This window comes from Oncorhynchus tshawytscha, linkage group LG33 (genome assembly GCF_018296145.1).
Source record: "Oncorhynchus tshawytscha isolate Ot180627B linkage group LG33, Otsh_v2.0, whole genome shotgun sequence".
In the NCBI taxonomy this organism is placed as follows: domain Eukaryota; kingdom Metazoa; phylum Chordata; class Actinopteri; order Salmoniformes; family Salmonidae; genus Oncorhynchus; species Oncorhynchus tshawytscha.
This window is the reverse complement of record NC_056461.1, coordinates 12,103,186-12,247,364: the sequence shown is the minus strand read 5'-3', so window position 1 is coordinate 12,247,364 and position 144,179 is coordinate 12,103,186. Positions and strand designations below refer to the sequence as shown.

The following is a 144,179-nucleotide window of genomic DNA, read 5'->3' as shown; positions in this document are numbered from 1 at the left end:
ATCTACACCGGCACCACCACAGATATACAGTCAACAGTTTGGACACCTACTCATACAACTAGCCTTGTAACACAGCCCTGTGTGCAGTTCCTTGTTTTGGCGAGTACCACACCCTTAAGCACCACTGAGTGGAAAATAGGCCTACATTGAAATATGACTTGCGGTTTTTGATGCGTGGTGGGTAGGGAGGGATTGGGGAAATGTTCCACAAAAAAAGTCAAAGATAAAAATGTAACCAGTGGTGGTGGTAAGTGCCATTTCTGATGAGGACATTTGTTTCATGAGCATGGCCTTATTTCTATTACAGCTTGTTGGATGACTGTCATTCATATTCCATTCACCCAGTTCAACGTAATGCCGACAGGTTTAGGCATCTATGATACTCAAATTTTCCCCATATCCATCATGAGTTTGCTACAACCTAGCTCCTGTGATTTATATTTAGTATAGTTTTATCTAAAAAAATTATAACTTTTTCAATGTTTTACAATTTTAAATTGAATTCTTTGAGGATGTTCCTCCCCTTCCTCCTCCGAGGAGACTCGACTGAATTTAACATGTTTGTTGACATTGATTTAAATACTTGGGCTCCATTTCTGAAATAAAACAGAAAAGGTACAAGTATGTAATCAACTTTTGTTTTTCTTTTATTTGTAATCCATTCTCACAATTATGTTTTATCCATTCCAAAATCATATTTTCCCTAGCCAACAACCTTTAACCTAACGTGTTTCATCAGCTGACTACCACTGTAGACTAAAGACCACAATTTGAGTTGTTCCATGACATTGATGTCTCACATTACTTTCCCCAGCTAGAAAACCAAATAATTTCTCTCCAACAGAAGGGGGAATTAACAAAGTCACTGACAACCAGAACAAGAGAGGTGGGGTTTTACGAGGAGTTCTGAAAGACACTCATGGGGGTGTTAACTGAGAGTTGACTAACAACTGGAACCAAAAAACCCAACATGAGCGCCCACAAAATTTTCTCAAGAGCCAAACAAGAAAAACCCACACCAAACTTAGACAGGAAGCAAACCAAAAAGTGGAGCAAAAGAAAAATAATTGAAGATCAAATAAATGACTGTCTTTTTAGAAATTGAATTGGGAGTGCCAACTAAAAGGTGTTAACCCTCCACATCTCTCAAGCCAACTGGAGCACTGGGCCAGACGCTCATAAATATCACCTGGGCCAGCACTGGTGAAACACCTCCCGACAAACAAGATGGACAAGCCAGCACAGATGTAATACATACTGACTAACGAGGTGACACCCATCGGTGAACCCCACGTACTAACGTTCAACTGAAATATAAATGGAGAAAAAACTAAGACTGTAACACCTTCCCCCATAAGATAACAAATATCCTATATTTTTGTTGGATAAGTTTGCTCACAATCATCAGAAAATAACTTCAATTTCAGAACATAATCCACTTAAATGTGTCACCTTCTCCAATGTAAACATGGTGTCTACTGGCTGTCAACAATTAAGACAAAACATACATTTTGTATATATTTTATTTCTCTTTCTATAGTTGCCTAAAGCTTTTTTGAAAAACTCACATATGCTTCTATAAATGAGTCCAACCACAACAAAATACATTTCAAGGGGAAAGTCCTTCAATATGCATAGTAACTTTCCTCTCCTGATTTTCCTCAGTCAAATTTGTTTGACTGGAGCAGAGTCCCCAACGTCAATGTAATGCACTAGTACATTTGCCCGAGTTGGCACATCTGAGACTAAACCCTGACATTCTAAAAGCAGTGCAACAATGTCTCCTTCTTTCTCCCCAGACAAGTGTGCCAAAAAGACATCATACGTAGATTCTCTGAGGTTCTCAACAGTCCAACCGGCAGAGGGTGTATTGGACTTTCCTCGTACTCTTGGGGAAGACTATAGTCAACTGTGACAGCAGTGGCCACAGGTAGATCACTACCAGTTTCCACTGATTTTCGCCGCCCGATCATAGCGGGTGAACTATAGTTGACTGGCACACTATCGTAAAACAATCGAAAAGCGCTAACGCACTCCAACAGACATGCTTTTGTTTTTAAGGCGTTACCCTGCAACAACTTCTCTCAACAAGCTCAGAGGACCTTTGATATGATGTCCAAACACAAGCTCATTCAGACTAAAATTGAGAGATTCTTTAACAACCTCTCGCACTGGAAAGAGTACAAGATGGACGCCTTCATCCCAATCATTCTCAGACTCAAAGCAGTAAGCTTCAACAGTCTAAAATCTCTCAAGAGCACCTTGAGATTGGGTGGAAGGCACTAGAGGGGCAATGGTTAACACCCAATTACTTCACCTGCGGAAGTCCAAACATTGAAAATAATTCTACCATTGCCTTAACAATATTGGGAGCTGTGACTTTCTTCAGTGGAATGACCTCAGGGAAATGAGTGGCATTGCACATGATGGTCAAGAGAAACTGGTTACCACGCTTAGCTTTGGGCAAAGGACCAACAGACCAACAGACCAGAACCCAGCTGAAAGGTTTATCAAAAGCAGGAATAGGCTGCAAAGATGAAATCTATACAGCTTGGTCCAATCTACACATTCACTGGCAAACACAACAGAATTTACAGTAAGACATCTTGTTTCAGACCAGGCCAGAATAAGATATTCAAGAAATGGTCATACATGTTGACCCAAAGATGGCCTGCCATACTACCATCATGAGCCAACCTCAGTATCTCTTGTCGAAGAATAACTGGAAGACAATTTGTCTTTGGACACAGTAGAAAAGGATTGAAATATCTCAGCAGGAGGTGACTTCTCTGGATTGTTTTTTGCATAGGGATAACTACTGGGTGCTTTGTTTGTGAAGGTAATTTTGTGTCAACACAAATTCCTCTGCAAGAACCGCAGGTTTCTCAAGAGTGAGATACTTTTGCTCATAAATGTAGGTTGCAACTCTTTCGTGAAGGCAATTCTTGAACTGCTCAAGAAGTATGAGTATCTTTAAATCCTTAAGGTCCTTGACATCTTGAGAACCACACCACTGATCAAAAAGACGTGCTTGTTCCCTTGTGAACTCAACATGGCTTTGTGACTCCCTTTCGTAAGCCCGACGGATAGCAACTGTACCAGTGTCATAATCTGAACTCTGGTCAAGAGAAAGTGGCGTACCCTTTGGAGGAGCAGGGACAAACTATTTTGTGCCATTTTAGGGACGTGGAAATCTGCTCAAAGAGTAAACTATACATCCACCTCCTTTTCATTGAAAGGCTGTACAAGCCGGCTGTTTCAACCAAGATCAAACTCTGTTGAGTGTGTAGGGTGGCCTGACTAGATTCTGAGTACTTCCAGATCTATCTCCCTTTGTCGTGGCTCCATCTCTTTTAACCAAATGGCATACGCATGATCTTCCTGTTCTTGTTCTAGTCTGGCTGCTTGTTCTTGTTGTTTAGCTGCATGTTCATCTGGTCTTTCCTTGTGCTCCAACTCCAACTTCTGTTCCAATTTTGCCTTTAGTTTTACCTCTAGCTGTTGCACATCTATGGGGCGTACTCTACCACCCGTAGGACCCTTTTTAATCATCCTCCCTCTCTGGAAGGATTTCCTCCTCAACCAAAGCAGTACTGATCGACTTTTTGACACCGTTTGGATTACCACATGCCACCGAGATGTCAAAATCCTTTGAAATGACGAGCAGATTCGCCTTTATACATTTATCTAGCATCTCCCATGTAGGTTTTTCCCATGTAGTCATACCAGTCGGTCGGTCGGTCGGTCGGTCGATCGGTTGCGTTTACAAGACTAAAGTACTTAAACAGCTGCAGAATTAATAATTGGTCTTTAGTTTGTAGATTTCTTAACCATTTCAGTGTGGGGATGGTCCCCACATTCTCTGGTCTTGTCCTTCAGTAGAGTTGTAATTTAAACCATTTTGCAACATACTGCTCACATCTTAGTCTGCTTAGTCTATAGAGTTGTAGCCATTTCAGCTTGAGGACCCTATCCCTGCACACTAAATGTACATTTTGTCATGAGTCCTTTTATTACCTCTGTGGAAATGGGCATTCCATGACGTTTGGGTATAATATCTGTGTGTGTATCTGTACGGGGGCATGGCCACTGACTAAGTTACCATGAAAAACAATTCTCATTTAGAAGACTAAGATCACATTGTTATCATTCCAAAAGTATTCTTATGCTTAATCATAATTTTTTCATACAAAATTCAGATGCAAATCCCATAATTGAGAAGTGTATACAAACAAAGATACAGTAATGTGTGTCTCCTGTCCTTCATGAGGTCACCAATGAAACTCCAACTGTTTGGAAAACAGAAGTACTGGTCAATTATTAAACATTTTGATGTCAAAGTTTGGCCAAGTGTCTCTGCGTTCCACAGTCACATTCCAATCTCAATACCACAAGCCTTAAAGCGGCCTACTCCACCTCTGTGGGAGACAGAAGGTGCTGTAAAGCAGACCCACTGTAACCTGATTCTTCAGATCTTCTCAGGAGAGTCAAGACAATGTTGAACCTCCACATCAATCAAGGCAACTGTGGTACTGGGCCAGCCACTCTTAAATAGCACCTGGGCCAGCACAGGTGAAACACCTTCCCACAAAAAAAAGACGGCAACCAGCACAGGTGAAACACATACTGACTAACGAGCTGACACCAATCGGTGCATCCTACGTGCTAACGAGCTCTACATTTTAAAGACCAACCTCAAAACATAAATGGAAAAACCAAAGCCTGTAACACTGAATATACTGTATAGTTGGTAATACTTGAAGTTAATACAAATTACCTTCATGTCTTAAAGTAATGATGGATTGTAATTTATTTTTGCTTATTTGAGCTGTTATTGCCATTATATGGACTTGGTATTTTACCAAATAGGGCTATCTTCTGTATACCCCCCTATCTTGTCACAACTCAACTGATTGGCTCAAATGCATTAAGGAAAGAAATTCTACAAATTAACTTTTAAGAAGGCACACCTGGTAATTGAAATGCATTCCAGGTGACTACCTCATGAAGCTGGTTGAGAGAATGCCAAAAGTGTGCAAAGCTGTCATCAAGGCAAAGGGTGGCTGTTTGAAGAATCTCAAATATCACCTATATTGTGATTTGTTTCACACTTTTTTGGTTACTACATGATTCCATGTGTTATTTCATAGTTTTGATGTCTTCACTATTATTCTACAATGTAGAAAATAGTAAAACATAAATAAAAGTCCTTGAATGAGTAGGTGTTCTAAAACTTTTGATCGGTAGTGTATGTATGGCGCATAATGTATTTACTGTTTTCAAGTTCTGGTGACAAATCATGCATTCCAATTCTTGCATAGATTGTAATGAACACCTGTTGTGTGTGTGTGTGTGTGTGTGTGTGTGTGTGTGTGTGTGTGTGTGTGTGTGAAATACTTTTTTGAAGGTAATGCTGATTATGATGAGCTAATGCTAAGCTAATTGCTAGCTATATGTGGTGCCATGTTTGTTGACATCATGCAATGCATTCTGGTTGTCACGCAAATGTCTGTCAGACCAGCGATGTTATAACAAAACTAAGTCAAGGGATCGCCTTTTGCATAAATTCCGGAAGTGAATGATGGAATTTAATGATGGTAGACGCCCCACCCCCTTCAACATGCATACTGCCAACAGACTCAACTCATCTTGTAACCTCTTACTTTGGTTGACGTGGAAAAAAAACATGGCGGCATACACAAACCAATCAAACCAAACCAATCTTCAGATTACTTTTGATTTTTTGAAAGTGTTTTTTTTTTTCAATTATTTCGATCACTGGTGAGGTCACCTCTGATGTGATTCATTGTTATTAACTCATTCATATTGTGTTTTCTGTCAGCTTATAGTTAGCTAAATATGACCACTTGTCTTAGGTCGCTTTTTCCTCATTTAGCTGTACAACTAATGTAGCCTAGAATTGTCTTATGCTGTCGCTACTTCTGCATCCTCTGGATTAGGGTTTGGCTGAGGTAGGCCATCATTGTAAATAGGAATTTGTTCTTAACTGACTTTTCTAGTTTAATAAAGGGTAAATTACCTTTCAACAGTTTGGGGTCACTTAGAAATGTCATTGTTTTTGACAGAAAAGCACATTTTTTGTCCATTAACATGACATAAAATTGTTCAGAAATACAGTGTGGACACTGTTAATGTTTTAAATGACAAATGTATCTGGAAACTAACAAGTTTTTATGGAATATCTACATAGGTGTACTAAGGCCCATTATCAGAAACCATCACTCCTGTGTTCCAATGGCACATTGTGTTAGCTAATCCAAGTTGATCATTTTAAAAGGCTAATTGATCATTAGAAAACCATTTTGCAATTGTTAGCACTGCTGGAAACTGTTGTCGGATTATAGAAGTAATCTTTAGTGAAATCAATTTCCTTTGCCAATTAAATTTTGCTACTATCTTTAAGCCTATGTCTGGGGAAAAATGTATCCATAACTGTCATAGGTGTCTACCGTCTAACCTTTGTGCACTCAAGGGGTTAACTAGTTTGTTGTCTTCTTTTATTAACCCTTGTGCTTTGCTGAATTTTTCTTTATGTCCATTGTGGTTTGGGCCAGTTTGACCCGCACAGTTAAACACACTCAAGACACTCAAAGAATCAAGTAAAAACAGACAAAACTTTCCTTTGTCTTTTCAGATCTTTCAGAAAGAAATACAAGAACGTTTGATTTCAAAAACTCTGTTTAAGAACTATTTGTTCAACATATTTCTCACAAACAAGCATTTTCTGCTTCCCCAAGTAGGTATTGTTTTTCTATTTCCCTGTAACTGTAACACTTAGGTGTGATTTGACCCTATTGGTCAAAAGTATACCTCCAGTCTTTACACATGTTGAACATGTTGAACTATGCTTTCTGCAGAATTTTTCACTGCATTCTACACAAGTGGTGTTGGTTTTACTGTCTTGGCACGGGGGCAGATCAAATCGTGTAGGTCCTGGAGCAATTTTGCTGACATTGGAAGCTGACAGTCTACCTTGACTTCGTCGTGGTGACGGTGACCATTTCTATAATACCATCGTTAGACTTCCTTGTCCTCTCTTCTCTGGATGATGGCTGTTGCTCTCTTTCTCTCATCTGATGGAGGAAATGGTATGGCAGACTTCTCCTCTGAATCCTCTTCACCAAAGAAAAATTCACAATCTGGATCATCAACAGCATTGTCCTCCATCTCTGAAATGTCCTCCATCTCTGAAATGTCCTCCATCTCTGAAACCTCTTCTTCTATTTGACTGTCACAGTCCAGAATTTGTGATAAGGCTTCATGGACTGAAAATCTTTCAGAGCTCATTTTTGACAGTCTACGTCAGAGATCTGCTGCTCTCGTACTGAGAAAGAGAAGCTTGGGGAAATCCATTTTTATCCCAAACATAATTATAAAAGTACAACCAGAACCAGTCAAAGCAAAATACATCAGACACGTATTTTGGACCCGTGCAAACATCAATACACATAAATGCCTTCGGGTCAAGATGAGCCACAACATCATGTTTGTATACAAAATCTGCACAGACAGTGTGTCCACATTTTGAAGTTAAGGTTCATGACCCTAAATGAGGAAAAGTAATTTAATTTCATGGAGATAAAAAGAGGTTACCTAGTATTTTAGGCAACTCAAAAAGTGGAAATGGGTCAAATTGACCCGCAACATAACAGGAGGGTTAAATCAGACGTTATTAAATTATTATTGAGAAATGTAGGCTTCAGACAACCTAAAAGACGTGTAATGTTCTAAACCTAACCCAGCTGGTGACAGAGCCCAACCCTAAAGATCCTTCAAAGTCAACTCTGATTGATCATATCTTAACAAATACACCAGGGAAATATCTTTGTACTGGTGTATTCGCCCAAGACATTAGTGATCATTGCCCAGTTGTTTGTGTTAGAGTGAAAATTGAAAAATCATTGTCATCACAAAGAGGACCTTAACTTCAGTGAACAGGTTTTTTTTTTTACGTGATCTTTATTTTACTTACCTTGATTGTAATTTCAGCTATCCCTGAACTTGATTTAGCTTTCAGCCTTTTTGCAGATGTCTTCAATACTATTGTGGATAATCATACTCCTTTCAAAAAATTAAGAGTTAAAGGTAGATCGAGTGGAATTATCAGAATTCATTCATTAGAGATGATGCTTGGGTCAAGGCCAGGAACACAGGCTTAGCCCCGGACTGGCAAGCTTTTAAGCAACTGAGGAATCATTGTGTAAGACATCAGAAAGGCTAAATCTGATTACTTTGTAACCGCTCTTTCGGATTATAATGGAAACCCGGCTAAATTCCGGAAAACTGTCAAATCCCTGAAGGGTTCTATTTCCTCTTCTCTGCCATAACAAATGAATTCAGAAGCTAGCCTCCTTAGAAAATGCAACCATTTTAATTTCGAAATAACTTCTAAGGCTATTCATATTAATATTGGGCTGGATGCTGATAGGGAAAACTTGCTGAATGATCAGAGAAATGAAAGTCAAATATTTTCTTTTAGGCTATTTACAGAAAAATAAGTCCTTAATGCTTTGCTAGCAATAGACAACGAGAAATCCACAGGGGCCGACCAATTGGATCCCGGTCTGATTAAATGTGCAGTGGCCATGAATGTTGGTTCAAGAACCCATATTTTCTATTTAACATTGTTATCAGGAAATATTTCAAAAGTATGGAAATCAGCTCGTGCTGCCACACCATAACAGAGGGATAGTAGTGATCTTAATAGTTATTTCCCCATTTTAATTCTTGTTTGCCTAGCTAAGATTCTTGAATCCTTGGTAAATGTACAGCTTTGCCCTTTTCTATCTGTGAAATGTATTTTGAATGTAAACCAATCAGGGTTTCGGCCTGGGCATAGCAATATTACAGCTACCACTTTAGTTTTGAAGGATCTTGTCAATGCTTTAGATCCTAAAAAGAAATGTGCTTCTTTCTTTGTGGACCTGTCAAAAGCTTTTGATACTGTTGATCATGCTATTTTATTGAATAGGTTGTCCTCAAATGGCCTGATCTCTGATACCTGTCATGATTTCATGGTTATCTTAGTGACAGAACTCAGCCCATTGTGATTGATGGGGTTCAGTCTGAATTACTTGATGTACAGTTCCAGTCACACCTACTCATTCAAGGGTTTTTCTATATTTTGACTATTTTCTACATTGTAGAATAATAGTGAAGACATCAATACTATGAAATCAAGTAGTAACGAAAAAAGTGTTTTAAAAAATCGAAATATATTTTAGATTCTTCAAAGTAGTCTTTGCCTTGATGACAGCTTTGCACACTTTTGGCATTCTCTCAACCAGCCTCATGAGGTAGTCACCTGGAATGCATTTCAATTAACAGGTGTGACTTGTTAAAGGTTAATTGGTGGAATGTCTTTCCTTTGTAGTACGCTTGAGCCAATCAGTTGTGTTGTGACAAGGTAGGCGTGGTATACAGAAGATAGCTCTATTTGGTAAAAGACCAAATCCATAACATTGCAAGAACAGCTCAAATAAGCAAAGAGAAACCACAGTCCGTCATTACTTTTTAAGACATTAAGGTCAGGCAATCCGGAAAATTTCAAGTGCAGTTGCAAAAACCATCAAGCGCTATGATGGAACTGGCTCTCAAGAGGACCGCCCGGGAAAGGAAGACAAAGAGTAATTTCTACTGCAGAGGATAAGTTCATTAGAGTTGCCAACCTCATAAATTGCAGCCCAAATAAATGCTTCACAGAGTTCAAGTAACGGACACATCTCAACATCATCTGTTCAGAGGAGACTGCGTGAATCAGGCCTTCATGGTTGAATTGCTTCAAAGAACCACCACTAAAGGACACCAATAAGAAGAAGATACTTCCCTGGGCCAAGAAACACAAGCAATGGACATCAGACAGGTGGAAATCTGTCCTTTGGTCTGATGAGTGCAAATTTGAGATTGAGATGCAGAGTAGGTGAATGGATGATCTCCGCATGTGTGGTTCCCACCATAATGCATGGAGGAGGAGGTGTGATGGTCTGGGGGTGCTTTGCTGGTGACACAGTCTGTGATTTATTTAGAATTCAAGGCACAGTTAACCAGCATGGCTATCACAGCATTCTGTAGTGATATGCCATCCCATCTGGTTTGTGCTTAGTGGGACTATGATTTTGTTTTTCAACAATGACTCAACACACCTCCAGGCTGTGTATGGTCTATTTGACCAGGGAGAGTGATAGAGTGCTGCTTCAGATTACCTGGCCCCCACAATCCCAAAATAGTACAAATAAAGAAAAACACTTGAGTAAGTAGGTGTGCCCAAACCTTTGACTGGTACTGTAGATAAAGGTGTACCACAGGGGTTGATTTTGGGACCTATTGCCTTCACTATTTATATAAACACCATTGTTCAATCTGTTTAAAAATTGCAGACCTCATCTAAAATCAGAAAAAAACGAAACGTCCCTTTTTCAGTGCCCTGTCTTTCAAAGATAATTCATAAAAATCCAAATAACTTCACAGATCTTCATTGTAAAGAGTTTAAACACTGTTATCCCATGCTTGTTTAATGAACCATAAACAATTCATGAACATGCACCTGTGGAACGTTCGTTAAGACAGCTTACAGACGGTAGGCAATTAAGGTCACAGTTATGAAAACTTAGGAGACTAAAGAGGCCTTTCTACTGACTCTGAAAAACACCAAAAGAAAGATGCCCAGGGTCCCTGCTCATCCGCTTGAATGTGCCTTAGGCATGCTGCAAGGAGGCATGAGGACTGCAGATGTGGCCAGGGCAATAAATTGCAATGTCCATACTGTGAGACGCCTAATACAGCGTTACAGCGAGACAGGGCAGACAGCTGATCGTCCTGGTGATATTATATGTCAAGTTGCAGCTGCTACTCTACTACTCTTAACTTGGATGCCATCTACCATAGTGCCCTTCGTTTCATTACAGGTGACAGTTTTGATACTCATCACTGCATAATGTATCAAATGGTTGGCTGGAATTCGCTAAAGATCCATATATCTCCACATTACTCCCTTTTTGATAACAAAGCCCTACTTCATAAACTTTTGTCCTGTCTAACTTTGCTGTTGAGGTATAGACACCTGAATTGCCTAACCCGTTCAAATGATTGATTAACTCAATCATGGGGTTCCTATGGTCTCAACAAAGCAAGATACATCTGCTTTTAGTTTTAATACATGGTAATGCTGGAATCAAATTCAAAATGCATTTCATCTTGATGTTATGGGCAATTTAAAATATTGATTGGGGACTTATTTGTAGAGCAATGTAACTGTTTTTCTGGGTTATTTGTGATGTTTTATTTGTGCTTCCCATGACTGTATTTTTGTATTTTAATGTGCATATTTATGTTGTGTGTATGTAAATACAAGTCTCAATATTTTTTCAAAATATAGGTGAAATAAAACATTTAGAAAATATGACTCTTTACACCTATGTTTCTTTAACAGTTTAGATCATGGTCAATAATTTAAGCTGGCGGTTGCATTTGATTATCATCAAATGTTTTGTCGCTCATTGAGCAACGGTCAGGCCTGAACGTTCTTCCAGCGAGGCGGAAATAAGCAATTTTCTTATTCCAATGCCATCAGTTATGTAGGTTCAGGTATATCCCTCATTCCCAAATGAATGGAAACGATAAGCACTGAATTATACTGCACTTACAGTATATTTCCATTTAGCATTAAGGCAAATCACATTTTTCTAAACTAATCCAATCTGTTATTTAGATTTCTTTGCACCTGCTACTGAAACGTTTTTTCCAGTTTAGATTCTTCAGTCTTCTCACAATGTTCCTAACCTAAACACTCATTCTGAACGAAGGTTGCAGGTCAATAAACATTCCAACTGTTGAATATCCAAACTCTGTGAAAATGTATATCGGAATGAAACACTACTTTGCAAAGCAGCGTAATGTGACTTGTAGTTAGGGTTGCAAAATCAAATCAAATCAAAGTTTATTGGTCATGTGCACCGAATACAACAGGTGTAGAGCTTACAGTGAAATGCTTACTTACAGGCTCTAACCAATAGTGCAAAAAAGGTTTTATGGGGAACAATAGGTAAGTAAAGAAATGAAAGCAACAGTAAAAAGACAGTGAAAAACAGTAGCGAGGGTATAAAAGTAGCGAAGCTACATACAGACACCGGTTAGTCAGGCTGATTGAGGTAATATGTACATGTAGATATGTTTAAAGTGACTATGCATATATGATGAACAGAGAGTAGCAGTAGCGTAAAAGAGGTGTTGGTGGGTGGTGGGTGGCAGGACACAATGCAGATAGCCCGGTTAGCCAATGTGCGGGAGTACTGGTTGGTTGGGCCAATTGGGGTAGTATGTACATGACTGTATAGTTAAAGTGACTATGCATATATGATAAACAGAGAGTAGCTGCAGCGTAAAAGAGGGGTTGGTGGTGGCACATAATGCAGATAGTCCGGGTAGCCATTTCATTACCTGTTCAGGAGTCTTATGGCTTGGGGGTAAAAACTGTTGAGAAGCCTTTTTGTCCTAGACTTGGCACTCCGGTACCGCTTGCCATGCGGCAGTAGAGAGAACAGTCTAAGACTGGGGTGGCTGGGGTCTTTGACAATTTTTAGGGCCTTCCTCTGACACTGCCTGGGGTAGAGGTCCTGGATGGCAGGCAGCTTAGCCCCAGTGATGTACTGGGCCGCATACACTTCCGTCTGTAGTGCCTTGCGGTCGGAGTCCGAGCAATTTCCGTACCAGGCAGTGATGCAACATGCTCTCAATGGTGCAGCTGTAGAACCTTTTGAGGATCTCAGGATCCATGCCAAATCTATTCGTTTCCTGAGGGGGAATAGGCTTTGTCGTGCCCTTTTCACGACTGTCTTGGTGTTTTTGGACCATTCTAGTTTGTTGGTGATGTGTACACCAAGGAACTTGAACCTCTCTACCTGCTTCACTACAGCCCTGTCGATGAGAATTATAGGCTCTCTCGTTGTTGTCGGTGATCAGGCCTACCACTGTTGTGTTGTCTGCAAATTTAATGATGGTGTTGGAGTCGTGCCTGGCCATGCAGTTGTTGGTGAACAGGGAGTACAGGAGGGGACTGAGCACGCACCCCTGGGACGCTCCAGTGTTGAGGATCAGCGTGGCAGATGTATTGCTACCTACCCTCACTACCTGGGAGCAGCCCGTCAGGAAGTCCAGGATACATTTGCAGAGGGAGGTGTTTGAGGGTACTATGGTGTTGGACGTTGAGCTGCAGTCAATGAATAGCATTCTCACATAAGTGTTCCTTTCGTCCAGGTGGGAAAGGGCAGTGTGGAGTGCGATAGAGATTGCATCATCGACAGATCTGTTTGGGCGGTATGCAAATTGGAGTGGGTCTAGGGTTTCTGGGATAATGGTGTTGATGTGAGCCATTACTAGCCTTTCAGAGCACTTCATGGCTACGGACATGAGTGCTACGGGTCTGTAGTCATTTAGGCAGGTTGTCTTTGTGTTCTTGGGCACAGGGACTATGGTGGTCTGCTTGAAACATGTTGGTATTACCGACAATCAGGGACATGTTGAAAATGTCAGTGAAGACACCTGCCAGTTGGTCAGCATAAACTCTGTAACTTTTGCAAGTTTTCCAAAAATCCTGGTTGGAGGTTTCCTGGAAATGGAAGCAGGAAATCCGTAATCATTCAATCAGGATTTTTGCAACCCTACTTGCAGGACAATTATGCATGTAGCTTAAAGGATTTAACCTCTTGAGCTTATGGCTCAATACTGCCCCCGTTGGAAGAAGTGCGTGCCCATAGTAAACTGAAAATATTTTTTTCCAAAATTGCTAATATATGCATATAATAATAATTATTGAATAGAAAACACTCTAAAGTTTCTAAAACCGTTTAAATTATGTCTGTATGTAAAGCAGAACTCTCAGGGCAGCCTTTCTCCCAAACTCTCTCTTGTCAAGAGAAAAGTTGGGTCAACTTTGACGTCATCGCCCCCACCCTTCCCAGGCAGCTACCGATCTGGGAACAGTATGTATTTGTTCAGCGCGATGTCTGCTTTCAATTGGCACGTTCATTGTTTGAATTTCGCGCTCCCTCATCCTTTGGCGGGCAAAAATGCCCGGTTCACTCTCACATACATGCACTCTATTGCGCGCGGCCGATTTGGGGAACGTTCTTTTCCAATAGACACCAGTTGAAGCCGGTTCGTTTGTTTGCGATTATCATTGTTTTACATGATAAAAACATCATTTTGCTCGATTCTGCACTTAGTTTGACCAGTTTAGTCGACATATAATATGTAATTTTGAAGTTTGATTGCGCAAGAGTGCGGGACCAGAAGGAGCAGAAGTTATTTTGGGTGCATTTCAGCTGAAGCTGTTAGCATATGCTAATACAAAGGCACAACTTGAAACCAAACGATGTATTGGGTAAGTATGACTCCTTCTACGTCTTCTGATCGAAGAACATCAAAGGTAAGGGAATATTTATGTGGTTATTTTGGGTTTCTGTGGACTCCAAACGTAGAGGAGACACTGCTAATATCTGAGCGCCGACTCATAGCATAGACTAGTGAACGAATTCTGTAACGTTAAAAATAAATGTAACACAGCGGTTGTATTAAGAAGAAGTGTATCTTTGTAACTATATGTAGAACATGTATATTTAGTCATGTTTATTGCTTGTTATCTGACGTTATCTGTCCGAGCTATCATAATTTCTCCGGACATTTTGAGTAGCATTTTTTGAAATGTCGTCATTGTAAACAGAGATTTATGGATATTAATGGCATATTATTGAAAAAAAAAAAAATGTACTGTGTAACATGTAATATTACTGTCATCTGATGAAGATTTTCAAAGGTTAGTGAATTATTTATTTTTAATCCTACTTTTAAATGTTATATTTTCTGGGACAAAATGGCCGCCGTTTGCCTTTTGTTTCGGTGGTGGTCTAATATAAATGTGTGCTATGTTTTCGCCGTAAAACATTTTAGAAATCTGACTTGCTGGGTAGATGAACAAGGTGTTTATCTTTCATTTGAGCTATTGGACTTGTGTAGGTGTGGAGGTTAAATATGTCTAAGAATATTTTTTCACATTTTGTGTTATGCTAATGAGCTTGAGCCGTAGTCACGATCCCGGATCCGGGATGGGTAGCATCAAGAGGTTAAGAGATACGTGTTTGGAACACTTTGGGAACAATTGTAAACCTTTTCTTTCTTAAAGTACAGAATAATACAATGGTCTGAAACTCACGGTTTACAGGCCACAGCAGGCCTGCAAGTCACATCCTCCTAGATCTATCCGCCGCCTTCGACACCGTCAACCATCAAAACCCTCCTTTCCACCCTCTCAGGGCTGGGCGTCTCAGGCTCTGCAGACTCTTGGATTGCATCCTACCTGGCAGACTGCTGCTACCAGGTGATGAGGTTAGGATCTGTGTCTGCACCACGTACTCTCAGTACTGGTGTCCCCCGGGCCTCGATTCTAGGCCTTCTCCTCTTCTCTATATACACCAAGTCACTCCGCTGCACCATATCTTCACATCTCCTGTCATTGCTATGCGGATAACACTCAACTACTTTTTTCCTTCCTCCTTCTGACACCCAGGTGGCAACACACATCACTGTGTGTCTGGCAGATATCTCAGCTTGGATGTCGGCTCACCACCTCAAGCTTTTTGTGAACTAACACTCACACTTGACTATTTTCCCTCTTACTAGCTCTGACTTTGCTGATAGCTACTTTATTGAGGAAACATGTACTTACTATAAATGTGATGTGTGGTTGGCCCACCTAGTTATCCTAAGATGAATGCGTTAACTCTAAGTTATGCATGAGAGTGTCTGCTAAATGACTAAAATGTAAATATAAAGAATCCCTATCTGATACTATTTAGACCATTTTTGAGGGGGGTGTGTACCATAGCTACAAAGTAAGTAAAATGTCAGTTTTGTAGCTGGCTTAGTAGTGATGGTTCAATAGTAGAACAATGTCTTGATGGAGGTTGTTTCAGACCGAATTTTTGGTAAATAAGATCTATTAATTTATTGGATGTATCAAGATTACCAGTGTGTTGGAGTTTCTTATCTTTAATAGTATATGAACAACAGTTTCCAAAAGGGTAGTTCAGTGTTTAAAGAGTGACAGTGACTTCTGCCTAATGAATACGCACTATGTACAGTGCCTTGCGAAAGTATTCGGCCCCCTTGAACTTTGCGAAACTGATAGAGACATACCCCAAGCGACTTACAGCTGTAATCGCAGCAAAAGGTGGCGCTACAAAGTATTAACTTAAGGGGGCTGAATAATTTTGCACGCCCAATTTTTCAGTTTTTGATTTGTTAAAAAAAGTTTGAAATATCCAATAAATGTCGTTCCACTTCATGATTGTGTCCCACTTGTTGTTGATTCTTCACAAAAAAATACAGTTTTATATCTTTATGTTTGAAGCCTGAAATGTGGCAAAAGATCGCAAAGTTCAAGGGGGCCGAATACTTTCGCAAGGCACTGTAGATCAGAGAACGAGATATACAGACAGAAACATACAGTGACAGGGAGGACAGGAGATGCACACAGCAAATTGGCCAGTGTTACCTAGTGTTGGTTTTCAGTGCAACATTGTTGATATATTGTTTATTCAGGTGTTAAATTAACTCTGTAAGTATTAAATGAACACACATTGGTGTAAAATAACCCCTGTGTTGGTGTTAATGAACAGTGTTAAACCAAAACCATGACCATCCTTATGACCATCCATATTTCCCAACATGCTCTATAGCAGGTAGATTTCTAGAATAGTTTGTTTCAATATCTATGTTTTTGCATGTACATTGGTTGATTAATTAATCTTATGCTACTCCAATATAAAAACATGTTTCTAAAGTAATCCAATTTGTTACTTGAACCTTTTGCACTGTTACTGAAATGTTTTTTTTTTACAATTTAAATGGTTTAGATAATATCATATCTAAGTTCTCAACCCAGCAGTCATTTTGAATGCAGGTTAATAAAATATTAAATACCTCCACTCTGTCTGGATTTTCAACCAGCATGATGTAACTTCCAGGCCTGAGGCCTGATGTTGCCTGTAAATGGTTAGGATAGAAAATAAATGAATGCAACAACCATGTCTCTGTCACTAACAAATAAAGTAATGGGTGGTAATGCTAAAATTCACTTGAAATGGAAGGCACTCAGGGAAATATGCAAATCATAAATATGCAAATAATGCTTTACATTAAGCAGTGTGTTGAATTAATACTGAAATATGCAGAACCGTATAGACAGTGGACCAGTGTTTAACTTAACACTATCAGTACAGGCCTCAACACTGAGAGACATGGAGAGAGAGAGAAAAAGAGGGAGAGAGAGAGAGGGTGAGAGAGAAGGAGAGCACGAGAGCGAGAAAGACACACACGGACATAGAGATGAGAACGATGGGTAGAGTATAGAGTATAGAGTCTCTACAGGTTGAGGCGTGTGTCTGGGTTAATCTGATTTTCAATATCAGAGAACCCAGGTACGTCTGCTGGATAGGTCTTCCTGTGTTTACTTTGAAATGAGTGTGGAGGGAGAATGTGCTTTGTCACTAGTTCATTTTCATTTAAAACCCAACCTCATCTCGTTGGATTTCTACTTTCAGTTTCATTCCAATCGAACACCATCGGCTGAGTTATTCATTTTTAGATCTACGACCCCATCGACCATCGTCCTTATGTGATCTGAGAGAAAGCATGGAGGAAAATGTTGAGTCATAATGAATCACCAACTGCCACTCACACTGTGATAGATCATTACTCATGTTTTCGTAAGTTCATAGCAGCCAAATGCCATTGCATTTACCCAGTATTGCCAAGTATCCAGCATAGAATGGATGTGCCACAAACACTGACCATATCTACTTACACCAATCTGTTCACTGCAGGGTTCTTCACGGTGTGTGTCATACACAACAGGTTTTTACTGGTTGCTCTGTGGCACTATGTGCTCATTGGTCACAGTCCCCTGGGAGTACTGGCATAGTTTATACATGGACAAATCTCCTGTGTGCACAGATGGCATGCATTTTGTCACCACAGCTTGTGTTGTGAGTGTGGACGTGTGCAATCACACACACACACACACACACAGACACACACACACACATACAACTTGACCCTTGGTAGAGTGCCAACTGTATTGTCACAGGAGAGCGTGGGTTTAATACAAGCCTGTTGTCTACACATGTGACTATTTGAGTGTGATGTGTACTATATGCATGAATATGCACAGCTATGGTCACTCGGTCACAAGTATGTACTCAACACATGCAAGCACCCACGCAGGGGCAAACGCCAGATGCACTCATGCACACACATGCAAACATACACACACAAACTTGTACACACACAATCTATATGCAAAATAGAATATGCAGGAATGGGTGAGACACCAACACACAAACACTGTTTGCTATCTGCCTCAGATCTAGACATTGCCCCAGGGCTTTCTGGGATTTAGGGTATAAAACAGACTTTTTTTGTGCATTGGGTACTATGAGAAATGGTCTTTATAAATAACGCTTATCATTGTTATTCATGGGATAGTTTGTATATGCTAGTATCGCAGCATTCCCTTGTGAAAAGAGCTGGTGGTGCAATACAAATGGTGGTGCAATCATATTTTTTATTTGCCATAAACTAAATGTATTGGTCATCAAAGGGAAAGTAACATGAAATGGGATCTAAGCTAAAAAGTTTTACCTTTAGTGGTCATGTCTGCATGTGTGTGTGAGTTGAGCGTGTGTGTCCTCTCCATGGCAATCAAGTTGTTTTGTCTGAGACTATTCTGTCTGTTGCTGTGTCTGGGAAAATGTTAATTGGGAGGTAGACATATTGTTTGGTTTGTGTAGCGGTTGTTTTTTTGGGGGGTGCAGCAGGTGTTTGAAGCGCTGACAAGGACACATTCTAAATGGAATCAGTGCAGAGATAATACCAACAGGGACACCCGAGTTCTCCTAACTTTCCCTTTTTATTGCGCATAATTAAAATGAATTGCTTTTTATGGCTGTTGTTTTTCCTCCCAGTTTTCTAGCTATATGGCTCTATTGATTTATCATAGGCTGGTATTCCAATCTACGCTGGGGTGGTAATAGTTTTAGCTTTGCAAGATCCCCACTGAGCACAAATGTAGACGTGGAACTATTGTTATTTCTGCTTCGTTCTGCTGCTCTCAAATTGATGAATTTAGCATAGACACCGGAACAAAACAGAGAAATGGTTCACAGCATGTGTGTGTCATCCTGTACTACCAGTGAATGACTCCTCTTACGGAAAATCACGTGTTTTCACGTGACATTTCCATGTGTTTTATACATGTGAAATCATGTGTCTTTGGAACAATTCACGTGATGGCATTTTACATGAAGTTTCACATGATCACATAACCTTCAACAAATGATCACAGGAGATTTCACAGGTGATGCCCTGCAAACCAAAATAGTTCACGGCGTTCTGATCTTCCTGCTGCGCCACTATGTCTGTACCAGTAACTGATTTCACCTACACTTTCCTAACACTTTGGACTTCAAAGTAAATCTCAGCTTTCTTAATAATAAACTCAAGAAAAACAATTATAATTTTCATAGTGATTCAGGAGTATCATTAAAACAGAAAAATATGCCCCACCAACATTAGACTAGAAAACACTCAAATTGATAAAATAAGTAAATTAAATCAATGATCAGAAAATAGTTTGAAAAACTGATAGCAAAAAATTGCCATCTGCACTGCTAACTGCAGAGATGTATTAAAGGTGGCACGCCCTGGCCATAGAGAGGCTTTTTATTCTCTATTTTGGTTAGGCCAGGGTGTGACTAGGGTGGGCGTTCTATGTTCTTTTTTCTATGTTTTTGTATTTCTTTGTTTTTGGCAGGGTATGTTTCTCAATCAGGGACAGCTGTCTGTCGTTGTCTCTGATTGAGAACCATACTTAGGTAGCTCTTGCCCAAATGGATTTTGTGGGTAGTTCTTTTCGGTTTTGAGTTTCTGCACCTGACAGGACTGTTTTGTTTTCATTCATTCTCTTTGTTATTTTGTTTTGTGTTCAGTTTAAATAAAGATAACATGAACACTTACCACGCTGCGCTTTGGTCCAAACCTTCCTCAGACGAACATTGTTACAAAAGGTAATGAATGTTTCGGGGAATGCTACAGACTTTGTGGTGCAGCAGAAAGGTCAGCGTACCTCTTACAGAGGTTGTGAGTTAAAATTCCAGGTGTGGTTCTAGTTTAGCTCAACAGCGATAACACATGGAATTGCACATTTGATCACATTAAGTGTTCCAAAAACACGTGTCTTTGCGTGTGAAATGTCATGTGAAGGGTTCCAAAAATACATGTGTTAACAAGAAACTACACTGTTGGCCATTGCTGTTAATTTTGTGGTAAATTGTACAGTCTTTATACAGAACATTTCTACAGTAATATGATACTGTGTTAGTGATTTGCTATATATTTACTGTCAATCACAATGAACTTGGGTACTTTTTGGCTCATCCTGCAAATGAATTTGGAATGCCTCACTTGCAATTGCATTTAAACCTATAGGATACTTACATGCGCTTATGGTAAAAAATTAAAAAATAAATATTTTTTTGTATCTTTTAATTTTATAGTAAATTCCCGTCCACTGAGTTGCGGTGAAAATAGTGGAAACAACTTGTGTATTTCATCAGCTGAACTGTACAGGAAGTACACAAAAATGTCAATTTTAATTATTTTACAGTATTTTCAATAGTGGAAAATTTGAATTAGCGAATTGGTTAACTTTCTGAAATGACGGGAACTTAACCCCCTAAAGACATACAGTGACGTCATTTGGAATATTGAATAGCGCCTTGTGTGTTTAGGCTAGAGACTTAACATTTTTTTTGTATAGGCTGCAGCTCAATCCCCCTCTTTCCGCCGATATAAAGCTTGTGCCTATTCCATAACATGAGGTTTTTAAAGACAGTCTTTTTCTACACATGAGAGGATCAGGACAAGAAAATCATCAGGAACTAGTATGTAAAACCCAAACGGCTTGAGCTACAAATGAATGTCACCACCATCGAAAAGATGAGATTCTCACGAATACGACAGTGTCAGTTTTTCTCTACGACATCCACAAGCTTTACGGCAGTCATCTGTCGCAGATGTCCTAATTTCAAAGATGTCTTCGACAGCAATGAAAAACTGTCCAGACCAAACAGATGGAGCTACAAATTAATATCACACTAGTATCGAAGGGGGAGAATCAAGAATACGAAGGGGATTGTTATTTTGCGACACAAACAAGCTTCAGGGGAGTCGCCTGAAAGTAACCCAGTACCGGTCTTTAAAAGTGTCACAATGTGCATAAGGGGTAAATAGTCCCCCTAATGACGTAACCAAAAATTGATCTTTTACATTTATATCTACAGTGCCTTGCGAAAGTATTCGGCCCCCTTGAACTTTGCGATCTTTTGCCACATTTCAGGCTTCAAACATAAAGATATAAAACTGTATTTTTTTGTGAAGAATCAACAAGTGGGACACAATCATGAAGTGGAACGACATTTATTGGATATTTCAAACTTTTTTAACAAATCAAAAACTGAAAAATTGGGCGTGCAAAATTATTCAGCCCCCTTAAGTTAATACTTTGTAGCACCACCTTTTGCTGCGATTACAGCTGTCGCTTGGGGTATGTCTCTATCAGTTTTGCACATCGAGAGACTGAAATTTTTTCCCATTCCTCCTTGCAAAACAGCTCGAGCTCAGTGAGGTTGGATGGAGAGCATTTGTGAACAGCAGTTTTCAGTTCTTTCCACAGATTCTCGATTGGATTCAGGTCTGGACTTTGACTTGGCCATTCTAACACCTGGATATGTTTATTTTTGAACCATTCCATTGTAGATTTTGCTTTATGTTTTGGATCATTGTCTTGTTGGAAGACAAATCTCCGTCCCAGTCTCAGGTCTTTTGCAGACTCCATCAGGTTTTCTTCCAGAATGGTCCTGTATTTGGCTCCATCCATCTTCCCATCAATTTTAACCATCTTCCCTGTCCCTGCTGAAGAAAAGCAGGCCCAAACCATGATGCTGCCACCACCATGTTTGACAGTGGGGATGGTAGGTTCAGGGTGATGGGCTGTGTTGCTTTTACGCCAAACATAACGTTTTGCATTGTTGCCAAAAAGTTCAATTTTGGTTTCATCTGACCAGAGCACCTTCTTCCACATGTTTGGTGTGTCTCCCAGGTGGCTTGTGGCAAACTTTAAACAACACTTTTTATGGATATCTTTAAGAAATGGCTTTCTTCTTGCCACTCTTCCATAAAGGCCAGATTTGTGCAATATACGACTGATTGTTGTCCTATGGACAGAGTCTCCCACCTTAGCTGTAGATCTCTGCAGTTCATCCAGAGTGATCATGGGCCTCTCTCCTTGTAAGAGCTGAAAGTTTAGAGGGACGGCCAGGTCTTGGTAGATTTGCAGTGGTCTGATACTCCTTCCATTTCAATATTATCGCTTACACAGTGCTCCTTGGGATGTTTAAAGCTTGGGAAATCTTTTTGTATCCAAATCCGGCTTTAAACTTCTTCACAACAGTATCTCGGACCTGCCTGGTGTGTTCCTTGTTCTTCATGATGCTCTCTGCACTTTTACCGGACCTCTGAGACTATCACAGTGCAGGTGCATTTATACGGAGACCTGATTACACACAGGTGGATTGTATTTATCATCATTAGTCATTTAGGTCAACATTGGATCATTCAGAGATCCTCACTGAACTTCTGGAGAGAGTTTGCTGCACTGAAAGTAAAGGGGCTGAATAATTTTGCACGCCCAATTTTTCAGTTTTTGAATTTGTTAAAAAAGTTTGAAATATCCAATAAATGTCGTTCCACTTCATGATTGCGTCCCACTTGTTGTTGATTCTTCACAAAAAAATACAGTTTTATATCTTTATGTTTGAAGCCTGAAATGTGGCAAAAGGTCACAAAGTTCAAGGGGGCTGAATAATTTCGCAAGGCACTGTATACGCTACTAGTCCAAAGTTTGGACAAACCTACTCATTGAAGGGTTTATCTTTATTTTTACTTTTTTTCTTCTTCTACATAGTAGAACAATTGTAAAGACATCAGTCTATGAAATAACACAGATGGAATCATGTCGTAACCAAAAAATGTGTGAAACAAATCAAAATATATTTTAGACTCTCAACCAGCTTCATCTGGAATGCTTTTCCAACAGCCTTGAAGGAGTTCCCACATATGCTTAGCACTTGTTGGCTGCTTTTCATTCATTCTGCGGTGCAACGCATCCCAAACCATCTCAATTGGGTTGAGGTCGGATGATTTTGACTGGTACTGTATATATATATATCTCAGCTACAGAACAGGCACTTCAAAACATTATTCCTTATGATTTATTTTTTGGGTACATGTGCAGATATGGTATAATGATACATTTTTCCCCAAAATATATGGCATATAAAGCTGTGTTCATAACCATGTGGAAGGTGGGAATTTACTACTTGAAGTTGGAAATTCAAGTTGGAAAGTGTCAATTGGTTAATTGCCAACAAGCTGCGTCAACCATAAACTAAAAGTACAGCTATCATGCTTTTAAACAAATTCTAGAGTTCAAAAACCATATCAATACATTGCGTTTAATGAATAATGTTTTGTTACATTTATCTGCTGCAAATGCTCTTGTTGAGGTCATTTCCTTACTAGGTGACGTCAGAAGTCAGCATGTGGGAGAAGTTGTAGCTCAGGGATGAGTAATTATCAGTTGTAGGGCCATTCAAGTGGTAAATTCCCACTTGGTTACGAACACAGTTTTAGGTACAATCACTGCACTTTGAAATGTTGGTGGAGGCAATGTGCTGGTGGGGCTCATTAGCATATTTGGGGGTTTAAAATCTGTTGTATTTGTGTCAACCATCAGTAAAAATATTGTACCAGTTTAAGTAGTTTAGTCTAGTGATGGGGAAACAAACCTTCCTGAAGCATTGAGGTTTTCCAGCTAATTGTGTTGAAAATAGGTTAATTACTCAAGGCTTTTACAAACACAGTGTAAACTAGTGGCACCTCTTGGTTAAAATAATTATATATGACGCCCCGTAGCATGTGCTCAGCGTAGCCTTTTTGTGTTATACCAAACCAAATCAGGTGGTTGTTCGATGAAACTAAACTTCGGATGTCATTGATCACATGCTTCTGATATAGTGATACAGGCATCTGCACCAGAGTATGTGAGCGGAGCGAAGCTGGATCGGAGCAGAGCGAGGGAGTCTAAGTCTTAAATAATTTTCCGCCCAAAGTCTGTGCCTGTATTTAGTTTTCATGCTAGTGAGGGCAGATAATCCACTCTCACATAGGTACGTGGTTGCAAATGGCATCAGTGTCTTAACAGCGCAATTTGCCAAGGCAACAAACTCTGAGCACAGCCCTATCCAGAAATCTGGCAGTGGTTTCTGATTAAATTACATTTTGTTGCAATTTTGATGAGGCTCTCTTGTTCAGATATCGGTAAGTGGACTGGAAGCAGGGCATGAAAGGGATAACGAATCCAGTTGTTTTGGTCGTCCGTTTCACTTCTAAATATGTCACAGCCTATATGGGCAATTTGTAGACTATAATGATTTAATACAACAACATGGTGTTTAAATGCTGAGTGCTTTATGTCCCTACTAGCCTATTGTGTCGCATTCGCAAATGCTTCACAATATATTTCTTTGTAGGTTATAGCCTTGAAATATTTGAAATAATACAGCCTAAATAATTCATTTTCGTTCCTTAGGCTCCCTGTCTGGCTCCTGACCTAGTCAGACTGTTTATACAGTGACAAGAAAAAGTATGTGAACCCTTTGGAAGGACATGGTTTTCTGCATAAATTGGTCATAAAATGTGATCTGATCTTCATCTAAGTCACAACAATAGACAAACAGTGTGCTTAAGACAAATTATCTATACATGGAGAAAGTTCAGCACTGTTGCTACTCTTATTCGGAGTGGGCATCCTGCTAAGATGACTGCAAGAGCACAGTGCAGAATGCTCAATGAGGTTAAGAAGAATCCTGAAGTGTCAGCTAAAGAATTAAAGAAATCTATGAAACATGCTAACATCTCTGTTGACGAGTCTACGACACGTAAAACAGTAAACAAGAATGGTGTTCATGGGAGGACACTACAGACTTCTGTCCAAAAAAAAAACATTGCTCCACATCTGAAGTTTGCAAAAGAGCACCTGGATGTTCCACAGCGCTACTGGCAAAAAAATGTGATGGCAGATTAAACTAAAGTTGAGTTGTTAGGAAGGAACACACAACACTATGTGTGGAGAAAAAAAGGCACTGCACACCAACATCAAAACCTTATCCCAACTGTAAAGTATGGTGGAGGGATTATCATGGTTTGGGGCTGCTTTGCTGCCTCAGGGCCTGGATAGCTTGCTATCAATGACGGAAACAGTTTTGTAAAGAGGAATGGTCCAAAATTCCTCCTGACCGTTGTGCAGGTCTGATCCGCAACTACAAAAAATGTTTGGTTGAGGTTATTTCTGCTAAAGGGTCAAACAGTTATTAACTCCAATGGTTCACATACAGTGCCTTGCGAAAGTATTCGGCCCCCTTGAACTTTGCGACCTTTTGCCACATTTCAGGCTTCAAACATAAAGATATAAAACTGTATTTGTTTGTGAAGAATCAACAACAAGTGGGACACAATCATGAAGTGGAACGATATTTATTGGATATTTCAAACTTTTTTAACAAATCAAAAACTGAAAAATTGGGCGTGCAAAATTATTCAGCCCCTTTACTTTCAGTGCAGCAAACTCTCTCCAGAAGTTCAGTGAGGATCTCTGAATGATCCAATGTTGACCTAAATGACTAATGATGATAAATACAATCCACCTGTGTGTAATCAAGTCTCTGTATAAATGCACCTGCACTGTGATAGTCTCAGAGGTCCGTTAAAAGCGCAGAGAGCAACATGAAGAACAAGGAACACACCAGGCAGGTCCGAGATACTGTTGTGAAGAAGTTTAAAGCCGGATTTGGATACAAAAGATTTCCCAAGCTTTAAACATCCCAAGGAGCACTGTGCAAGCGATAATATTGAAATGGAAGGAGTATCAGACCACTGCAAATCTACCAAGACCTGGCCGTCCCTCTAAACTTTCAGCTCATACAAGGAGAAGACTGATCAGAGATGCAGCCAAGAGGCCCATGATCACTCTGGATGAACTGCAGAGATCTACAGCTGAGGTGGGACACTCTGTCCATAGGACAACAATCAGTCATATATTGCACAAATCTGGCCTTTATGGAAGAGTGGTAAGAAGAAAGCCATTTCTTAAAGACATCCATAAAAAGTGTTGTTTAAAGTTTGCCACAAGCCACCTGGGAGACACACCAAACATGTGGAAGAAGGTGCTCCGGTCAGATGAAACCAAAATTGAACTTTATGGCAACAATGCAAAATGTTATGTTTGACGTAAAAGCAATACAGCTCATCAACCTGAACACACCATCCCCACTGTCAAACATGGTGGTGGCAGCATCATGGTTTGGGCCTGCTTTTCTTCAGCAGGGACAGGGAAGATGGTTAAAATTGATGGGAAGATGGATGGAGCCAAATACAGGACCATTCTGGAAGAAAACCTGATGGAGTCTGCAAAAGACCTGAGACTGGGACGGAGATTTGTCTTCCAACAAGACAATGATCCAAAACATAAAGCAAAATCTACAATGGAATGGTTCAAAAATAAACATATCCAGGTGTTAGAATGGCCAAGTCAAAGTCCAGACCTGAATCCAATCGAGAATCTGTGGAAAGAACTGAAAACTGCTGTTCACAAATGCTCTCCATCCAACCTCACTGAGCCCGAGCTGTTTTGCAAGGAGGAATGGGAAAAAATTTCAGTCTCTCGATGTGCAAAACTGATAGAGACATACCCCAAGCGACAGCTGTAATCGCAGCAAAAGGTGGCGCTACAAAGTATTAACTTAAGGGGGCTGAATAATTTTGCACGCCCAATTTTTCAGTTTTTGATTTGTTAAAAAAGTTTGAAATATCCAATAAATGTCGTTCCACTTCATGATTGTATCCCACTTGTTGTTGATTCTTCACAAAAAAATACAGTTTTATATCTTTATGTTTGAAGCCTGAAATGTGGCAAAAGGTCGCAAAGTTCAAGGGGGCCGAATACTTTCGCAAGGCACTGTACTTTTCCCACCCTGCACTGTGAATATTTTCGTGGTGTGTTCAAGAAAGACATGAAAACGTATAATTTTTTGTGTGTTATTAGTATAAGCACACTGTGTTTGTCTATTTTTTTGTGACTTAGATGAAGAGCAGATCAAATTATATGACCAATTTATGCAGAAGTCTAGATAATTCCAAAGGGTTCACGTACTTTTTCTTGCCACTGTATATCCAGCATCAAAAGTAACATCACTAGGTTTATGGTTATGTCGATGAAGGTTGAGAACCTTTTTTGCCATTGTCAGTTCTTCGATCTGTGTAAGAACTTCTGGCAATCAATAACTGCACTGTTAAGAGGTTACTTTGCATTTTCCAGTAGGATAATGGCAGCTGGTTCATCAGAAAGTTAATGTTTAGTTTTCATTAACTTCCTGTCAACTACACTGGACAAAAATATAAACGCAACATGTAAAGTGTTGGTCCCATTTTTCATGAGCTGAAAAAAAAAACTGAAATGTTCCATACACACAAAAAGTTGGGCTGGGCTGGGCATGGCCTGGCTCCTCTGTTGGTGGACATGGGTGCCAAGTAAGTGGGCCTTTTCCCACTCATGGCTTTACCCCCCTCCTGTGAACTGGAATTCAGTAAAATCTTTGATATTGTTGCATTAAGATTTTTTGTTATGGTTATCATAAACATTCACATTAATTTACTGAAGCCAATCCATCACACTAACTGGCTTGATGGTCTGGTAGGAAAGTGAGTAACGCAATTGCATGGCTATAAAATACATTTGCTTACAGTTTGTTATCACATGCACTTACAACTGCCTTTACGGAGGCGGCAGAACTGACACTATACACAAAAAAGGTTTCTGAACAGATTACATTAACTAGGAAACCGTTCGCTCTTATGGGAGCCCAAAAGATCTACCTTAATTCCTTGCCTAGAATAAGCCACACCTGCAATCGTCTGATATGCTGCCGCTGTTACAGCATGCTGCCAATCAGCAAGTGATGTGCATGTTGTCGAAAGAAGAGACAGTAGGGGCACAATAGGTTACTGGCAAGATTATTAGCAGCAGCAAGTGTTCTGTACTTTACCAGCAACATTTTCCCAGTAAATTATAGTGACTTGTAAGGAGCTCCAGTTAAGAACCATCAAATTCACAGCATCAAGTTGCCATTAAGATACTGGAGAATTTATGATAACCTCTTCACAGTACAGCGCTAACAAATTATGTAACCACATTTGTAGAACAGTCAGTGTCAAAAGAGGTATACTAGTGGCATTGGCATAGCTATCAAACGCTTCAACTGTTAAAAGACTTAGGCATATATTAATACACACATATATATATATATATATATATATATATATATATATATATATATATATATATATATATATATATATATATACGCACACCCCCAAATATGCTATTGAGCCCGACCAGTACATTACCCCCACCTGATGATCATACCTTATCTAAAAACATTGGCTGTGAAGTGTACCTTTGACATTTTTCTACCCCAGGCAACGACACCATACCCTAACCGTACACCAATTTGTTGAGAATATACTATGAATAATTATGAACCTAGTGGCACTGCAGAAACATTGATGCCCACCCAACCGAGAGGCTGCAAGATCAAATACTCAAATAATTTATTTATACTCTATGTGTAGTGTGATTGAACAATTCAAGTTTTACATTGCTGGTAACAATTGGACAATTATTTACTTGACTCTGGGCAGCTTTTAGCAACGTGCAGATATGCATTCTTGCGAGTAAAGTCTGTGGCCATATCTTTCACACTCACAGATCTAGTGCTGGAGCTGCACTGTAGCTGGACATATCAGGTTGCTAGCAACCAAGAGATTAAGAGTTCTAATCCGATTTAAGTCTGAGTCCCAAGTTTTTTTTAACATTAATTGAAACCAGAATACAGCTGCATAATGTTTATAGAAATAACACATTGAAGTTGTTTTATATATTTAAATTATTTTTATTACACCTTTAAGAATTGTACTTATGGCCACAGACCTAGTGGTGCATCAGTAACTTAATGTTGCTAACAACCAAAAGGTTGTGAGTTCAAATGCCGATTGAGGTGTAAGTAATCAACATACAGCAGCATACTGTTGTTTAATAATAACACCTACTGTAGTTGTAGATTTACCGTAATTAGACAAAAACCTCCAGGTGACCATGACTAAAAATGTCCTTCGGGATGTCGCTGGAACAAACCGGGAACAAGACAAAACCTGCAGGGGACCATGACTAAAAATGTCCTTCGGGACGTCGCTGGAACAAACCGGGAACAAGACAAAACCTGCAGGGGACCATGACTAAAGATGTCCTTCGGGACGTCGCTGGAACAAACCGGGAACAAGACAAAACCTGCAGGGGACCATAACGGTTTAAATTGAACTAAAGTTAAATATGCCTTTTTAAAGTAGAATATTCAAAAGGACATTTGACACCTGGATTTTCACACACTCACATGTTGTCACATGTTGAAATTTTGCATCCCCATGTCATATTTCTTTCACATGAGATCATGATGTCACATGTCATGTTATGTTATCACATGTTGCTTCACATGTTGCTTCACATTAGCTCTACATTAAATCACATGATCACGAGATCACACAAGATCAGTTCAGTTCACATGGTTCTCTTTACAGTTTTAGGATCCTGGACCTTGTATATCTATAATGAAGTCGCAAGTCTTGCCTGGCTGCAGATATTAAAAACATCAAACATTCAAACTCTAGTGATGGGTCGTTTGCGAACGAGATGGCTTTAAGAGCTCTTGTAGGTGAACACTGGGAGACGGCTCGCATATCAGGAGAGCCGAATCTATTTATAAAAATAAATAACAAATTAACATGTGAATAATTAAAAGATTTAAATGAATAGAATTAACTAATTCAAAGAACGAAAAAAAGTATAAAATAATATAGGCCTAAATGCTCAAGCGCACACATTCGTTCAGACTGTCTGTTCAGACTAACAGCCTCACCTGTTGTTCCTGTCAATCAGACACGTAATGTCAACCAATTAACCAAAGATGCGTGAGGGAGGGCCGAGCCAACTCACTCACAGTCACACACTTAGCAGCCGAGGAGAGAGAGGAAGGACACCTGTGAAAACAACAGCTGGAAAATGAGTCGGAAGCACAGTAGCATTTGGATGAATTTTAATAATGTAGACCGTGTTAGAGCACAGTGTAGAATTTGCCAAAACAAAATCTCATATAAAGCCGGTTCTATGCACAACCTACACTGGCATATGTGTACTGTGCACCAAACTGTGAAGCTAGCTGTAGCAGAGCTTCGAGAAGCTAGTGGGCCTGCTAGTGATAGTGGTGGAGCCAGTACCTCCAAACGTGGAGATGTATCCACTCAGTCAAGTAGGCCTACTCCACGACCCACAGCAACGCAGTCTTCTATGGAACAGTTTATGCCAAAGTCTGTCTGTAGCAAAACAAGGCCAAATTGATATTGCATTGGCTAAAATGATTGCCACCAATTTCCAGCCATTTTCGATCGTGGAGGACAGAGTTTTTTTTGTTGAAATTATAGCAATAGTCTAAATCCAATGTACATAATTCCAAGCAGGAAAACCCTTTCAAAATCACTTATTCCACAACTGTACGAGAGCACACTGGCATCAGTGCGGGAAAGAGTCCAAAAAGCTACTGCAGTTTGCCTTACCACAGACTGCTGGACATCAAGGGTAACCACTTCTTACATGTCGGTTACATGTCATTTCATTTGAAGATGTTTCGATGTCTAGCTGTCTTCTGGACTGCTTTGAGTTCAGTGATAGACACACCTCAGAGAACATGGCAGAGGAACTGTTGAGAGTGGCCAGAGAATGGCAGGTAGATGAAAAAGTGGTCTGTTGTGTTAGCGACAATGCAGCTAACATAACCAAAGCCATGAAAATGTTAAAATGATCCAGGTCTTGCCCACACAATCAACCTGATTGTAAGAGATGCTCTGATGATGATGAAGCCCACTGTGGACTAAGTGAAAGCAGCTGTGGAATACTTCCACAGGAGCACAGTAGGTGCTGAAAAACAAAAGTCTACACAACGCCAGATGGGGATGTCTGAGCTGAGGCCTAAACAAGACTGAACTACAAGGTGGAATTCAACATTTTATATGTTGAAGCGGTTTCTTGAGGCAAAGGATGCCATCATCTCTACCCTGGCCATTGCCAATGCACCTGCTGATGCTCTGACCCAAGAGGAATGGGAGGTGGTGGAGGAGGTGTGCAGAGTCCTGGAACCCTTTGAGCAGGTCACTGTGGAGATCAGTGGAGAGAAGTACAGTAAGCAGTTATTACCAGAAGTGGGACCAATTCATTGTTTTACAAGTCACAAGTAAGTCTCAAGTCTTAGCACTCAAGTCCCAAGTCAAGTCCCAAGTCAAGACCGACAAGTCTCAAGTCCTAAACTTTCAGTTTCGAAACAAGTCATAATGTTCTCTTCACCAAATCTAATACCATTTCAAATTTTTAACAAGAGTAATAGTTAGTATATTACATTTACACAAATCAGAATTGCTTTTAAAAATATATTTATTACTTTCCAAATAAACTTTATATTTCCATGGAAATACATGGGTAGCCATGAGAAAGACCCCCCATAGCAATCGACTATCGAGGATCGCTATGGGGCACAACCGGGCGATGTAGGCTTGTACACAAGCGCCCAACCTTAACAACCACACACGCATGTTTGGCAAGTTGCAATCCGTTTTTAGTTGATACAGTGTAGTCTTTATATCCGAAAATAATAATTTGGGGTGTCATCTTTCCAAGGGCTCCATCTGAATTCACCTCAGCTGGCACAATTTGATTGGCTGCTGTCCGAGTTAAACTGTAATCTGTTAAATGAATAATGATGTGCTGCACACTTTTTTTAATAGCATCATTTTTAATATCTGGGCTTGGGTAGGGTATCAAGTCAGGTCGAGTCAAAAGGCTAAAGTCCAAGTTAAGTCACGAGTCATTGGTGTTAAAGTCAAGTCTGACTCGAGTCCAAGTCAGGTGACTCGAGTCCACACCTCTGGTTATTACTACATCATTATTTAATCCAGTATTATACATGTAGATGAGAATGTAGTATCGGTAGACAAAACATGAACCTGAACTAATAAATTACTGTTCTCTCTTTTCAGCAATGTGACAGCCTCAACAATGATACTCCTGTGTCAGGGTCTGCAGCGAATCCCAGCCAGCCGCCAGAGAGAAGCAAATGTAACCACAGGACATGTGACAGAGTTGATGGACACCCTATGTTCATCAATGGACAGAAAGTTCCACAGAATGGAATATAATCACGTGCTATCAGAAACCACTGCACTTGACCCCAGGTTAGCCTTCAGTGAAGCCAGAGCGATTGATGAGGCTCTTCAAAGAATAACCTCAGCAGCAGGGAGGGACAGCCCTAGCAGTCAGCCGGCTCAGGCACCAGGGCAACAGGAAGAAGAGCAGTAGAAGTAGTGCCACAAACGTCTGCTGTTTGGATGCTGTTTGACAACAGAGCAACTGGGGATGCAGCATGAAGGAATCCTTCAGCAAATGCTATAATGGAGGTCCGATCCTATTTCGAGGAGCCCATAGTGGCCACAACCGTTCCCTCTGCATAGTGGTCACAACAGTTCCCTCTGAGAGGGTCTTCTCGAAAACGGGACAAATAATTACTGAGAAGAAACTGCATCAGCTTAAATTTCTGAATGCATATCTCTCATAAAAGCTAAATATGGTCAGCATTGCTGTGTGGTGCTGGTTATAACATGTCAATAAAGAAGAGAGAGAAAAGAGGGACCAGTTTAATGTTTTAAGTGGGATGCTCAGTTTTGCACATTGTTATTTATTTTTCTTTGATATGGTGCCATATTCTATTATTATGTTCAGATTGTATTAGTTTTGAATGGTTAGATTCATATGCACTTTGTTTATATACATTAAAAAGTTGTACTTTAAATGCAAATGTTTAACAGCACTCTTTTTCATAACAATCCAACACATTTTTAAATACATTGTGGTTAAAGTAGAGTATGATTTCATTTAATGATTTAATGAGATTTTTTTTAACACCAGTCATAGTCAACACTGGGAAACACTGGTTTAGAAGACTAGGGACTCTACTCAACCCATATCGGGGATGTATAGCATTACAGTGTGATTGAAATACACTACATGACTAAAAGTATGTGGACACCTGCTTGTCAAACATCTCATTCCAAAATCATGGGCATTAATATGGAGTTGGTCCCCCTTTTGCTGACACAACAGCCTCCACTCTTCTGGGAAGGCTTTCCACTAGATGTTCGAACATTGCTGCTGGGACTTGCTTCCATTCAGCCACAAGAGCATTCGTGAGGTCGGGCACTGGCTCGCAGTTGCCGTTCCAATTCATCCCAAACGTGTGTCATTGCATATTCTAATCAAGTGAGAGAGACTGTCATTTCTTCAAACAGTCATCTTTATTCAATATTGATTATTATTGCAAAAATGAGACTAGTCAACCAAACACTCTTGACTGTTGGGTGAGCAGCCTAACCTTTACAGAAAATGTTGTTTCTTATATAGCTGCCACTAAGAATGCTTAGTTATGGCTGGTTCTATCCCCTCATGCAGATTGGGTGGCACCATAAGCCACTTTGGGTTCATTTCCTGGTTATCTGCCTCTGGTGTTGTTTCTCAGATGCAAGAATGATTAGACATAATAAGGGTTTTGTTCTATTCCTCTAGGCTCTCTCTATCTCGGTTACACCCACCACATCTTATCGATGGAATGCCAGCTGTAGGTTTTTAAGCTCCTCTCAGTTCACACAGACATAGATGAGAGTTCTCATCAAAGCTATTCGATGCATAAACAGCATTATAACCAAATCTTGTCATTTTCCCACCATAGGTGTTTGATGGGGTTGAGGTCAGGGCTCTGTGCAGGCCAGTCAAGTTCTTCCACACCGATTGCAACAAACCATTTCTGTATGGACCTCGCTTTGTGCACGGGGGCATTATCATGCTGAACCATGGAAGGGCCTTCCCCAAACTGTTGCCACAAAGTTGGAAGCACAGAATCATCTAGAATATCATTGTATGCTGTAGCGTTAAGATTTCCTTTCACTGGAACTAAGGGGCCTAGTCAGAACCATGAAAAACTTTAGTTGGCACTATTCATTGGGGCAGGTAGCGTTCTCCTGGCATCCGCCAAACCCAGATTTGTCCGACTGCCAGATGGTGAAGCGTGATTCATCACTCCAGAGAACATGTTTCCACTGCTCCAGAGTCCAATGGTGGTGAGCTTTACACCACTGCAGCTGACACTTGGCATTGCGCATGGTGATCTTATGCGTGTGTACGACTGGTCGGCCATGGAAACCCATTTCACGAAGAGGCTGACGAACAGTTATTGTGCTGATGTTGCTTCCAGAGGTAGTTTAAATCTCAATAATGAGTGTTGCAACCGAGGACAGACCATTTTTACGTGTGCGCGCTTCAGCACTCGGCGGTCCCGTTCTGTGAGCTTGTGTGGCCTACCTCTACACTGCTGAGCCGTTATTGCTCCTAGACTTCCACTTCACAATACCAGCACTTACAGTTGACCGGGGCAGCTCTAGCAGGGCAGAAATTTGATGAACTGAATGTTGGAAAAGTGGCATCCTATGACGATGTCACGTTGAAAGTGACCAAGCTCTTCAGTAAGGCCATTCTACTGTCACTGTTTGTCTATTTAAAATATATATATATATTTCACCTTTATTTAACCAGGTAGGCTAGTTGAGGACAAGTTCTCATTTACAACTTCGACTTGGCCAAGATAGAGCAAAGCAGTCCGACACAAACAAACACAGAGTTACACATGGAATAAACAAACATACAGTCAATAACCCAATAGAAAAAAAGTATATATACAGTGTGTGCAAATGAGGTAAGATAAGGGAGGTAAAGGCAATAAATAGGTCAATAGTGGCGAAATAATTACAATTTAGCAATTAAACACTGGAGCGATAGATGTGCAGAAGTAGAGATACTGGGGTGCATAGGAGCAACACAAAAATAACAGTATGGGGATGAGGTAGTTGGATGGGCATTTACAGATGGGCTATGTACAGGTGCAGTGATCTGTGAGCTGCTCTGACAGCTGGTGCTTAAAGTTAGTGAGGGAGATATGGGTCTCCAGCTTCAGTGATTTTTGCAATTCGTTCCAGTCATTAGCAGCAGAGAACTGGAAGGAAAGGCGCCCAAAGAGGAATTGGCTTTGTGGGTGACCAGTGAAATATACCTGCTGGAGTATGTGCTATGGGTGGGTGCTGCTATGGTGACTAGTGAGCTGAGATAAGGCGGGGCTTTACCTAGCAAAGACATATAGATGACCTGGAGAAAGTGAGTTTGGCGAAGAATATGAAGCGAGGGCCAGCCAACGAGAGCATACAGGTCGCAGTGGTGGGTAGTATATGGGGCTTTGGTGACAAAATGGATGGCACTGTGATAGACTGCATCCAATTTGCTGAGTAGAGAGTTGGGGGCTATTTTGTAAATGACATCGCCGAAGTCTAGGGTCAGCAGGATAGTCAGTTTTACGAAGGTATGTTTAGCAGCATGAGTGAAGGATGCTTTGTTGCGAAATAGGAAGCCGATTCTAGATTTAATTCTGGATTGGAGATGCTTAATGTGAGTCTGGAAGAAGAGTTTACAGTCTAACCAGACTGGTTAGGCTGTCAGCAGACTCAAGGCTGTTGAGTCTGCCGATGAGAATGTGGTGATTGACAGAGTCGAAAGCCTTGGCCAGGTCGATGAATACAGCTGCACAGTATTGTCTCTTATCGATGGTGGTTATGACATGGTTTAGAACCTTGGGCGTGGCTGAGGTGCACCCATGACCAGCTCGGAAACCAGACTGCATAGCGGAGAAGGTATGGTGGAATTCGAAATGGACGGTGATCTGTTTGTTAACTTGGCTTTCGAAGACCTTAGAAAGGCAGGGTAGGTCTGTAGCAGTTTGGGTCTAGAGTGTCACCCGCTTTGAAGAGGGGGATGACCGTGTCAGCTCTCCAATCTTTGGGGATCTCAGACGATACGAAAGAGAGGTTGAACAGGCTGGTAATAGGGGTTGCAACAATTTCGGCTTATAATTTTAGAAAGAGACGGTCCAGATTGTCTAGCCCTGCTGATTTGTAGGGGTCCAGAATTTGCAGCTCTGTCAGAACATCAGCTTTCTGGATTTGGGTGAAGGAGAAATGGGGGAGGCTTGGGCAAGTTGCTGTGGGAGGTGCAGGGCTGTTGACCAGGGTAGGGGTGGCCAGGTGGAAAGCATGGCCAGCCGTAACAAAATGCTTATTGAAATTCTCAATTATTGCGGATTTATTGGTAGTGACAGTTTTTCCTAGCCTCATTGCAGTGGGCAGCTGGGAGGAGGTGCTCTTTTCTTTACATTGTCCCAGAACTTTTTGGAGTTTGTGCTGCAGGATGCAAATTTCTGTTTAAAAAAGATAGGCTTTGCTTTCCTAACTGCCTGTGTATATTGGTTCCTAACTTCCCTGAAAAGTTGCATATCACGGGTGCTATTTGATGCTAATTCTATACGCTACAGGCTGTTTTTGTGCTGGTTAAGGGCAGTCACGGCAGGAGTGAAACCATAGGCTATATCTGTTCCTGGTTCTACATTTTTCGAATGGGGCATGCTTATTTAAGATGGAGATTGCACGGCTGTGTGCTCCATTTTACACTCCTGTCAGCAACGGGTGTGGCTGAAATAGCCAAAACCAGTAATTTGAAGAGGTGTCCACATACCTTTATATATATATATAGTGTATATATATACACGGCTCAAGCGATGCAGATTCAATAGAGACATTTTTTTTATATGCTGGCTATATAGTGGCCCGAAGACACTTTGGGCTATTTTTTATTTTGCTAGTTGGGTCACTCAGTTGGGGTATTGAGCGATGAGCCACCGGATCAGGTCAGAAGACGGAGGTGTGGCTTAGTAGGGGTGTGACTTTCGGATTGTTCTTTTTTGCCACCTTTGAGAGCAAATGTCATTCTGGTTCATTTTCTTCTGTTTTATTGTATAGGTAAATCATTGACACTTTTGTATCATAATAAAGTTTACGTAGATTTTCTGAGATGCATATCTGTATTCTGGTGATGTGCTAGTTACCACTTTGTTATGATGTTAAAATAATTATTATATTGTGTATTAAAAGATGAATTTATGTGTTTTCCAAAACATTGCAGTTGAAAATGTGGCTTGCTTTTTCTATGTTAAAATATGTGACGTGCCAAAAACATTGAAGGGAAATTCAAATTTGCAGAGTACTGACATAACATCATGCACACCAATGATATTTACTCTCACAGGTGGAAACAAATATCTGAAATCCATGCCCACAATAGGCCATGCCTCTGGAAAATAACCTATGGCTTACCTAGAAAAAGACCCTGGGTCAACCCACATCGAAGTGCCTTTGACCACTCTGCCACTCGGGAGGCCCAACTGATGGTTAATTTAACCCATGTTTGGTTAATCCAAAAAGGCTTTGCCTTTTGGGGGTGTGGCTTTCAGATAGTTATTTTTTGCCACCCGTGACAGTACATTTCATTCACTTTACATTTACATTTTTCTTCAGTACCTTTTCTAAAGACATATTCTATTCTAAAATTAATAACATTATTATTTAAATATTTGCCACGCCCTGACCATAGAGAGCTTTTTAGTCTCTATATTGGTTAGGTTGGGGTGTGACCAAGGTGGGTTATCTAGGTTATTATATATCTAGGTTGGCCTGGTATGGTTCCCAATCAGAGGCAGCTGTTTATCATTGTCTCTGATTGGGGATCATATTTAGGCAGCCATTTCCCCATTGTGCTTTGTGGGATCTTGTCTATGTATAGTTGCCTGCGAGCACTACATTAGCTTCACGTTTCATTTTTGCACTTTGTTTTCTGTGTGTTTCACTTCTAATAAAACATGATGGAACCATACCACGCTGCATTTTGGTCCGATTCATATAACAACGTTTGTGACAATATTATAACAAGTGGTAACTACCCCAACATTGTGCTATGCATAGGAAACTTATACTCCTGTGTAAGCCTTACATGCTGACCACACCTCTTGAGCATTGCGAAATAAATGTCCACAGGTCGGTCGGTCGTGGTAATACACCTACGAAAGTTAAATGCCAATTGCCATATAAATTCCAAAGAAGAAAAAGCCTGGAAGGAGGAGAGATGACTAGAAACGATTCGGTCGACTGTTTCATGTGTGGATGAATTGTCGGAGTAGTAGGACAAATTAGCTAGCAACTGCAAGCTAGCTAGCTAAATTCCCATACATGTTTAATGCTTTTCAACCTGTCCCCAAATTAATATAATTGGTTCAGAGTTTGTATTGATATTTCAACCTGCGTGTCGTGATGGCGTTTGGTGTGGGGGGAACAAAATCAATTCGGGCACAATGGCACACGTGTGCGGGAGCTCTCCATTCAACACACTGGACAGCGATCTCCGACAAGATACCAATTACCTTCTCATTACTGTTGCTAAATAATTAGCAAGTGGCATAGCTAGAGGAATCTGGAATACACAAGACAATAGACACAGGAAACCAACATTATGCAGCATGATGAAATTAAATGCAACTGTCAGGGGGTATGTTGTGTGTGGTGGGGGGAGATAGTTGCAGCAGTGCGTGTATGTGTGTGTGAGAAATGGGGAGTAGAGGATGTTGGGGGTAGTTGTCGGGGTGTTGTGCGTCTCAGTGTGCCTGCCAATCACATTCTTAAACATGGTAATGTATTCGGTGCATTGCAACACACAGTCAGAGACCTTGTTCAGGACATGTTTTGTTATTTTTGTTTCTCTTTCGTTCTCTTTCAATTTTTATCAATCGCAACAACTTTCCTTGTGGAGAACAAGGATGCATGTGCTGGCCAAGCACTCTCACTAAAAATAGAAGCAATCATTTATTAATCATTGAAACATGAGAGAGAGAGCGAGAGTGAGAGCGAGAAAAATTGCATGTATGTATGGCCTAAAGAGCAGGAACCCAGACTTCATCAAAGAAATTGGAAATGTAGACATTGTCATCCTACAAGAAACATGGTATAAAGCAGATGGACCCACTGGTTGCTCTCTAGGTTACAGAGAGCTGGTAGTCCCATCCAACAAACTACCAGGTGTGAAACAGGGAAGAGACTCAGGGGGTATGCTAATTTGGAATAGAGCAGACCTAACCCACTCTATTAAATTAGTCAAAACAGGAACATTTTACATCTGGCTAGAAATCAATGAGGACATGATCTCAACAAAGAAAAATGTCCTTGTGTGGAACCTATATCCTCCCTTACGATGACAGCTTCTCCATCCTAGAGGGGTAAATCAACTATTTCCAGGCCCAGGGAATTGTACTAGTCTGTGTTGACCTAACAGCCAGAACTGGAAAAGAACCTGACACCCTCAGCACACAGGGGGACAAACACGTACCTGGAGGTGACAGCATTCCCTGCTACCTGGATGTGACAGCATACCCACCTAGACACAACAACGACAATATAACCAACAAAAACATGCTGGTTCTGTCGGACACTGGGTATGTACATAGTCAATTGTAGACTTCGAGTGGACTACTATGGAAGGCACACCTATAGCTCATCTCGTGGCAGTAGTACTGCAGACTACTTTATCACTGACCTCAACCCAGAGTCTCTTAGGGGTGTCAGTGGACTGACTGTGAACACTATCAGATCACAGCAAAATCACACTCTACTTGAACAGAGGTTTGCTCAATCATGAGGCATCAAAGCCAAAGGAACTGAATAATATTAAGACATGCTGTAGATAGAAGGAAAAAAGCACACACATTTCTTTCCACAGTGCCGGGGGGTGAGATAGGGATGCAGCTTAAGCCCCACCCTCTTCAACATTTATATCAACAAATTGAAGAGGGCAGTAGAACGGTCTGCAGCACCCAGCCTCGCCCTACTAGAATCTGTCAAATGTCTACTGTTTGCTGATGATCTGGTGCTTCTCTCCCCAACCAAGGAGGGCCTACAGCAGTACCTAGATCTTCTGCACACATTCTATCAGACCTGGGCCCTGACAGTAAATCTGAGTTAGACAAAAATAATGGTGTTCCAAAAAAGGTCCAGTTGCCAGAACCACGAATACAAATTCCACCCTAGACACCGTTGCCCTAGAGCACACAATAATTCGATACATACCTTGGACTAAAAATCAGCGCCACAGGTAACTTCCACATTGCTGTGAACGATCTGAGAGCTAAGGCAAGAAGGGCCTTCTATGCCATTAAGAGGAACAAAAAATTTGACATAACAATTAGCTAAAAATATTCAAATCAGTTATATAACCAATTGCAGTTTATGGTTTTGAAGTCTGGGGTCTGCTCAACATCCAAGAATTCACAAAATGGGACACTGCATGCACAATTCTTTAAAAATATCCTTTGTGTACAACGTAAAACACCAAATAATGCATGTAGAGCAGAATTAGTCCTATACCCACTAATTTTCAAAATCCAGAAAAGAGCCGTTAAATTCTACAACCACATAAAAGGATGCGATTCCCAAACCTTCCATAACAAAGCCATCACCTACAGAGAAATGAACCTGGAGAAGAGTCCCCTAAGCAAGCTGGTCCTGGGGCTCTGTTCACAAACACAAACAGACCCCAGAGCCCCAGGACAGAAACACAATTAAACCCAACAAAATCATGAGAAAGAAATATATAATTACTTGACACATTGGAAAATAATTTACAAAAAACTGAGCAAAACTAGAATGAGAGTACACAGTGGCAGAATACCTGACCCAATATTCTACATTTACTGACCCAAAATTAAGGATATGACTATGTATAGACTCAGTGAGCTTAGCCTTGATATTGAGAAAGGCCGCCGAAGGTAGACCTGGCTCTGAAGAGAAGACAGGCTATGTGCACACTGCCCACAAAATGAGGTGGAAACTGAGCTGCACAGTATGCAATCACAGCAGCAAGATTTGTGACCTGTTGCCACAAGAAAAGGGCAACCAGTGAAGAACATACAACATTGTAAATACAACCCATATTTATGTTTATTTATTTTCCCTTTGTACTTTAACTATTTGCACATCATTACAACACTGTATAGTACAGTCGTGGCCAAAAGTTTTGAGAATGACAAATATTAATTTCCACAAAGTTTGCTGCTTCAGTGTCTTTAGATATTTTTGTCAGATGTTACTATGAAATACTGAAGTATAATTACAAGAATTTGAGAAGTGTCAAAGGCTTTTATTGACAATTACATGAAGTTGATGCAAAGAGTTAATATTTGCAGTGTTGACCCTTCTTTTTCAAGACCTCTGCAATCCACCCTGGCATGCTGTCAATTAACTTCTGGGCCATATCCTGACTGATGGCAGCCCATTCTTGCATATTCAATGCTTGGAGTTTGTCAGAATTTGTGGGGTTTTGTTTGTCCACCCACCTCTTGAGGATTGACCACAAGTTCTCAATGGGATTAAGGTCTGGGGAGTTTTCTGGCCATGGACCCAAAATATCGATGTTTTGTTCCCCGAGCCACTTAGTTATCACTTTTGCCTTATGGCAAGGTGCTCCATCATGCTGGAAAAGGCATTGTTCGTCACCAAACTGTTCCTTGGATGGTTGAGAGAAGTTGATCTTGGAGGATATGTTGGTACCATTCTTTATTCATGGCTGTGTTCTTAGGCAAAGTTGTGATTGAGCCCTCTCAGGGTGCATTACTGTTAACATGACACAGGACTGATGGTAGCGCTCACCTTATCTTCTCCTTACAAGCTTTTTTCCTGATGCCCCAAACAATCAGAAAGGCGATTCATCAGAGAAAATGACTTTACCCCAGTCCTCAGCAGTCCAATCCCTGTACCTTTTTCAGAATATCAGTCTGTCCCTGATGTTTTTTCTGGAGAGAAGTGGCTTCTTTGCTGCCCTTCTTGACACCAGGCCAACCTCCAAAAGTCTTTGCCTCACTGTGCATGCAGATGCTCTCACACCTGGCTGCTGCCATTCCTGAGCAAGCTCTGTACTGGTGGTGCCCCGATCCCGCAGCTGAATCAACTTTAGGAGACAGTCCTGGCACTTGCTGGACTTTTTTGGGCACCCTGGAGACTTCTTCACAACAATTGAACCGCTCTCCTTCAAGTTCTTGATGATCCGATAAATGGTTGATTTTGGTGCAATCTTACTGGCATCCTTGCCTGTGAAGCCCTTTTTTGTGCAAAGCAATGATGATGGCACAAGTTTCCTTGCAGGTAACCATGGTTGGCAGAGAAAGAACAATGATTCCAAGCACCACCCTCCCTTTGAAGCTTCCAGTCTGTTATTCGAACTCAATCAGCATGACAGAGTGGCAGAATACTCCAGCCTTGTCCTCGTCGACATGTCAGCTGGTCCTTTTGTGGCAGGGCTGTTTTGGCCACGACTGTATATAGACATAATATAAGATTTGAAATTACTTTATTCTTTTGGAACTTTTGTAAGTGTAATGTTTACTGTTAATTATTTATTGGATATTTCACTTTTGTTTATTATCTATTTCACTTGCTTGGCAATGTAAACATGTTTCCCGTGCCAATCAAGCCCCATAAATTGAAATTGAATTGAGAGAGAGAGAATGGCTGAAGGATGGAGAAGGGAAAGAGTGGACAGGAAGAGGGAGGGGAGAGAGAATGAGGGTTAAACAGGGAGAGGGGAGAGAAAGGGTTGGAGGCACAATACAGAAGGAGGTAGAGAAAGAGGAGCTATATGGAGATGGGCAGAGAAATCAAACAAGATCGGGAGAGAGTGAGAGGAGTTTGATAAAGAGAGGGAAAGAGAGCTATAGAGGCAGAGAGTAAGAATGGTAGACTTGGAAGAACTTTACACCAAAGTCACTTTACACCAAAGTATTTTATCTCCACAAGAGATTTGATTTGACCCATTTTAAGGAGACTCAACAGATTGTTGAGAAATACTTATGCTGAGGAAGGAAACATGAACAATCCCTACCAGTTCCTGTGAAAGTTTGATCTCCTAACAAGAATCACTCATCATGTATTATTGCAACAATGTGTAAACGAATAAATCCTTATTACAAAAAAATATTTTTTAAAGTTACTACTATGAAAGGGAGCAGGCTTTTTAGCTATCTGGAATGGCTGGGAGCCCACTGTGAAATAAAAAAATGTACTTTTTTAATGGGTTACATTGTGCTTTGTGATGTTAGATGTCTGATAACTTAATTATGACACTTAACGGTAATGATGTTTGGGAGATTAGCATTATAAGGGACTAGTGTTCTCCCACAGTGTTGTGAATGTTACCTACGGGCATGCAGACAGTGCACAGGAAGTCTCATCTGCCATTCTGAACAGTGCTGGGGAAGCGACTTTGAAAATATAGTTTACCAAGCTACCAATTACTTCAACCGGGAAGACGTTGAGATGCACTAAAGCTACGCTTATGAAAAATGTAGTTTACTTCATTTAACTAAAGTTACTTTGAAAAAGTAGTTCAGTACATCAACACTACTTTGTGAAAAATGTTAATATCTTCAGTGGGCATCAACGTATTCACCCCCTTGGATTTCTTCACATTTACCTTTATTAAAATGGAGTTCATTGTAAAAATTTTTTGTCAATGATCAACACAAAATACTCTGTAATGTGAAAGTGGAAGAAAAATCGTTAATAAAAAAAGATGAATTAAAAATAAAACACAAATACTTGGATTACATAATTATTCACCCCCCTGAGTAAATATATGTTAGAATCACCTTTGGAAGCGATTACAGCTGTGCGTATTCTTGGGTAAATCTCTAAGAGCTTTGCAGACTGGGATTATTCAATATTTGCCCACTATTCTTTTCTAAATTCTTCAAGCTCTGTCAAGGTGTTCGGGATCATGTGTAGACAGCTATTTCCAAGCAGATTTAAGTCAAAACTGTAACTTGGCCACTCAGGAACATTCACTGTCTTCTTGTTTAACAACTCCAATGTAGATTTGGCCTTGTGTTGTAGGTTATTATCCTAGCTGAAAGGTGAATTCGTCTCCCAGTGTCTGTGTAAGGCAGATTGAAGCAAGTTTCCCTTTTGGATTTTGCCTGTGCTAAGCTCCACCCCATGATTTTTTTATCCTGGAAAAACTCCTGTCTTTGCCAATATAAAGTATACCCATACCATGATGCATCTACCACCTTGAAAATAAGGAGGCAGTTACTCACTGATGTATTGTTATTGGATTTGCCCGAAACATAAGGCTTTGTATTTAGGCCAAAAAGTGTATTCCTTTCCCATTTTCTTTCAGAGTTATTTTAGTCCCTTGTTGCAAACAGGATGCATTTTTTGGAGTATTTTTATTATGTATATTTGTATTCTTCCCTTCACTCTGTCATTTAGGTCATAATTGAGATGTCACTACAATGTTGTGGATCCATCCTCAGTTTTATCCCATCACACCCATTGAACTCCGTAGCTGTTTTAGAATCAAGGTGACATCCTTGAGCTGTTTCCTTCCTGTCCTGCAGCTCAGTTCAGAAGGATGACTGTATCTTTGATGTGTCTGGGTGGTTTAATACATAATCGAAAGCATAATTATTAACTTGGCCATGCTTAAACAGATAGTCAATGTCTGATTTGTTAGTGTTACCCATCTACCAATCACTGCCCTTCATTATGAGCCTTTAGAAAACTTGCTGGTCTTCGTAGTTGAATCTGTGCTTGAAATGCAATGATTGTGTAGTTAAGTTACTAGTTGAACTACATGTGGTTCACTACTCCCCACCACTGATTCTGCAACACCTGTCCACATACGGGAAATTATATACTGTAAATTATCTCCATTTAGGGAATAATCTTTCTCGAACTTTTATCTGAAGCAGAATACACTCAAAAAACATGACTTTAGAGTAAGACCCATGAGGTGGTCTTGCAGTCAGTCACATGCACAGAAACAGCAGCCATAACCTGGGGTCTGCAACCTGTGGTTCTGCGTGGCTCTTCAATTCCCCCTTTTGTGGCTCCATGGCGCTCAATAATTTTGTCATTCAGACTGTGTGAGGCATCAGCTCGGAACAAAGATTCTCTGTTTATTGACACAAACCATTAACTATCTCATCTCAGGTACAACACACATCCAGCAAAAGCGCAAACAGAGTGAAAAGCCATTGTCCTCTGCGATGGGATTTACATTTAAACAGCATTATTCTTTTGTTGGTGGGTGGGAGGGGAGATATACATTTAACATCATTACCCTCGACTAAGAGGGATACTTCAAACAGTAGGCTGATGATGGTTAGGTTGAAGCCATAGGACTGAGCCCAGGTCTCCTGGATATATTACGTGATACATTCTATAATTTTTCTAATCTTCTGAAATATATCAACTGGATATGAGCTAGGGTTCTCCCACGCATGTCCCAACTAAACACAGACAGAGAAGCAAAGCCGGTGCCAACAGTTAGGGGGTGATACAAGAACATTACCCCCCCCGCCCCCCCAAAAAAAAGATCTGATTGGAAGAAAAAAACCATTCTATAAACAAACAAGTGATAAAGCAAACAGCTTTGTAACTCCCCTCCCCTGAAATCCCAAAGGTACCTACACTAACCCTTTACCCATCCCCTTCTTCAATAGGTACAGCATAATACAGCACAACAACGTTCAGAAGGTAGCAGACGAGAATGGTAAAAAAAACACTCATGCAAATCAAGGCTGTTTCACACGGAGTCACAAACACAGGAAAGTCTTCAACCGGGGATTCCATCCAATAGGCGCGTCTTAGCGCAGTCGACAATTCGGCTTTTAGAGGCAAAGTTCGCGGAGATTGCGTCTATGGAAAAGCTGCAGATGTCGGCTCAATCAATTTACCTTTAAATGTCAAGTGCGTTACTACGCGGCTCTGATTGAATCCCGGCCTTCTTCTTGTACAATACAACAGTTCGCCCCAACAGTCAGTGCTTTCAGGGACTGTATTCAAAAAGTGAGTGCTGATTTCGGATCAGATTTGCCCTTCAAACATAATGCATAAGAGAGGGGACCAGATTCTAGATCAGCACTCCTACTCTGAGACTCTTGGTAAATACAGGCCCAGGTCTTCTCATGGATGTTGATGTTGTTGCTGTTTACTTGTTTACAGACTTCTTTATTTGCTACTGAATGGATAAAAGTGTGTGTGACAGACTGTGGTCATAGGCTCAGTGGTCATCTGGACATAATATCTTCCCACAGTTCTCCAAATAATGTCCTAGTTCTAACCGTTTGACCAGGTCCTCCTCTGTTTTCCCCTTATCTGTTCGAGGGGCGAGGTTCTCCCTCTCTGTCTGAGGGGCCAGGGGGTCCTGGTTGGCAAACAGTTAATAACCAATCCCATAGTCCATTGCTAGGACCTCCCTGACCCTGAGATAAGTCCAGGAAGGAGGAAGGAGGTACAGTCCATCCAGAGACAGACACAGAGCCACCAAGACAATCTTCTACGATAGTTACTATTCATGATTAAAAAAGGCGTGATGTTTATTTGGCATCTGTTCTTTTCAGTCCAATATATCATTTTGATCTCTAGATGTATCATGTTTCTTTCCTTCTTAGCAAACAGTTATCTTTTTAATTCCAATAGATAGTGCACATTCATCTACGTTGCAGTTCAGGTCACGTTTAATCTAATCTCTCGTAGTACAGTTTTACAATATACTATATATGATACTCTTTCCATAAAGTCTCCCATAGATATATGTTCATATATAGAATGATCTCTCTCTTTCTACTGTGTGTATATATTATATTGTATATAGTCCTGCCTCTGTGGTTACAGTTCCTGTGAGCTGATGACGTGGAACAGTGTGACGTTGTACAGAACCTGGTGTCCGTTGTTCCAGGCGTAGAGCGCACGGTCCCGAGGGTTGTAGTCAAGCATGGAGATATGGGAGTACTTGTTCTGGAAGGCGATGTCTATGTACTCGTACGTGGAGGAGTTAGTGCTGTAAGCGTAGTACACCTTGGTCCCTCCAGAGTAACCGTTGGTAACATAGAGAGTACCGCAGATCATGAAGGCTTCGCCGGCGCTCCTCTTGGGGTGGTTGGTGGTCCAGCTCTTGATGATCTGCAGCGTGCTAGGATTCAGCTTGCTGATCACGATGTTCCCTGCGTTCTGATTGGTGGCGTAGACGGCCCACAGCCCGCCCTCGTCCACCATGAGGTCGATGTCGGAGTGGCCGCCCCAGGCGTAGTGATACATGTTGTTGTAGCCGGCGTTGTCCAGCTGCCGGGACTTGCTGATGGTGGAGGTTTTGAAGTCGAACTTGATGATGACGTGGCTCTGGAACTTGTTGAAGTAGATGGAGCCGTTGTAGACCACCTGACCTGTACCGGACCATGGGTGGGGGAGGCGGTGAGACGTGAAGTTATCTGTCATCATGAAATCCGCCATGGACTTGTACTCCCGCACAAAGCGGTTGTTGTGGTAACCATCCATGTACCACACCTAAAAGACAGAACAGATGAGAAGGAAGAACAGAGGAACCATTAACACAGAGCAACTTTATAATACAAACAAGATAAAACACACCCTGCAGTCCTTTTAAAACCCTCATATCAAACTCTTCAGTGCACCATTATGTAGATGGGAGCCATATAAACGTGTGGACCACAGAAAGCCTCATTAAATCGGAGCCTCAGCTCAGAGCGGAGCGGGAAGCAGTGTTCCTGCCTCCTGATGGAGCAGACCAAGACGAGATTGTGAATACAAACAGTCAGGAATGACAGGCAGCTGCAGGCCGGGATCGGGAATGAGCCTCTTGGGAAAAATGCGGATTATTCCAGATAAAATGCTCATCTCAGCTGCATTCTCCCTATGGCTCTTAGGAGAGAAAGAGAGAGAGAGAGAGAGAGAGAGAGAGAGAGAGAGAGAGAGAAGAGAGAGGAGAGAGAGAGAAGAGAGAGAGAGAGAAGAGAGAGAGAGAGAGAGAGAGAGAGAGAGAGAGAGAGAGAGAGAAGAGAGAGAGAGAGAAGAGAGAGAGAGAGAAGAGAGAGAGAGAGAGAGGAGAGAGAGAGAGAGAGAAAAAAGAAAGAGAAAAAAGAAAGGGCCTCTGTTGTGATCAATCACATCTAATCTGTCTTCCTGGTACTATTAGAACACATTACACATGGTCTCACAGATGTAAACGATACATAGCACATCTTTTCTGGTCCCACTTAGCTACTTTGTCTTTCCCTACTGTCTCATACTCTCTCTCATACACCACCTTGCCACTCACAAGCAGTACATTGTAAAATTAATGGAAAGTTTGTGGAATTTCTCAACCCTTCTTGCAGGCCTGATACAGCCTATGAGTTTCTGGCCACTGTATAGAGCCTTATGATATACATGTAATGATTAAATAATAACGATAACATTAGTCTAGAAACTCGCTTAGTGAAGGCAACAGGACTGAACATTTTACTGTTACTGTCACTAACAAATGCATTCATGGTTTGTATCTCTACAATTCAATCGAAAAGGCAAGGTACACTGGGAAATTATTGGAGGTGTGGCTTAGTGGTGGCGTTACATTTAAGTATACCTTACTCAAAAAAACATTTGTTTTACTCATATGAAGGTAGTGCAGCTCACTTCAGCTATTTAAGTTTCTTAACTTATTTTTGTTTGGTTGTCATGGATATTCTAATCAATAATGAGGAGAGACAAGGTCAATCACCAATCAGGAAATTACTTTATTTAAACCTTATTAATAAAGGAGCATAGAGTAATTGCTTCTACAATAAAGAGGCTGGTCGACTCCACACATTTGAGTGTTGTGGCGAGTAGCTCTGACATACAAAGTATGCAAAATATGTTTTCTAGCAGATACACCCTCTTAGTCTACATGACAAACAACAGATGTATGGAATGGGTCACAAGGTGAGAAAGGAGTACCCCCCAGCCAGATAGCATTTGTTATGAAGACGGTTTTAATTGTACAGAGTTAGGCCCCTAAGATCTCGTCCCTGGTACTTCACAGTACAGAAACACCAACTCATTCTATGGACTAAATCAATTGTAAAGTCCTGTGGTGAGTCAGCCTCTGGGTCATACAGTATCCCAGGATAGGTGCAACATCAGAGATGACGTATAATGGTTCCAGACACTACCCCACACATCTTGTCTCAGACCTTCTCTCCCCCAAGGCAAAAGGAGGAAGTGACTGGTGCACAGACATTGTGGAGACAAGTAATTGGTTCCCCATCAAGCCATCCCTTCACATGGTTTAAAATAGGTAAAGACATTCACACATGAAGACAATGTTCCCTCCTGTCCTCTTATCTTTCTGATATTGTGCATAGCACCAGAGACATGTGATAGACAAGCCTGACTCCTACGCTCTCTGGACCCCAGGTGACTGAGGTCCATATGAGGGGTGAAGTGCAACTGCCAACACCAGAGTCCGAAGGGATACATTCTAATAACAAGAGTTCAACAGTTCAATTATATAAGCATATTATACAGATAAGACATCTTAATTATCTATATTACCGAGCTAATTAGGATTCCTCCACCACAAGATGTTTGAGAAGCCAAATGTTTATATCCCAGGTCAAACTCAATGTTTATATCCCAGGACAAATTAGCTAGCAACAGCAATCTAGTTAAATAGGACAAATTAGCTAGCACGTGCAAGCTAGCTAGCTAAATTGCCAATGTTTAGTGCTTTTTGACCTGTCCCCAAATGAATGTAATTGTTTCAGAGTTTGTTTTGATATTTTAACATGCATGTTGTGATCGCGCTTGGTGTGGGGGGACAAAATAAATTTATTCACGATGGTGCACGATGGCGCACGCATGCAGCCGGTTTTTGTTTCGTGTTAGGTTTAGGGAAAATAGGCTTTCGAATAGGAATCAATTATTTGGTCCCCACAAGGATAGTAAAACAAACATGTGTGTGTGTGTGTGTGTGTGTGTGTGTGTGCATGATCTGAGTGAGGGTAATGCAATGTTGTAAAGCACTTAGTCTGATCTTCCAGTAGCAACAGGAGTGAAACACAGTACCAAGGTCATGAAATCATTACCTTAATGGAGCTGGGCTTACCATGTTGATGGATGGCTGAAGTGTGTGTGTGTTTGTGTGTGTGTATATATATACTATATGTTTGTGCGTGTGTCTGTGTGTGTGTGTGTCTGCATGTGTTTGTGTGTGTCTCAGCCAGTATTGTGTCGAGACCACCTAAAGCGAGACCGAGGCAAGACTGAGACCAGGAAAATGCAAGTCCAATTCAAGACCATGATTGCAATTTTGTCAAATCAACACATAAGAGTTCAAAATGTCCAGTATTTCTGTGTTCATATTTCAGAACAACATATGGATTCTTTAGACATTCAGAATAGTGAATAAATGCATGCTGAGGGAAAATAGAGCCACTCTACAAATTATTACTAACCCAAACACAGTGGGGAACAATGGGCCTTCTGCTCATTCAGAGAAGGGCTAAGGATTTCTAAATTAATGATTATAATAATAATAATCAATAATTATAATATTATTTTCAATGACGCTCTGATTTAATCTCTTCAGTTAAAGAAAGGGTTAACACTGCTGGTCTCTGGGAAGATACACCTAGCTAGCTAAGTCAACCATTGGATAGTCCATCTAAAGCTAGATAAAGCCATGTGCCATTCAAGTGTATTAGGGCAACATTTTGGAGTGACAGTGGAATCAACCAATCACATTTTGACTTCATGCGTGGGACCGTTTTTCAAAAAACTTAAGGAAACTTCTGCCTTTTTGAAGGTCAAGAGGTCACTGCGTAATAGCGAGCAGTAGTTTTCCCATGGTCAAGCTAGCTAGCTTTTGTTGTCGGCTAGTTTGCAGGAGGATGCAGCAGGTGTTTTGAAAGAGGATGTCGTTGCTAATCCCTTTTCAAGAATAACTTTCAACAAGAAGTTAAGTTCCAAATCATCTGGTGAGTGGAACTGTGTTTTTATTGCAGCGTGTTTGCTGTTGTTAGACATCTCTTTGAAAATAATTTGTGTGAAACATTGTTGCATTTTAAGTGAAACTGAAAGCAGTTTAGCAACATGAAATTTTATTAAAAGCTGTTCATATACACTCCCTGGCAGAATATGACACTTTAAAAACATTTTCTGACAAGCGACCACCTAAATATGGTAATTTTCACATTTTCATAAATTCATAGATGTTTAGGAATGATGTATACTAAGGCATTTGTGAAAATTCTATAGTAATATAGAGTGGGAAAGCGGCCTTGCATTTGGACAATAGACACTGCAGTAAATAAACTAAATAGAAACATGTCTTGTCCAGGACCAGACTATACACAGACCAGTGTGCTGTAGCCAATCAGAGCCACAGTAGGCCTTTATACAAAAAAAGCCATTTGTCACACGAACCTGCCATCATTCACTTTGAACTGGACTGTGTGTTTACAGGCAGTTACAACAGTGCGACTTTAGATCATTAGAACACATTCACCATAAAATACATGTGAATGGATTTCTGCAAATACTGTATGTAAACACCACAGGAGTCTAACATTTGGGAATTTTACAGTCCTGTTGATGAAACAACCATGAAAAGGTAGTCTCTCTCTCTCTCTCTCTGTTATGCACATCATCAACAACAACAAGATCAACAACTAATGCTAGCCAGAGCAAGATGAGCGAAATCTAACGAAGGAACATTAGATAAACCCTATCAAACTTTTTCAGCTAGCTGACTGTCACAATTCCAATGATAAACAGTGGGGAATTGTAGCCTCCTCGTCCTTCTGCAGCTTGACTGCCAACGCAGTCTTGTCCCCAACCAAGCACCCAAGCTAACTGGCTAAAGTTGTCTAGCTTGCTAGCTAGCTACTTCCAGACACCTCACTCTGACTATTTTACTCATCGTAGCAGAGCTGGATAGGCTGTTTACATGTTATCTGGAGAATGTTAAAAATAACTTTTTTTGCCTATGTTTATTGATACCGGTCATACTCAGTGGATGTTGCGCGTTCGAAAATTAATCAGTTGTTCTGCGCTCTGGCACACGCAGACGAGAGTGCTCTGAAATCGGAGCAGATAGCCAGAGTGAATTTGCGAACGCAAGAGATATGCTAACTGGATAACAGTTGTCCAAGTTCTTGCTAGCTAACAAAATGACACCTGTATCTCTAGCTGTGTATAGCCACCAAAAAACGATATGAGGGGAAAAAGTCAGTCACTCATCCAATGGCATGAATTCCTCCTAGCAGCTAGCTAGCTATCTACAGTAGCTAACGTTAGGCTACGTGTTTTTAGTTTGCTACATAAACATAAACTTAGCAAAAAACACTGGCAACTGGGTTTATTTTCAGCAAACTCAACATGTGTAAATATTTGCATGAACATAACAAGATTCAACAACTGAGACATAAACTAAAGAAGTTCCACAGACCAGTGACTAACACTTGAAATGGAAAAATGCGTCCCTGAACAAAGGGGGGGTCAAAATCAAAAGTAACAGTCAGTATCTGGTGTGGCCACCAGCTGCATTAAGTACTGCAGTGCATCTCCTCCTCATGGACTGCACCAGATTTGCCAGTTCTTGCTGCTCTTCCACCAAGGCCCTGCAAGTTCCCGGACATTTCTGGGGGGAATAGCCCTAGCCATCACCCTCCATTCCAACAGGTTCCAGACGTGCTCAATGGGATTGAGATCCGGGCTCTTCGATGGCCATGGCAGAACACTGACATTCCTGTCTTGCAGGAAATCACACACAGAACGAGCAGTATGGCTGGTGACATTGTCATGCTGGAGGGTCATGTCAGGATGAGTCTGCAGGAAGGGTACCACACGAGGAAGGAGGATGTCTTCCCTGTAACGCACAGCGTTGAGATTGCATGCAATGGCAACAAGCTCAGTCCGATGATGCTGTGACACCGCCCCAGACCATGACGGACCCTCCACCTCCAAATCGATCCCGCTCCAGAGTACAGGCCTCGGTGTAGCGCTCATTCCTTTGACGATAAACGCTAATCCGACCATCACCCCTGTGAGACAAAACCGCGACTCGTCAGTGAAGAGCACTTTTTGCCAGTCCTGTCTGGTCCAGCGACGGTGGGTTCGTGCCCATAGGCGACGTTGTTGCCGGTGATGTCTGGTGAGGACCTGCCTTACAACATGCCTACAAGCCCTCAGTCCATTCTCTCTCAGCCTATTGCGGACAGTCTGAGCATTGATGGAGGGATTGTGCGTTCCTGGTGTAACTCGGGCAGTTGTTGTTGCCATCCTGTACCTGTCCCGCAGGTGTGATGTTCGGATGTACCGATCCTGTGCTGGTGTTGTTACACGTGGTCTGCCACACGATCAGCTGTCCGTCCTGTCTCCCTGTAGCTCTGTCTTTGGCATCTCACAGTACGGACATTGCAATTTATTGCCCTGGCCACATCTGAAGTCCTCATACCTCCTTGCAGCATGCCTAAGCAACGTTCACGCAGATGAGCAAGGACCCTGGGCATCTTTCTTTTGGTGTTTTTCAGAGTCAGTAGAAAGGCCTCTTTAGTGTCCTAAGTTTTCATAACTGTGACCTTAATTGCCCACCGTCTGTAAAGCTGTTAATGTCTTAACAACCGTTCCACAGGTGCATGTTCATTAATTGTTTATGGTTCATTGAACAAGCATGGGAAACAGTGTTTAAACCCTTTACAATGAAGATCTGTGAAGTTATTTTGATTTTTATGAATTATCTTTGAATGACAGGGTCCTGAAAAAGGGGAGTTACTTTTTCTGCTGAGTTTATATGCTAGTCTATTAGCCACGTTTTGACTGACTTGTGATCATTGATTGTATTGGCCTTAGTTACATTTGTCCATTTTTGTCCAGAATATTGAGTCATTGAAACTGAAACAGTGCATCCCAAATGGAAGCAGCATGTACCAAGCCAGCTGTGATTTACAACCTGATAGCAACATTTTTGGGATTACCAAGACATTTATTGGTGAATTATATTTATCATGCATTGAACTGCATCCATCTATTCTGCCAACAATGCCTTAGTGTACGTCATGGAACATTGAGTCAAGTATAACCTATTTTTAAAGTTTCTTATAAAGTTTGTTTTTGTAGCATAAACTGGTCATTTGATATTTTTGACTGATATAATGATTGTTTGTTTGTTTCATATCTGCATAGTTGTTAAAACACTGTCAGTGGGAGTGGCAAAGGTTGAGAGACAAGCGTCCTCAGCCAGCAACACTAACGTGTCAGAGGAAACACCATCCAATTGGCGACAGTATCAGTGTGCAGGCGCCAGGCCCGCCACAGGAGCCGTTAGAACCTGATGGGACAAGGATATCCCGGCCAGCCAAACCCTCCCCTAACCCAGACGACGCTCAGCTAATTGTGCGCTGCTTCATGGGTCTCCCGGTCGCGGCCGGCTGCGTCACAACCTGGGATCGGACCCGTGCCTTAGACCGCTGCGCTACTCAGGAGGCTGTCTACTTTAAACTGTAATTCACTGGTTACTTTGTGTGATAAAAGTGAAATGTGTTTTTTGCAATGGTAAGTAATAGTTGTACATTTAGATTGGGAAATAGTTAATGGTTGTGTTTTTGTATTCTGATGATTGGTACCTACTGGCTTATTATGTTGAGGTTTATGGACTGCTTATCCTTTAACATCATGCTGTGTGTGACTACTGTCTTTCCATCGGCCCTATGCAGTGTTGTAGTGGTACCTGGAGAAGTGGGAATACTCTAATTTTGCCAGAAAATTCCCAAACGGCCTGCCCAGCAATGGAAAGGCACCCTGTGTGAAAGATCCTATGTTTTCCTATGGTTTTCTTGTTTGTCTTTCGAAAGATTTTTCAGATTTTCAAAAAAATGTTGATGGTCTAAGTCCACAACAATGTTTAAACCACATCAATCTGATTGGGTGGGGCTGTAAAGGCCTGGCTCCCCAGTTGGTGGGCCTCGATCCACCCAGGCCCATCCATGTCTACGCCCCTGATGCGGACTAAACTTTTTCAATACCTGGTTGCATATCCATTGTTGCCTTAGTTAGCATTTACTGGTAGATATCATGAATTGATATGTCTTTCCTACCCTACCGGCTTTCTAAATAAATGTGATTGATTGTCTGTGTCTTACCCGTGTATCTCCCTCCGGTGCTGCAGGGTCAGTCATCCAGGATCCGAACCTGGATCCAGACGTCTTGATGGTGACAGGATCGCTGATGCCCGTCAACTTCCCACATGCTGTGAAGGAATAACGGACATAGAAATACCTCTCATAGATACAACATATACTTCTCATAGACTCAGCATTCAAGGGCACATCTGTATTTTTTTATATTATCTAGCGTACTGTAATAAAGAAAGCATGTTGTACTTGCACATTATAACATCATTTACAAAACATGCACCTGTAGCCTTCAATCACAAAAGGAGAACGGTATGTGTGTATTTTATTGCTGTGTGTGTCTATGTTGGTTCCTCCATCTGTCTGCCATCTTGAGAGAATAAAGGTCCTGTAATGGTCTTTGGTAGTCTGTGCTTATGTTTGTGTCTGTGTGTGTGTCTGAGGGATGGAGAGAGGGAGAGATTTCATTGTTATTCAAGTTGTGTAGGATTGTGTTGTTGCTCCTGCTTCCATTTGTTCTAAGCTGTGTGAGCGGAGCATGTCGTTAATTAGGCTTGATTAACACCTCAATGTGAAGATGACATATCTAGCTCTGAACGCTCGGCTGTGCCTCCCTCCCCAATGACAGCCAGGTAGTTGGACTAATGGGCTGTTATTTTGAAACAGACGGGGAACAACCTCGATTCTGTGGTTAGATCTTAATGTCAGCTAACGAGCAAACAGCTCAAACACACACTGACATTATTGTTCCTTAATTTGAAAGGCAGTATTTTGTTAAATTGACATAACACTTTGTTTTGACGAGGCAAAGGTGAATTCGATATAAATAAACTCATTTAAAAAAAATATCACTGAACTTGCTCTGTATGCTAATGGTAAAAAACAAATCTATACATTTAAAAGGTCTCATTTTCTCACTATATCTTCATTTCTGCTATCTGGTCCCGTCCCCAACTATACTCTCTCTCTCTCTCTCGCTGTCTCTATGCTTCTCTTGCCCTCCCTACCTTTATCCCTCTCTCCCTCCTTTTCCCATTCTCTCTCTGGCAATAAAGTGGTTATGAAATGCAATTATAGGATATATATATATATATATATATATAGAGAGAGAGAGAGTTTTTTTATATAGATTTCTGCTCCTTCTTTTACTTTTCCTTTCACCCTCACATGACCATCTTCATCTCTCACAATTTCTGTGACAACTCTGTTCCTTTTCTTCACAGTCACACTTTGAATGTTTTTGATGTGAAAACTGGATCATTTGTGTGTTTTAGCACATTGGTTATATAAAATAAAACATTTCATATATCAAGTAGAGAGGTATGCGTACAATGTGCACATTCCTGTGTGTTCCCTGTGTGTGTGTGTGTGTGTGTGTGTGTGTGTGTGTGTGTGTGTGTGTGTATTATTTGTCCATGCCCTCACGTGTATGGCTGTGACTATGACACCTCAGCATCTGCAGCAGCGAGACAAACGCGACATCACATGGGCAAACAAGCACCACTACCATCAGCCCCTTACATAACACTTCAGTGGGGGTACCAAACTATAGTAATAATCTGGACCTTTATTTCTTTATTAATTTCCTCTAATCGTTCCTATCTTTAGATTACCTTTTGGTCTGGACCTCTGGGAGAAATGTGCACATCGGGTCTAATCTAATCCCCTCTTGGCCTGAATATGGCTCCAGCCAACCAGAGCTAGACTAGGGGAAATCTAATGGAAATCACCACTAGACTATAACATTGAAATAACCCAAACACCATCAGTCAGTCATTGTGGAATGGAATGATGATTTGAGGATTATCGAATCAGTGAATGAACGTGGTCACACAAAAGAGGGAACAGCCTGATCCTAGTGTGAAGGGAACAGAGATATTTCAGAGAGAGAGAGAGAGAGAGAGAGAGAGAGAGAGAGAGACTGGTTTTTATTATCTTTAGGTTTTATATAGTGAGCTGGGGTCAGAAAGAAGGACTATAGGAGAGAGTAGGAGGATTGTCTACTGAGACAGAGATAAATAACAGAAGGCAAGAAAGAGAAAGGACAGCAGTGATAAAGAGGAAGAGCAATGATGTAATGTTTACACTTAGAAAAAAAGGGTACCAAATGGAAATTCGGCTGTCCCCATAGGATAACCCTTTTTGATTCCAGGTAGAACCCATTTTTGGTTCCAGGTTGAACTCTTTTGGGTTGCATGAAGAACCTTCTGTGGTTCTACCTGGAACCAAATAGGGTTCTTCAAAGGGTTCTCTTACAGCCGAAGGACCCTTTTAGGTTGTAGATAGCACCTTTTTTTCTAAGAGTGTAAATATAGAGACAATAGAAAAGAGAATGCGAGAGAGGGGGAGGGAGACGGAGCGTGATAGAGAAAGATGTAAGTGTCTGGGGGCTATGTGAAGCAGTGATAGGGGGCGAGATGTAGGTATAGCCGGGCTATGTGTAGCAGTGAAAGAGAGAGAGCTGTCGGTGCCTGGGGACCTAGGTGAGATTGCCTTTCTGCTCAATCCATCACTATGTGATGGTGTCGTTACACTCCCTGTGATGGCACACACGGGAGTCAGACCTGGGTTCAGAAACTAATTAAAATCTTTCACCCAAAAATAGTGTTTGCTTTAGCCTGCCTGGAGTGCCAGATGGCCGGGGCTGGCACTTTTGCAACTACTCTAGCTCAATCAAGCCCAGCTAAAGAATTTGAAAATATATATCAAATAGTATTTAAACCCAGGTCTGACAGGAGCTATTGCACGTTCGCCCTGTCCTACAGAACAAGGGACCTCACCGGCCCAACCGGAGCACTACAGGATGATTTATTTATTTGATTATATCCCTGTGAGATGCCATGTCCCCGTGATGGATGGCCATTGTGTCGCCAACGTCACAGCTACTGTTACTCTATCTGCCACAAAACAGCCTGAAGGAAAGGCCTTCAGCGATCCATTCTCTTTATCTCTCCCTCTCCCTCAGCTCTCTCTCTCTCTCTCGCTCTAGCTCTAACTCACCTTCCCTCTCTCTCTCTCGCTCTCTTTCTCTCCCTTTACCTCTCTCCTTCACTAATTCTCCATGCTCACTTATTCCCTATGCCCCTCTCCATCACTCCCTCATGTCTCTCCTTTCCGGAGTTGCCCTCTCTCTTTGTCAGTCGCTCTATGATTTAGTATTTTTTATTTATCTCTTATTCACTCCACTCTCTCTCTATCTCTCTCTCTCTCTCTCTTTATCTCCATCTCTCTCCCCTCCATTTGCTGTTTCGTGGTGCCAACCTAGTTGTTTACCCTGCTCAGGTCAGTCCTAAATTCCATTTAGTTATGTTTTTTCTGAGCCCAATGCGCTGTTTCTCTGGAGAGAAATTGAATCATTCACGAGAGAGTGGGACACTGGTCTGAAGGGAGTTATAGTTTTCATGAAGCAAATATTCAGCATAGTTCAGCGCAGAAACATGGTAGTTAACTACAACGACCATAATCCATTGTGCCTGTTTTTTTTACACTAGTGATGTACATTCCGAGTCTTTTCAGTGAGCCGGCTCATTTGGCACCGTTCACATAAAAGTGACAGCTCATTTGGCTCCCAAATGGCTCTTCGTTTTAAAAAAAACAAACATCTAGAACAATTTAAAAAAAAGGCAAATCTCTAATGTAAAGCCCAAAAGGTAGGCTACCATTATGTCAGATCATGAAATGAGAGTTCATTTCTTTTTACCTGGCAAAATGATTAGATGGCCTGTTTTAAGGCACTGACAAAATCGGCATGGACCAGGTTGATGCGCTCTCCCCACTATTTATTGTTTCTGCAGTGATGATTCACCCTCTAAGGGGAGATATTTTGTAACTTCTCTGAAGAAAAACGTTGTTTTGCGCTCAAAAAGCAGTAGCACGTATGGAAATCAGGGAGCCAAATGAACGGCTCTTTCACCGAAGGGATTCGGTTCCCGACGTTCACCAAAAAGAGCCTCACCAAAAACAGTCGTTCAAAAAGAGCCATTTGCAACCAAACAACCCATCACTAGGATACACTTTTATGCCTGCTGCGTTACCTTGGATACACACAGACCGCATGAGAGAGGAAAGTACACAGCACCATGAAGAGAGAGAGTGACGGGGACTAGTCAAATGATTTCGGGCAGACAGCCCTGCAGCATACTTAGGCAGGCTAGCCTACTTAGGCAGGCTAGCCTAGCCTACTTAGGCAGGCTAGCCTAGCCTACTTAGGCAGGCTAGCCTAGCCTACTTAGGCAGGCTAGCCTAGCCTACTTAGGCAGGCTAGCCTAGCCTACTTAGGCAGGCTAGCCTAGCTTACTTAGGCAGGCTAGCCTAGCTAAATAGGATGACTAAAGACAGTAGGCCTAGAGTATAGGGAGCAGAGAGAACATTGTCTGGCTGTTTGTCTGCCACTGCCTGAGCAGAGATCAGACTATTGACTTTTAAGGAATGAAAAAGAACCATCATCCAATAAAAAAAGGAAGTAATATAGATCCTATGTTTCTATTGATGTCTACCCAATGTGGACCTGACAGAGATAGTGGAATATTTTACAATGTTTTAGCAATTGAATGTTTTAGCCATTTTTGGCATTTCCTTTTAAGAGCGGTGAAATCATTTAATTTCATTGTTTGGTAACTACTGTATGCTGGGTGGACTGTCTCCTGCAGTTGTGTCTCATCCTCACAGAACTCTACATAGATAAGAGGCTTTGCACATGGATTGATCTCCTCGTGTGTCCCAAATAGCACCCGATTCCCAATATAGTGCCCTACTTTGACCAGAGAGCCCTTGGAGCTCTGGTCGAAAGTAGCGCACTATAGGTGTTACAGGAAAAAGGGAGCCAATTTGAGGACACAAGCTGTGAGTGACGACACCACGACCGGTGCTCGAATAATCATGTACTGGTAGTAAGCAGGGGGCCATCACTGTCAAATAAAGGGGGGGAACATGAAATAGAAAATGAGGGAGAGTGAGAGTGTGTAGGTTGCAGAGAGGAAGTAATGTGTGTGTGTTCAGCACACGCGTGACAGAATATGTTTACAAAAAAGTGAATCACACTTTAAAATTGGGAGTAGGTTGTGCATACAACTCATCTATGCTGTCAATCAAATGCACCTACACCACATTGGCTAAACAGAGGCTAGATTGGCAAACATATGGGATCCTGTTTTCTTAAAATGAGATCAAACAAAGGTGGGCCTATAGAGTATTGAGAAGCAGTTGTTTTGAAACACCTGTGTGGAAGATAGACATAATGCACAGATAACATGTATGTGATAGTTTTGTCCGCTCATGAGATCTCTGAAGAAGCTAAGGTGTGTTAAAAAAAGGGATTGTGTGTTTCTTTTCAGGTGTATCCATTGCGTACACTGTGTATCCATTGCGTACACTGTGTATCCATTGCGTACACTGTGCGCCTTGATGTTGAACATTTCTGAGGTGTGTACTACATGTGCCTGAAGCTCTCACTTTAGTCTAAAACTATAAAGAACTTGTCCATGAACACTGGAAGTGTGCAAAGGCTGTTTACACAGACAACCCAATTCTGATATTTCGCCCAATTATTGTCAAAAGAGCCTGTCTGATTGGTCAAAAGACCCATTATTTGGCAAAAGATCTGAATTGGTCTGCCTGTGTAAAACGCAGCCATAGCGTGTGAGTGTGTGTCAGAAGCTTTCTCCGCCTACCTAATTTTTGCATGCATGCTCGGAGTCTCTCCTCAAGATTTGACACTCTGGTGTGGAGTTCCTCGTAGTCATAGGCTCCCATCTCCTCCTGGAGCTCGCTTAGAACTGACGTCAGGTTCTGGACCTCTTCCTTAAACTGCAATACCAATTTGGCATCGGCCTTGTACTCCTCCAACACTGGTATCAACGGCCTAAGCTCCTCCATTTTCGCTTTTATGGCCTGAAAGGATTAAAATAAGCTGGGTTCAGTGTCATGCTTTTGGCGAACAAAAAATAAGAGACTCCAAAAAAGCAGCAAAAAAAGAAAAAGATAAAACACCTATCTGGCCCTGACTACTCTAGCCTTGCCTATCTTGACTCTCTGACAATACACAACTCTGTCACAGCACCCTGTTTGTTAGTGTGTGTGTGGGTGTACAGTGTTTGTACCTGTGTGTGTGTGTGTGTGTGTGTCTGAGGGAACAAACCCAGTGTGTGTTCCACCGTATCGGCGAGATAGCAGGAGGCTCCATCCTAATGGAGACGAGCCACTGCGTTAAACACAAGCTCCCAGTACACCAGGAAACAATTGGGAAAGCGCTTTATTGGTCATCATCGTTTAAAATGCAACATCTCCAAAAGGTTACATGCGTCGACATGTCACACACAACAAAGTGTCTGGGATTTTATCCTCACTAATGTTTGTAAGTACGTGGGAGTCTTCAGTGACCAAATATACATAGACAAAAAAAAAACTAAAGTAAAACAACAATAATCATAATCATCCAAACAACAATATCAATCATTGTAAATAACGAAATGTTTACTTTTGAAAACGCTTTTGGATGGAAAACATTGCAACAGTAACATGCAGGAAGTGACCAGTGGTGGGTAGATAGGTAGGTAGACTGGCTGGTTGGGAAAGGCGGTAGGTGGGGTTTCTTAGTAGTAGTACTAAAGGTGCTAAAGGTCAATCATAAACTATTTGATGCTCAGTACTGTGGTAGCCCAGTTCAGGTGGAACATGGGATTGACCTGCCTCTTCTTCTCTCTTTACATGTCCTAAAGTTAGCCCTGCAAGCAAGAAAATAACATACTTTTGACATCTAGCTCACTAACCTATCTAACAGATACAAAACAACACACACAGTAATGCACACACTGGATTAGAGAACATGTTAAACAGGCTTTGATTTTTGCATTCGTGATATGAAGGTGGGGGGCATGCATTGGAAATGTACACACGCCGAAAGGAGTGCAGGGGGTGGAAATTGTTGTTTCGCAAATTATCATCGACACGGCTGTTTATGTTGAGACGTACAATATGTACAAATGTGCTTTTCTGAGTGCCAGGAAAGTAACACCAATGTGCAGGTGTAGCTTAATGATTATGTGGTTTAAAAGGTGTAGTTGGTTAGCTATGACCTTACTGGTGGATCTACTCTTTCATTGATTAGTTAAATCAATCAATCAAAAAAGGGGTGCTAAACTTGGATTGTCGATAATCATTTAAAAGGAAGCAGTGGGAGGGAGGGAGGAAGGAAGGAAGGAAGGAAGGAAGGAAGGAAGAAAGGAAGGAAGGAAGGAAGGAAGGAAGGAAGGAAGGAAGGAAGGAAGGAAGGAAGGAAGGAAGGAAGGAAGGAAGGAAGGAAGGAAGGAAGGAAGGAAGGAAGGAAGGAAGGAAGGAAGGAAGGAAGGAAGGAAGGAAGGAGAGCTAAGCAATGAATTAATATCTGGTTGATGATAGTTTTTGCATGTGCCCACTGAATGGTCTAGAATCCCCCCAGTACCAGCTCATATACTATAATTCATTATTGTTACTAGTATTAGTGGCAGTGGTAGTTGTTGTTGTAATGGTTATTGTTGTGGAGAAAGAAGACTGTTTCTCGGTAAGAGAGATTCCCAAATGTTCCTATTCAAAAGTCTTAAGTCCCAATACAGTTCATTTTGACACATACTGATGCATTCAATTCTGAGAGCTTTTCCTAGAGAATATGAAAAGCACTCCAACTATAGAAGAAGGAAATATGCAGCACTCCAATGGTTCAATATCAATACTCATCCGTCAAACATGCATGGGTAATACATAAGTATTGAAATTGACATTTTTGGGAGTGCTCTCCATTGATTATCTGTGAAGGGCCCAGCACATCCACGACTTTGATTGAGAATGTCGTTGTTTATCATCTGATGCTGGACCATATCCAGAGTGGGCAGTGGGCACACACATAAACCAATCCATGGTGGATGGAGGTGGTTTTGATCAGATGAGTGGTGGTGGTGATGGCCCCTATAGCCCCAGCATGGTGGGTGTAGGTGTACTGGTCTGCTGCTGTACCTTGTATTGCTTGGCAGTGTTCTGCTTGTGGTTCTCCTCCACCTGTCTGAACTTGGTCTCCAGACCTCTCAGCTGCACCTCCATCTTCTCCACGTACTGCAGGTCTCTCTGTGTCCGCTGGTCCAGCACCTGGATGGACTGGGTCATGTTCTGGACCTACATAGGGGAGAACAGGGAAGACATGGAGATGGGTATGCCTACACTCAAAGTTGGCCACCGATTCTTCCATCCCAGAACATTGACTTGAATAGGATGCCCATTCTAGCAATTCTATTTCTATGGTCTGGGCTCAGAGTCTGACTTCTGCAGAGCACATCTTAGCTTTGTGAGCTCTTCATGCGTCAATCATACTTATTGGCAGCTCGAGCAATACTATGGACACTCACCAACTGTTCTGATACACTCTGGGTTATTTTGAGATTATCTTTACCATTTGCTAGCCAAAACAGCAGAAACCATGCATCATGAATACCACAAACATTTGGTAATTGTTCCTTCTCTAAGCACTGTACTGCAGGGTTTTCCAAATTGTGCCGCCCCCCACGTTTTGGCCCTAGCACTACACAACTGATTCAAATAATCAAAGCTAGATGATGAGTTGGTTATTTGAGTCAGCTGTGTAGTGCTAGGGCAAAAACCAAAACGTGCACCCAGGGAGGGGCCCCAGGACCGAGTGTGTAAATCCCTGCTGCACTGTATGTGCATTGAGCTGGCTTGCATCATCTGTCGTGTTGTTTGGCTAGTGTGCGGTGATGTAATAGTGACTCCATGGTGACTCCGTGGAGGTTTCCATGGAACTCAATAGTGGCTGACTGGTTCCCGGTTCCCATTCTTGTCTCATGAACAACAGGGTGGATGAGGATGGGGCCACAGGTGGGTGTGGGTGACAACCATCTAAACACAACCAAACACTTTTCTGTGAAACTTTTTTTAGGCACGTCAAGGCATTTCGAATTCCAATCCAAATGCATCACAGTGTTTAGATTGTACATACCAGAACACGTTAATTCGCTGTAACACTTTTTAAACGCAAGAACATGTTAATTCAGGACACAGTGTTTAGATTTGAAACACTTAACACTGGGGATGTTATTTTAACACTGTAGGTAGGGTGTAAAGCTGTGTTTGCATATTTGCCAGCATGCCTTTCAAATGAATGTAAGAAATACCCACCTACAGTATGACTGTGTTTGTTACTGAGAGGCACATGGTTGTTACATTCAGAACCTTCTACCCCTGAAGCCTTCGCGTGACTGCCTAAGTGAAAGTATTTCAATTGAATGTAAAAACCTTTATGACCATATTTAATACATTTCGTAAGGCAATCAGCTATCCTGGCCATTCGCATCTGAAAATCCTGACTCACAGGCTCCATAAAACCAACAAGTCAGTGAAGCAGTAAGTAATTACTATCAGAATCAAACCAGTGGGAGAATATCCAACAACCTGATTATCTTATCACCCACAACCTGCACTCAGAATGACTGCTATGATGGCGGACATAACAAAGACGATTACAGTACCTAAACCATCTAAACTGGAACAACCATCTCAGCAACGGGCGCGATAAATCAAAACCCTTAGTGATTGGATTAGTTTAGAAAATGTTGAGTTATTTATCTTTGTATAGTATAAGATCAATAGATATTAAGACAAACTGCTCTAAAAAAATCAACCTGCAACAAATCACGCTGAGAAATATATGATCGTGGCACCCTTCCCACGTCTTTTTCACTCCGAAAGAGTTAACGGAAATGAATTCAACACGAGTAACAAAAACACCATGCGATTGAAAAGTTTTCTTGAATCAAATGTCCTATTCACTTCGCTGAAATGTAGGTAAGGTGACAGACATTCCTAACACTGATCTGAATAAAAGTTATGGAACATCACTTTGTAATGACTAAAAGCACTCTAAACAGGATGATGGGAAAGTAAACACTAGTGTTTGAAATCGGATCATTTAGGAGATATACAGTAGGTGTTCTCCTGATTGGAAACTGACAGGAAACAGCTGACTATCATGTTTAATCTTGCATTTTAAACGCCTGTGTTTAAGATGAGAACACTTGTTGTCTAATCTAAATGCCTAATGTTGAAGTTTTAAACACTGACGTATACGTTAGGAAAGTGTTCACATGCTGCATGGTTTTACAGTGTAGCTACAATCAAAAATGCTGGGTTAAAAATAACCCAATGTGGATAAATATTGGACGTACAAATGTTGGGTTATTTTGAACCAGTCAGTTGGGTCACAAACAACCCATTGTTTACTTAAAGTTGGGTTGTTGATGCTGGGTTATTGAGCAATGATCCATCAGGTCAGATAAGAAAACTGGATGCGTGTCTTAGTATGGGCGTGGCTTTCATATTGTTATTTTTGGCCACCCGTGAGAGTAAATGTCATTCAGGTTCATCTGTTGTGTTTTATTGTTAATGCATGTTAAAGAAAACAATGCTAAATAACTAATGTGTGTTTGTTTTTTTACCCAGCATTTTTGCAGGAGTAAATTTGGGTCAATTTTGTGGAGCTGGTGCTGAACAAGTTAAGGCAGGGTGCTGAAGTAGTGTGTTGTCTTGGACTGCTGCTGGTATGTGTGGGCTGCTGTCTGTGGGTTATGTGGTGGTGGGGTAGTTGAATAATTCCATTGAAGTCTGTGAGGCAAGACTTGACAGGTCATTGGTTAGTGTTGCTTTGGACATGAAGTAATAATACAATGAACAAAAATATAATCGCAACATGTAAAGAGTTGGTCCCATGTTTCATGAACTGAAATAAAATATCCCAGAAATGTCCATATGCACAAAAAGCTTTTCTCTCAAATTTTGTGAACAAATTTGTTTACATCCCTGTTAGTGAAACTAATCCATCCACCTGACAGGTATAGCATATCAAGAAGCTGATTAAACAGCATGATCATTGCACAGCACCTTGTGCTGGGGACAATACAGGCACTCAAACATCTGCAGTTTTGTCACACAACACAATGCCAGAGGGAGCACACAATTGGCATGCTGACTGCAGGAATGTCCACCAGAGCTGTTGCCAGAAAATGTAATGTTCATCTCTTTACCATAAGCCACCTCCAAAGTCATTTTTAGAGAATTTGGCAGTACGTCCAACCGGCCTCACAACCACCGACCACGTGTAACCACGCCAGCCCAGGACCCCCACATCTGGCATCTTCACCAGCGGGATCATCTGAGACCAGACACACAGACAGCTGATGAGACTGAGTTTGCACAACCGAAGAACTTCTGCACAAACTGACAGAAACCGTCTCAGGGAAGCTCATCTGCGTGATCGTCGTCCTCACCAGGGTGTTGATTTGATTGCAGTTCTGCGTCGTAATCGACTTTAGTGGGCAAATGCTCCTCGACGGCCACTGGAGAAGTGATGAATCTCAGTTTCAACTGTACCAGACAGATGGTAGACAATGTGTATGGCGCTGTGTGTGTGAGCAGTTTGTAAACGTTGTGAACAGAGTGCCCAATGGTGCAGTGTGTTTATGGTATGGGCAGGCATAAGCTACGGACAACGAACTCAATTTGAAAGCACAGAGAAGCGCTGACAAGATCCTGAGGCCCATTGTCGTGCCATTCATATCAGCATGATAATGCACGGCCCCATGTCGCAAGGATCTGTACACAATTCCTGGAAGCTGTCCCAGAAATGTCCCAGTTCTTCCATGGCTTGCATACTCACCAGACATGTCACCAATTGAGCTTCTTTGGGATGCTCTGGATCAGTGTGTTCCAGTTCCCGCCAATATCCAGCAATTTTGCACAGCCATTAGTGAGACAAAGTGAGACAAAATTCCATAGACCACGATCAACATCCTGAACAACTTTATGCGAAGGAGATGTCACACTGCATGAGGCACACCAGATACTGGCTGGTTTTCTGATCCACACCCCTACCTTACTACAGACGCATACAATATCTGTATTCCCAGTCATGTGAAATCATAGATTAGGGCCTAATTTCTTTATTTCAATTGACTGATTTCCTTATATGAACTGTAACTCAGTAAAATCTTCAAAATTGTTGCATGTTGCGTTTATATATTTTGTTCCGTGTAGTTACCTTCTCGAGCAGTTGCCTCAACTGTTTGGTGCGGGCATCTCGTGAACACATGGACTGCTGCGGTGCCACCACGGTGCACACACACCTCCCCTCACTGTCCTGGGCTGAACTGTACACCTGCCACGACTCCTCTGGGTTCGCTGGCAACACCTGGAAGAAAGAGAGAGAGATAAATAGAGAGAGCAGGAGGGAGGGTGGGTAGGTGTTCGGGGAAAAATTCCATCCTCACCTGCTTTCTGACTGCATTGGCTTAGCGTGGCCACACATTTCAAACATACACTGTAGGCTTGTGGTCACATATAGCACCACTTGGAGTGGTGGAGCTGTGTTAAACCCTCAGTACTCTGTGTTTATTGTCTCTCCACAGTGGCACTTACATAATGTCTCTCTGTGGGATGCACACGAACAAAGGATTAAGCACGGGGACATATGGCCATGATGAGAACTGTTAAACTCCTCCAACCTCCCACCCCGCTCCATCCAATCATCAAATGCAAACAGAGGGGAACAGCAGCCAATCGAACTGGTCGAGACCTTGAAATACTCAAGATTGTATACATTATCAAAGTTATTGATGTCCAACTATTTTTTTTAAATATTTTTTAAATATTTTAACCCGTTTTCTCCCCAATTTCATGGTATCCAATTGTTAGTAGTTACTATCTTGTCTCATCGCTACAACTCCTGTACGGGCTCGGGAGAGACGAAGGTCGAAAGCCACACATCCTCCGAAACACAACCTTAACCAAGCCGCACTGCTTCTTAACACAGCGCGCATCCAACCCAAAAGCCAGCCGCACCAATGTGTCGGAGAAAACACTGTGCACCTGGCGACCTGGTTAGCGAGCACTGCGCCCGTCCCGCCACAGGAGTCGCTGGTGCGCGATGAGACAAGGATATCCCTACCGGCCAAACCCTCCCTAACTCAGACGACACTAGGCCAATTGTGCATCGCCCCACAGACCTCCCGGTCGCAGCCGGCTGCGACAGAGCCTGGGCGCAAACCCAGAGTCTCTGGTGGCACAGCTAGTGCCCTAGACCACTGCGCCACCCGGGAGGCCATGGTGTCCAACTATTTAACAATACAAGGATAAGGTGTGAAATTGTCAAAATTAAACAATGAACACAGTACAATCATGTTCACATTGAGACAGGGCAAAGCTGGGTATGCAGAATCCTACAAAGCTTGAGAGGTCATCAAAGAATGTGGTGCTGATCTCACAACCAATTGACCACAATCTGATAGGGATCTGACAACGGTGTTGATGTGACATGTCTCTATCCTTGTCCCTGAGTGATTGACCAGCTGAGGCCCACACTCAAACAAATGCTGGGTTAAAAACAACCCAGTGTTGGGTAAATAGTGGACAGACAACACGTTGGGTTATGTTTGACCCAGCCAGTTGACTCACTTAGTTGGGTTACTGAGCTATGATCCACCGGGTCAGAGCAGAAGACTAGAGGCATGGCTTAGTCGGGGCATGACTTACAGATAGTAATTTTTTTTAGTAAATGTCATTCCAAGTTAATCTGTTCTGTTGTACAGTCAACACATGTTAAGGTTGAGCACGGACACTTTTGTAGGCCGACGGCCTGGGCTGACAGAACACTACCAAATCAACATCCCCTGTTACTCTTCTGCAGTAAAATCTTGTAATGCCAAGTACCTCTCTGCAGCTGCCACCACAACGTTTATGTTCTGTGACTCACGTTCCATTTCTGCTGTACAGTTGATAACCATGGCTGCCAGGTTAAAAACTCAGCAGGACAGACAGTGTCTTCTCTGTTTCACCACGCTCTCCACTGGGTCTGCGTCGCACCAAATGGCGGGCGTCACATACACCTGGAATCTTCCATTTCAGTTGATCCTCCTCAGCACTTAACACCATCACTCCTTTTAATGGCACCCTGCTCCAAAGAGCAAAGCAAGTCATAGTTATTGTCCCAATGTGCGTGGCTGTGTGCGCCCGCGCCCTCTGGACAGAAGAAATGCAAAAAAATCATCACGAGTCCTCTTCAAGTTCCTTTCACTGACTCTTCTTCTTCTACTTTGGGATTGGGTTGGCGGTTCGCATCCAACTTCTAGTTGCATACACCGCCACCTACTACTAACTTCCGGTAATACAAAATTGGGGGGAAAGGAAAATGACCCTGACAATTATTAGCCCTCGCTAAAAAAACACTACCCTAATTCCATTATTTAACCCTATCTAATCCTCCTCCAGGCCAAAGGTCTGGGAGGAAAGAACTACCTATCAACACCCCCTGCAAATCTTTTGCAGTAAAACCTCACAAACCCAAGGACTTCTCTGCAGCTGCCACTACAACCTCAAATTCTCTGTGACTCACGTTGCATTTCTGCGGTTCAGTTGACAACCACGTCTATGAATGCTAAGAAACCCACCTTACTGAAGCGCATATTATTCCCATCCCTCTCTAATGGTCTCTTCCTACTCACAGAAATCCTCTCAGGATCCCCCACGCTGTACCCATCTTCCTCTACCACTCTCTTCACTGCTTCGGTATACAATACTGTCTGTACTACTCTGACCCGGGCAACCTCAACCTGCCTATTGTCTCACTGGAGACCCGGTCTCCAGCCCCATGGGCACCGCCACAGCTAACACACAACTTTCTCCACCGATACGACGCATTCCTTCGTCTCGTGCCCTCCTGCACACTTGTTACATCTCCCTCCTACACACTGCTGCAACATGACCATAAGCTTGGGTCATAATAGACCACAGTATTTTCAGAACAAAACCTCTCACAGAATAACTAACACATCCTAACTTTGCAGGACAGATGACAACATCATCATCGCCACCACCGATTCACCACACTCTCCACCAAGTTTTTGACTGACTGACTCAACCCTTGTAATTCCTTGACAATACAACATAATTTATTAACTGGAATGGCATTCCCTCTCACGGTTGGCCAAAAATAACTACAGCATTTTTTTGGAGTGCAGATAGCTTAGAAATTAGTCATCACAAAACCTTTCAGCCAAAGACTGGCTCCATATGTAAATGTATCTACAGTTCTGGTGGCACGAACATAGGAAATAGCCAATACATATCTGCATTGTTCATCTGAAAGCGTTCCATTCCATTCAGTCTCTCTCTCTCTCCATTACATATCTGCAGGACTAATCTGAAATCGTAGCACTTTCATTACTACTGTACATAAAAGCCAACAGTGTCCTGATCCTGAATCCACACACTCATTCCACAATCCATCGTTTAACTGTACATCATGACCAGGGTGCAAGAGAAGCCTATTCCAATAGTGAATATTAACCTGAGTCAAATGTCCGGTGGCCATAGTACTGCTGAGAGTGAATGGATAGTGCATGGATGCAGTTTGTCATCCCTACCTTAGAGCCCTAAAGGGAACCAAAAAGGTCACCAACAATTAACTTAAAAGTGTGGTAAATAAATGTGAATGTTTTAAAGGCAACTGGCAACCTTTCCATATTCACTTCACAGAGGCATTGACTGAATATAATGAAAATGGTAGATGGTCAACTACACACAAGAAAATAATGGTTCTAAATAACACCAGATAGGGGTCATTTGGCTTGTAACCATAGCGGGAACCCTTTTTTGAAGGTTCAATAAAGAACCATGCTAATTAGGTTCTTAATGGAACCTGTTTGGTGATATAAAGAACATTTCTCAACATGAAAGGTCATTTTATAGATTATTTCGAAAACAATCCGTTTTCTTTCTATTCTGGTCAGCCATATTATATTTTTAGAATTCCATAGGTGTTATTACTGTGTTAATCGACAAGTTGAGCCGAGTGAGCTACCGCTGGAACAGATGGGGGTCCCTGAAGAAAGAATTGATTAACAAGACCATACATGAGTCTTTCACAAAGCACTTCGAACAACTAAACGCAGATACTGACCTAACACAACACATGAGACAAACTGGAATGACACTCTGACTCACGGTTACACAACAATATTCTAAGCCTGTCCTACATTTTAATTATCACTAAATGAGTAAAGAACCCTTTTGTGAACTGTAAGGAACCATTGAAGAGCTCAAATGGTTATTTTAGTCATTATATACTTTTTATTTTATATTTTTATACATATAATTAAGCATTATGATTATGGCTCTAGACTACAAGAAAAAGCTATTTCAGGTGATTGAAAAATGTCAAATTCTCCAATTTCACCCCCAGCCGTCCTCATGTACTTTGTACCCCCTAGATTTTGTGTGTGCATGGTTTAGAGGAAGTTTTAAAAAAAAATCAATAATCCCACAGGAGAACAGCTCAAAGTCAGAGTGCAAACACGGATGTTATTACCAGAGCCGTGTATTATCTAAACACATGTCTCTAGTTATTGCTATGTAATAACGCAACATTTTGTCTGTCATGGAATAAGCGAAAATGACGATGTAATATTGTAATATGTCGGCACTTCATTACAGTGCAGCCTTTATATCGGACCAGATAGTACTGTTTTGTGGTTTAATTATTGAAATGGTTTTTGTTCTAATCAAATAGCTTTTTGACAAAAAACGTAAACCATTATCAAGGAGTGCGTTTTATTAATTATTTCTTACTCAACCTCATTGCGTAAAATCACATATACATTTTTTTTCTACAGGTTTCAACATTTATTTCACGAAGAATTAGCCTATTAATGTTTAATAAATAATTACATTTTCTTCGATTAACCAAAAGGTCAGATTGTGCTTGACAAAGATACAAAGACAAGAAGCCTTCTGTCCCGAGTAATAACAGGACCCAATTATGTATCGGGTGCGCTTTTCATTCGATGATCAGAGAATCAGAGACCCCACTGAGGGTGCCTGAAATCCGGTGGATAAATATGAACCCAGCTGCTTTCACTGTAGAGGTCTGGCCGCGAAATTTCATTTTCACTCAATTTTCACCTTGCAGCGTTTTATCAATGACAGCACCCAAGTCCATTACCGCTCTCAGTTTCCACCGGGCGCCCTTGTTCTCCTCCACCTCAGCGCGCTACCCCCGCCTCACCTCGAAAATACAGTAACCTACAACTAGTCTCTCTCTCTCTCTCGAGTGATGTCAAACTGAGAAAGACGATATCAACCATGCCTCTGCAATTCCATTTGCTTTAAGATCTGAGAGCCAACCAAGCGCTGGAAACAGACAGCACAACATAAAAATACACTAGTGTCCCTGTCAAGCAAAAAACAAAAAGAGCTCAAAGAGAAGGGCTTTTATACGTTTAATAATTAATGAACCAATGAGAGCGAATAAAAATTAAATAAGTAACAGTTGGGTAAATAATACGCAGCCAAAATGAAGCCGCGAAAAACGAAAAGTTGTGGTAACACTTACTCCGGTGCTCCTGTCCGGGTAGCCTGCCCTCTCCGCGGTGATCTTGGTGGTGTTGAGCCCCACCAGCGAGGGCAGCGTCTGCGACATCCAGTTAGTGATCATCGCCATGGTGCTCAGCACCACACCGATCTTCAACAACGGTACCGACATCTCTTCACTCTGTGTTTAACCCAAATTAGCTGCATTCTATTTCAGCACAATCCGGTGAGAAACGAGCAAGGCAAGCCATATTGCCCGGTGAAGCCACAGCCTGCTGGTGTAACACCCGTAGCCCCGTTTCGGTCGGCCGTTTCTTGGACATCACTGGTGAATGGCGGAATGGTTCGGAGCTGGAAAAAAAACTCGGGGCAGGTATGGATCACGTTAACGAGAATAAACCCTCGATGACCAATCGGACAGACCCGAAAGTCGCGAGAAAGTGAGATTGAGGAGTGGGTTAGAGATGGAGAAATCTGGATGGACAGGCCTCTCTCTCTTTCAATTCAATTGACAGGGCTTTCTCTCTCTGTGCTGTCCCGCGCTCTGGTGGCTTTCCCGTTCTCCCTTCCTCTTTCGTTCACGCCCTCAGTCCGCCTCCTGCCTCGCGCACTCTTGGATATAAATGCGAGTGACTACACACAGGCTGTTCCAAAAGGAGAAGGAGGTGCCTGCAGATATATATATATATACACACACAAAACAATGGATCTGTATACTGCCAGATAGGGGTTATTTGGCTTGTAACCGTAGCGGAAACCTTTTGGTGCAATATAGAACCATTTTTTCAATATTCTACACGGAACATTCACGGTGCTATAAAGACCCATTCAAATGTTTTCTATATAGCACCAACAAAAGGGTTCCACTATGGTTGCAACTCTTTTTGGGGCTATATAGCAGCCTTTATTACGGTTCTTTATTTAACTTTGTGGAGAATGGTTCCATAAAGAATCTTTCTCACTTTGAACGATTCTTTCTAGATCATTTTGAAGAACCGACGTTTTTTATTTTGTATTCTTGTCAGCCATATCGTATTGCTAACATTCCTTATGTGTTATTATTGTGTTAATTGACAAGGTGAATATGAAGTGAACTACCTCTGGAACAACTGCGGATCCCTGAGAACAATTGCGACAACGTTCTCAATTAATACAAAAAACACCGTTACCGGCCACAGTTACATATAATGCCACAATGTAACAGATTACAAAACTGGAATGACACTCTCACTCACGGTTGCACAAAAATAACAATGCGCATACCATGACCCAACATATTCTGATGAGCCGTTTCACTATGTTTTAATTTTCCCTAAAAGAGCAAAAAACCCTTTTGTGAACAGTAATGAACCATTGAAGAGCTCGAAGGGTTCTTTAAATCATTGTGGTTCCACATAGAACCATCACATTTCCAAAAGTACCCTTGGGGAAACCACTTTATTTCATTTGTAATCTCGGATTTTGTAATCTCGGATTAGTCGCCGTTATTGTCCTCAATCGCGCCCCCAGAGGAAATAGGGGAAAGAGCAGTTCCCGGTAAAATTCCCCACCTGTCTGCACGCAAAATGCTGAGCGCTTCTATTGCCAGAAAAAAGAAAAGTGAACTCGAAAAAATACGATGTCAAATCATGAAGTAGGTGCTCTTCAAGTAGGAAAGTTGAAGCTCTAGAAAGAAGCCCAAGTTACCGAGTTGGAATTCCGAGTTGGATGACGTTCAAATCGATTTCTCTCAGTCTGGGATCATTTGTTTCTGAGTTCCCAGTTGTTTTGAGCGCATTTATGTCGGAAATCCCAGTTGTTTTGAACGCGGCAATTATCCCGGGCCGCAGCAGGTGACGTTTCTCACTCCCACACCCCCCATGGACCCCGAGATGTTAAAGGTACGAATAATTATTCAAATTGACCTTAATATAATGAACAACCTCATGCAATTAAAGTCCATTATGATGTGATTTAAATACTCCACCAGTTCAGCATTTGATCAGAAGTTGTTGTGGGCATATTAAGGTGAGATAGGCAAATAAGGGCTGTACATATGCCTAATAGGGCACACAATAAGGATAACAAGCATGTATTATCCAATAATGAAAAAAAAGTGCATTAAAACACATCAACGATTTTAACACAAAACCAAGCTCAAAAGTCCCCAAAGTGCACAACTATCATTATCAACACTGCCTTTACAGTAAAACTAATGATGTTGAAGACTCTGGCACCATCTTGTAGCTGCTTTTGGTGTTGCTGGTACTTCAAACTGTCTTTTAAAGGGACAGTAGTCATAAGGCAACACTGTTCTTCATTAAATAGCCGTGAAATATCACATACATGTCACAACCCAATTTAAATGTGTAAATGAATCACCCAACGGTTAGCGACTCATTTTGTATTGGAAGGTGTGCCTAATTTGCATCACCAAAAAGGATTTCTGAAGGTGTTGCAGGCAAAAGAACAAGCACGGCAGAGGTCGGGAACCCTGTTCCTGGGGTGCCGCAGGTACTGCAGGATTTTGTTCCAACTAGGCACCACACCTGACCAACTGAGCTAATTGATCAGTTCAGTGATTGCCTAAAGTCAACACACCTGGTCTTCCAGGTCGTTTAAACAAAGAACATGAAGTGCCTGCGGCACTACAGGACCAGCGTTGCCTACCCCTGACATACTTGTTCAGGTGAATTGATTCTCACTCACTCTCTATCTTTCTCATTATTTGAATCAGCTCTGTAGTGGTAGGGCAAAAACCAGGGTTTTGGAAACCCTGCCATAGGCCATATATATAGTATCAACCTTGTCAGAGTAGTAGAAGTACTGACTTAGGATCAGTTTTGACTTCAAGCTCACAATGAATAAGATTACAAGGGGGACTTGATCATAAATCAGCACTCCTACTCTGAGAAGCGAGATTTGGTTTGGGACCCCTTCACCTCACGGGTAAAGCATTCCCCCTCTTGATTGCGAAGAGAACAAATTGTGTTTTAAAGTTAACTTCCTACAATTCTACACATTTTGCCATGGGGCATAGAGAAAATGTTGCAGTTTTAAGGCACATTTTCTGCAACATTTTGCCACAGGGCGGAAAGAAAATCTTTCCGTTTTAAAACACATTTTGTGCAATTCTACTCATTGTGCCATGGGGCTGAACAGAACATTTTCTTGTTTTAAACCTAATTTCCTGCAATTCTACAAATTTTGCCACGCGGTAGAGATATATTTTTGCAGTTGTACAACTAATTTCATGCAATTCTACACATTTTACCATGACTTATCCCATGTTCATATGATACCTGAGTGAGAGTGACTAACCAAATCAGTGAGGGCCCCCTGTAGGTCAGGGCCCCTAGGCACATGCCCTATGTGCCTGGTCAGTAATTTGGACATGATTACTACAAGGTGTATAGATGGCTATCAATGTTTGCTGACATGGGCTAATTGAGTGACTGTCAGTGACTGACATTACATGAGAAAAACTGCTGGTACACTACCAAATTTCGATTATCGTCCGGGGCCCTAAAGCAACCGCTTATGCTGCTCATGCCCAGGGCCAGCCCTACATACGGCCCCTGAACCACAGCCATATCCACAGCAGCAGGATGACACGCCAGTACTCTAGGCACCATACCTGTCCCCTTCTTTTATCCTATTACCTCTCTCCCATTACCATGTGACTATTTTGGAACCTCACTTTAATAATTCTGTTAATATTACTCAATAAATAATTTCATTACAGCGTTTTGGTTCATGTGACCGGAATGGTGTCACACTTTTCCCCCCATCCCTAGTAAACACAGCTGATTCAAGTAATTGCATTCTAAACTGAAGATCATGATTAGTTCATTATTGGATTCAGGTATGCTAGCTGGGTCTGGGGCAAAAGTGTGACACCAATCAGCACCCCGAGGACTGGAGTGGCCCAACCCTGAAGTAAAAGAATCAAAGTAGTGCTCAACCTATAGGTTTAGCTGTAATACTGCAAGATATTACCACAAGACCCAAGATATACAGTGTTAAATGAGCTATTGATGTCCTCTCAGTAATGCAGTATGGTGATATAAATAAGACTCAGTCTCACATTCTCTCTCACCTTCAGTCTCTCCTTCCTTTTCCCTTTTCCTCTCTCCCCCCTCCTACTATGTATCTGTCTCTCCATTCCCCCCTCTCTCTTTGACCTTTCTCAGTGCACAGTACACAGCAGTTGTGACTCTACAGGACAGTGTGAGGTATCAGAGGGGGTCAGCTCACCTCTGTGTGTGCCCTCTCCTACCCTGCCCAACCCATCCAAGTCCTGTCCTGTCCTGCCATGACCTCCCCTCCCCTCTCCTGCCCAGCTCAGCCCACCCCATCCCAGGGCCATCTCATCTCTGCCAGTCAGTTTGCATAGCAGTACTAAGCATTAATAATCTGCTTTAACTGGGTTGGTTTCCCCAACACAAATTCAACCTAGTCCTTGAGCATGTTTTTTAGTCAATGACTAGGCTTAATCTGTGTATGGGAAACCGTTCCTATGACTATGCCCTGGACAGATCAGCTAAACCACTGGAACAGATCAGTCAGTGGAGGACTAGCTCAGGCATGTCACGCTAGGCTGGCTTGACTGACCGATTCACAGAGAGTGGCAGAGAGGAAATTAAGGAGTAAAAGGAACATTACAGTAAGTATAATGCAGAAAGCCTGAGGTTCACACATCCCCAATTATGTCTCTCATTTAGTCAGACTAGAATGTCATCCTGTTAAAGATAGGGCTGACTACTGCCCCATTTGGAGGAATTGCGTGCCCATAGTAAACAGAAAAAAAATCTGTCAAAAATTGCTAATATATGCATATAATTATTATTGAATAGAAAACACTCTAAAGCTTCTAAAACCGTTCAAATTATGTCTCTATGTAAAGCAGAACTCTCAGGGCAGCCATTCTCCCAAACTCTCTCTTGGCAACAGAAAAGTTGGGACAACTTTGACGTCATCGCCCCCACCCTTCCCAACCAGCTACAGATCTGGGAACAGTTCCTATCTCTTCAGCGCGATGTCCCCTTTCAGTGGGGCCTGCCATTGTGAGAATCTCGCGCTCCCTCGAGTTTTGGCGGGCTGAAACCTCCGGGTCACGCGAAAATACATGCACTTTCATGCGCACGTCGGGTCCGGAGCTCTCTTTGTTCCAAGATTCACCAAACGATGTAGGTTTGTCTGTTCACGCTAAGGATTGTTTTGTATGTTTAGAACATGCTAAAGCTCGATTCTGCACTTAGTTTGACCAGTTTAGTAGACATATAATATGTAATTTTGAAGTTTTGATGCGCATCCACTAGAATTTTGCCTGCATTTCGACCGGAATTTGTCATGTTTGATAACCTAAAGACACAGACTTGAAAACCAAACGCAGTTTTTGGTAAGTATAACTCCTTCCACGTCTTCTGATCGAAGAACATCAAAGGTAAGGGAATATTTATGTGTTAATTATGGGTTTCTGTGGACTCCGAGATAGAGGAGACATAATGCAAATTTCTGAGCGCTGTCTCATATTATAGCCTAGTGAACGAATTCTGTAACGTTAAAAATAAATGTAACACAGCGGTTGCATTAAGAAGAAGTGTATCTTTCTAACTATATGTAGAACATGTATATTTAGTCAAAGTTTATGATGTGTATTGCTTGTTATCTGACGTTAGCTCCGGCAGATATCATCATTTCTCCGGACATTTGAGTAGCATTTTTTGAACATGGCGTCATTGTAAACAGAGATTTATGGATATAAATTGCATATTATTGAAAAAAACAAATGAACTGTGTAACATGTCCTATTACTGTCATCTGATGAAGATTTTCAAAAGGTTAGTGAATTATTTTTCTTTTAATCCTGCGGTTGTTGATTGCATATTTTGTTCAACGTGGCTAATTCAAATTAGCTGTGTCTTTGGTGGTGGTTTGACATAAATATGTGCTATGTTTTCGCTGTAAAACATTTTAGAAATCTGACTTGCTGGCTAGATGAACAAGGTGTTTATCTTTCATTTGAGCTATTGGACTTGTTAATGTGTGGAGGTTAAATATTTCTAAGAATATTTTTGCCTTCCATGCGCCACGTCCCAGTTAACGTCGGAAGGGATCGTTCCCAAATGGGAACCCTAACCCGTCAACGGCTATATTCTCCCATGTTATATGGTTACTATGACCATATGGCATATATAACTACTGCAGCTACTACTACATACACAACTCTGAATGTACAGTATGACATATGATCATCAATGATCTCTCCCATTGAGTCGGATGGAGCTGTGCCAATTAAAATGGACAACTTCTTTCACTCACACTGAATTATGAATAAATCAAATCCAAGATGTCAATCACATAATGAAATGCAGCTGCAGAGACTCCATCTTTCTCTCTATATTTCTCACTCTCCCAAGAACTGAATTGATGATAGTGTAAACCTTGCATACAACCCCCCCACTCTCTCTCTCGCTCTCTCACTCGCTCTCTCGCTATCTCTTGGATCCCTACATTTCTAGCTGGGTGAGAGATGTAGCCGAAGCTGAACAGCACACGGGACATAAATGTTTGGAATTTTGTCTCTACAAATGAATGTCTTGTCTGCATGAGTGTGTTTGTGGATATGTGTACATTTTTGCTGAGGATTTATGTATGTGTTTAGTGAATGCATTTGAATGTGCTTCAGCGTGTAAATTAGCTGGAAAGATGTGTCAACATCATGTAATTGTCTCTGGCCCCCTCCCAGTTAGGGGGAGTGATGAGCTCTACAACAGATTCTCACAACTCAATCACTGGTTGAAAACTGTTTTCTGCCCCTCCCAAAAGATAGAATTTGTAGACAATAGGCCCTCTTTCTGGGATTCACCCTCAAACAGGACTACGCCTGGCCTGCTGACGAGTGACGGACTCCCTCCTAACTGGAGGGGTGCTCTCATCGTATCTATCAACATAGACAGGGCTATAACTCCTCTAGCTAAACAATGCGATACGGTGCAGGCCAGGCAGCAGGCTGTTAGCCAGCCTGACAGCTTAGTGGAGTCTCCAACTAGCACAGTCGGTGTAGTCAGCTCAGCTATCCACATTGAGACCGTGTCTGTGCCTCAATCTAGGTTGGGCAAAACTATACATGGTGGTGTTTGCCTTTAGTAATCTCACTGAAATAAAGACCTCTGCCATTCCTGTCATTATTGAAAGAGATTGTGATATCTCACATCTCAAAATAGGGCTACTTAATGTTAGATCCCTCATTTCCAAGGCAGTCATAGTCAATTAACGAATCACTGATCATAACCTTGATGTGATTGGCCTGACTGAAACATGGCTCCAGCCTGATTAATTTACTGTGTTAAATGAGGCCTCTCCTTCTGGTTAGACTTGTGACCATATCCCCTGCGCATCCCGCAAAGATGTACCAACAAAAAAAAAGACTGTTTTTATCTTTTAAGCTTCTAGTCATGGAATCTATGCAGCTTACTCAAACACTTTTCATAGCAACTGTTTACAGGCCTCGTGGGCCATGTACAGCGTTCCTCACCGAGTATCTTGAATTCCTATCAGACCTTGTAGTCATGGCAGATAATATTCACATTTTTGGTGACTTCAATATTCATATGGAAAAGTTCACAGACCCACTCCAAAAGGCTTTCGGAACCATCATACACTCAGTGGGTTTTGTCCAACATGTCTCCGGACCTACAGTAACAGCCAAAAGTTTGGACACACCTACCCATTCCAGAGTTTTTCAAAAATGTTACTATTTTGTACATTGTAAAATAATAGTGAAGACATCAAATCTAGGAAATAACACATGGAATCAAGTAGTAACCCAAAAAGTGTTTAACAAATCCAAAAAATATTTTATATTTGAGATTCTTCAAAGCAGCAACCCTTTGCCTTGATGACAGCTTTACACACGCTTCGCATTCTCTTAACCAGCTTCATGAGGTAGTTACCTGGAATAAATATCAATTAACAGGTGTGCCTTGTTAAAAGTTAATTTGTGGAATGTCTTTCCTTCTTAATGTGTTTGAGACAATCAGTTGTGTTGTGACAAGGTAGGGATAGTATATAGAAGATAGCCCTATTTGGTAAAAGACCAAGTCCATAGTATGGCAAGAACATCTCAAATAAGCAAAGAGAAACAACAGCCCATCACTACTTTAAGACATGAAGGTCTATCAATCTGGAAAATTTCAAGAACTTTCAAGAAGTTTCTTCAAGTGCAGTCGCAAAAACCATTAAGCGCTATGATGAAACTGGTTCTCATGAGGACCGACACAGGAAAGGATGACCCAGAGTTAACTCTGCTGCAGAGGATAAGTTCATTAGAGTTAACTGCACCTCAGATTGCAGTCCAAATAAATGATTCACAGAGTTCAAGTAACAGTCACATCTCAACATCAGCTGTTCAGACGAGACTGCGTGAATCAGGCCTTCATGATTGAATTGCTGCAAAAAAAATACCACTAAAGGACAACAATAATAAGAAGAGACTGACTTGGGCCAAGAAACACAAGGAATGGACATTAGACCGGTGGAAATATGTCCACACGTCTGATGAGTCCAAATTTGAGATTTTTGGTTCCAACTGTCGTGTCTTTGTGAGACGAAGAGTATGTGAACGGATGATCTCTGCATGTGTGGTTCCCACCAGGAAGTGTGATGGTGTGGGGGTGCATTGCTAGTGAAACTGTCAGTGATTTATTTAGAATCCAAGGCACACTTAACCAGCATGGCTACAATAGCATTCTGCAGCGATACGCCATCCCATATGGTTTGTGCTTAGTGGTACTACTATTTGTTTTTCAACAGGACAATGACCCAAAACAGACCTCCGGGGTGTGTAAGGGCTATTTGAACAAGATGCAGAGCGATGGAGTGCTGAATCAGATGACCTGGCCTCCACAATCACCCAACCTCAACCCAATTGAGATCGTTAGGGATGAGTTGGACAGCAGAGTGAAGGAAATGCAGCCAACAAGTAATCAGCATATGTGGGAACTCCATCAAGACGGTTGGAAAACCTTAATTTGTCTAGACGGACAAGTTTTTGCCTGGTTTAGATCTTATCTGTCGGAAAGATATCAGTTTGTCTCTGTGGATAGTTTGTCCTCTGACAAATCAATTGTACGTTTTGGTGTTCCTCAAGGTTCCGTTTTAGGACCACTATTGTTTTCAATATATATTCTACCTCTTTGTGACGTAATTCGGAAAACACAATGTCAACATTCACTGCTATGCAATGAAACGTGGTAAAGCCCCAAAATTGCCTACTCTTGAAGCCTGTGTTTCAGACGTAAGGAAGTAGATGGCGGTAAATGTTTTACTTTTAAACTCGGACAAAACAGAGTTGCCAGAGTTTCTAGGTCCCAAGAAACAAACAGATCTGCTGTTGGATCTGACAATTAATCTTAATGGTCCCAAATTAAACTGTGAAGGACCTCAGTGTTATTCTGGACCCTGATCTTTCTTCTGACAAACATATCAAGAATATATCAAAGGGCAGTTTTTTTCCATATTCAAAACATTGCAAAAATCATGCAGAAAAGCTAATACTGGCTTCTATCACTTTCAGATTAGACTACTGCAATACTCTACTCTCCGGCTACCTGGATAAAACACAAAATAAACTTCAGTTAGTGATAAACACGGATGCTAGAATCTTGACTTGAACCCAAAAATGTGACCAAATTACCTTGAAATACATCCACAGTTACACCTCCAATTGACTCAAATGATGTCAATTAGCCTATCAGAAGCTTCTAAAGCCATGACATTAAGCTGTTTAAAGGCACAGTCAACTTAGTGTATGTAAACTTCTGACCCTCTGGAATTGTGATACAGTCAATTATAAGTTAAATAATCTGTCTGTAAACAATTGTTGGAAAAATGACTTGTGTCATGCACAAAGTCGATGTCTTAACCGACTTGCCAAAACTATAGCTTGTTAACAAGACATTTGTGGAGTGGTTCAAAAACCAGTTTTAATGACTCCAACCTAAGTGTATGTAAACTTCTGACTTGAACTGTACCTACACGTATGCTATGATCACAAGATGCAGGCCTCCTTACTGTTCCTAGAATTTTGAAGCAAACAGCTGGAGGCAGGGCTTTTCCTATAGAGCTACATTTTATGGAATGGTCTGCCTATCCATGTGAGAGATGCAAACTCGGTATCGACCTTTAACTCTTTATTTAAGACTCATCTCTTCAGTAGATCCTATGATTTGAGTGTAGTGTTCTCTCTCTCTCTCTCTCTCGAACTCTCTCTCTCTCTCTCTCTCTCTCTCTCTCTCTCTCTCTCTCTCGAACTTTGGTGCAGATTGTAGGTGTGTGATGTGTAGCATGGAAGCAGCAGCATACCTGGGATCAAATAATAATTTAAAACATGAAAAATATACTTTGATCTAGCCTGCATAGAGTGCCAAATGTGGGTTTTGGGTCTACTATATTGGTCAATTAAGCCAGACAAATTCAATCAAGCGCAGATTATTTCAAATACTATTTAGAAATTATTTGAACCTAGGTCTGAACATCAGGCCTTTGTAAGAATGCAGGAAGAGAGAGGTGGAGATAGAGTGGACCTGAAACCTTGAAAGTTACAGAGGGCTGTTATATTACTGTTACAGCAGCATACCTGGATTCAAATACTATTCAAAATCATTTCAAATACTGTGCTTGACTAAGCTTTCAGGTGCAGTGGAAACAGAAATATCTCAAACGTGCAAACTGCGCCCATCTGACACTCCAAGCGCTGTAAGTTTTTGAAACATTTCAAATAATATTTGAACCTAAGACAGAACAGCAGGACTCTGTAAGAATTTATATTTATTTTTATGTAAACTATGCCTATTTAACTAGGCAAGTCAGTTAAGAACAAATTGTTATTTACAATGATGGCCTACCAGAATGCAAAAGGCCTCCTGAGGGGACAGGGGCTGTGATCTAAAAAAAATATATATATATATACATACATACATACATACATACATACATACATACATACATACATACATACATACATACATACATACACACACACACACACACACACACACACACACACACACACACACACACACACATACATACATACATACATACATACATACATACATACATACATACATACATACATACATACATACATACATACATACATACATACATACATACATACATACATACATACATACATACATACATACATACATACATACATACATACATACATACATACATACATACATACATACATACATATATGGGACAAAACACACATCACGACAAGACAACAACATAGCATAGCAGCAACACATGAAAACACATGGGTAGCAACACAACATGGCAGCAGCACAAAACATGGTACAAAAATTATTGGACAGACAACAGCACAAAGGGCAAGAAGATAGAGACAACAATACATCATGTGAAGCAGCCACAACTGTCAGTAAGAGTGTCACTGATTGAGTCTTTGAATGAAGAGATGGAGACAAAACGGTCCAGTTTGAGTGGGTTTTTTTGCAGCTTGTTCCAGTCGCTATGGTGAAAGAGGAGCGATTACGATAGAGGAAACCAAGTCTAGATTTAATCTTTGCCTGCAGCTTTGATATGTGCTGACTACCTCAAGCTCTAAAACTTCAGAGGTAGTAATCACACCGGTGGGGAGAGGGGCATTCTTCTTACCAAACCACATGACCTTTGTTTTGGAGGTGTTCAAGACAAGGTTAAGGGCAGAGAAAGCTTGTTGGACACTAAGAAAATGTTGTTTTATTGTGTACAACACAACATCTGGGGAGGTGCCGGCTGAGTATAAGACTGTATCATCTGCACATAAATGGATGAGAAAGCTTCCTACTGCTTGAACTCTGTTGTTGATGTAAATTGTGAAGAGTGTGGGGCCTAGGATTAAGCCTTGGGGTACTCCCTTGGTGAAAGGCAGTGGCTGAGCCTGAGACAGCAGATGTTCTGACTTTATATACTGCACTCTTTGAGAAAGGTAGTTGGCAAACCAGGCCAAAGACCCTTCAGAGACACCAATACTCCTTAGCCAGCCCACAAGAATGGAATGGTATACTACCGACATCACAAAAGCCAGTCAGTTGATTATTGACAAGTTTTTCCAACACTTTTGATAAACAGGGCAAAAAATAAATTGGCCTATAACAGATAGGATCAGTTTGATATCCCCCTTTAAATAAAAGACACACCGTGGCTGCCTTCCAAGCAATGGGAACCTCCCCACAGTGGAGGGACCGGTTAAAAAGCTCAGAGATAGGCTTGACGATTATATGGGCAGTAACCTTAAAGAAGAAAGGGTGTTTAACATCTGAACCAGATATTTATTGGGGGTCAAGTTTAAGGAGCTCCTTTAGCACCTCAGACTCAGAAACCGCCTACAGGGAGATACTTTGTAGTGGGTCAGGGGAAAAAGACGGAGGAGCATAGTCACATTCGAAGGGGTGGGAGATGAGGAAATGTTGGACGGGCAAGAGACATGGCATAGTCAAATAGGAATCCTGACTTAATGAAGTGGTGATTAAAGAGCTCAGCCATGTGCTCCTTTTCAGCAGCAACCACATCATCAACGTTAAGGGACATGGGCAGCTGTGATGAGGGTTTATTCTCCAGGTCTGTAACCGTTTTCTAGAACTTCTTGGGGTTAGACCCACAGAGAGAGGGCTGCTCCTTAAAGTAACTAACTTTGAACTTCCGGATAGCCTGAGTGTACTTATTTCTAATTTGCCTGAACGAGAGCAAGTCAGCCGGAATGCTGTGTGCCGAGCGATTTGCCAAATAAAATTCTTGACTTGTTTTTAATTCTCATTTAGCTTATGAGCGTGTATTTGTTACCCCTGAAAATATCAAAAAAGAAGGGCCAAGCGTCTTCGACAGAGTGGATCAAGCTGATTCTATACCAATTTACAGAGGCCAGATCATGAAGGAAGGCTTGCTCACCTTTTTTAGAAAGCGTCTATGACAAGTCAGTACAGGTCGTTTCACTGAGCAGCCATTACGAACACAGGCTATAAAACAGTGATCACTAAGGTAATTATATAAAACACCAGACTGATACCTATCAGGATTATTTGTAAGGATAAGATCAAGGAGAGTTGCCTTTTCTTTGTGTTTGGAGTCATACTGTGTGGGATTGGTTATAATCTGAGGAATATTTAGAGAGCCCAATTGCTTTAGGACTTGGTCAGGTGGTTTAAACATGTCCCAATTTAGGTCACCTAGCAGGACAAATTAAGACTTATTTTAAGGGGCCAGGAGAGAGTTTAGGGCATTTAGGGTACAGGCTGTTACTGATGGTGGCCTATAACACCGAGCAACAGTCAACAAATAATTATTTGAAAGTTTAATGTGTAAATCCAGCAGATCAAATTGTTTGAGAACAGACTTGGTGGAGACAACCGAGCACTGAAAGTGTTCCTTGGTAAAGATTGCCACTCCACCACCTTTGGAAGATCTGCCTTGCCGAAAAAGGTTAACATCAGTGTTCAAAGCACTATTTCTTAACCACGTCTCAGTAAAGACCAACACTTCTGGAATGGAGTTGTGAACCCACAGTTTCAATTGATACATTTTAGGTAATACGCTTCTGGTGTTAATGTGCAGAAATCCCAGGCTTTTACATGAGCAGAAATCAGTGAAGCAGATATCAGGTCACTATTTCAGAATTGGGACTAGCAACAGTAGATGGGCCAGTGTGTACTTGCACATTTCCAGATATAATCAATAGTAATACAATCAGGGAACGGAAGAGGACAGGGAGAGCTCTGCAGTGCTGATTTATAACTGTAAGGGATTTCCTCCTCCTCTTCCGAAGAGGAGAGGCGAAAAGGATCAGAGGACCAATATGCGGCATGGTAAGTGTCCATGGTTCTTTTAATACGTAAATGTACACATGAACAACTGAATACAAAAACAAGAAACGTGAAAACCCAAAACAGTCCTATCTGGTGCAAACACAGAGACAGGAACAATCACCCACAAAAACACAGTGAAACCCAGGCTACCTAAGTATGATTCTCAATCAGAGACAACTAATGACACCTGCCTCTGATTGAGAACCATACTAGGCCGAAACATAGAAATACCAAAATCATAGAAAAACAGACTGCCCACCCCAACTCACACCCTGACCATACTAAATAATGACAAAACAAAGGAAATAAAGGTCAGAACGTGACAATAACATATAAATGTGCATTAGATGGCAAGAAGATCATATTGTACAGCAATTTCATCAGGTAACATGAATACAAAGCCAGCAAGAGGTGGTTAGAATAGGATGGGAGGCCAAGAGTCTGTGTAACGAGTAGAGAGTCAGAGTCCCGAGTGTGGAAACAAACAGACTTTCCCACATTTGGGTAAACAAGCAAGTTCATAGTCAACAAAGCATGCAGGCGTCATGAGGCAAATAGCATAAAGCACAAGCGAAAAATATAACTTTGGGTTAGCCGTTGTAAGTTCAGAGTCACTTGCCTCAACAGTGCATGTGTGCTGGAGGCAAGAGAAAGCTCGGGAGAGAGGGGGGAGTATGGCGGGGGTATCTATACCAGATAGGGGGAGACAGGCAGAGCAAACGGTGAACAGATCGCCAGGTGGAATCCAAGCAGCAGTGCAGCAGGCAATGGGGAGTAGGTTTCAGACCCACTTGGGAGAAGCTATTTTCAGGAGGCAGATTCCTTGTAGAAAATCCCAGCTAACGTAGCTAGTATGACTCCATCCATCTTTTCCACGTGGAAAACGAGGCCGCTAGCTAGCTTTATCTTGTCAGTGTTGGCGAATGGTGCTTTACAATGTCCAAACAAAGTTGTCCTGTGGCTGTTGTATTTTGGGGATTCGGAGGAGGATATTTTCTCTGCACAGATGGAGAGGGCTTCAAAGGCCTCTGCATTTGGGTGGGGAGAGGCTGTGAAACTCTCCTGCATTTTTTGTTTTCACACCTCTCACTTCACACTTCAGTGCTAATTTCAGTCAGATTATTTCCTAGCAGATTAGTAGATTTATTTATTAAGCTTCATATAACAAAATTACCTTGAGATTGTCTTTTACTTTTTGGCTTCAGAAAGTAGGTTCAGTCTGAACATTACTCATACAATTTTGTTTTGGATGGTATTTCCAGGTTCCGGTATGTTTCTTCTGCAGGTCTTGGCTTGTTAGAGGTATTTTTCCATGATTGTACTCGGTAGTAATAGACCATTCAGGTCATTTTGTCCAAAATCAAGGTTTTGGGTATTGAATTGTGAATTGCAACAAACTCTAACACTAATCCAAGTTATCCAAGTATAGCGGACCAAATTATGAAAGGCAAGCATTGTAATTGTGAATTCCGTAAAGTCAGTGTGGAAGAGGGAAAAAATTATTGTTGTCTATCAATAATGACAAGCCACCAGGGTCTGACTATCTGGATGGAAAATTACTGAGGACAATAACAGGCGATATTGCCACATCTTCAATTTAAGCCTACTAGAAAGTGTGTGTCCTCAGACCTGGAGGGAAACTAAAGTCACTCCGCTACCCAAGAATAGTAAAGCCCCATTTACTGGCTCAAATAACTGGCCAATCAGCCTGTTACCAATCCATAGTAAACTTCTGTAAAAATGGTGTTTGACCAGATAAAATGCTATTTCACAGTACACAAATTGACAACAGACTTTCAGCACGCTTATAGGGAAGGACACTCAACAAGCACAGCAATTCCACAAATGACTGGCTGAGAGAAATTGATGATAAAATGATTGTGGGGGCTGTCTTGTTAGACGTCAGTGCAGATTTTGACATTATCAATCATTGTCAGCTGCTAGAAAAACATGTGTTATGGCTTTACAACCCCTGCTATAAAGTGGATAAAGCTTCCCCAGGGTAGCTGTTTAGGCCCCTTGCTTTTTTCAATCTTTACTAACAACATGTCACTGACTTAGAGTAAAGCCAGAGTGTCTATATATGTGGATGACTCAACACTATACACGTAAGCTACCACAGCGACTGAAATGACTGCAACACTTAACAAAGAGCTGCTGTTTGTCACGCCCTGGTCTAAGTATTTTGTGTTTTTCTTCATGTATTGGGTCAGGCCAGGGTGTGGCATGGGGTTTTTGTATTGTGGTGTGTTTTGTCTTGGGGTTTTGGTGTGTATGTATTGGGATTGTAGCTAGTGGGGTTATCTAGCAAAGTCTATGGCTGTCTGGAGTGGTTCTCAATCAGAGGCAGGTGTTTATTGTTGTCTCTGATTGGGAACCATATTTAGGCAGCCATATTCTTTGAGTTTGTCGTGGGTGATTGTCCTATGTGTCGTTGTTCCTGTCTCAGTGTTAGTTTACACAAGTATAGGCTGTTTTCGTTAAGTTCTTTTGTTTTGTAGTGCTTTATTGATTCGTGTTTTACGTTCATTAAACATGGATCGCAATCTACACGCTGCATTTTGGTCTGACTATCCTTCACACCTAGAAAACCGTAACACTGTTAGTTTTAGAGTGGGTGGCAAGGGATTTGTTAGACGTAATTATTTCTAAAAACGAAAAGCATTGTATTTGGGACCAATCACTAAACCCTGAACTAAACCCTGAACTAAATTTTGTAATAAATAACGTGGAAATTGAACAAATTGAGATGACTAAACTGCTTGGAGTAAGCCTGGATTGTAAACTGTCATGGTCAAAGCGTATTGATACAACAGTAGCTAAGATGGGGAGAAATCTGTCCATAATAAATATGCCAGACTCTGCCATCTTAACAACACTCTCAACAAGGCAGGTCCTACAAGCCCTAGTTTTCTACCACCTTGACTACTGTTCAGTTGTTTGGTCAGATGCTACAAAAAAAAAGGACTTAGGAAAATTGCAATTGGCTCAGAACAGGGAAGCACGGCTGGATCTTGGATGTACACAGAGAGCTAATATTAATCAAATCCATGTTAATCTCACCTGGCTCAAAGTGGAGGAGAGATTGACTTCATCACTACTTGTATTTATGAGAGGTATTGACATTGTAACGATGTACACTGAGAAGCAAGCTCAGGGAGTGAATACATTTAATGAATTAACAAATGAACAAAACAAGACACACAAACAGCGCACCAACATGAAACAGGAATAATGACGACTGGAGAAGAAACCAAAGGGAGTGACATATAAAGGGCAGGTAATCAAGGAGGTGATGGAGTCCAGGTGAGTGTCATTATGCGTGTACCGCTGGTGACAGGTGTGCGCCATAATGAGCAGCCTGGTGACCTAGAAGCCAGAATGGGAGCACACGTGTCAGACTTGTTGAATGCTGTCTGTTTGAACTACTGGCACACAGCTCGGACACCCATGCGTACCCCACAAGACATGCCACAAGAGGTCTCTTCACAGTACCCAAGTCCAGAGCAGACTATGGGAGGCGCACAGTACTACATTGAGCCATGACTACATAGAACTCTATTCCTCATCAAGTGACTGATGCAAACAGTCAAATTATGTTTAAAAAAAACAGATAATAAACACTTTACAGAACAGTGGGTACTGTGAAGCAACACAAACAAATACACACAGACACATGCATGCACACACACGATAACATACACACTATACACACACATACACACGGATTTAGAACTGTAGATGTGGTGGAATAGGGGCCTAAGGACACAGTGTGTTGCAAAATCTGTGAACGTATTGTAATGCTTTTAAAAAATTGTATAAACTGCCTTAATTTTGCTGGACCCCAGGAAGAGTTTACTGCTGCCAGCAGCTAATGGGGATCCATAATAAATACAAAAATTGGAATGAAGGTTTTGATGTTGAGGTTAGTATCCTGTATAAGTCCTTGCAAAAAAAAATCAAGTTTATCTACATTTATCCAACTCTAATTCCATATTTTTGCAGAAGAACTCATGGGCCCATGCTCGCTGTGTTACTTTGTATATCACTTCATAAAGCTGGAGGGAGAGGTGGGCCTTAAATTCTTGAGGGTTACAGAGGGTTGTTATATTACTGTAACAGCAGCAGCTGCTTTTCAGGTCTCTGTGAGAGGGCAGGCAGGGAGAGGGGTCTAAAACTGCCATGCAGGGAGATGTAGCTGGCCTTTCACTGAACAGCTGGCCTTTCACTGCATGACTGAAAACCTGAACTAACAACAACAAATACTGCCCTCACTATCTATTCTAAAAACATGTTAATTAAGGAATTCTGGAATACATACTGCCCACATACTAGCTATGCTCTGAGTACATCTTCATTAAGGAACTATGGGATATGTAGTGCTCTAGGGGAGGAGTACGCAGCCACATTTGGGAGAAGGAAGATTTTTGTCAGAGAGAAAATAATTATAAAAACAATTAGTTGTGAGGTCAATTGCATGCACTGCCAAATTCTCTAAACTGGAAGTGGCTTATGTTAAAGAAATGAACAGTCAATTCTCTGGCAACAGCTACACTAACATTCAAAAGCACCGTTTTTTGACCATTAAAATAACATCAAATTGATCAGAAATACAGCATAGACATTGTTAATGCTGTAAATTACTATTGTAGCTGGACATGGCAGATTTTTTATGGAATATCTATATAGGCTTACAGAGGTACATTATCAACAACCATCACTACTGTGTTCCAATGGCACGTTGTGCTAGCGTATCCAAGTTTATCATTTTAAAAGGCTAATGGATCATTAGAAAACCCTTTTGCAAGTATGTTAGCACAGCTGAAAACTGTTCTAATTAAAGAAGCAATAAAACTGGCCTTCTTTAGACTAGTTGAGTATCTGGAGCATCAGCATTTGTGGGTCCAATTACAGGCTCAAAATGGCTAGAAACTAAGAACTTTCTTCTGAAACTCATCAGTCTATTCTTGTTCTGAGAAATTAAGGCTATTCCATGCGAGAAATTGCCAAGAAACTGAAGATCACGTACAACGCTGTGTACTACTCCCTTCACAGAACAACGCAAACTGGCTCTAACCAGAATAGAAAGGGGAGTGGGAGGCCCCGGTGCACAACTGAGCAAGAGGACAAGTACATTAGAATGTCTAGTTTGAGAAACAGACGCATCACAAGTCCTCAACTGGCAGCTTCATTGAATAGTACCCGCAAACACCAGTCTCAGCATCAACAGTGAAGAGGCGACACTGAGATGCTGGCCTTCTAGGCAGAGTCCCTCTGTCCAGTCTCTGTGTTCTTTTGCCTATATTTTCTTTTTATTGGCCAGTCTGAGATATGTATTTTTCTTTGCAACTTTGCCTAGAAGGCCAGCATCCCGGAGTCGCCTCTTCACTGTTGACGTTGAGACTGGTGTTTTGCGGGTACTATTTAATGAAGCTGCCATTTGAGGACTGATTCTCATGTAAAATAGCCTTTAGAGTGTCTAAAATATCACCCATAATATTTGTTTTTGGATAGAAATGCTCAAAATTACCAGGAAGTTTGAAAAGACAGGCTGAGTGGGCAGGGAGCTTAAATGTATGAGCTCGCCTTGACTAACAGCGCTTTTAAACAACTATGTCAAGCAACTTGGATGCAGTGAGCAGTGTTGCAGTAAAATCATCTCAAGCTAATTTGGTGATACACAAAGAAACTCATACAACATCAAAATTGCTTAAATGAGGTCAGGTTAAAAAAAAAATCTAGGATGGCTACTTTGAAGAATCTCAAATATAAAATATATTTTGATTTGTTTAACACTTTTTGGTTACTACATGATTCCATGTGTTATTTCATAGTATTGATGTCTTCACTGTTATTATACAATTTAGTAAAAATAAAGAAAAACCCTTGAATGAGTAGGTGTGTCAAACTTTTGACAGTGGGCTCCAAAATTACTGGCACCCCTGATTGGCAATGCACAAATAATGCTTAAATAAATATAAACAATATAATTATAGAGATAAACTCAAAATACCAACATGTGAGAAATATGATACTTTATTAATGTTTCAATGGAACCAACCAAAATCATTTTTTGATTTATTTAAAAGTCAATGTTCTCCAAATCAAGGTTTCACAATTAATGGCAACATTAAAGATTATTGTACCTACCAAAAATTAAACCACAAATGATTATTGGGGATTTTGTTGCTTCCCTCCCCCATCTTCCTCCCTATCCTGGGGGCAAAATGCATTTGCGTCCTCTACCCCTGAGGTTTTCAACTGTTCCATATCTTTTTCATTTTTTAGTAATTGCCCTGACAGTGCTCAGTGGTATATTCAATCGTTTGTGGATCTTCTTGTAGCCATTAACAGATTTATGAAGGTCTACGACCATCTGTCTCTTTTGAACTGCCAGTTCTGTTGTTTTCTTCATGGTGTTGGATGACAGTGGGATATTGCTTGTGTGTTACCTCATCGTTATACCCTAGTGAAACAGGAAGTGATGTAATGGCTCAATATAATTCCTTAAGACTTAGATCAACTTAAATAAGTCTAATTTAATTTGGTTTATTTTTGGTAGATTTCTTCTGATTTTCCCATGATGTCAAGGAAATAGGCACTGAGTTTGAAGGTAGGCCTTACAATACATCCACAGGTACACTTCCAATTGACTCAAATGATGCCAATTAGCCTATCAGACGCTTCTAAAGCCATGACATCATTTTCTGGAATTTTCCAAGCTGTTTAAAGGCACAGTTAACTTAGTGTATGTAAACTTCTGACCCACTGGAATTGTGATACAGTGAATTATAAGTGAAATGATCTGTATGTAAACAATTGTTAGGAAAATGACTTGTGTCGTACACAAAGTAGACGTCCTTACCGACTTGCCAAAACTACAGTTTGTTAACAAGAAATTTGTGGAGTGGTTGAAAAATGAGTTTTAATGACTCCAACCTAAGTGTATGTAAACTTCCAACTTCAACTGTATAAGTTTTATTTTAACTGACAAATAAAATCAATCAATCCAAACTGTGCAGCAGCTGGTTGATGAATGGAAAGAGACACCTAATACAGAATACCGAAAAGTTGAATGACATTCGGACATTGTCAAGCCAAGGCTTTGATACTGGGTAAGCCTAGAAGGTAGGGATGTATTTTCTGTTTGTCGAGATTGACATAATCTATTTATTGTGGTGTTGAAAATGCAAACCATGATATTGAATTGCCCAATGTCGGTATGCTATGTTTATTAGTTGTGTGGTGCATTAGCACAGAAACCTGTTGGTGGAAAATATGTTGCATACATTTTATATAATTATAAATATTGCATCAAAATGTTGAAAATGTGATTTCCTCCTAGCTGATAGTGTCTGCAGCCAACTCTGACCGTAGTGTAATCACTGAGGCAGGGAGAGTTAACTTGTCTGTGGTGGTTGGCGAACCCTCAACCTTCTGGCCCGTAGCCCTCCGTGGAATCGACAGTACCACAAAAGAATGCTGAAGTGGCAAAGTTGAAATCCACGTTTATAAACACAGGATCCCTACAGTTATTGTTATTTGTGGTCGTAAACACATTATTTTGAGTTAATTCTATGAGGGTGGAGGGTGTTCAATATATTTTATAGTACAAGGGTCAAGTGAAAATATTTTTTACTTAGGGTAGGGGGGGTGTATTTTTTTTAATGACACCTTGAGGCAGACCAGTCCCTGCCTAGTAAATTCCGATCTGTCCCTAACATTCATCCAATCTGAAATGAATTAAATGTTGAGGCCTGTGGTTGAATTTGAATTAAAATAAGGTTCAAATTTGGTAGAATATTGTGTGGTCTATGTTTGTGCATTGCCAAATAGATGTCCACATAATGTATTCATGTTGACAGGATTATTATGTTGAACTAATGTCCATTCTGCTTGTTAACCAGTTGTCAACTTGTTCATGCCTAGGGAGATAGGACTGTGTACAGACCAAAAAATGTTTAGGGTTCCTCAAGAGTTCTTTGGGAAGGGTACTGGTTCTATGTGGAACCATAATGACTCAAGAACCCTTTGAGCTCTTCAATTGTTCTTTACAGTTCACATTAGGGTTCTTTGCTCTTTTAGTGATACTTAAAATGTAGGGGAGGTGGCTCATTAAGGTATTTTGGGGCTCTTTTTGTGCAACCGTGAGTGAGAGTGTCCTTCTAGTTGATCTAACGTGTTGTGTTATGCTCCTCTATATGATTATGGGCAGTGGCATATCTTGTGAAAGATTTTGCATGGCCTTGCGTCAATTGAAAATGGTTGACTAAATCAGTCAGAGTTCCTCTATTCTCTCCTCATGGACCCCCAGTGTTCCAGAGGTAGCTCACTTCAACTCAACACCTATGAATTTACAGCAACACAGAACCTTTCAGATTGATATTGGTTATTTATAGAATCCTTTTCCATAATATAAACAGTTATTTTAAAGGTTCTAAAAATTACCATAAAAAAGACCATAAAAAAGGATTGTAACCATAGCGGAGCTCTTTTTTAGTTCTATAAAGAACCTTTTTAATGGTTCTTTATAGAACCTTAGGAAAGGGTGTTTTATACCGTCATACGGGTTCCATTTATCAACTAACATTCAACCTCATGAGCATGGTTCTTTATAGAACCTTGAAAAAAGTGTTCTATATAGCACCAAAAAGGGTTCCACTATGCTTACAAGCCAAATAACCCCAATCTGGTACTATTTAGAGCCATTATTTTTTTGCCTGTAGGTCTCTGGGAACAGACACACGTGTAGTTTTGGGAAACATAAATAATTGCTAGAATATCTGTGTAACCCTATATGTAAACATGTGTGCAAAAAAAAGGGAATTTACTTTAAACTATAGAGTAAAATGTGCACAATGTGAGTTAAAGGCAACTTCCTCACAAACATAAACCAACCATCAGCACCATGGACAGCACCACCATAAGCATCTCCCAGAAGTGCTGTGTGGGTGGTTCAGACGGAGAACAACACTTGACAACATTCTTCCATCACATTACAGCCTTGGATACATTTTTGGTGATTGGATCAATTTGTTGTGTAATGGTTTATACCAGACAAATAAAATTAGAATGAAGACCTCCCTATTCCTATCAGAAGTCACATTCTTACTGCTCGTTTGGGCATCTTCAAAGGACCAGCTGTGCTGTGCTACTTGATATGCAATCATCTTTGACTGTTGATTTTTTTTTTTAAACGACACATCCAGAATAACGATACATCTAGCAGACAAAGCACAAAGATTCGATTTGGAATTAAAAACATTCTGACATAACCCTAACCCGCACATTGATTATTTGGATGGGTATACTTGTCATTCATTTATTACATTTGCTCATTATGTATACGTGTGTAATATATTTGTATATTGACACACATTTGTGCGTTTAGGATTTTGTATATCTCTGTATCCCTGCGCGTTAAACAGAGAGCCCCGGTAGGGTCAGGCTGTGTGACATTCATTGGGCGCTTCTGGCGCTATCTGCGCCGGTGTAGCACAATGTATCCACATCATCGCCATGTAATCCCACCCGTTAATCTGTTTTAAATGCGGAAACTGTATGATTTACCGGAGCTCTGTCTAGCGAGCAGGCACTGGGTAGCCTCTTAATCTTTTATCGGACCAATTAACCGCCCGCCACGTTGTAGCTCTAATACAGAGGGGAAAATGGCGTGTGTTTAAACCTACTTGGGTGAGTTCTGTGCCCATCAAGACGAGGACGATAAGACTCAGGATCTTGCTCGAGGGCTGCATCTCTTGCCTCGGGTGTGTGGAACGTACCAATGCTCTCACATGCAGATCGGTTCCTTTGCGTCCCCCGCACGGCAGTCCTCTCCTCTCCGCTCCCTCCTAGCGCTGAGGTCGCTCGACGTCTGTTTATCACTCAGCAATCAAAAAGTAGAAAGCGATACATCTGTGCGGAATCACAGTCTCTTCGCATATTAAAAAAAATAATAAATCTCGCCTCCTCTCGGTCTCAGTGTTTCTGCTCTCCCTCTTTCGTCCTCCCTTTCGTCCTCTAATCGCCACTACGGGTTCTGATAAACATTTGCGAAGGAAGACGTTGGTTTACGGAAAGCTGCACCGGTTACTCAGATTTTGCCAAAACTTTGCTCCCCTGCCTCGAGCCTCAGAATAGCGATTGGTGAAAAAATGTGAGAGACATCGGAGCTGTCCACGGTGTTGAACCAGGAAGTGACATGCCAGAGCGTGGGAAAATCAAACAGGGAGCGCACGAGAGATATGAGAGGAGGCCTAATATTTTATTTTTTGTATCATGTCCCTCAATTCTAGTATTTAATTTATTTGTCACAGGTTTATTAAACTAAAGCTGGCCTGTCTGTGTTCTAGATAGTCTATTTAGTCCATTGGGAGTTTCTTATTTGATTTGGCTCATATTCCAAAATAATGGTATTCATTTCACATTCATTTCACATACACCTCTGTTCATTGATATTGAAATAAGACATGACCATAGTCTGTAGACATGACCATAGTCTGTAAGGCTGAAATTGTGTGTTGGTTTGTAAATTGAGAAATTGATCAAGCAACACTGGCGGTAACAGTGGCTTCACTGTCAAAATAGAAATACTCAAAACACTGGGATTGTGTAATGTTGTTTGTGTTGCATGAAACCATGAAAACTAGTGCGGAGATCTCGTTTTTGGAAGGTGTTTGAATGTAAACCGAATGTAAGTGTTACGATGCACAGAAAGTAAAAAAAAAAAAAAAATGGAATAGCATTATTCTGAAACACCCAGAGTGGTTCTTCAATCTGAATATTAGTGTTTTTAAGAGAGGGTTTGAAAACACTGAGTTTCAGTGTATGTAAAATGCAGCATCAAAACAAACATAAATATATTTTTAGCAGACTGTGTGAGACTGAGAAATGCAAACGGTTTCTACCTTAAATATTGATTAATGATAAGGGTCTATGAAGAAATGTTTGTTGTGGAATTCTAATTCTAACTATATTTTATGAGAATAACCAAAGATAGAGGAAATTAAGTTATTGAACTCATTGGAAGTCTGTTTTTAATATCCTTGCACTTCCTATTTTGCCCTGTGGCTCTATTTTTCGAGGACTGTAGGTAATTCAAAAATGTTCAGACTTCATTGTTATTTTACACAAATGTTGCATGCATGCTTGAAGAAAGACAAGTACACCTCTATATTAGTATTAAGCAACTCGTTGTGCCATGAGGCATAATTGCTCACGATGAACAGATTTAAAAACCGTCAGGCAAAATTAAGTTCAACGATGAGACGACCCATTCCCACATTTCTAGCTTGTGATGTTGGAGGCTAATATCGTATCCTGCCATGTTTCTGGAAAACCTGCAGTTGCTCCTGGGGGATCGAGAACTGTGCCTGCCAAAATGGGTTAAACGGGCAAATGATCAGATTCATAAATCAATTTTAAACATTAAAATACTTCAAAAGAAGGGATCAAATGATGTACTCGACAGGATTTGAAACCCCATAATGTTTAGGAGCTTCAGAGAGAGGAAACGACACCAAAAGAGAAAGTATCTAACCGAACTCGAAACACCAAAACAGGTGTTGCAGAACACTTGATTAACTGGTGTTAAGTCACACCAAGTAATGTTTCAAAACATCTCAGGATAATGTGTTTCAATACTCCAGCAAAGTTAAAGTTTCGGCTCCTTCGCATCGGTTTCAGCTCAGTTGCCACTTGTTTTGGTGTTACGAAGCACTTCATTTTAACAGTGTTCATGCTGTGTGGTAGGCTGCAACTACAGCCTGTTCATGATACGCTTTACCCAACTGCACACTAGGGATATCGTAGTTCATGAAATTGACTGCGACCGTAGTTGGAATTGAAAGTGCAGTTCAACACTTTTCATCCGAATGCCTTCCTCTCGTAGCCACGTGATGGACAATGTGTTAAAGTGCTGTGTGTCAGCTTGAAGAGGGTTTTATAGACTTTTATAGACTGTCACTGGAAGCTGGCTTATGTCCTCCCTCAAACTAAAGTGAAAGTATGTTGGTGGTGTGTGTGTCTGTGTGTACGTGTGTGGGAGGGGGGAGGGGGGGGGGGGGCGAGCCACAGGTAAGTGTGTGTAACTGAGTTTCAATGCTATAATATCATGCATGGGGAGAATCTAACTATTTGGATTGGGTATATTAGTACACAGGGGGTCTTGTTTGTGTAGGCAGTAGCCCACAGTGCTGGGCCGCTGTGTGTAAGCCTATGTGCTTTGTCACTTTAGTGGTCTATTTAGCATTCTCCCTCTGTGCAGAGCTCATTTCATTGTGTGCCTCAGTAATGGCCTCTTTTCTCTCAGATGCAGACCAAAAGTAATTCCTCTGTCAATTGCTTGCCCGAGAAGTCTTTGATGCGATTCCATGGCCGCCAGGCTGCCTGCGTCTCGATGGAATTGTGTCATACACTAACAGCTTAAAGGCATGTAGCATCAGACACACACGCCTTAATTTGTTAAACAGCTTACAGAGGGACCCAGCTAGCTGTAGCTGGCTAAATGTGTTCACTTACATCTACTCTAGCTACAAAGGACTGAGCCAATGAAGTACATAGTGTATGTCCCGAATGGCACCCTATTCCATTTATAGTGCACTACTTCTGACCAGAGCCTGCCTACGGCTCTGGTCAGAAGTAGTGCACTATAGGGAATAGGGTGCCACTTGGGATGAATCCAGAGAGATCCTGTGGGGTAATGTAATGTGGAGAACATGCTACATAACATGCTGCATAGCCTACTAGTCGTTAGTTTTACTAACTGTTTTTCCTTAAGATAGTGAAGTCGTGTAAACATCTTATTACACTTTTACCCTCTATTGCTATGTGCACAAAATTGTTTTTTTATACGGGTGGGCTTTCGAAAGGAAATGCTAGCTACAGTAGGTGCCCTCAAATTATCTGAGAGGTTAATGGGAAAAAGCTTGACTGCATGTAGCCTAAAAGCTATTGTTGTTCAGAACCAGCAGAGCATTACCGCCTAAGTCCCAATTGGCACCCTATTTCCTATATAGTGCACTACATTTGACCTGGGCCCATATCGCTGTTGTCAAAAGTAATGCTCTATATAGTGAATAGGATGCCATTTGGGATGAACACACTGTCTGTTTAGAGTGGTTAAGCTGCTCTACTCTCAGTCTTGAAAATCGTAATACAATATGCCTACAATCTAAACATTTTATGGAGCCTCCATTATCATGGGACTTGAATAATATATCACCATGTTGTGGCCTACAGTATACAGTAGACTCTTTTGGAAGAAAGTGTACTTTGATGATTGTTTGGAAGGCAAGAAGGGTTCTACATAGAGCCCTTCTGATTCTGAATAAGCTTTCTTATTGTATTTTTTCTTTCTTTTAAATTGTGCCTGAGCTTAATGTTTACCTCAACATTTGCTGTTGTTGGTAGATAGGTTTGGAACTCTCTTTCTTATTGGTCTATTAACTAATTTACAGCAGGGTGATGTCACCATGCAAAGCCAAAACTCCATCCCACCAAACAGGCTGACACTTCAAGCTGTCTTTTCAAACAGCTCTTACACTAAAAGTGCATGATCATAATTTTCACAATTCCGCAGTATTATTCCAACCTCACAGTGTGTAAATATATACAATTCTAAGGATATTCTCCCTTTTTGACTGCACTGGGCTTTTAATGAATGCATACAATTTTCTCTGTCACTCCTCTTATCCTTTCCTATTGAGCTAATAAAGAGTGAGAAAGAGAGAGCGCGAGAGAGAGAAAGAGTGTGAGAGACAGAAGGATTGATGCATTACATTCTGTATTGACTTGGAGACAGAGCTGGAGTCACGGAGAGAGAGAGCGCGCAAGACGATTAAGAGAGAAAGACAGAGGGAGTCTGTGATATTTTTGTCCTAATAGAATTCACGCCCCTTTCTCCAGGCAGTCGGCCATTACACTCCCCAGCCATCATCGCCATCATCACCACCTCTCAGCTCTTATCAGCCCCCTCCATGGAGACTCAGCGGCAGATGTAAAAAAAATATGATTCTCACCCCTTTTATGTCTCTGAGATGTCCCATTCATTCAAATTGGCTGCTGTGCAGCCTCTGATGCAGCCCATTGCTTTGGGTCATGATCAATCCAGGGCTGGCAGAGAGAGAGAGAGAGAGGAGGGGGGAAAGAGAGACAGAGAGTGTGTGTGACAGACAGAGACAAAAGGGAGAGCGAGAGAGAGAGCTCCATATAAAGTCTGATTGAACAGCGGGACCGGACGGAAGGCCCAGAGGGGAAGGGCGGGGCAGGCAGCATCATATGACTAACTACTAATGAGTCCGCTAATTATTCTAATTTCAGTTGGGCTCCAGATTCTCCTGAGAGAGAGGAAGAAGTAAAGAAGGAAGAAGGGAAGGGAAAGGGGAAATTAAAGTGTTATGTCTTTGTTTTTGGCTTGTCTCTATTTTTATGTCTACTTTAATAGTTTAATTTTCACACATAAAGGACATTGGGGGGAGGATAGCATAGCGAAGCCACTCAGGCAGAGGATAAAGCTGTTGATTATAGGGATGTTTATGGGGATTTTTTATGGGCTGTTAGTGTTGTGGTCACACTCAAAATTAAACAAAGGCATTTACTCTCAGACAGAAGCTGTCACGCCCTGGTCTTAGTATTTTGTGTTTTCTTTATTATTTTGGTCAGGCCAGGGTGTGACATGGGTTTATTATGTGGTGTGTTTTGTCTTGGGGTTTTTGTAGGTATTGGGATTGTGGCTTAGTGGGGTTATCTAGTATAGTCTATGGCTGTCTGGAGTGGTTTTCAATCAGAGGCAGGTGTTTATCGTTGTCTCTGATTGGGAACCATATTTAGGCAGCCATATTCTTTGAGTGTTTCGTGGGTGATTGTTCCTGTCTCTGTGTTAGTTTGCACCGGCATAGGCTGTTTCGGGTTTTCACGGTGTTTGTTTTGTATTATGTTTGAGTTTTTCCTTTATTAAAGAACATTAACACCAACTACGCCACATTTTGGTCCGATCCTTGCTACACCTCTTCAGAGAAAAGAAAACCGTAACAGAAGCATTCTCTCTCTCTCACGCACACACACACCTAGCAGGCATCAACACTGAAAGCAACACTGTTTTTTTGGGTTACTCTGTGTGCACTCTAAAAGGAAATGGTTCTATGTTGTGCCAAATAAGGGTTCTTTGCCTTGCAACCATTACGGAAGTTTTTTTGGTGCTATATGGAACCATGCTTATAAGGTTCTATAGGGAACCTGTATGGTGTTATAAAGAATAGTTTCCGAAGATTCTATGAAGAGCCATTAAAACAAGTTGTATATAGTACTGATGGGAAACAAAGCTTTTTGAAGTATTGAGGTTTTCCAGACAATTGTGTCACAATAGGTTCATTACTCAAGGCTTTGATCAACACAGTGTACATTTATTTGTTTTACCTTTACAACTAGGCAAGTCAGTTAAGAACAGATTCTTATTTACAATGATAGCCTAGGAACAGTGGGTTAACTGCCTTGTTTAGGGGCAGAATGACAGATTTGTACCTTGTCAGGTTGGGGATTTGAACTTGCAACCTTTCGGTCACTAGTCCAACACTCTAACCACTAGGCTACTGGTCAAATTTCTATAGATGACGTCCCAAACCCCGTAGCGCGTGCACAGCATAGCCTTTTTGTCTACTACCAAACTAATACCAAACGTAGGTCGACAAAAGGAAACCTTGGACATCAATGATCACGTGCTTTTGATAAAGTGAGACAGGCATCGGCACACTGCTTCGAAGTACACTTTATTAGCAATTTCTATGCATTCCTTGGTATCAAACGTAACATCACTAGCTATCATCAGTTGGGTTTTTATTTACCTTCATGCTGGGTTGACCCAGCAGATGTTTTTTTTAAATTTTATTTAGTCCATAGGTTATTTTCAGGAAGCAGGGCCAATTGTGGCCGTTGGATTGCCGATGGGTCTCTTTGGCCAACCATTAGAATAAACATATTTTATCATCGGATCCAGCTTTGCCGGCTGAATTTAAATATCCACCACGTATTGTGTATAGGAGAGGTCGCAATTTACGCGATAAATTGGTTCACGCCAACTGCCAGCCACAAAATAAAATTAGCCAAGCTCTTTCACGCCCTCTACCAGATGGTAGCTATAAATGCAGAGGATGCGCACAGTGCAACAATATGATCAAGTGTGAATATTTCTGCCACCCACACACAGGAAAACGGTTCCAAATAAATGACATTATTACGTGCTCCACCACCCATGTTATTTACATTATTAAATGTCCATGTAGTCTCTGTTATGTCGGTAAAACCACCCGCTCTCAAACAGAGAATTAGTGAACATAAAAGTTCAATCAGGAGAAATGACATGGATTATCCAGTCGCTGTATATTTCAATGACCTGAAGCATGACATTTCCACCTTTCGATTTTGTGGCATAGAGAAAGTTAAGATATCAGACAGGGGAGGAGATATTAATAAAACTCTGAGTAAAAGAGAATGTTTTGGGATTTTCACCCTCCAGACATTATTTCCAAAAGGACTTAATGATGAAATGCCTATGTATGTTATGTTGTGAATTTGAACATGAAATATGTCTCTCTTGTAGATTATTCTGACATTTCTCGTATGATGTACCCTATGACTAATGAAAACTTGCTATGTCCTCATTGAGATTTTACAGGCGTGTTTAATACACCTTATTTATACACTTTTGAAATATTTATGAAATGCATATTGTTATAATTGGAAGCACTTATTTATTTTTCCTTTTCCTCCAACCCCCTTCGATGTGTAGAACGGATGTGGGAGGGGCCAGGTCCACATAATGGTGCAACTTTAAAAAAATCCCAAAAGCTCTGACGAAGGCCGTGTGGCCGATACGTAAGCTTATTAATTAAAGATCAGTGATACTATCAAGAGCAGTGTGTGGTTTCCTTTTTCCTTCATATTTATTATGGATCCCCATTAGCTGCTGCCAAAGCTACTCTTCCTGGGGTCCAGCAAAATTAAGGCAGTTTATACAATTTTAAAAACATTACAATACATTCACAGATTTCACAACACACTGTGTGCCCTCAGGCCCCTACTCCACCACATATCTACAGTACTAAATCCATGTGTTTGTAATTGTGTGTGTGTCTGTATGCATGTGTCTGTGCCAATGTTTGTGTTGCTTCACAGTCCCCGCTGTTCCATAAGGTGTTTTTTATCTGTTTTTTTAAATCTAATTTCACTGCTGGCATGAGTTACTTGGTGTGAAATAGAGTTCCATGTAGTCATGGCTCTGTCATTCCTGTCCACTTCCCTTCAGTATTGTTGCACATTACATATTTATATGTAAAATCAATATTTAAATATCATAACACAGTTGTAACTACCCCAACATAGACATAGGAACTTGCTGTAGTCAACTTGCGTAAGTCTCAATGGGCTGCAAATTTGTCAATGCTGAACCCTAGCATGTGTCGACAACGCAGCACGACAGATGAACCGGAATGAAATATACTCTCACCAGCTCTGACCCGGTGGATCATTACTCAATTACCCAACTAAGTGATCCAGCGCTGGGTTGTTTATTTGGTCTCTCTCTCTCTCCGTATGACATTACATTCCACTTCCTTGGTCATTTTATATACTCCTCTCTTTGTGTTTGAACTGTGATTTGTGTGTGTTTTTGTATGGGTGAGATGTACTGTGCATGTATGAGTTTGCTTCCGGGCTTGTGTTAATGAATGGGGATATGTGTCTGTGTTTGTTATGTGTTTATATGCATAGTATTTGTGCATTTCTCTCTCCCTCGTGTGTGTGTGTGTATGTGTTCACATGCAGGCTGCAGTGGGTAGCCTGGGGACGTCCCTCACATCCAGATACATGCAATATTGTATAAACTGGGTTTATGTAGGTCAGAATAGTATGATGCAGGAAACAAAAAAAGAGAGTGATAGCCTACTGACAGAGATAAAGAGAGGAATAAACTGAGGAAAGCGTAGGGGAAAGTAAGGTGGGAGAGAGTGAGAGAGAGGTTTAGGGAGGCCATGGTTGGATCATGATTCAGGTGTTGTTGCGGTACAATCCGTTTGATCTCTCTCACTCTCACTCTCGTGTCATAGACGATTGCATTCAAAAAGTACTCAGACCCCTTCACTTTTAACACATTTGTGACCCGATTCAGGAAACTAGGTGTATGTCGCAAGTCACGACTTCACAGGAGAGCCGTTTGACATTTTTTAATCAAAATGCGTTTTTGGGCCAGAAATGCCTTCCCAACCATGTGAACTTTCATGTGCCTTAATATCAAACTTGTATGCCATCTGTAAATACGAATAAAATGGTTCAATTTCAAGCCTAGTTGGTTTAGCCACAGAGAAAAAGAGCAACCTTCCCGCTAGCCATGATTGGCTAAGATAATGAGTGGGATGGACATGCCGAGAGATGAGTTTGGATTGGTCTGAATTTTATCCCCTTTTCTCCCCAATTTCGTGGTATCCAATTGTTAGTAGTTACTATCTTGTCTCATCGCTACAACTCCCGTACGGGCTCGAGAGAGACGAAGGTCGAAAGGTCGTCCCCTAACCCGGACGACGCTAGGCCAATTGTGCGTCGCCCCACGGACCTCCCGGTCGCAGCTGGCTGCGACAGAGCCTGGGCGTGAACCCAGAGACTCTGCTGGCACAGCTGGCACTGCGATGCAGTTTTGAAAGCAGTGTAATTCAAGTATAATAGCTAAGGAGATGGAGAAAACACCAGTCTGGCTTACATCTTCAAACCAACGGCAACCATGCATGGCATCAGGCAGGAGAAATGTCCAAAAATGATCTATACAGGTAAGATAGTCTAGCTAGCTACATTTTCAGATATTACACGTTTCTAGTTTTGACAGAAAGTGGTTTCATTTCAAGTGTACTGTTAGCTAGCTAACATTAGCTGGCTGGGTCGCTTGCTAACGTTATGTGTATGATCTTATTCTTCGTATCTCAGACACATTTGCTTGACTAGTTATAGCCATAGAACCTATATGGCTAGCTACCTGCAGATACATACCGTGTAGTAACGTCATGAGTTGTGATTATGGGCCATGGTTTAGCTAGATAGCTAGCTACATGTCTTATCAAAAGACTCCACTATGCAAGTATCCATTTCAGTAGAATGTCACTGCAACTGTTGATAGCTGGTAAATTTGCTCTGGCAGTCCGATTTCAGACCATGGGTAAGATAGTCTAGCTAGCTAAATTTTCAGATATTACGCTTTTCTAATTTTCACAAAGTATTTTAATTTCACGTTAAAGTGTACTGTAGCTAGCTAGCTAACATTAGCTGGCTGGCTGGCTCGCTAACTAACGTTTCATCATGTGTTGGGATTCATTGTTTACCTAGCTATATATCTAGCTACATTTATTAACAAAAGACTCATCTTAGTGTGCCAGAGTGCAGAATAACTGATTATTTTTTAAACGCTCAAAACCGTTGAATATGTCCATAGTCAGTAAACGCCGGCAACAAAGTGTAATTCAATTGTTGCCAGCAGCACAGTTACAGTGCCTTGCAAAATAATTCATCCCCCTTGACATTTTTCCTATTTTGTTGCATTACAACCTGTAATTTAAAATTATTTTTTTATTTTGATATTTTGTAATAGACATGCACAAAATAGTCCAAATGTAATTAAAATTAAAAACGGAAAAGTGGTGCGTGTGTATGCATTCACCCCCTTTGCTATAAAGCCCCTAAATAATAGCTGGTGCAACCAATTACCTTCAGAAATTGCATAATTAGTTAAATAAAGTCCACCTGTGTGTAAGTTTCACATGATCTGTCACCTGATCTCCGTATATACACACCTGTTCCAAAAGGCCCCAGAGTCTGCAACACCACTAAGCAAGGGGCACCACCAAGCAAGCGGCACCATGAAGACAAAGGAGCTCTCCAAACAGGTCAGGGACAAAGTTGTGGAGAAGTACAAATCAGGGTTGGGTTATAAAAATATATCAGAAACTTTGAACATCCCATGGAGCACCATTAAATGCATTATTAAAAAATGTAAAGGATATGGCACCACAACAAAACCTGCCAATAGACGGCTGCGCATCAAAACTCACGGATCAGGCAAGGAGGGCATTAATCAGAGAGGCAACAAAGAGAACAAAGATAACCCTGAAGGAGCTGCAAAGCTCCACAGCGGAGATGGGAGTATCTGTCCATATGACCACTTTAAGCCGTCCACTCCACAGAGCTGGGCTTTACGAAAGAGTAGGCTAGAAAGAGCCATTGCTTAAAGAAAAAAATAAGGAAGCTCATTTGGTGTTTGCCGAAAGGCATGTGGGAGACTCCCCAAACATATGGAAGAAGGTACTCTAGTCAGATGAGACTAAAATTTAGTTTTTTGGCCATCAAGAAAAACGCCATGTCTGGTGCAAACCCAACAACACCTCTCATTACCCCGAGAACACCATCCCCACAGTGAAGCATGGTGGTGGCAGCATCATGCTGTGAGGATGTGTTTTCATCAGCAGGGACTGGGAAACTGGTCAGAATTGAAGGAATGATGGATAGAGGGAAACCTGTTTCAGTCTTCCAGAGATTTGAGACTGGGGCGGAGGTCTGAATTTACAAACGGACAATCTGACAACACAGTTGCAGCTGCCACCCTCTGGATAACATAACAGCCTAACCAGCTCTGCTAGGGCGAGTAATGTTCAGTGAGCTGTTCTCTCTCTCTTAATGTCTGGAAGTAGCTGGCAAGTTAGTACAGGATGCTCAGATCAACCCTTAAAGAGATGGGTGGGGCTAAGGCTTAAGAGGGTGTGAACAAGGCTGAATGGATGTAGACAAAGAAGGACTCTCAAAAAGTGCTCCATTAATCTTTCCCTCGATCCTGACTAGGCTCCCAGACCCTGCCACTGAAAAACATCCCCACAGCATGATGCTTCCATCACTATGCTTCACCGTAGGTATGGTGCCATGTTTCCTCCAGATGTGACGCTTGGCATTCAGGCCAGAGTTCAATCTTGGTTTCATCAGACCAGAGAATCTTGTTTTTTGGAAAACTACAAGTGGGCTGTAATGTTCCTTTTACTGAGGAGTGGCTTTCGTTTGGCCACTCTACCATAAATGCCTGATTGGTGGAATGATGCAGAGATGGTTTTCCTTCTGGAAGGTTCTCCCATCTCCACAGAGAAACTCTGAAGCTCTGTAAGAGTGACCATCGGGTACTTCTTCTTCCCCGATTGCTCAGCTTGGCCTGGCGACCAGCTCTAGGAAGAGTCTTGGTTGTTCCAAACTTGTGCCACTGTATTCTTGGGGACCTACAATCCCGCAATTTTTTGATACCCTTCCCCAGATCTGTGCCTCGAGACAATTCTGTCTCTGAACTCTACAGACAATTCCTTCAACCTCATGGCTTGGTTTTTGCTCTGACATGCATTGTCAACTGTGGGACCTTATACAGACAGGTGTGTGCCTTTCCAATCTCATGTCCAGTCAATTGAATTTACCAGAGGTGGACTCCAATCAAGTTGTAGAAACTTCGCAAGGATGATCATTGGAAACAGCATTTTTGCAAAATTGTCTAAAAACCTGTTTTTGCTTTGTCATTATGGGGTATTGTGTGTAGATTGATGAGGATATTTTTTTAATTTTTTAATCAATTTTAGAATAAGGCTGTAACGTAACAAAATGTGGAAAAAGTGAAGGGGTCTGAATACTATCCGAATGCACTGTATGTCTGTGGTTGTGAGAACTCAATATCAGTTAGAGGCTAGAGCTGCTCTTTCTTTGCAAATGGGCTTTCCCTGCTGAGTTGCCAGATTTGCACATTTCTTAATTATGGCCCATAAGCTTCGAGCTCTTCCCCTCTGCCTGCATTTCCTCCTCAACCCATTGGGTTGCCAGATTCTCAGATCTCTTAATTACTTCTAGTATATCCCAGGACACAGACATCACTCACGGTAGAACTAACTGTGTTCCAGTTAATGTGTTGGTGTAATATGGGGTGCTCTCCATGGGTATGAATGGGTTAGGAATTACTTGCAGGCTTGGTTGGTGAAGTCTTGTTTGCTGTCCATTGCGCTATTTGAGTATGTCTTGGCTGTCTAAAGAAAAACATATTTTTTAAAACATTTATTTAAAGCAGTAACTCAGTGTATTCTTACTATTTCATGACTCTACGACCAAGAAAATATATTCAAAATGTCATACTGAAGATTCATAATAATTGTATGTTTGTTAATGGGAAAATATTTTCAATTTCCTGAAAAAAATGTATTTTTTTTAGAGATAACAGGTTTTCATCAGACAGCGATAATATGCTACTTCTGATGGGTTGCCAAACTCATTAGCAAGATCCTCTGTGTCTTCTATTGTATGGGTTGCCTTTGCAATCATAGAACTTGTGGCAGTATTACTCCCCCCTTCTTGCCTGTACACAATGCCAGGCTGCCACTTCCACACATCAGATAAATCAAATCAAATCAAATCAAATTTTATTTGTCACATACACATGGTTAGCAGATGTTAATGCGAGTGTAGCGAAATGCTTGTGCTTCTAGTTCCGACAATGCAGTAATAACCAACAAGTAATCTAACTAACAATTCCAAAACTACTGTCTTATACACACAAGTGTAGGGGGATAAAGAATATGTACATAAAGATATATGAATGAGTGATGGTAAAGCGCGGCATAGGCAAGATACAGTAGATAGTATCGAGTACAGTATATACATATGAGATGAGTATGCAAACAAAGTGGCATAGTTAAAGTGGCTAGTGATACATGTATTACATAAAGATGCAGTAGATGATAGAGTACAGTATATACGTATACATATGAGATGAATAATGTAGGGTCACTATCATTCACTCAATCAGTTGTGATCAGCGGTGGGTGGGGATGGAATTGGTCTTGTTAGGCTGTTGCATTATCAGTAGTCTATACAGTACGTCACACAGTTACTAAATCACAGCTTGCGTGGTGCATGGGGATTTAAAGGCTTGTTAGGATGGTAAGACCTCCATCTTGGTTGGTATTGAAACGCACGCACACACACATACACCTCTTCTGATGATTTATCAGGTAAAACGGGCTTGCATTGTTTATGCCAGTTAAAATTGCCTCCTCAGTTCAGTTAGGTTGGGGATTGAATGCAGCTCATGATTCAGCTCATGATTCCAGCGCAGCACATTACAGCAGCGCTCTGGAGTTCAGTTATACAGTACATCAAAGTGAGAGCTCAGTTTATTTCTGATTAATTTAGCACTTTACTGTGGCTCCTTCCTAAATGGCTTCCTATTACCCATACAGTTCTGGTCAAATGTAGTGCCCCATGAATATGGTGCTATTTGGAACACATTCTGTGTTGCTGTCTGAAAACACAGAAGGAATTATATCTAGACCAAAGATCCAAATCCATTTGTCAAGCTCTTCCTGCAGCACAATATAACAAAGTATAAAACATTTCTACATTATTTTCTAGCCCTTTGACGTGTATGATTACATATTTGTGATCATTGTTGAATGGTCCCTGAAGCGTACCATCACAAATATGTGATTAGAACAGTAGCAACAGAACGTATGATGCAACAAGCGTGTCTAAAGTGCATTGTTGTCTGAAAAGCAACTAAAAATGTTTTGTGCTGATGGGAAATAAAGGTTTCACAACTCTATTCCTCAATGTCACCGTTATTGTCAAAGATAAATGCTAATTTCATCATCCAAGCATCAAACAGCCAAACTCAAATCATAAACCAATGAAAATAACAGGTTACGCTGACCAAAAAACCAAAACATAAGTTAGCGACCTAACAGCAAGACTTTTTTACAATGTACCATATCTCTGGTGAGCACAAGGATAGCAATGTAATATTATTTAGAAAAGAGAAGCGTGTCAGCTAACTTAACAGCAGCTATGCTACAGTAGAAACGACAATACGACATACAGAAAATGAGGCACTTACTTTGAAAGGAACACACACACGTCAAAAGTTATTATTTGTAAGGGAAAGAATAATGAAGTGCGCCAGCCAGAAAATGTGCCAGGGGTAAAAAGGTTGTGCAAGGCCTGTTCTGACAACAGATAAGTAAATGTCTGCATACTTGATCTGGGGAAACACTGAGGAGGTGCTTCAGCTCCCGTTGAAGAGAGAAGTTAGTCCGGCTCAAAAATAAATGATCCGCAACAGTGAAATGGGCTGCTTCTTGTGTGAATTAATGAGGAGGCGGAACACACCTAAATTAAACCTGTAAATAGAAAATAAAACTTGTTAGATAACTATTTTTAAACTGACAAATTGAAACAAAGCCTAGTGCAAATTATTATTTGTAGTTCCTCATTTTGGTTTGGGCACAGTCTTAACTAATCCAATTAATTTAAACACCAGAGTCATATACAAAGACGAGTTCATTAAAAGTGAATTGTAGGTAAATAGACATCCTCTTCTCAGAACAAGTAGTGCCTGTCTATTTACTGTATGATAATATTACCGTGACTCCAGCTTTGTCTCCCCTACCTCACACTCATCTCTGTCTACCTCACTCATCTTTCTCTCTCTACCTCACACTCATCTCTTTCTACCTCACACTCATTTCTGTCTACCTCACAATCATCTCTCTCTCTACCTCAAACTCATCTCTCTCTCTAACTCACACTCATCTCTGTCTACCTCACACTCATCTCTCTCGCTACCTCAAACTCATCTCTCTTTCTCTCTACCTCAAACTCATCTCTCTCTCTACCTCACAATTATCTCTGTCTACCTCACACTCATCTCTCTCTCTACCTCACACTCATCTCTCTCTCTCTCTCCCTCTCTCTCTCCCTCTCCCTCTCTGTCGGCCTCTTTTTCCCTCTCTCTCTCTCTCTCTCTCACCCTCTCTCTCTCTCTCAGCCTGTTTCACAGTGCTATGTCTGGAGGCTAGCCAGATGGAAGAATTAATCACACTAATACAGCGTGTAGAAGACCTTGTTAAAACCTCTGTATTGCTTTTTTTCTATATTTATTATGATTAAAATATTTCCGCTGCATTTGCCGTAGGCAGCTTGTGCAGTCGGTCAAAAGAGCATAATTGAAAAGCAGGAAAGCAGGACAGAATCTGTAGGAACTCCAAGGAAGGAGCCGCCTGTTCAAAATGTGTTACCACCCAAGCCAAAGAGATGCGTCTCAAATTGTGTGAGTAAAATTGTGCACACACACACACACACACACACACACAAACCCACACACACACAAACCCACACAGGCACACACACATCAGAATGTATAGCTAAATGGAATCTAATGGGATTTACTAATAGAGCCTTTCGCAAGCACCACACAAAATCATGCACACATACAAGTAGAACAATATTAAATTGCTCCATGTTTTCCATCCTAAGAGCACACACACACCTGCATACACACACCGCCGCATGTGGCAGGGGCTACAGTCCATTACGGATTACAAACCAAGACAAAGCAGGGATCTGCCCAATGATACCTCTCTACCAGAGGAACTCAATGCATTTTATGCATGCTTCGACAAAACAACATCTATCTGTGCACGAGGGCCCCCACCGACCGAGAGTACTGGGTGACCTCGCTCCCCGAGGCCGTCATGAGTACGTCAAAGTTTTCTCACGACACAACGGTGGTAGGCCTGATCACCGGCGACGATGAGACAGCCTACAGGGAAGAGGTCAGTGACCTGGCAGTGTGGTGCCAGGACAACAACCTCAACGTCAGTAAGACCAAAGAGTTGATCTTGGACTACAGTAAACAGGGGGGGGCAACTTTCAAATGTTCAATAAGCAACAAAACAGCTTCTATCCCCACAAGCCATAACACTCCTAGCTAGATGATAGCCAACAAAATAGCTACACCATCTGCATTGACCCTTCTATTGTATTTTTGCACTGTCTCTATGCACACTCATACACACACACACTGACAATCCAACACACACATACTCACACACACACACACATTCATACCGACTCTACACACACACAGACGCAACAATTCTGACACCAACAGGCTCTTGAACAGCTTCTATCCCCACAAGCCATAACACTCCTAGCTAGATGATAGCCAACAAAATAGCTACACGGACCATCTGCATTGACCCTTCTATTGTATTTTTGCACTGTCTCTATGCACACTCATACACACACACACACTGACAATCCAACACACACATACTCACACACACACATTCATACCGACTCTACACACACACAGACGCAGTCACATAAAATCATCATATTTGCTGCTGGTACTCTATTTATCATATATCCTGATGCTTAGTCACCTTACCCCTATACATATCTACCCCTACCATTCTACTAACTCTGCATATTGGAAATATGGTATAGGCACTGAACCTTTATACAGCTTCTTACTTTCTCGTGTTCTTTTTTATTCTATTTCTTGCATGTTTCTGTTCAACTTTACTTCATGTAACATACTACTGATACTGAGTGCTGCATTGTTGGGAAAGAGGTCACAAGAAAGGCATTTCACTGGACTTGTGCAGGTGAAGATATAAAACTTGAGACAAATCTAAAGCTCTTCCTTTTGATTGAGAAACAAACATACAAACACAACATAGACCAAATCCAAATGAAATCTCCTCAGGAATATCATGCATCTTTATACCATTATACCTTCACACACAAACAGCAGGTATCCTACGCACATACTGTATCACTACCCAGCCGACAAAGATTAGGGAGACCGTGAGAAGTACTCCTTGCCCTCTCCCAAATCTCTCCTAGCCAGGTCGGCACCGAATTTTGCTCAGACCGTCTGTTTATAAGACATTGGCCTGGGGGGTTGGTTTATGACAGTCGTGAATATCTCTTCCACCCTTTTTCCTCTCTCTACCCCACTAAGGTTACATTTGCAAAACCCTTGGTTAACATAGAGATTCTGTGAACGTCAGAATGTGGGGGGAAATTAACTATATCCTGGTAACCCGAACAATTGAACATTTGCAGTGGTACTTAATGAATATGATGTCAGTTCGGTTGTCATCTGAGACATTCTCATCAATGATAAGATGACATAAACTCTACAGTGGAAAGTCTACACATCAGAGTTATCGGATTCACATGGAGTTGTTGTTCAATTTAAATGTTTGAATATTAAATTATTTGTGACGGGATGAAATGTGATTTTAGCTTCTAAAATGTGAGATGTGGGTTTTCATAAGTTAGGGCTGCTCACTCAGTAGAACAAGGGCTATAAAACTTTTCAAACACACCCTCCTCTCCCTTCCTATATAAAGCCTTGATGACAATAGAACTTCTTGTTCTGATGAGGTAGGATGATGATCCTATGTCAGAATGGTTCAGAAAATAACTACAGATGAAGCCAACATCAGCAGGAGCTTTGGTTGCGAATGATATGAACTTTTATCTATTATTCACTACAGAAGTGATACCTCCTAGCTGTTGAGTTAGCGGCCGCAGCTGCAAACACAGGTTAGGAAGGAACAGACAGAGTATTCCGTCTATCACACAACAACGTTACTACAACGTATCCAATTGACAACCAGAGACATGCTTCAAAGGACAGAGGACTCGGTTTTCACGACCTTCCATCCTACTGAAGCGCAGCTCAGAGTAAATATTTATTGCATTTTCCTTTTCCAAATGGGCGGTAATTTAGAATGCATAAGATACTGTATTTACGATAGCACAGCTTCGCCTTTGTTCCTGTCTTCCCGCTCTTTCACTCAACCCAGCCCCTTTTCCTTTGTGGAACAAGCCGTCATATCTGTTCCGCCCGCTAGGGACGTTTTCCTATGACGTAATGAAGTTGTGATTTAATTATGTGTATGTGAATTATGTGTGATTAGTTAGGTATTTAGTAAATAAATGATTAAACCCCATTTTGTATTGCTGATTCAAATTGTAGGCCAGGGTTCTTGCAGATAACCAAGAATTTACAACTTTCAGATTATGAGACTGAAGTAAGATGAAGATTAATGTTGACTGCTATTGATGTAAAATATGACTAGTTCTTTAAGAGTTTATTCGGAAGATAACAGCTCTATAAATATTATTTTGTGGTGCCCGACTCTCCAGTTAATTACATTTACATGATTAGCTCAATCAGGTGATATTAATTACGGATAAATTATTTTATGAATAGCATGTTTTATCAATTAATCCGGAAAACCAAAGACACGACAGATACTATAAAGATATATTGTACAGATATATTGTTTTACCCTAATTCTGACTAAAACTACACACATCATTTAATATAATTTTACTGACTGAAACTACACATATCATTAATAATAATTTTATGATTCTAATCAATTTCATACAATTATATGGTTTCAGGGTGGGATATTCTAATCATTAATTTAAATATATAAAATCCATTAACAATCCACCCTTAATGACTAAACAATACACACTGATACATCAAACACTATATGGAAACATAAATGGTATCCAAGAATAATCCATGCCTCCCAGGTGGCGCAGTGGTTAATGGCGGTGTACTGCAGCGCCAGCTGTGCCATCAGAGACTCTGGGTTTGTGCCCAGGCTCTGTCGTAACCGGCCGTGACCGGGAGGTCCATGGCCTAGCGTCGTCCGGGTTAGGGAGGGCTTGGTCGGTAGGGATGTCCTTGTCTCATCGTGTACCAGCGACTCCTGTGGCCAGCCAGGCGCAGTGCGCGCTAGCCAAGGTTGCCAAGTGCACAGTGTTTCCTCCGACACATTGGTGCGGCTGGCTTCCGGGTTGGATGCGCGCTGTGTTAAGACGCAGTGCAGCTAGGATGGGTTGTGTATCGGAGGACGCATGACTTTCAACCTTCGTCTCTCCCGAGCCCGTACGGGAGTTGTAGCGATGAGCCAAGATAGTAGATACTACAACAATTGGACACCACGAAATTGGGTAGAAAAAGGGGTAAAAATGTAAAAAATATATATAAAAAAATAATAATAATCCAAACCAATACATGTATGTACATTTGATATTCATCAATGACTGTTATAGGCCTATATCCAATTATAACGCTTCATGTTAGCATTTTTATTACAACCTTCATAAAAAACTGTCTAAACATTAAAAATGGTCTCATCCAACATTGGCTCCTCGTAGTTAAAAGAAACGGAGCCATCTCCTAGGCCTGGAGGTCTGTATTCATCATCCCACTGGCCAGAGCTCAGAATTGGTCCGTATCTCACCATCTGTTGCGTCATTGACCCCTCCAGAGTCCTTGTGATCAAACCCCTCACACATGGGACCACTCAACATCCACACAGAACCAAACCCCTCATACAGGTGAAAGTTGCCCACAACACAGTGATTATGACATTTTTCCCATTTCCCAAACACACTGTCAAACCAATTTGTTAGAGAATTATCCACCCCATAATTCTCTGCTAATTCGTGAGCTAATGTGGTTAAACCAGCCACGGCCTTGGTCACTGATCCGTCTGGAGCTGTGTTATTGAAAAAATAGACGTACAGTAATGAACCCCAATCATTCTACATACCCCGCCCTTTTCTGCCAATTAGCATATCGAGAGTCAGTCTATTTTACCAGGTCTCAGGTCATGGGGGAGGTGCCAGATAATTGGTCAGAGAACCCCTTTAGTGCATCCCCAGTATCATTCACGAATCTCTATTGATTATAATAGGGGTAATTAATCCAAACCACATTTTTATTTATTGTCAACCACCAAAAGAACGTGGTGGTAAAGTCTTCACCTATTTGATTCATAGCTTTGTATTAATCAGTAACTTACCCGATGATGCCAATCGCATCCATCTAGACAAAGCTACTCCCATCCAGGTCAAAACTCCTCCTGTGCCTACTTTAGCCTCCTATAACTGGCCTCTGATGACTAACTCGAACTGGTTGGACCAATTACCCCGGGGCGCAAGTGCCTAACCACCCTTTCTGGTAGTTTCTGTCGTACGCATCCTTTGCTGGTACGAGCCCACCCTACATCAGTTATAGGTGCTGTTAGGTTAAGAATTTTCTCCTGTACTTCCAAACCATAGTTAGTAACATTAACGATTACCTTTCAGCCATTAAAATCATCTAAGTTCTCGGTGCCATTCTTGTATCTATAACACTGGTACTCATCAGGAGTTAAAGTGAACCGAGGTGGGTTGGCCGAGTACTTCAATCTGGCCAACCCATTCCCTGCCTTACCTTTGACAATATCTTTTGTTGGCACTCCAATATGTCCCATAAACATCACAAATGGTCCTTTTGTTCGATTAATTCCGTCGATATATATCCAAAATGTCCATTTATTTGGCGCATTTGATCCAGAAAAACACCGGTTCCAACTTGCGCAACTTGACTACAAAATATCTCAAAAGTGACCTGTAAACTTTGCCAAAACATTTCAAATTACTTTTGTAATACAACTTTAGGTATTTTTTTCTGTAAATAATAAATAAAATTGAAGACGGGATGATCTGTGTTCAATACAGGAGGAAAACAAACTGTAGCTAGCTTTCTGGTCATCCGCCTCTATCTAACAGTACACTACAAGTGACCCTCGTTCTGAAAAGGGCTACTTCTTCATTACACAAAGGAATAACCTCAACCAATTTCAAAAGACTGCTGACATCCAGTGGAAGCGGTAGAAACTGCAAGAAGGTCCCTTAGAAATTCGGATTCCCAATGAAACCTCATTGAAAAGAGAGTGACCTCAAAAAAAAATCTGAATCGTTTGTCCTCTGGGTTTCGCCTGCTAAATAAGTTCTGTTATACTCACAGACATGATTCAAACAGTTTTAGAAACTCGGGAGTCTTTTCTATCCAAATCTACTAATGTTATGCATATCTTATCTTCTGGGGATGAGTAGCAGGCAGTTGAATTTGGGCATGCATTTCATCCGGACGTGAAAATACTGACCCTGTCACCAAGAAGTTAACAGAACCTGGTATGGGCCTTCCCAACGGGGCTGCTTCCAGTCTATTCTCCTCAGGGACTGGATCCACACCCAGTCTCCTGGTTGGATTGAGTGAATCACCTTCTCCTGTAATTCACCTGTTGGACACAAAATCTTGGACATACGGGTTTGGTTAACAAACAGTCTTCTCATGTGTTCTGCTAGTATATCTTCAACTTCTATGTCTACCTGTTCTGGTCCCTAACTCTGGCCTTCTATTTGTTCTACCTGATTAGCTAAACTGTCATCCATTTTCAGCTATCTGTCTGTTGCTCTTTCTTATAACAGTCAGTATCAAATATTATAATATGGGTTGTTTCCAAATATTGACTAAATGTCTCACTGTCTCCCTGTCTGAACTCATGGATTTTAGAAACATCAGATGTCTATGGTAGTAATCTCTAAGGTTATTACATAGTTTGATTAAGGTTATCTCGATGCTCTCAATGATCCTGAATCACCACAGATGTCTTATATCCCTGTCCTGTTGGCTTAGAATAGGTTCTAAATACTTAACATACGTCTACCATTAATCCAAGGCTATGCCATTTCTTTCTTCTCATTGGTTCAATTACAAATATGTCAAAGAACTATAAACTCGTTCATAATTACCAATTACACAAATTACCATGAACTCAGTATTACAAATTACCTTAAATTCATTATCCAAATGGCCCTCCAATGAGGCTGATCAGACCACACTTACTATATTAGACAAATTAAAGAAAAAACATAATCAACGTTTTCTACATGTTGTATCCCAGATTCCCAGAACATTCCCATTATCTAAAGAATTCACGTGTTTAATTAAAACTCTGAAAATAAAACTTCTAATACTCCATATGTGTGTGTACCCCTTTAAGATATTGTGTCTAAAGGAAAAATGGAAATCTCCTCAAACCCAAAGGTTAAAAACAAACAAAACATTTCCAGACCTTTTCAATTTAGTAGAAATATGACTCTATCTCACTCGCCCCCTTCAAGATTACAGCCCCCAGAAAACATTTCCAAAGAGAGACAATGAAGCACTCCTTTTCCCAGAAAAAAACCCTTGGTCAGCATTCATTATACTACCCCGATTCAGAAACCCAGACCTTGACTACAAACAAAACCTAATAATAATGATATTTCCATTGTACTCTCTCCAATCATTAGTTTAGTCCTCAATGGTTATATGTACTTAATTGAACATGAGCTACCCCTGGAAACAATACTGTATTTTAAATCTATGAAATTCCCCTACTACTTGCCTAGTTTGGCCCAAGCTTGCTTTGCAACATTGAAACCCATTTAGTCTGTCTGCCATCAGTCTCTCAAAGTGCTTGATAGGAATACCCAGCCATTCGACACACACAACTGTGATTACCTTCTTATGGCTGCAGGGCCAGTATTGAGTAGCTTGGATGAAAGGTGCCCAGAGATGCCCAGAGTAAACGGCCTGCTCCTCAGTCCCAGTTGATAATATATGCATATTATTATTAGTATTGCATAGAAAACACTCTGTAATTTCTAAAACTGTTTGAATGATGTCTGTGAGTATAACAGAACACATATGGCAGGCAAAAACCTGAGAAGAAATCCAAAGAGGAAGTGGAAAATCTGAGGTTGGTCGATTTTCAACCCAGCCCCTATTGAATACACAGTGGGAAATTGGTTATGTTGCACTTCCTAAGGCTTCCACTAGATGTCAACCATCTTTAGAAACTTGAATGAGGCTGCTACTGTGATGTGGGGCCGGATGAGAGCTCTTTGAGTCAGTGGTCTAGCAGAGAGCCAGGTCCTGGTCATGCGCATTTCACATGATAGCGAACTGCGTTCCATGGCTTTTCTACAGACAATGGAATTCTCCGGTTGGAACGTTATTGAAGAGTTATGACAAAAACATCCTAAAGATTGATTCTATACTTAGTTTGAAATGTTTCTACAACCTGTAATATAACCTTTTGAAGTTTTCATCCGACGTTCGTCTGGACCTGCACGAGCATTTGGATTTGTGTACTAAACGCCCTAACAGAAGTAGCTACTTGGACATAAATAATGGACATTATCGAACAAATTATACATTTATTGTGGAACTAGGATTCCTGGGAGTGCATTCTGATGAAGATCATCAAAGGTAAGGGAATATTTATAATGTTATTTCTGATTTCTGTTGACTCCAACATGGTGGATAAAATAAAAAAATTCTGAGCTCCATTCTCAGATTATTGCATGGTTTTTTTCGTAAAGTTTTGTTGAAATCTGACACAGCGGTTGCATTAAGGAGAGGTATATCTATATTTCCATGTCGAACAATTGTATTTTCATCAACATTTATAATGAGTATTTCTGTAAAATGATGTGGCTCTCTGCCAAATCACTGGATGTTTTTGGAACTAGTGAACCTGCAATCCACTTTACTGACCTGACATTGTGCCACGTAATGGAAACAGAATATAATGTTAGAATACATTAACTTTCTGTTCCAATTCACGGGTGTTACCTAAACAATCAAACCAAGAATCAATAACCAGAAACTATCACAAAACCTTTATCCGACATCAGTCAATCCATCAGAATAAAAACACATTTCGATGGGCACAACTCTATCGCAATTATCTCTCCGCTATTATTTAGAATTCATTAGATTTAGGTAACTGTCTCTTCTATGATTCAGTAATTAAAATATGACTCCATTCTCAATAGGTTATACCAGCAGACCATTTAGGCAAGACAACGTATTACATCGAAATCGCTTCGCTATTATTTAGAATGAATTAGTCTTTCAATTGAACCTAAACAAGCTATTAAAATGTTCAGTTATTATCTCTCTGCATGTCCCCTTATCTTCTCTCGTCCTTTCCTCTCTTGACTCTTGTCAAGCTCTCTATCTCCTCCACAGAATTTAGGAATAATTACTGTTATGACTTTTGATAAGTTATTAGGTCTCACACGCACATAATTTTTTCCCTGCTGATATCCTTCTTGTAACCTTCTCTCACCCTTTCTCGACACTTGCCTTTTTGCTCCTACTACTCCTCTCGCTCTCTCATTTGCCTACATTCCCTTTTCTGTCTATCCCTAAACTGTCTCTGTCTGCTGTTCCTTGGTGGGGGCGTACAATCCTCTGCCATGTGGCCTGTTTTATCGCAGTTGTAGCACTTGCTGTTCTCGGGTTCTATCCTTTTTCTACTCTCCATGTTTCCCCCTTTCTTTTTAAAATCTTTCCTGCTCTTTCCTGGAATTTCCCCAAGAGGGACGATCAAATATTCTGCTCCTGTCTGTTCTTTCTTACTTTTCTTTCCTTAAGCCTCCTTTATGTTTCTCTACAATTATCTTGAGGTGATCTGCTTCTTTCTTTTCTATTCCTCCTCTGAGTCTGGCTGTAGGCGCCTGACCTTTTTCTCTCTGTTCTTCCTCCTTAGTAACTCCCTCTTTCTTGGCCCCCTCCTCTCTTTTTCTAGCTTCAGCCAGACAAATATGAGCGGTGTCGAGCCCTTCTGTCCGTTGCTCTTCTACCTTGTGGCCACAAACCTTATTTTGTGTAATCATTGCTTCCAGTTTTTCTATATTTAACCTTTCTAGCTCGACAACTTTCCCCTGATAAGGCAGTGTGCAAAATAAAAAACAGTTTTTTAGAAATATGTAACTTTCACACATTATAAATAAACCTGTTACAGATTCAGGTTCCCAGTTGGGAACCAACGTTAACTGGGACGTGGCGCATGGAACGCAAAAATATTCTTAGAAATATTTAACCTCCACACATTAACAAGTCCAATAGCTCAAATGAAAGATAAACACCTTGTTCATCTAGCCAGCAAGTCAGATTTCTAAAATGTTTTACGGTGAAAACATAGCACATATTTATGTCAAACCACCACCAAAAACACAGCTAATTTGAATTAGCCACGTTGAACAAAATATGCAATCAACAACCGCAGGATTAAAAGAAAAATAATTCACTAACCTTTTCAATATCTTCATCAGATGACAGTAATAGGACATGTTACACAGTACATTTATGTTTTTTTCAATAATATGCAATTTATATCCATAAATCTCTGTTTACAATGACGCCATGTTCAAAAAAATGCTACTCAGATGTCCAGAGAAATGATGATATCTGCCAGAGCTAACGTCAGATAACAAGCAATACACATCATAAACTTTGACTAAATATACATGTTCTACATATAGTTAGAAAGATACACTTCTTCCTAATGCAACCGCTGTGTTACATTTATTTTTAACGTTACAGAATTCGTTCACTAGGCTATAATATGAGACGGCGCTCAGAAATTAGCATTATGTCTCCTCTATCTCGGAGTCCACAGAAACCCATAATTAACACATAAATATTCCCTTACCTTTGATGTTCTTCGATCAGAAGTCGTGGAAGAAGTTATACTTACCAAAAACTGCGTTTGGTTTTCAAGTCTGTGTCTTTAGGTTATCAAACACGACAAATTCCGGTCGAAATGCAGGCAAAATTCTAGTTGATGCGCATCAAAACTTCAAAATTACATATTATATGTCGACTAAACTGGTCAAACTAAGTGCAGAATCGAGCTTTAGCATGTTTTAAACATAGAAAACAATCCTTAGCGTGAACAGACAAACCTACATCGTTTGGTGAATCTTGGAACAAAGAGAGCTCCGGACCAGACGTGCGCATGAAAGTGCATGTATTTTCGCGTGACCCGGAGGTTTCAGCCCGCCAAAACTCGAGGGAGCGCGCGATTCTCACAATGGCAGGCCCCACTGAAAGGGGACATCGCGCTGAAGAGATAGGAACTGTTCCCAGATCTGTAGCTGGTTGGGAAGGGTGGGGGCGATGACGTCAAAGTTGGCCCAACTTTTCTGTTGTCAAGAGAGAGTTTGGGAGAATGGATGCCCTGAGAGTTCTGCTTTACATAGAGACATAATTTGAACGGTTTTAGAAGCTTTAGAGTGTTTTCTATTCAATAATTATTATTATATGCATATATTAGCAATTTTTGACAGATTTTTTTTCTGTTTACTATGGGCACGCAATTCCTCCAAAGGGGGCAGTAGTCAGCCCTATCCTTAACAGGTTTTAAATTCACACGGGACACCGGATAAGACAGGAGAAGTACTCCAGATATAACAAACTGACCCTATCCCCCCGACACATAAACTACTGCAGCATAAATACTGGAGGCTGAGACAGGAGGGGTCAGGAGACACTGTGGCCCCATCCGATGATACCCCCGGACAGGGCCAAACAGGAAGGATATAACCCAACCCACTTTACCAAAGCACAGCCCGCACACCACTAGAGGGATATCTTCAACCAACAATTTACCATCCTGAGACAAGGCCGAGTATAGCCCACAAAGATCTCCGCCACGGCACAACCCAAGGAAGGGCGCCAACCCAGTTGTGGCTGCTTTGTGTGATGTATTGTTGTCTCTACCATCTTGAACTTTGTGCTGTTGACTGTGCCCAATAATGTTTCAACCATCTTTTGTGCTGCTACCATGTTGTGTTGCTACTATGTTGTTGTTATGTGTTGCTGCCTTGATATGTTGTTGTCTTAGGTCTCTCTTGTTGTGATGTATGTTTTGTCCTATATTTATTTTGCATTTCTGATTTTCTTTTATCCCAGTCCCCGCAAGAGGCCGTCATTGTAAGAGTTTGTTCTTAACTGACTTGCCTAATTAAGCAAAAATAAAAGAAAGTTAAAACTAGGTCATCAAATTAAGGCTTTAAGATATATGTAATGTGATGAAGATACATTTGATGAAAACCACAGGGTTCTTTTTAGAAAGAATTCAACGATGATGTCTCTGTTACTAAAACATACAATCATGGGTGGTAACTCTACAATTCACTCGAAAAGAAAAGGCACCATGGGAAATATGCAAATTAGGCTTTGGGTGTTAAAACAACACCCAAAAGAAGTTACTGTAACAGTGTTGTTGCATAACACTAATAGGAGTTAACTCTAGATTAACACTAGTGTTGAATAGAAATAAAACTGTGAGTGTTAATTACCCATAGTGATACATTTGACTAACACTTGCAAGTGTAATGCAGTGTAACATTCTCACTACACAGGGTTACATTAACACTCAAAATGTAACATTATAATCAGAGTACTTTTTAAACTCTTTAGTGGGACCATATGTTATCTGAGTAGTGTTGAAATTAACTCTTTAAGTGTTGATTTAACACTGCAAAATGTACTCTGTACTGGCAGGCTGTATTAAAGATCTGTTGATGAGTCCGTGCTCTGTCTGTGTGTGTGTGTGTGTGTGTGTGTGTGTGCGCGCGCAATATATTTGTCTGTATGTCTGTGTGTGACAGAAAGTTTACACAATACATGTGGTGTGTAAGTGTATTTCTGCTTGTGTGCATGTGCATCTGTGTTTTCGCCAGCGTGTGTGTATGTGTGTGCATCCCTGCCTATCTAGTATGGCTATGCTTCATGGTATATATGTGTGTGGATGCACATGCCTGCCGGAGTGTAGGCTACATGTTATATGTGTGTGTCAGTGAGATGGATGCTTGGTGCTCCAGAGGTATAATTGGATTCTGCAGGTGCCTCTGGGTTGGTCATTGATCTCTCCCCTGCAGCAGGCAGTCCTCTGTACTGTGGGGCTATAGTACTATGGGGAGGAGGCTGAGAGCTGAGTGACGTTATTGATTTTACCCTAGGCCCATCAGGAGAGGATGGACACGTGATCAACACTAATCCCTGCGGTCTGCTAAAGCAGGGTGCTGTAGAGAACCCTGAAATAGGTAGTATTCTAGGCAATTGGAAAATAGGAATTTGCTGTAGAGCCACCTAGGACAGAATAAAAAGGTCCGTAATGACACGAGGTATCTGCAGTACCAATGTAAACTAGCTAATATTGAGATCTAAATACAACCTGATCAAGAATATATTAGAAGGTCCGTAATGACAGAAATAATGGAAACCTAATATAGCGGAGTGAGTTACAAGATGTTAACGTCAAAAGAACAAGGAACAGAACAATAGGCTGCTGACTAGGGATTTACGACCACTGGAAAATAGCTTATAGGTTGTATACGGGTGAGACCTAATATCCAGTCAAAAGTCATAAGGAACAACTGTCAGGGTTTTCCTAGGAGTCCGAGAAGGCGAGAAGGATGGGAGGACCAATATGTGGCGTGGTAAGTTTCCATGGTTCTTTTAATAAGAAAATCTCAACATGAACACAACTACAAAACAAGAAGCGTGAAAACAGTCCCGTGTGGCACAAACACTGACACAGGAAACAATCACCCACAAAATACCCAAAGAATATGGCTGCCTAAATATGGCTCCCAATCAGAGACAACGATAAACACCTGTCTCTAATTGAGAACCAATCCAGGCAACCATAGACTTACCTAGACACCTAAAAGAACACAACCCCATAAATCTACAAAAAACCCTAGACAAGACTAAACACATAAATCACCCATGTCACACCCAGGCCTAACCAAAATAATAAAGAAAACAAAGATAACTAAGGCCAGGGCATGACAACAACTAAGAATAAGTAGAACTTATAGTCTTATAAAGTGTGAGATCTAAATAATATATCAGGATTCATACAAATAATTATTGTAAAATTCTAGTAAAGATTAACGGGAGGTATTTATCAACATACGTTAAGTATAATGACGGTAAAAAGCTCATACACATAGATTGTAAAAAACAAAAAGTACGAAACATGGGTAGTAAATCCTCTAGAGGGAATCCCGGAATTAACGGGAGATGAGAAATATATGCAGGGGAAAGATAAGAGGAACATCTATTTTGGCCCGAAATGGAGGAAAAAGTACGAATTTGACAGACTTTTAACCTTTTTGGGATAGGGGGCTGCCTTCTACTCTGTCCCAGATGCTAATATATGCATATTATTATTAGTATTGGATAGAAAACACTCTGAAGTTTCTAAAACTGTGAATAATGTCTGTGAGTATAACATATGGGGTGGCAGGGTAGCCTAGTGGTTAGAGAGTTGGACTAGTTACTGAAAGGTTGCAAGTTCAAATCCCCGAGATAACAAGGTACAAATCTGTCGTTCTGCCCCTGAACAGGCAGTTAACCCACTGTTCCTAGGCTGTCAAAAAATTGAAAATAAGAATTTGTTCTTAACTGACTTGCCTAGTTGAAAAAATAAAAAACTCATATGGCAGGGGAAAACCTGAGAAATATCCTACCAGGAATTGGGACAACTGACGTTTGTAGTTTTTCAAACCTACCAAGTACACATTGAGATATGGATGGGGTTGCACTTCCTAGGGTTTCCACTAGATGTCAACTGTCTTTTGAAAGTTGAATGAGGATTCTACTATAAAGGGGGCTCATGAGACCTGTTTGAGTCAGTGGTCTGGCATAGTGCCTCGGTCTCATGACGCGCACTCCCGACAGAGTTACCTTGCGTTCCAGTGCTTTTTCTGTAGACAGGAATTCTCCAGTGGTAACATTATTGATGTTTTATGTTAAACACATCCTAACGATTGATTCCATACATCGTTTGACATGTTTCTAAAGGACTGTAACGGAACTTTTCGAGTTTTTGTATGGATAAAATGCTCGCGCCTCATGAAGATGGATTACTGGGCTGAACACGCTAACAACAAGTGAATATTTGGACATGAATGATTGAACTTTATGGAACAAATCAGTAATTTATTGTCGAACTGGGATTCCTGGGAGTGCCTTCTGATGAAGATTATCAAAGGTAACACGGAACCCAAACCGGCTACGCGCATGCGCCATCGTGCGCTATCGTGCGCTATCGTGCATAAATGTATTTTGCCCCCCCACACCAAACGCGATCACAACACGCAGGTTAAAATATCAAGACAAACTCTGAACCAATGACATTCATTTGGGTACAGGTCGAAAATCATTAACTTCTTGCGTCGAGCAATCCCGTATCCGGGAGCATAATCATAGCCTCAAGCTCATTACCATAACACAACGTTAACTATTCATGAAAATCGCAAATGAAATGAAATAAATATATTGGCTCACAAGCTTATCCTTTTGTTAACAACACTGTCATCTCAGATTTTGAAAATATGCTTTTAGACCATAGCTACACAAGCATTTGTGTAAGAGTATTGATAGCTAGCATAGCATTAAGCCTAGCATTCAGCAGGCAACATTTTCACAAAAACAAGAAAAGCATTCAAATAAAATCATTTACCTTTGAAGAACTTCGGATGTTTTCAATGAGGAGACTCTCAGTTAGATAGCAAATGTTCAGTTTTTCCAAAAATATTATTTGTGTAGGAGAAATCGCTCCGTTTTGTTCATCACGTTTGGCTAAGAAAAACCCTCGAAAATTCAGTCATTACAACGCCAAACTTTTTTCCAAATTAACTAAAAAAAAATAAAAACTTATAAAAATACCGAACGGTTCCGTATTTCACTGAAATAATAAACATAGAAACATGGCAAACGTTGTTTAGAATCAATCCTCAAGGTGTTTTTCACATATCTATTCGATGATAAATCATTCGTGGCAGTTTGGTTTCCCCTCTGAACCAAATGGAAAAATGCACGCAGCTGGAAATTACGCAATAATTTTGACGGAGGACACCAAGCGGGCACCTGGTAAATGTAGTCTCTCTTATGGTCAATCTTCCAATGATATGCCTACAAATACGTCACAATGCTGCAGACACCTTGGGGAAAGGACAGAAAGTGTAGGCTCATGGCGCATTCACAGCCATATAAGGAGACATTGGAACACAGCGCATTCAAAATCTGGGGCACTTCCTGTATGAAATTTCATCTTGGTTTCGCCTGTAGCATTAGTTCTGTGGCACTCACAGACAGTGTTTTCTTTCCAAAGCTGTCAATTATATGCATAGTCGAGCATCTTTTCGTGACAAAATATCTTAAAACGGGAATGTTTTTCTATCCAAAAATTAAAAGAGCGCCCCCTATATCGAAGAAGTTAAACATGTATGGCAATTTAGCGTTAATTTGTCAGATTTAGCTAGCTTGCTGTTGCTAGCTAATTTGTCCCGGGATATAAACATTGAGTTGTTATTTCACCTGAAATGCACAAGGACCTCTATTCCGACAATTAATCCACACATAAAACGGGCAACCGAATCGCTTCTAGTCATCTCTCCTCCTTCCAGGCTTTTTCATCCGTTAACCTCTTGAAATCTAGGGGGCACTATTTTTATTTTCAACATAAAGGTGTGAAACTACGGCAAAATCCTGTAGACACCTTGGGGAATACATAGAAAAAGGAATCTGGTTGATAGCCCATCCACTGCTCAGTAGGGACGCATCGGAACGCAGAGCTTTCAAAACATGAGTCACTTCCGGATTGGATTTTTCTCAGGCTTTCACCTGCAATATCAGTTCTGTTATACTCACACACAATATTTTTAAAGTTTTGGAAACTTTATAGTCTTTTCTATCCTAAGCTGTCACTTATATGCATATTCTAGCATCTTGTCCTGACAAAATAGCCCGTTTACTTTGGGAACGTTATTTTTCCAAAAATGAAAATACTGCCCCCTAGTTACAAGAAGATAAAATCCTCTTACAGCTACCCCCCTACTTTTTTCAATTTCTGCCTGAAGACATACCCAAATCTAACTGCCTGTAGCTCAGGCCCAGGACCAAGGATATGCATATTCTTGGTTTCATTTGAAAGAAAACACTCTGAAGTTTGTATAAATGTGAATTGAATGTAGGAGAATATAACACAATAAATCTGGTTTAGATAATACAATGAAACAAAAAAACGTTTTTTCATTTTTATTGTTGTATCATCATCTTTAAAATGAACAAGACAAAACAAACATTCAGATAGGATGATGGGGACAATTTCAGTGAAAACCATAAGAGGGCAACAGTACAGTAGATTCAGAATGATAACTTCCAAAATGATGTTTCATTTTGCAAAGAACACAGCGATGCCTCCATGCTGTGCACTTTTGGCCCTGAGGCACATCCATGCCTGGAGAAATACATTTGGGCAGATGAACACCACATGTGGCAGGAGCTGGATGAACCAGCTTCCGTGGGGGATGGACACCTTGGCACTGGGGGCTCCCATTCGGAGTCAGTGTCACTGTGAAAGAAAATGTTCAGTTAGAATAGTTTCACATATGAGCCCTGTATCAACAGGTATAATAAACAGATATATATAGAGTACAGGGAACATAAGGTTGAATATATTATTATAGACCTGCTAGATCTACTGTCTCATTTATATTATGACAGACCAGCTAGATCTACTGTCTATTTTATATTAGGACATTTCAGCTAGATCTACTGTCTCTATTATATTATGACAGACCAGCTAGATTTACTGTCTTTATTATATTACAACAGACCAGCTGTATCTACTGTCTCCATTTCACTTTGGCCATTGTTGTGGGCCTGCCCTCCCCTCAACAGCCTCAAATTGTCACGTTCTGACCTTTATTTCCTTTGTTTTGTCATTATTTAGTATGGTCAGGGCGTGAGTTGGGGTGGGCAGTCTATGTTTGTTTTTCTATGATTTGGGTATTTCTATGTTTCGGCCTAGTATGGTTCTCAATCAGAGGCAGGTGTCATTAGTTCTCTCTGATTGAGAATCATACTTAGGTAGCCTGGGTTTCACTGTGTTTGTGGGTGATTGTTCCTGTCTCTGTGTTTTGCACCAGATAGGGCTGTTTTGGGTTTTCACGTTTCTTGTTTTTGTTAGTTTGTTCATGTGAAGTGATTTATTAAAACATGAATCAAAATAACCCCGCTGCGCTTTGGTCTGCCTCTCCGTCAATGGAAGAAATCCCTTACACAAATAGGCTATTTCATGTGGGGCGGCAGACAAACGCATGTCACATTTCATTACATTACATTTTTATATATTGCTACTAAATTTTTTAAAATCACAAATAATATTTATATTATTAATTTCAAACGACGGCATTAGCATGAGAAGAACTAACAGTCCAAAACGATGTCCTCTCCGTTCAAAAAATATTCCTCCATTTGAGAATCGCTAAATGAATCGTCCTCCAACAATCTCTGTCTCACTTTCCCGAACAATTTCTTCTAAAATTGTGTGTACCTCTGTATATCTAGACTTAGATTTATCTTTCCCTGACTTAGTCGCCGTACTGATTGATATATAAACAGCTGAAGATGCGCTTTACCAAAACAATGCTGTGCGTAACATGCATGGCTCCTTCCGGTATGAATCTTCAATAGCGAATGACCCTCTTTAGGAGTTTACTACATGTGTTGGTCTTCCAACACATAAACATGACATATTGCCTTTTACCTCAGCTCATTGGCTATCTACCCATCTAGATTTCAAGATGATCAGTGGTCATTGGGTTAAAATAGTCAATCAACGAAACAGCGGTCATATCATTGGTGGACAATGATGTCATTACTTGTTGTCTTCAAATCAGTTTCTTTCAGTCAATACGTCCCGCGAAATGACCCATCACGTTTGGTTGTGTTACAAACAAACCAGTTGATTGCAATGAAACCAAACAGGCTGGAAAAGTCACGTTTAGTGTATGTATTTACATCGAATGTATCGTCGAAAATGGAAGGAGACGGAATTCACGACACAAGCGCTTCACAATGTTTCGTGTTAGGCTATAAAAATGGATTTTATCAAAGAAAAGACCATTCATTGTGTAACAATGAGCATTGGGATTGCAAACAGAGGAATATCATCAAAGGTAAACTATTTATTTTATTGCAATTTGTGATGTTACGCCTGTGCTGGTTGAAATAGTTATTTTTTATGGGTCTTTGTTCTCAGATAATCGCATCGTATTCTTTCGCAGTAAATCCTTTTTTAAATCTGACAACGCAGTTGGATTAGCAAGATTCTAGGCTTTCAACCCACCCTTTTGACCCAACACTTGTATTTTCATGAATGTTTAATATGACTATTTATGCAGCGATCACCGTATGTTGTCGAATTTAATCCCGGTTCGGTGCGCAGAGAGGTTAACAAGATGTTTATCTTTCATTTGTTGTGTTGGACTTCTTAATGTGTGAAAGTTACATATTTCCCCAAAAGATTTTTGAATTTTGCGCGCTGCCTTTTCAGCGGAATGTTGTCGAGATGCGCTAGAAAGGTTAAAAGCTTAACTTCTTGTTAATCCAACCGCGTTGTCAGATTTCAAAAAGGCTTTACCGCGAAAGCATACCATGCGATTATCTGAGGACAGTGCCCCACACATAAAAGCATTAAAAACATTTTCCAAACCAGCAGAGGAGTCACAAAAGTCAAAAACTACAGATTCTAGCTCATTTGTCAAAAAATAAGCCTGAAACCCTTTCTAAAGACTGTTGACATCTAGTGGATGCCATATGAACTGCAATCTGGGAGGATTTCCTTTGATTTTCTCATAGCCAGGCATTTTAATGGTGGTCACCTAAAAAATAACTTATACAATGGGTTAAAGTTATATATAGTAACCCTAGGTGTAAAATAATAAATAATGGCTACTCAGAAATAACTGTCGGCATATCTATTTATTGTAGCCATCGAAATGTTAGCTATTAAAATCAGGCCCAACAATAATATAGAGGGGCTAGAAATGCAGGGCTTAAAAACAATGGTGTCATTGTACGCTGATGACTAAATTTCCTCTTAAATCCGCTATCAGGATCCCTGCATAGAGGATCTAGATAATTTTTTTAACCTTTCTCTATTGGTTCGCAAAAAAATAACAGTATTACATTACGATGTACTTTACCAAAAAAATTGTCTGATGGTGAAGTGGACATACTCTGTATTCATATCCCTACAGAAATAAAGGAACTTTATTACGCAGAGTTTCAACAGAAAGTTCGCAAAAATTGCTGCCATGAAAAGGTAAATACCTGTCTATTTGTGGCAAAATCACACTAAATTAAGTATTTAGTCATATCCCAGTTAACCCATTTACTTATGGCCCTGCCTGCGCTGAACAACTTGTCTTTTAAATGATTTGAGCAAAAAATACTTAACTTGATTTGAAACGGCAAGCTAGACAAATTGCAACGTGCATATTTCTATAATGAATATGAATTCGGGGGGCTAAAATTATTTAATATTAAAGCATTAAACCTCTCCCTGAAAGCATCAATCACAATTACATCCAGTAGATTAGTAAGAATGGTTCACCCCTTGTTAACAAAAATTACCCTTTTCCCTTAATACAACCCTTCACTTTCAGTTAAAATATCGCCCTTTCTAAAACAAAACAGGTGATGGACAGCTGATGAAACTGAGGGTTTGCACAACTGAAGAATTTCTGCATAAACTGTCAGAAACCATCCCAGGGAAGCTCATCTGCGTGCTCGTCGTCCTCACCGATTTCAGCGGGAAAATGCTCGGCACTGGCACCCCGCTGGAGTTGTGTACGCTTTGCGAATGAATCCTGGTTTCAAATGTGCCGGGTAGATGGTAGACAGCATGTGGGCGAGAGGTTTGATGATGTCAACGTTGTGAACAGAGTGCCCCATGGTGGTGGTGGAGTTATAGTATGGGCAAGCATAAGCTGTGGACAACGAACACAATTGCATTTTATCGATGGCAATTTGAATGCACAGAGATACAGTGAGATCCTGAGGTCCATTGGTCGTGCCATTCATCCGTCTCCATCACCTGATGTTTCAGCATGATAATGCACGGCCCCCAAGTCACAAGGATCTGTACACAATTCCTGAAAGCTGAAAATGTCCCAGTTCTTCCATGGCCAGCATACTCACCAGACATGTCCTTTATTGAGCATGTTTTAGGATGCTCTGGGTCGACAGCGTGTTCCAGATCGCACCAAAGTCCAGCTACTTCACACAGCCATTGAAGAGGAATGGGACAACATTCCACAGGCCACAATCAACAGCTTGATTCTGCCTGCCTCCTATGCACAGGAGATGTGTTGCAAATGGTGGTCACACCAGATATGGACCGGTTTTCTGATCTAAAAGCCCGAAACAATTTTTTACACTTCACAGATCTTGCAATTCAAAATCAAATAGCAAAATAATAGTTTGTATGACCTTCTTAAAACATTTCCATATAACCTAGTATAACCCCCCTCCCTTGGTATGAACTTCGAAAAATAACTTAGCTTAGTTTAGTAGAACCCCCCGGCTTATACCAGGCTTATACTCTTATGGGTTAAAGACATCTGTCTGTGTCCAGTGGCCACCCGCACATCAACATCAACCCTGACCTGTTTCACCTGTCCTTGTTATTGTCTCCACCCCCTCCAGATGTTGTTTGTTTTCCCCAGTGTATTTATCCCTATGTTTCCTGTCTCTCTGTGTCAGTTCGCCTTGTATGTTTCAAGTCAACCAGCGGTTTTTCCCGTACTACTGCCTTTGCTATTCTCCTTTTCTAGTCCTCCCGGTTTTGACCCTTGAATGTTTCTGGACTTTGTACCCGCCTGCCTGACCATTCTGCCTGCCTTGACTTTGAGCCTGTCTGCCACTCTGTACCTCCTGGACTCTGAACTGGTTAGATCTTTTGACCCCATCCACGACCATTCTCTTGGCCACTGCTTTTTGAACTATTAAACATCTTAAACTCCATCCATCTGCCTCCTGTGTCTGCATCTGGGTCTTGCCTTGTGTCATGATGTCAACAAGTCCTTATATTTTGAGGTTTCTCTATGACTGTCAACACAATGCTGTCACACACCGATGCTCTTTTCCCAGACACTGATATAATATATGTTGACTATTACCCACAACTTCCTCCTTCGTCAGAATTAACATAATAGATATTGTCAGGTGAAAATGTGCAGTGTCACAGTGATTTAGTTTGTGCAGCCGGCTGAAATAATAGAGGAACATTCACTTATGGAGCAGAGGATGACATGGCACTGTGCCAAGCGTACATAGCAAATTTGCCCAGTGTGATCTTTCGGTGTAACATTTCTAGTGTTGATTCCGGAGTTAAATTTGCTCGGTTAGAGTGAAATTTACATTCAGTAGTGTAAAATAACCCCCAGTGTTGGTCGTAAAACTTCATCAGGCTAGTGTCCTTTTTTTCTCAATTTCCGCCTGACTGACGTGCCCAAAGTAAACTGCCTGTTACTCAGGCCCCGAAGCCAGGATATGCATATAATTGGTACCATTGGAAAGAAAACACTTTGAAGTTTGTAGAAATGTTAAAAATAATGTAGGAGACTATAACACAATAGATATGGTAGGAGAAAATCCAAAGAAAAATCCAAAGAAAAACAAGGCTCTCTTTAGAGTATAAAAAAAAGTATAGGGACATAATGAAATCTAGCTCCCAGTATGCAATTCCTATGGCTTCCACAGGATGTCAGCACGATATGTTCAAGGTTTCAGACTTGTTTCTTCCAAAACGAGTAAGAAATAGGAGTTTTAGTACTGGGACACGGTATTGGAAATTCGTGTTTGGGCGTGCAATGAAGACAAGATGCATCTGCTAATATCGGTTTCCTATTGAACATACTTCTTTCCATATTAAACAGTTAACAAAGTTTAGTGGTAGATTTTTGGATTCCTTCCTCTGCATGTTGAACGAGTGGATTACTCAAATCGATGGCACCAACTAAACAGACTTTTTGGGATATAAAGAAGGATTTTATCTAACAAAACGACACTATATGTTATCGCTGGGACCCTGTGGATGACAAATCAGAGGGAGATTTTCAAAAAAGTAAGTGAATATTTAATCGCTATTTGTGAATTTATGAAACCTGTGCTGGTGGAAAAATATTTTGACGTAGGACGCCATCCTCAAACAATTGCATTGCACGCTTTAGCTGTAATGGCTACTGTAAATCAGACAGTACAGTTAGATTAACAATAATTGAAGCTTTTAACCAATGTAAGACACTTGTATGTACCTAAATGTGTAATATCCAGAATTTGTATTATTATTTATTTGAATTACGCGCCCTCCAGTATCCCCGGAAGTTGTCCCGCTAGTGGGACGCAAAACCCTAAGAAGTTTTTTAATAACCAAAGTTATTATTTTACACTGTGGAGAGAAAAACAGTCCCATCAAAACCATGCCGATCATTTTCACATTTCCTGGCATGCTATGCAGGTTAATTTTATTTGGATTTTAGGGGGGGAGAGGGATTGTTTTTAATGTCTGTGTTTTTGCATATACATTGATTGAATAATCTTATGCTACACAAAGATAAATAGCATGTATTTTTAACTAATCCAATCAGTTGGATTTATTGCACCCGTTATTGAAATGGTTGTTCCAGTTTACCTTACCAGAGTTCCTAACCCTTGTAGTTATTCTGAATGCATGTTGCGGGTGAATAAAATGTCTGGATTTCAAAAAGAGTTACACATCAATTCACCAGCCAGTATAATGTGACTTGAAGGCCTGATGTGTAACACCACTGTATTACTGACTCAGCCATGCCTCCTTGCCCATCCAACATTTCCTCATCTCCCACCCCTTCTAAAGCGACTATCCCTGATGCTTCTCCTTCTTTTTCCCCGCCCCGCTACAACGTTTCTACCTGCAGGCAGTCAGAGTCTGAGGTGAAAGAGGAGCTCCTGAAACTTGACACCAAAAAAACATCTGGGTCAGATGGTTTAGACACATTCTTCTTTAAGGTTTCTGCCCCTATCATCGCTGAGCTTATGTCAGACCTTTTTAACCTGTCTCTCCTTTATGGGAAGGTTCACATTGCTTGGAAGGAAACCACGGTTGGTCCTTTATTTAAAGGGGGAGTGGAAGCTGATCCTAACTGTTATAGGCCTATTTCTATTTTGCCCTGTTTATCAAAAGTGTTGGAAAAACTTGTCAATAATCAACTGACTGACTTTCATGATGTCTATAGTATTCTCTCAGGTATGCAGTCTGGTTTCTCCTCAGGTTATGGATGTGTCACTGCAACCTTTAAGGTCCTCAATGATGTCACCATTGCCCTTGCTGATATTTTTATTGACTTGGCAAAAGCTTTTGATACAGTAGACCATTCCATTCTTGAAGGGGCGGCTAAGGAGTATTGGTGTCTCTGAGGGGTCTTTGGCCTGGTTTGCTAACTACCTCTCTCAAAGAGTGCAGTGTATAAAGTCAGAAAATCTGCTTTCTCAGCCACTGCCTGTCACCAAGGGAGTACCCAAAGGCTTAATCCTAGGCCCCACACTCTTCTCAATTTAGATCAACAACATAGCTCAGGTAGTAGAAAACGTATCCTAGATCAGCAATACTACAATAAGACACTTGATGAATACAGACCTTGATTCATTGTTGAGTTCAGTTCTTGTGAATATCCATTTATATGCAAATGATCCAGTCATATACTCAGGTGGCCCCTCACGGATTTTGTGTTTAATGCTCTATAACAACAACGACATTCTTAGTGTCCAACAAATTTTCTCTACCCTTAACTTTGTTCTGAACACCTCCAAAACAAAGGTCATGTGGTTTGGTAAGAAGAATGCCTCCACACAAGTGTGATTACTACCTCTGTGGGTTTAGAGCTTGAGGTAGTCACCTCATACAAGTACTTCGCAGTATGTTTAGACAGTACACTGTCCTCTCAGCACATATCAAAGCTGCAGGCTAAATTTAAATCTCCACTTGGTTTCCTGTATCGTAATCACTCCTCTTTTACCCCAGCTGCCAAACTAACCCTGATTCAGATGACCATCCCACCCATGTTAGATTACGGAGACGTAATTTATATATCAGAAAGTAAAGGTGATCTCGAGCGGCTAGATGTTCTTTACCATTTGACCATCAGATCCTTATGCTCCTTATAGGACATATCGCTGTACTCTATACTCCACTGTAAACTGGTCATCTTGCATACCAGTCGCAAAACCAACTGGTTGATGCTTATGTATAAAACCCTCTTAGACCTCACTCCCCCCTATATGAGATATCTACTGCAGCCCTCATCCTCCACATACAACACCCGTTCTTCCAATCACATTCAGTTAAAGGTCCCCAAAGCACACACATCACTGAGTCGCTCCTCTTTTCAGTTCGCTGAAGCTAGCGACTGGAACGAGCTGCAGCAACCACTCAAACTGGACAGTTTTATCTCAATCTCTTCATTCAAAGACTCAATCATAGACACTCTTACAGATAAATCAAATAAAATGTATTTATATAGCCCTTCGTACATCAGCTGATATCTCAACGTGCTGTACAGAAACCCAGCCTAAAACCCCAAACAGCAAGCAATGCAGGTGTAGAAGCACGGTGGCTAGGAAAAACTCCCTAGAAAGGCCAAAACCTAGGAAGAAACCTAGAGAGGAACCAGGCTATGAGGGGTGGCCAGTCCTCTTCTGGCTGTGCCGGGTGGAGATTATAACAGAACATTATAACAGAACATACATATGTTCATAAATGACCAACATGGTCAAATAATAATAATCACAGGCAGAAGAGTTGAAACTGGAGCAGCAGCACAGCCAGGTGGGCTGGGGACAGCAAGGAGTCATCATCATGCCAGGTAGTCCTGAGGTATGGTCCTAGGGCTCAGGTCCTCCGAGAGAAAGAAAGAGAGAAAGAGAGAATTAGAGAGAGCATACTTATTAATCTACCCATCTTGTCCAATCTCAAAAATGCTTTACAGCTAAAGCACAACATATAAAACACAGCCATTTTTCCAGCCAAAGATAGGAGTCACAAAAAGCAGAAATATAGATCAAATTAATCACTAACCTTTGATGATTTTCATCTGATGACACTCATAGGACATCATGTTACACAATAAATGTATGTTTTGTTCAATAATGTACATATTTATATCCAAAAATCTCAGTTTACATCCAAAACATCCGGTGATTTTGCAGAAATACTCATAATAAACATTGATAAAATATACTAGTGTTATTCACAGAATTAAAGATAGACTTCTCCTTAATGTGTCAGATTTTAAAAAACTTTACGGAAAAAGCATAATCTGAGAATGGCACTCAGAGCTCAAAACAGCCAGAAGAATATCATTTTGGAATCAACAAAGTGAGAAACAACACCATGGCTAGGCCATTTTTATTAAAAACCATAATTTTTTCAGTGGAAACTGAATCCAGTAACAAGTCAATGTGATTCTGAACAGCACTTTTCATGTGCAAATGCACAAGAGAAACTGCAGCATGATGCCTACTCCCTGCAAAATTATTCAAATCCTCTTTGACAATGGCCCTCTGACTGAAGCTGTCACGGTGGGCTCTGCTCACAGCTCCTCCAAATTGGCAGAGGAGGCAAATTGCCAGCGTGATGGCAACTGAGGTGGTCTGAGGCGACCGTCGTAGCTTGGCTGCTCATTTTGCGATGGAATGTCTCATGTGATTTCAGGGCTTCAATGGGCATCATTTTTGTTTGATTGTTTGCTTTAGTGGCAAAGGGTCTTTGAAAAGAAACTATTCTACTATTCTACTATTGCTTCAGCAGTGAATAACTCATTTACATGACATTGGCCATCGTTAGTCGTTTTTTGGATCTTTTGACCTAGCCAGGCTGTCTGCAAGTGTCTTCTTTTGCAGAGAAAGGAATGATGACAATCTCACCCAAAATAACATGGTGGGAGTCACAGAAAGGAGAAGTCACAATGACGTTTTTCACCCCAATCAGTAACATTTTTCTCTCCAAAGGTGTAATTTCATCTGTGAATGTCTCATCAAAGTCTCATCTCAGACAGACACCTCTGACAGTGTAGCACACACACACACACACACGCACACACACACACACGCACACACACACACACACACACACACACACACACACACACACACACACACACACACACACACACACACACACACACACACACACACACACACACACGTATACCAGGAGGTATTCTACCGTGTCTGTTCAACACTTGGTATTCAGAAGGCTTCCTCTCCGTTCCCCATTTCCCATTTACAGCCCTCCTCTTTGTTAATGGAGCCTGTGAGTCTGTCTGCCACACCTTACTGGGATATACTGTCAAGTTATACTGTCTGGTCTAAACTGGGAGACACATCTGATGTCTTACTGTAGCCGCAATATATGAGCAAGAGAGGGTGAGGGAGACAGAGAGAGCGAGTATAGAGAGAAGAAGATAAATATATGTTGGGAGTGTGTGTTTACGAGAGTGAGAAGCCCTGTGGTTGAAAACCAACTGATTCAATTTGTGGCTTACCAACTGATACAATATTCCCCAATAAATAATAAATAACTTCACATAAAAACACACCTGGTGTATACATAAACCTCATACTCAATCACAGACAGGCTTGTCGAGTTTAAACTGTAAATGTAATCTGCTATTTCCCTAACAAACCTTCCAATTCCAGCTGTTCAAAAAATCGGCTGTCAACAGGAGTGTCTACTCCTGTCTATCCCCCTCTCACTCTCTCTGCGGTGGTGCAGTAGTAGGATGAGAGGAGATGGAGTTGTGACACCTGCAGTCTGTTGCGCCTCAGATCTCTAGTGAAGTAGTGGATTACTGTCTACATGATAGGAGGGATTAAATGGCGGACAGCCACTTGGTCTGTCATGCCAACTCACTCAACATCAGCCCCCATAACACAACATCCAAGTCATCTGTGTCTGGGTATAGGACTAGAGCTTTGTGATTTCTGTCTATAAATGAACTGCGCTCTACAAATACAATGTATTATTTGTATTAGAGTTGGCCTAGAGCAAAATTCAATTGTGTGATGCTGTCTAAAGGCAGCTAAATATAATACAGATACTGTGCTATATTGTATGCTACATTTATTTATTTTACGTTGCAGTCAGTCTTTTACAATTATTACATGTCACTCAGTGCAATGTTACCAAATTAAAAGCTTGATCTTCGAAAAAAAAAAAAGTATGCATCTTTGAAATACTTTTCACATACAAACTTTATACAGGTAACTGACAAAATAATGGAAACACTTGAGCAAAAGAAGGACACAGAGTTTATTGAAAACAGGTTCTTCCATACAGCTGTGGTTCCTGAGTTCATTTAGCAAATAACATCTCATGCTTAGGGTCATGTATAAAAATGCGGGGCAGGTCATTACTTGGACCATTATTTTGGCTCTCATGACTATGACTATCCATAGGACATGGAAACGAGGTCAACAATATGCCATGGCCATCTCAGTCACCATATCTCAACCCAATTGAATGCTTCAGGACGATTCAGCACATTTTCCAATACCATCAACAAAACACCAATTTACGGAAATTCTCATGGAAGAATGGTGTCGCATCCCTCAAATAGAGTTCCAGACACTTGTAGAATCTATGCCAAGGTGCACTGAAGCTGTTCTGGCTCAACGCCCTTAAGACACTTTTTGCTGGTGTTTCCTTTATTTTGGCAGTTATCAGTATGTCGGCAATAACATGGTCACTGTGGTAGAACGTTTCTTTTGATTGGAGATTTAGTGCATTTATCATAAATCCCATCATCAGGTAGTGTAATTTCAGATTCAGATTATTATGGAAATAATTATTCTTGCAAAGCATTTAAACGTTTAAATCAAACTATTAAATGAATGTGACTATTCACAGTAATCGTATTATTGTGTGCATACTCAGTGCCGGCCGAGTTTCTATTGGTCAGTCCCCGAGATCGGCTCGTAACATCAGCCACACGACTCAATAAAGGCTCAACATTTCATATACTGCCATAACTTTGTCCGAGCCTACGACCGCACGTAGTGGTACTTAACCGGCACACCTAGACCCTGTCACGCTGAATGAGCCAAGACGTCAAATCAAATGTTTTTGTTTTTGTCACATACACATGGTTAGCAGATGTTAATGCGAGTGTAGCGAAATGCTTGTGCTTCTAGTTCCGACAATGCAGTAATAACCAACGAGTAATCTAACTAACAATTCTAAAACTACTACCTTATACACACAAGTGTAAAGGGATAAAGAATATGTACATAAAGATATATGAATGAGTGATGGTACAGAGCGGCATAGGCAAGATGCAGTAGATGGTATCGAGTACAGTATATACATATGAGATGATTATGTAAACAAAGTGGCATAGTTTAAAGTGGCTAGTGATACATGTATTACATAAAAATGCAGTAGATGATATAGAGTACAGTAAATACGTATACATATGAGATTAATAATGTAGGGTATGTAAACATTATATTAAGTAGCATTGTTTAAAGTGGCTAGTGATATATTTTACATCAATTCCCATTATTAAAGTGGCTGGAGTTGAGTCAGTGTGTTGGCAGCAGCCACTCAATGTTAGTGGTGGCTGTTTAACAGTCTGATGGCCTTGAGATAGAAGCTGTTTTTCAGTCTCTCGGTCCCAGCTTTGATGCACCTGTACTGACCTCGCCTTCTGGATGATAGCGGGGTGAACAGGCAGTGGCTCAGGTGGTTGTTGTCCTTGATGATCTTTATGGCCTTCCTGTGACATCGGGTGGTGTAGGTGTCCTGGAGGGCAGGTAGTTTGCCCCCGGTGATGTGTTTTGCAGACCTCACTACCCTCTGGAGAGCCTTACGGTTGTGGGCGGAGCAGTTGCCGTACCAGGCGGTGATACAGCCCGACAGGATGCTCTCGATTGTGCATCTGTAGAAGTTTGTGAGTGCTTTTGGTGACAAACCAAATTTCTTCAGCCTCCTGAGGTTGAAGAGGCGCTGCTGCGCCTTCTTCACGATGCTGTCTGTGTGGGTGGACCAATTCAGTTTGTCTGTGATGTGTACGCCGAGGAACTTAAAACTTACTACCTTCTCCACTACTGTTCCATCGGTGTGGATAGGGGGGTGTTCCCTCTGCTGTTTCCTGAAGTCCACAATCATCTCTTTAGTTTTGTTGACGTTGAGTGTGAGGTTATTTTCCTGACACCACACTCTCGTTTATGTAAAAAAAAGTTAAGTAGTACCTTGAAGCTCAAACTCTCACTACATCCCACCTCATCCACTCACCTAAGCTCTTGTGTCTCACTGTGTACCACCACTCTAGAAATCATCTTTCAGACTTTCATAAATGTAAGGCTTTGTCAGGTTGTGAAAAGTACCCATCACGACACATGTCTTTGCCTGTCCATCTTTCTTTTTTTTCAGCCCTCATTTACGCTGTTTTGTTCCCTCTTTCTTTCTTTGTGGTAGCTGTGATTTTAATTAGGCTCAAATAAAATATGTAACTGAGTTATAACAATAGTATCAGAAACAGCCAGGTATGTTCACCTCATTTTCAACAGAAATATGGGTGGGATCTGTTTAGGTTTTTTTGTGCGGGACTTCCGGCTAAGCACTTCAGGCCATAGTTTGTAGTTAGCTAGCTAGCTAACTAACTAACTCAGTGTTGCTTTTCACAACTTTCCAAACATGGATTCACGCAAAACGGGCATTTATGTTTGGTAAGGGGATGTCACAATAACTGGCGGAAACGGAAGCTGTTCATGGAGCAGGAGTGTTTTGACCACCAAACTGTTTTTGAGGAGCGAGTGCAGTTGTGAGGCGCCTTTTGATTTGAACCCACCTCCTTAAGGACAAGGAGTCTCTGCGGCTTTGGCGCAAAGCTTTGAACTTGCAGACACCACAAAACTGACCCTATGTGTTACGAATATTACCGAGGGTGGCTCCCCTTCTTGTTCGGGTGGTGCTCGGCGGTCGTTGTCGCCGGTCTACTAGCTGCCACCGATCCTTTGTTCTGTGTTCGTTTGGTTTTGTCTAATTGGTTTCACCTGTTCATTGTTTGGTTGTTAGGGTGGGGTTATTTAAGTTTGTTTAGCCCGCTTCTGTTTGTGCGGGCTTGTTCTTCTGTGTTTGTGAGAGTGGTTAGTGGTTTTGTTGGGTTTTCTCGCTGTCCTAGTATTTCACAATAGGGTACTATTTTGTTTTATAGTTACACCTGTGTTGGGTATACTATTTTGTTCCTGTGATTTTTTTTTGGACAATGAAGCGTGTTTTTTCCCGCATCCTTTGCTCTCTGCGCCTGACTCCACACCCATTCACTCATTGAGCGTTACACTATGTGAGTTCCTATCACTTTGTGGACAAGACACTGACTGAAAAGCATCCTTTCCATGAGAAGTGGCTGGGCTTTGATGCTACTGTACAGACCAGAAGGCGACATCTCATCAGGACATTAACACATACAGGTAGCTGTTAGATAGTTAGCTAGACTATAGCTAGCAAGTAGCAGCTATGTTACTAGTTGGTAGCCACTCTTAAGTCCTAACATACTGTAGCTAGCTAATTGTTGTCTAGCTTACTCACTTAGCAAGCTAGCTTGAGGGCAGCCCATCGGATACAGTATCTAGCCTAGCTAGGTAGTCCCTACATTGTTAACTATCCAACAACTTCTGTCTGACAATGTCTCCCCCATGCCATGACTATCCGCATCATTGCTGGCATGCCACTGGTGATGGTCATGAAATGTCTAACGAGCTAAATTATGAAATGTTTTACCTGACCAGGACCAGTAGGCTGTCTGTGTATTTTATTTTGTTAAACTTGTGGGCTCTCTTATGTTTGTTTGACAGATGAAGACAACTGTGGTGATGCAGAGTCTGATCTGAGTGTGCCAATGCCACAGCAGCATAAATATGCTGATACTCAATTGGAGGTTCCAGCACTGACTGGTCACAGCTAAATGTCAAGACAACCATGACTCAATCATGGACACTCTTACTGACAGTTGGGGCTGCTTTGTGTGATGTATTGTTGTTTCTACCTTCTTGCCCTTTGTGCTGTTGTCTGTGCCCAATAATGTTTGTCCCATGTTTTGTGCTGCTACCATGTTGTGCTGCTGCCATGCTGTGTTGGTACCATGCTGTGTTGTCATGTGTTGCTGCCTTGCTATGTTGTTGTCTTTAGGTCTCTCTTTGTGTAGTGTTGTGTTGTCTCTCTTGTCGTCATGTGTGTTTTGTCCTATATTTTAAAAAGTAAATGACCCCCCCCATCCTCGCAGGAGGCCTTTTTCCAATCGGTAGGCTGTCATTGTAAATAAGAATTTGTTCTTAACTGACTTGCCTAGTCATATGAAGGTTAAATAAATACAAAAATATATAAAACCAAGTCAACAAGCTCAACTGCAACAATTGACCCACACCATCCTGAAGAATGACACTAGCTCAGTGTTGTTTACTGGCCTTCCTCTTAGTGTTTTCTTTGACCATGTTGCATCAACCTGATGCACAAAATGGACAAAGTCCTCAGAATCTGGGCAGCACTTGTTGACATGCAGGGTGAGGCTCCTCCATAAGGATGCCCAGTGAGCAATGAGAATGTTCATACATCTGAAATGTAACTTTATACACTATAATTTCATCCACACGAGATACTGTGTGTATACTGTATAAGGCTTCCTATTTCATCTGAATCATTTTTATGTTCCTACATTAGAAATGTACTGTAACTGTGCCTGTTCCTGATCATCACAGGTATCCAATAGGTGCTGTTATCATGCCTTCTTTAAATCTGTTTAAAAATCTAACTGACCAAGAGGGAAGACAACTGTTTATCAAGTGCCACACTGTTTTCTTAATTTGTGCCACTGAAAACCAAACCCAGAATCAAACTGAGAACACATTTGACACCCTTAGACATGCCTCCACATTTCAAAATGTTAAGTATCAAAGGCAATGTCAACAAAGTTGAATTTCATAGTGTTTTTGTTAACACCATCATTGGCCAAGTGCAAGATGATCTACAGTATGCTGAGATAAGTTCATGAAGTGCCATAAGAAAGAGCTATACAAACATTCATAAATCATAAGGAGTTATCAGGTAAATGCGCATATGAAGAGAACCGTGCAAGACAACAACAAAAAAACACCAATCAAGAGTTACGC

General features: G+C 41.0%; 1 protein-coding gene across 2 annotated transcripts; it reads right to left on the bottom strand.

Moving 5' to 3' along the window:
• Positions 1-45,306: 45,306 nt before the first annotated feature.
• On the bottom strand, positions 45,307-96,769 carry LOC112230894 (noelin). Of its 2 annotated transcripts, none has more exons than XM_024397258.1 (6): positions 96,265-96,769; positions 67,396-67,545; positions 63,309-63,464; positions 60,992-61,211; positions 55,332-55,438; positions 45,307-47,715 (listed from the first exon to the last, which is right to left on the bottom strand). In XM_024397258.1, the coding sequence occupies exons 1-6, from the start codon at positions 96,328-96,330 to the stop codon at positions 47,041-47,043; spliced, it is 1,374 nt and encodes a 457-aa protein (XP_024253026.1). In that variant the 5' UTR covers positions 96,331-96,769; the 3' UTR covers positions 45,307-47,040. The 2 variants fall into 2 exon arrangements, with proteins under 2 accessions (XP_024253026.1, XP_024253025.1); XM_024397257.2 differs by lacking the exon at positions 96,265-96,769 and adding an exon at positions 72,742-73,322.
• Positions 96,770-144,179: the final 47,410 nt, after the last annotated feature.

What these genes read in the sequence shown, in the direction of transcription:
- LOC112230894 (XM_024397257.2), bottom strand. Translation starts at nt 72,891, where the DNA reads ATGTCGGTACCGTTGTTGAAGATCGGTGTGGTGCTGAGCACCATGGCG. An exon ending in ACCCGGACAGGAGCACCGGA is followed by an intron (nt 67,546 to 72,741) that starts GTAAGTGTTACC and finishes TCTTTCTTCCAG; the next exon opens with GTGTTGCCAGCGAACCCAGA. An exon ending in AGCATGCATGCAAAAATTAG is followed by an intron (nt 55,439 to 60,991) that starts GTAGGCGGAGAA and finishes ATTCCTTCACAG; the next exon opens with CATGTGGGAAGTTGACGGGC.